The sequence below is a fragment of the Haliotis rufescens genome, unplaced genomic scaffold (assembly GCF_023055435.1).
Source record: "Haliotis rufescens isolate VD_foot unplaced genomic scaffold, xgHalRufe1.0.p SCAF_15, whole genome shotgun sequence".
NCBI classification, from domain to species: domain Eukaryota; kingdom Metazoa; phylum Mollusca; class Gastropoda; order Lepetellida; family Haliotidae; genus Haliotis; species Haliotis rufescens.
In genome coordinates this window covers 14,710,131-14,822,904 of record NW_025963835.1, presented here as the reverse complement: position 1 = coordinate 14,822,904, position 112,774 = coordinate 14,710,131, and the positions used below count along the sequence as shown (strand labels likewise).

Below are 112,774 nucleotides of genomic sequence, written 5' to 3'. Positions count from 1 at the left end.
GTGTAGCAACATACCCTGGCTGTCTTAGTGTAGCAACATATCCTGGCTGTCTTAGTGTAGCAACATACCCTGGCTGTCTTAGTGTAGCAACATACCCTGGCTGTCTTAGTGTAGCAACATACCCTGGCTGTCTTAGTGTAGCAACATACCCTGGTGTCTTAGTGTAGCAACATACCCTAGCTGTCTTAGTGTAGCAACATACCCTGGCTGTCTTAGTGTAGCAACATACCCTGGCTGTCTTAGTGTAACACCATGGCCTGGCTGTCTTAGTGTAGCAACATACCCTAGCTGTCTTAGTGTAACAACATACCCTGGCTGTCTTAGTGTAGCAACATACCCTAGCTGTCTTAGTGTAACAACATACCCTGGCTGTCTTAGTGTAACAACATACCCTGGCTGTCTTAGAGTAGCAACATGGCCTGGCTGTCTTAGTGTAGCAACATACCCTGGCTGTCTTAGTGTAACAACATGGCCTGGCTGTCTTAGTGTAGCAACATACCCTGGCTGTCTTAGTGTAGCAACATACCCTGGCTGTCTTAGTGTAACACCATGGCCTGGCTGTCTTAGTGTAGCAACATACCCTGGCTGTCTTAGTGTAGCAACATACCCTGGCTGTCTTAGTGTAGCAACATACCCTGGCTGTCTTAGTGTAGCAACATACCCTGGCTGTCTTAGTGTAACAACATGGCCTGGCTGTCTTAGTGTAGCAACATACCTGGCTGTCTTAGTGTAGCAACATACCCTGGCTGTCTTAGTGTAACACCATGGCCTGGCTGTCTTAGTGTAGCAACATACCCTGGCTGTCTTAGTGTAGCAACATACCCTGGCTGTCTTAGTGTAGCAACATACCCTGGCTGTCTTAGTGTAACAACATACCCTGGCTGTCTTAGTGTAATAACATACCCTGGCTGTCTTAGTGTAGCAACATACCCTGGCAGTCTTAGTGTAGCAACATACCCTGGCTGTCTTAGTGTAACAACATGGCCTGGCTGTCTTAGTGTAGCAACATACCCTGGCTGTCTTAGTGTAGCAACATACCCTGGTTGTCTTAGTGTAGCAACATACCCTGGCTGTCTTAGTGTAGTCACATACCCTGGCTGTCTTAGTGTAACAACATACCCTGGCTGTCTTAGTGTAGCAATATGGCCTGGCTGTCCTAGTGTAGCATCTTACTCAAAGAAGGTCAGGCTGTCTTGGTGTAGCATCTTACTCGAAGAAGGCATGGCTGTCTTGGTGTAGCATCTCACTCAAAGAAGACCTGGTTGTTTTAGTGTAGCAATATGGACTAGTTGTCTTGGTGTAGCATCTTACTCAAATAAGGCCTGGCTGTCTTGATGTAGCATCTTACTCAAATAAGGCCTGGCTGTCTTGATGTAGCATCTTACTCAAATAAGGCCTGGCTGTCTTGATGTAGCATCTTACTCAAATAAGGCCTGGCTGTCTTGATGTAGCATCTTACTCAAATAAGGCCTGGCTGTCTTGGTGTAGCATCTTACTCAAATAAGGCCTGGCTGTCTTGGTGTAGCATCTGACTCAAATAAGGCCTGACTGTCTCTGAGTACAATCATGGCCCGGCAATCTTAATGGAGCAGAAGTTATTCTGTTCAGTGGACCACCTCTGCCCCATGGATCCCATGACACTCAACACCAACAAGTCAGTAGTTTTGCTGGTTATGCCACCAGCAGCAAAGCTTTATTTTGTTGTATAGTAACATTACTGTATACAGGGATGTGCATAGTCGTTCTTGTCAAGCTTGTAGACATTGCAAGATGTGATAATGACAATAACCGCCTCTGATTAAACTGCTTCTCAAAATCTAAAATCACTTACCAATCAAAAGGCAATGTAAAAAAGATACCATAATCAAAAACTAAAACAAGAACAGTTCGGAAAAAAGTCTTTGCGAATAATAAATAGCATTCTTGTAACCTCCACTGTGTTTTAATGGCCCATTAAAGTCAAGGAACATGGGCGGATACAGAGGGGGGGAGCGGGGGTGCGCACCCCCCCTTTTTATTTCCAAAAAATCTTTATTTCTGTATAAATTACCACCAAAGACAATAAACAGATCTTAATTGTGCACACCCCCTTTTCAAAAAAGCTGTATCCGCCCATGGGGAATGTGACAGTATTTAACAATGGTCCCTTGTAAAACCTGACATAAGTAAAATAGAGCACACATAAAATGCCCAATCTTCTATAACCAACAAACTTTGATTATGGGTCCAGATGCACTTTCATAAAAGTCCCATAGCCCTAAAATGAGACAAACAGGATACACAGTGATTCTGTTTCACATAGCAACAACTAATTTGCTTTGTTTGTTGTTTAGCGCCACACTCACCAATATTCCATTTGATGGGGCATGTATACAAGTCAAGTGATTGATATTGTGAGCAGCGAAACCACACCATCGTGGTAACGAAACACAATCAACCAAGTCACCGGACCACCCAATCCATTAAGTCGCCTCTGAGACCTATTCTAACAACACAACATTCAACAACAACTGTTTAAAAATGATAGTCTGATGTAGAATTGATGTCTACATCCAGACCTCAACACCAAGAGAACTGACTTAACAAATACGTAAAAACACAGCTGGGATAGGCCACTCGAAGATGTTTTTATTTCTGTCTACAGACTGAAAAAGTTGGAAGAATGATGTTGGATGTTAAATAACATCTCACCTGAGTGTCTTTTGATATCAAATATATCAACACGAGTTGATAAAAGTGGAAAAACTCCTTGCCAAACCTCTGAGTTTTTCTACTTTTATCAACTTGTGTTGATATATTTGATATCAAAAGACCCTTGGGTGAGATTCTCTGTATATTTATATCCCACATCATCCTTTATTGTCTATCGTATCATGAGTCTGTGATGTAGCACATTGAACCCTTCAGCCCCACCTCATCTTCCCGAGGCAAGAGAGTTAACTGACTATAAAAGTCCAGTTGCCACCCTTGCCGAACTAGGCTGGTATTATGGAGTTACATTTTGGCTGGACTAACGAGTCTATGCATAGTCCAATCAAAATCGCGCACTGAAATCGAAATCTGGTTCATAAAGTGTCATGCAGATTTCTGTCGACTGCAGGATTTGCAAAGCATATACAACGCTAACTCATTGTCAACAGATATTTTCTAAATCTTTTCATGCTTTTAATCAAGGTGCTCACGTGATTTGATGTACTTCGCGATGTAAGACTCGTTTTATCACAATATAGATCTTGATTATCAATCAGATCGTCTTGATGGGCGCCACCGTTTTGTTTGAAGCAAATGCAAGTGATACGAGAGGTTGAATCTGATTGGTCAATAGGAGAGGCATAGAAAGGACATAACTCGTAATAGCCACTGGTGGCGCTACGATCGAGCCCAGTAATTCCAGCCTAGTTCGGCAAGGGTGGAAACTGGACTTTTAAAGTCAGTTAACTCTCTTGCCTCGGGAAGATGGCCCCACCTGGACAGAAGCAGAGATGCCAGCCCCTACATGAGTGAGTGAGTGAGTTGGGTTTCATGCCACTTTTAACAGTATTCCAGCTATATCATAGCGTGTCAGCTTAATGTGGGAGGAAAGCCCGAAGTGATGCAGGTCTCAGACGTTTACCACTTCGGTGAAACCCACGAGCACGGGTATGGTGCTGACAAACCTAGAAACATAATCGGGGCGAACCGGGATTCGAACCCACAATCATAGGTTTCTGGCGAGCCCAAGGGTAACAACTCTGCACAGCAAATCACGGCGCCTTAGACGACTGGGCCAGCCGTGCCACCCGTGCCCCCCGCCCCTACATGAGGCAGTGAGGACTCTAATAGGGAACTTAACTCACCAATTCTAAAAATCATAAGCAATCTTTATTATCATGTCTGGTATGGTTTATGATGAAAATAAATAATCTTATGTTTTACAACTCGAACACCTCAAAATTTGAAAACCATCCCATCACAAAATAACATTGTTAATTGTAAGTGCGATAATTACTGTATTGGGCCAATATCCAGTCTAAATTGCAGTTCATGTTTCTTGGACAAAACTAATAATATATACAACTCAAATGAAGTTAAGAACACTTTGTTTTATATGACTATCTGTCTTCTGTCAATGAAATAGGTTTAACATCACTGTGAACAGAATCCCAGTTATTTCACAGCATGTCAGTTGATGTGGGAGGACATGATGCAGGTCTTAGACGTTTAACACTTTTGTGAAACCCACAGGCACAGAAATTGTATTGACAAAACCTAGGAACATAATCGTGGCAAACCAGGATTAGAACCCACCATCATAGGTTTCTGGCGTGCCCAAGCCATAGCTATAACTATAGCCATGTGAAAAAAGTTCTTTTGAGAAGTATATTTCATTTAATCAAATTGGTGGAATTTGGTTTCAAATCCTAATGGTTTGCTCCAGGGTAGTACCAACATCTAGTTTTTAGTGAGTGCGTAAGTAAGGTCTTACGCCACTTTTAGCAATATTCCAGCAATATCAGGTGGGGGACACCAGAAATGGGCTTCACACAAAGTGAATATCTTGCAACAATGAACCACAATGCCCTCTCACTGGTGAACTGTTTTTGTACAGTGAGTATCAGTCATGGCTGGAACAAGGCCTCAGACTTTGTCAACTCTGCATACCAAATAATTGAATTGAAGTTTTGATTATGAACTTATCACTGGTAGGATGTAATTAGCACACTAAACAAATACAAAATTATTGTACACACATATCAAAACGTAAAAGAAAAGTCCCCCCAGGTTAAGAACACGAAAAATAAAACATTGATGAGACAGTTTGGCTGCTGCTGGGGATTCAAGCATGGACTGTTGCTCGTCTGTATGGGCAAACCCACTCCACAGTTCCCACACAGTTACACCTGACAAGTATTCCAGATGGGGCAGGTTTGGATGGACTTGGCTTTCACTTGTACTGGAGTACAAGACCAGGGGAGATAACTCTCATTTTCAAATATTCAAAGCATGCTGCAGGCGCTAAAAAAACAAGTTTTAAGATACAGGTACTTGAGTCCAGGACAGGTTTGAGACATTGGTACTCGAGTCCTGGACAGGTTTGAGACACTGGTACTCGATGCCAGGACAGGTTTGAGACACAGGTACTTGAGTCCTGGACAGGTTTGAGACACTGGTACTCGATGCCAGGACAGGTTTGAGACACGGGTACTCGTGTCCAGGACAGGTTTGAGACACGGGTACTCGTGTCCAAGACAGGTTTGAGACACAGGTACTCGTGTCCAAGACAGATTTGATACACAGGTATTCGAGTCCAGGACAGGTTTGAGACACGGGTACTTGTGTCCAAGACAGGTTTGAGACACAGGTACTCGTGTCCAAGACAGATTTGAGACACAGGTACTCGTGTCCAAGACAGGTTTGAGACACGGGTACTAGAGGCCAGGACAGGTTTGAGACACAGGTACTCGTGTCCAAGACAGATTTGATACACAGGTACTCGTGTCCAAGACAGGTTTCAGACACAGGTACTCGAGTCCAGGACAGGTTTTGAGACACAAGTACTTGAGTCCAAGACAGGTTTGAGACACAGGGACTCGAGTTCAGGACAGGTTTGATACACAGGTACTCGAGTCCAGGACAGGTTTGAGACACAGGTACTCGAGTCCAGGACAGGTTTTGAGACACAAGTACTTGAGTCCAAGACAGGTTTGAGACACAGGTACTCGAGTCCAGGACAGGTTTGAGACACAGGTACTCGTGTCCAGGACAGGTTTGAGACACAGGTAATCGTGTCCAGGACAGGTTTGAGACACAGGTACTGGAGTCCAGGACAGGTTTGAGACACAGGTACTCGAGTCCAGGACAGGTTTGAGACACAGTTACTCGTGTCCAGGACAGGTTTTGAGACACAGGTACTCAAGGCCAGGACAGATTTTAAGACACAGGTACTCGATGCCAGGACAGGTTTGATACACTGGTACTCGAGTCCAGGACAGGTTTGAGACACAGGTACTCGTGTCCAGGACAGGTTTGAGACACAGGTACTCGAGTCCAGGACAGGTTTGAGACACAGGTACTTGAGTCCAGGACAGGTTTGAGACACAGGTACTCGTGTCCAGGACAGGTTTTAAGACACGGGTACTCGTGTCCAGGACAGGTTTGATACACTGGTACTCGTGTCCAGGACAGGTTTTGAGACACAGGTACTCAAGGCCAGGACAGATTTTAAGACACGGGTACTCGTGTCCAGGACAGGTTTGATACACTGGTACTCGTGTCCAGGACAGGTTTGAGACACAGGTACTCAAGGCCAGGACAGATTTTAAGACACAGGTACTCGAGTCAAGGACAGGTTTGAGACACAGGTACTCGTGTCCAGGACAGGTTTTGAGACACAGGTACTCAAGGCCAGGACAGATTTTAAGACACAGGTACTCGATGCCAGGACAGGTTTTGAGACACAGGTACCTGAGGCCAGGACAGGTTTGATACACAGGTACTCGTGTCCAGGACAGATTTTAAGACACAGGTACTCGAGTCCAGAACAGGTTTGAGACACAGGTACTCGTGTCCAGGACAGGTTTTGAGACACAGGTACTCAAGGCCAGGACAGGTTTTGAGACACTGGTACTCGAGGCCAGGCCAGGTTTTGAGACACAGGTTCTCAAGGCCATGACAGGTTTTGAGACACTGGTACTCGAGGCCATGACAGGTTTTGAGACACAGGTACTCAAGGCCATGACAGGTTTTGAGAAACAGGTACTCAAGGCCATGACAGGTTTTGAGACACTGGTACTCGAGGCCATGACAGGTTTTGAAACACTGGTACTCGAGGCCATGACAGGTTTTGAGAAACAGGTACTCAAGGCCATGACAGGTTTTGAGAAACAGGTACTCAAGGCCATGACAGGTTTTGAGACACTGGTACTCAGGCCATGACAGGTTTTGAGAAACAGGTACTTAAGGCCAAGACAGGTTTTGAGACACTGGTACTCGTGGCCAGGGCAGGTTTTGAGACACAGGTACTCAAGGCCATGACAGGTTTTGAGACACAGGTACTTGAGGCCATGACAGGTTTTGAGACACTGGTACTCGATGCCAGGACAGGTTTTGAGACACTGGTACTTGAAGCCAGGACAGGTTTTGAGACACTGGTACTTGAAGCCAGGACAGGTTTTGAGATGCAGGTACCCAAGTCCATTATTGTCTCCCCCTCAGAGTCCTACACACAGTGATCACTCCCATGAACTCACGGATATGTGGAGATTGGGGGGAAGTTAAAATGCAAGCCAGTGAAGCCATCAAGTGATCTGATCGGCAGATCCAGAGGGGGGAACACGTTTCCCTTGCTGCAGACTCCCTACATGTCTATCATGTGAGTTCCCTTTGTGACATGGCAAGTCTCATACTGCCTCTGGATCTGATATTGTTAACAGGACTTCAACGTCCTGCCCAAACACATCTGAATCAATTGTGATACACAGTGAAGAAACAATGAACAACACTGGTTAAGTGGCAAGAACATTCACATACACAAACTGAAAGTAAAACTCCACTCACCCCTATCTACACTGATAACTTAAAAGAGTTATTGATGCAAAACAAAAATCTATGTAATTATATAAATCTATGTAATTATATAATTCTTCTATGTAATTATAAGAGTATAATTGTATGAGTAAAATGTGAAATGTCTACCTTTAAATGTTATCCCCCAAAACTGACATGTTACAATCTACTACCTTGATACATTATCTTGCTTCACAACTGGATCCACAACGCCACCACGAACATTTTAAAAGTATCTTATGTGTAGAAAAATAAAAAGGTCAACAACAAAAAAAGGTTTCATCAAATTCAGAACACAGGCATTCTTAAAGTATGGCACTATTTTTAACCAGAAAGTCACCTGAATGTCCACAATCCCAATACTCCCAGGTACCCATGTTATGGATGTCGGACATCCATGAAACAAGTGAGGGCTAGACGTGGTCCCTGTAGCACTGAGTGAGTGAGTGAGTGAGTATGGCTTTACGCCGCTTTTAGCAATATACCAGCAATATCACGGCGGGGGACACCAGAAATGGGCTTCACACATTGTACCCATGTTGGGAATCGAACCGGGTCTTCGGCGTGACGAGCGAACGGTTTAACCACTAGGCTACCCGACCGCCCCCTGTAGCACTGAACACTGATATAACACTTGCAGTGTGGCCATAATGGAACACCATTCAAAACACTCGTAAAATGATTAGGAAATTAATACCAAACAAATACACATAGCTAAGGCCACAACAAACCGATTATTTTTTATCTGAAAAATGATGTCTTTTCTAAATGACAACAAAATCATGTAATATAATATTTTTTTAAATATCTCCTGATATGCATTTCAGACCGATTGTCCATGACTGTTTAACACTGCAATGCCAGATAATACACATCACAGTTTGTCACAAGTGATTATTTCACAACTTCAGTAAGGAAGTAGAAGCAAGACTATACTTAAATATGGTCATACAGAAATATTCACACATACACAGGCATATCTTTCACAAGGAAAAAATAGTCTCTGGTTAGTGTATTCACAACTGTTAGCATCACCAATACTCCCGCAACTATCACAAATAAGCTAATCTCAACTTCTAAATGTATACAAACAACTGATAACAAAACATGGAATACCTCGGACATGATACAGTCTGCCCACTAAAAACAGAAACATGAAAGAAAAACAAGAAATGGTAAAGAAACTAAAACTGTGTAAATGAGCGGTAAAAATACTGACTGTGCTGAAACAGATAGGCCTACTGAAGCACCACTGGAGCAGGGTATACACAGTATGGTGTGCACAAGGTGTGGACAAGGTGCATAGCCAGCATTAACATCAACATCGGTGGAAAGTGGCAAGGTTCAGTGGTGTTCTCGAGGTCCAAAATGTCCGCCACCACAACTTGTAGCAAGTACCAGCCACTTAACCTTTTCTAGAGTCTACATAACTTCTTCTAGAGGCATTAGGAAGTTGGAGTACAAAGTAAGGATAAGATATATGGATGAACAACTTCTTTATTACAATGAGGAGCTAATGTTGCTGTGAAGGTTCTAACTCCGCTATCAAGCTGTAATAACACTGAAAAGTAGCTCCTAATCATAATAAAGAGGTTGTTCCTCCATACATCTTATTCTACAGAATCTACATACAGTATTCGACGTAATAAGCACCCCGCTCTAATAAGTGCCCATGGCGATATTTGCTACTATATTGGCTAGTGAAAAATCCCAATTAGCACCCTTCCGATTGACCAATGTACACAAGACATTTATTCGCATATAATACGCACTCATGTGTTATATGCACCCTTAATTATGGGCAATTAAATTCTGGAAAAAATATATCTGTCGTATATAAACATTTCAGGCTGTCAGCATAAACCAGGAAATGTATCTTTCAACCCGTTTGTTTTTTACCAAAATAAGAGCCCCCTATTTCTAATTTTGAGAATGCCCTGGGCGCTTATTACGTCGATTACGGTATCTAAATATATACTACTCAAAAGAAGTGGAAGAACACCCAATATTTCCAAATGACTATAATTCCTGTCCTAACATGACAAATTTACTATAGCCATATAAAATAAAATTGGGCGTTCCCTAACTTCTTCTGAGTAGTACACATTCAGTAAGACCCCTTACACAGCAATTGTGAATACTTCACGTTGTATACACAATGTCCCTTCATCACTGTGAAGACATTCAGCTATTATGCGGTGTAGTAGTGATGTGTGTCTATTTTGAATCCACCAATGACATGGAGCCATGTATATAACTCACAGAAATGTGATGTAAACTGAATGCTCATTGGTCGATCTCTATTGCTGGAACCAGACTGTTGTTTCATTGGTCACAAATAGCAAACTACACTGTAAAGTGTCCCAATGTATTCACAGGTGAGGAGTGTAGTGTATACACACCCATGAAGCATGGACAATGACTTCCAGCAAGTTGATTTGATAACAGACATGAGAACCTCCGCAACATCTGACAGTAGTCAGATGTTCGCAATTTGAATAATGAACCTTGCCACTTTCAATACACATTAAAAACCTTCATGTGCTCTTTGAGGGAGACATACAGCTGCAGCTGCATGGGACAGACAGATGCATCGGACATACAGATGCATCGGACATACAGATGCATCGGACGTACAGATGCATCAGACACACAGTTGCATTGGATGTACAGATGCATCGGACATACAGATGCTTCTGACTTACAGATGCATCAGACTTACAGATGCATCGGACATACAGATGCATCAGACTTACAGATGCATCGGACATACAGATGCATCGTACTTACAGATGCATCAGACATACAGATGCATCGTACTTACAGATGCATCAGACATACAGATGCATCGGACATACAGATGCATCGGACATACAGATGCATCAGACATACAGATGCATCGTACTTACAGATGCATCGGACATACAGATGCATCGGACATACAGATGCTTCGGACTTACAGATGCATCGGACATACATATGTGTTTGACACAAAGTCAACATCAAATCTCATTCACAGACGACAATGTAGGACAAAAATATAAAAGGGACAAAATTTGGTAATAAAAATTAAGAAAGAGTTATCAACATAAATTGTTAATGTCTTGCAAACTTGTTCTTAAATGCAAACGGTCAAGAACAGTCAAGGAACTAATTCCATGCCACCAAAAAGCATCAGTTAAAAAGTTACATAAAGGAATCGATTTTCGACACTTTGAAATAAGAACATGGCTGTCTTGCCACATGCGAAGTGAGAGAGTGTGTTTGGTTGAAAACCGCATTAAACAGTATTTCAGTTTTCACGGCATGTCCTCATGCTGTTGGAGGAAAGCCTGAAGTGCCGCAGGTCTCAGACATTTACTACTTTGGTGAAAACCACCAGCACCAATTGGAACTCACAAACCTTGAAACATAACCATGAAAACGGGGATTCAACCATCAGCATCAAGAGATCAGTCAACACTGCAGCAGCCTCTGCAGCATTACGTAGAGGGGAATATCCTCGTAACTCTCCAAATAATAAAAAATAATGGAGCAGAGGCCCATTATTTTTAAGGAATGGAGAGTAACGAGGATATTCCCCTACTTTAAAAAACTCATCCCTACTTTGACAAAATGTTCTGTAGTTGAAAATATTTGAAAAATTCAAATGCTGCTTCAAGATTATGTACAGTTGACAAGCAACTCTCCATTCCTGAAAAAAAATGGAGTGTTCAAACAATAGAATAACGTCACAGATGTGTTTTAATGATAGATAATTACTGCCCTGTTTAGCTGTGAAATATGTCTGCACAATGGCTGGATTTAATACTGGATTTTAAACTCCGTTTGATCATCACAAAACTAGGAGACGCTGGGTACTGTCAAGATGTGTATATACTAGCAGTTCTGTATGTCATACATCTCGATGAGTAGACATCTACATCCTCTGATAAACAGATGGATACTGACCGAATGGGAGTCAAGCGTTGTCAAACAGGTACGGTTCTCTGGCATGTCCTGTGACACGTGATTAGCAACAGTTAGAATTGCTGGAGATCTCACAGACCGGCATATGGACAATCATTAGCACCTCAGCATTCAGCATCCATATAGTTCACTCAAAGAGCTCCTTACATGAAAGAAAAATAGTGTAAGAAAATAAAAAAGATAAAATAAACTATAAAGCTAAGCCATTTATGAAACATCAACGCACCGATAGCCAGTGTGACAGTTGCCCTACCAGTCACTCGACTCATCTTGGCTATCAGTTACTGTAGCATGGCTGTAGCAGTTTGATAGGATTTGCAACAAAGCAGTTATCCCCCTTTCTTGATATGCACTCAAGCACTAAAACATCAAATGCAGTCAACATTAAATTTGTAAAAATCATAACAAAATTACAACATTAAAGCATTTCACCAATAATGGGATTTCACAACATTTGTTTTGAGCAATCAGTCACTTACAGTGTCACAAATCTGATAATCTACAATCTACAACTACCAATTTTCGTACATGATATCATTGTTAAAGGGCAAGTTCACACGGAAATTAACCTATTTTTCTTGTACTTTTTCCACATTAAAAGTGTTAACCTAGAAGTGTCATAGACAAAAATATAAAGATATCACAATTAATTAACATATTTTTCACATTAAAACGATTTATATTTTTCACATTTACCAAGTGTTCTATTTCCACAACAAAAACACCATTGCTTATGCCCCTTGCAATATGACGTCATTGGTGCCAATTGATAAACATTATGACGTCATCATGCTTTGTTAGAGCCGCTTCACGTGGTGTAGGTCTAGGTGTGTGATTCTAGCGTCTCAGATGCCAGCCAGCATAGTGTTATGCTGAGTCACCACTGCGCCGGAGTGTGTCGTAGGCCATGTTGTTTTACCGCAAACTGGTCCTTGATATCTTTTGCGTTGAGAATAGACAGGGACCCAGTTGAATTGGCACCAATGACGTCATAATCTAAGGGGGATAACTCAGGCCTATTTCGCTCGTAAAACGAAGGCCTCATAACGACATATCATTTTAACACTATTGTGAGCTTCCTACTTTCACTGTGAAAAAAAATGAGCGTATATTTTCAAACACAGATACTAACTAATTCTAAAATTGCGTTTTGTTTAGAAAAAGAAAGAAAGTGATTTTTGCGTGTACACTTCCCCTTTAAGCAATAAGCCAGTAAAATCTAACCACCCAATGACTACAATGTATGTGCAAAAGAAATCAACAGCCATGTATATTGCTAGAGACTGCATAATAATTGGTTTCAGAGTGAGGTGATGAGGAAAGGACATGAGAGAAATGTACAGGGTAATCACAGTCAGTAGGAAGCTGTACAACACAGGGGAGGCCCATGCTTGAAATCTACCAATTTCAGATCCTTTACCCCGATATTATTCCTCTCTGTGCGAAGATCTGACAACACCTCCGTCACACCTTGCGACAGGCTGACCCGAGCTGTTTTTGACCGCCAAATTTGTGGGAAGGATGAGTGGGTTCTTGAGCCATCAGATATTAGTTTCTTAAAATGGATTGGCTTCTTTTCTTTTCTACCTTGATTCAGAATTTTTAATCGTAGTCAAAGACAACCCATACAAATATACCCTTGACATACCATCCTTTTGGGTGTAGATGCAAATGGCACTCATAAATATCAGATTTCATAAAATAGCCACAATATATTATAGAGCAGCTTTATTTATTTATTATGCATTTGGAACTGCCCAATTGCATTGGTTTTAGAGAGGCAGAAATACAATATGAGTGTGTGAATGCTTCCCTCACTCATACAGAGAATCGAGAAGCCTCAATGCTGATGGGGATGATCATAAAGTTCCTATGGATCTGTCCTCAGATCTTTATGCAGAGAGGTATGGTATCGTAGGAAAAGATCTGATCGTAATAAATTGGAAATCTACAACACTATCTACAAGTGAGTATTTCGTTTGTCTTTGCTTTAACAGACTGAGTAGTTACCTTGGGTTATACACAAAACTGAAGGACCTGACCGTCCTCAATTATCCAGTGTTTATTATCTCCATTCCGTTACGATAAAATCCATGAACCCCTTTACCACCATTGCCGTCCAATCCAAGTACCGGTACTTGTAAGTGAGAGAAATGTGCAAAGCCAGAGATAAGAGAGACGAAGATGAGGATGTCACTTCCAAAGCAAAATGGTGGCAAAAAGGTTCCAGGGTATTTATCACATACAGAGACTTATCTAGATTCTAAACTTGGCAGGTAAATTGGGATTTTTTTAAAGTTCTCATTTTCCTAAATTATGAGGTATCTTAACAGTGCAATAATGTAAAACTAAGCATTAAAGGCTGTTCCTCTTCGTTGGTCTGGTTCCCAATGACAATTTACAATGACAAAGCACAAGTTACCTTCACAAAGCCATACATTAGTTATAACAACATTAACATCATTGGGAATGTCTTAATTCCAATTTTGGAATGTTTACTGACATTTCCTGCAAACTTATATCCCGAATATCAGCCTTTTAACAGGTCTTGGTAAATCCCTGTACTAGAATGGTTATATAGTACCCTGGATTAAAGAGGATGGGACCTGCCAGGCATCATGCCATTACATCAGTACACAATTAATTAAAAAAAGAAGATTGCATTGAAACTGTCTTGAACAACTTTTGCAACGATTCATTAACGAAAAAATACTATCAACAGCAGCGATTCTAAAACAACTCATAACTAATACTAAATTCATATAAATTGCCCCCTGATGTTCTTCTACAAAGGATATCACTATGAATCTACAAAGGATATCACAATGAATCCATAAAGGATATCAATATGAATCTACAAAGGATATCACTATAAATTTATAAAGTATATCAATATGAATCTACAAAGGATATCAATATGAATCTACAAAGAATATCCAGAAAATAATAATAAACTATAAACATAATATAAACAACGTCAAACAACTATATATGTCAGTGTAGGTAAGGCACACTAAGTATCAAGCTCGGGATATGTCACAACAACCAAAGTATGCTAATATTAATATTAACAGCAACTCAACACTTCACTCTAACCACATTATATATTACATGTTCATCACATGAACGATGCAAACCGTTTCTGGTAAACAGATTCAGTGGACACTGAATTAACACCAGAAATGACACAACCATTAATCCTTTCAGATTTGTCCTCTAATCGAGTTTTGTGTCACTGCAATTATCATGTGACCTTGACATACTAATTATTGCCAGGTTGGTTTGACCTGTGTCTACATGTGACCTGTCTCTAAACACAACATACAGGCCAAATACAACTCCAATTGAGCCTTTAAATGTGACTTTGACTTACTTTGGGTGGTTGAAATTCAACTGAATTTACAGCCGTGTCTTTTGAGGAATTTGACATAAAAATGTATAATTTGTTGAGTTATCATTGCCTGGAAATGTTCATATGACAGCAAGATTTAATACCAACTGATGGGACACCCCTGCACACACTCTAGTGGCTGATGACCAGGTGAGCTAATATGTACAGCATCAGGTGAGCTAATACAACAACATCAGCGCAAACACTGACATATCAATCCAAGACAAATCATACAATGAAGGATTAGACATCAGAAGAGAGTGCAAGTATATACATACATACATGTATGCTGTAATACAATTCACTGCATCCATAGTAACTGTCATAAGTTTGAGGCCAAATTTTCTCGTGACAATTTGACGATAACTTGAAGATGGAGCTGTATGCTGTGTTGACAGACAACCCACACGGACATTGCAAAACCTGGTCTTCATAATTGTTGAGTCTCCAATGTTGACATATGTCTAGAATTAACAATACGTAATATACAACAATTTGAGCACCATTAACACTTAAGATTGCTTAAGAGTAGTGAATAACAGTGGAATGATGAGAGATGACTACACGGGGGTGTGGTCCCTCCCTGGGCACACCCTGCCCTAGGGGTGTCCAGCTCACTGTACAAGCTTCACATCACGAGCTGCTGAGCAGGAAGGATGAAGGACTTTATATAGGATTTGTTGTTTTAAGATTCTCGTGTTCACTTCTGCCCAATAAGTCCGGACTCTGAAAATACAAACCAGGGACTCTCAAACTATATCAGTGATGATCAGGTCCACATGGAACTAGTCATGTAGTTCCCATCTTCCCGAGGCAAGGGAGGTAACGGACTGTAAAAGTCAAGTTTCCAGTCTAGTTCGGCAAGGGTGGAAACTGGACTTTTGTAGTCCGTTAATTCCCTTGCCGCGGGAAGACGGAGTAGCCTTAGTGATGTAGAGGTTTATATTTACATGAAATAGGAAATTCCCACTTCCCATTTGAGAATCTTTACAGACATTTAGGATGAATATCTGCCTCTGATCAGGTCTAGATAAATCCCTGCAAAGTTAATGTAACAAGCAACATCCTTGAATGTATTTGTTAAATACATGAGTTCTGCTTGATCACTAGAAGCAGAACACTATGATCTTTGTCTATGTGACGTCAGTTAATACATAGATGATTGCATGTGATGTATCTTTGCATATCTAACAACGTGTATATTTACCCTGAAGTATATCTTTCATAATGTTTGATCAGACTTCTGGCATGACCCTGTCTACAGACTCAAGTGGCTGATCGTATATGATGTTTGTGTCTCCTTGTATTCCTTGACAATATCTCTCCTCAATAAACTTCATAGACAACAAGTGGAAGTTGTACTCACTGACAAGCCTTGCTCTGCGTTGTTCTGCTTGCATGGCCCACTCCGGCTGCTTGCTGTCGGGGCTTGCCTTAGCATCTCCTGCACAACACAAGCAGATTCTTGTATAAGAATTCAGCTAGAACAGGCACAGTTGGTCGCTTAATACTGAAGGATCCGTTTCATTAGCACAAGTGTTTGCAAGTTTAATATCAAGTGATAGTTCCTGTTGGAGAAAAACAAGTCAATATCCATATCATAGAAAATGATGAAGTGGAATAGCAGAGTGCCTGACAGTGCTTCTTTGTGTCTGGTTGGGTGTCTGTGTGTCTGGCTGAATGTGTGTCTGACTGAATGTGTGTCTAACTGAGAGCCTGTGTGTCTGACTGAGGATTCTTGTGCCTGTCTGAACACATCTGTGTCTGAGTGTGTGCCTGAATGTCTTACTGAGGGCCTGTATGTCTAACTGAGAGCCTGTGTGTCTGACTGAATGTGTGTCTAACTGAGAGCCTGTGTGTCTGACTGAGGATCCTTGTGCCTGTCTGAACACATCTGTGTCTGAGTGTGTGCCTGAATATCTTACTGAGGGCCTGTATGTCTAACTGAGAGCCTGTGTGTCTGACTGAGGATCCTTGTGCCTGTCTGAACACATCTGTGTCTGAGTGTGTACGTGCGTGTCATACTGAGTGTCTGTGTGTCTGACTGGGGAGCCTTGTGCCTGTCTGAACACATCTGTGTCTGAGTGTGTACGTGCATGTCATACTGAGTGTCTGTGTGTCTGACTGGGGAGCATTGTGCCTGTCTGAACACATCTGTGTCTGAGTGTGTACGTGCATGTCATACTGAGTGTCTGTGTGTCTGACTGGGGAGCCTTGTGCCCGTCTGAACCCATCTGTGTCTGAGTGTGTGCCTGTATGTCTTACTGAGTGCCTGTGTGTCTGACTGAGGATCCTTGTGCCTGTCTGAACCCATCTGTGTCTGAGTGTGTGCCTGTATGTCATACTGAGTGTCTGTGTGTCTGACTTAGGAGCCTTGTGCCTGTCTGAACACATCTGTGTCTGAGTGTGTACGTGCATGTCATACTGAGTGCCCGTGTGTCTGACTGGGGAGCCTTGTGCCTGTCTGAACCCATCTGTGTCTGAGTGTGTATGTGCATGTCTTACTGTGTGTCTGTGTGTCTGACTGGGGAGCCTTGTGCCCGTCTGAACCCATCTGTGTCTGAGTGTGTGCCTGTATGTCTAACTGAGAGCCTGTGTGTCTGACTGAGGATCCTTGTGCCTGTCTGAACCCATCTGTGTCTGAGTGTGTGCCTGTATGTCTTACTGAGTGCCTGTGTGTCTGACTGAGGATCCTTGTGCCTGTCTGAACACATCTGTGTCTGAGTGTGTGCCTATATGTCTGAGGGCCTGTGTGTCTGACTGAGGAGCCTTGTGCCTGTCTGAACCCATCTGTGTCTGAGTGTGTGCCTGCATGTCTTACTGAGGGCCTGTATGTCATACTGAGGATCCTTGTACCTGTCTGAACCCATCTGTGTCTGAGTGTGTGCCTGTATGTCTAACTGAGAGCCTGTGTGTCTGACTGAGGATCCTTGTGCCTGTCTGAACCCATCTGTGTCTGAGTGTGTGCCTGCATGTCTTACCGAGTGTCTGTGTGTCTGACTGGGGAGCCTTGTGCCTGTCTCAACACATCTGTGTCTGAGTGTGTGCCTGCAATGTCTTACTGAGGGCCTGTGTGTCTGACTGAGAGCCTGTGTGTCTGACTGAGGATCCTTGTGCCTGTCTGAACACATCTGTGTCTGAGTGTGTGCCTGTATGTCTTACTGAGTGTCTGTGTGTCTGACTGAGGAGCCTTGTGTCTGCCTGAACACATCTTTGTCTGAGTGTGTACGTGCATGTCATACTGAGTGTCTGTGTGTCTGACTGGGGAGCCTTGTGCCTGTCTGAACACATCTGTGTCTAAGTGTGTGCCTGTATTGTCTAACTGAGTGTCTGTGTGTCTGACTGAGGAGCCTTGTGCCCGTCTGAACACATCTGTGGCTAAGTGTGTGCCTGTATGTCTTACTGAGTGCCCGTGTGTCTGACTGAGGATCCTTGTGCCTGTCCGAACCCATCTGTGTCTGAGTGTGTGCCTGCAATGTCTTACTGAGGGCCTGTGTGTCTGACTGAGTGCCTGTGTGTCTGACTGAGGATCCTTGTGCCTGTCTGAACACATCTGTGTCTGAGTGTGTGCCTGTATGTCTTACTGAGTGTCTGTGTGTCTGACTGAGGAGCCTTGTGTCTGTCTGAACACATCTGTGTCTAAGTGTGTGCCTGTATGTCTTACTGAGTGCCTGTGTGTCTGATTGAGGAGCCTCATGACTGTCTGAACACATCTGTGTCTGAGTGTGTGCCTGCAATGTCTTACTGAGGGCATGTGTGTCTGACTGAGGAGCCTTGTGTCTGTCTGAACACATCTGTGTCTGAGTGTGTACGTGCATGTCATACTGAGTGTCTGTGTGTCTGACTGGGGAGCCTTGTGCCTGTCTGAACACATCTGTGTCTGAGTGTGTGCCTGTATGTCTAACTGAGTGTCTGTGTGTCTGATTGAGGAGCCTTGTGCCTGTCTGAACACATCTGTGTCTAAGTGTGTGCCTGCATGTCATACTGAGTGCCTGTGTGTCTGACTGGGGAGCATTGTGCCTGTCTGAACACATCTGTGTCTGAGTTTGTACGTGCATGTCTTACTGAGTGTCTGTGTGTCTGACTGGGGAGTCTTGTGCCTGTCTGAACACATCTGTGTCTAAGTGTGTGCCTGCATGTCATACTGAGTGCCTGTGTGTCTGACTGGGGAGCCTTGTGCCTGTCTGAACACATCTGTGTCTAAGTGTGTGCCTGCATGTCATACTGAGTGTCTGTGTGTCTGACTGAGGATCCTTGTGCCTGTCTGAACCCATCTGTGTCTGAGTGTGTGCCTGTATGTCTAACTGAGTGTCTGTGTGTCTGATTGAGGAGCCTTGTGCCTGTCTGAACACATATGTGTCTAAGTGTGTGCCTGTATGTCTAACTGAGTGTCTGTGTGTCTGATTGAGGAGCCTTGTGCCTGTCTGAACACATCTGTGTCTAAGTGTGTGCCTGTATGTCTAACTGAGTGTCTGTGTGTCTGATTGAGGAGCCTTGTGCCTGTCTGAACACATCTGTGTCTAAGTGTGTGCCTGCATGTCATACTGAGTGCATGTATGTCTGACTGAGGAGCCTTGTGCCTGTCTAAACCCATCTGTGTCTGTGTGTGTGCCTGTATGTCTGAGGGCCTGTGTGTCTGACTGAGGAGCCTTGTGCCTGTCTGAACCCATCTGTGTCTGAGTGTGTGCCTGCATGTCATACTGAGTGCATGTATGTCTGACTGAGGAGCCTTGTGCCTGTCTAAACCCATGTGTCTGTGTGTGTGCCTGTATGTCTGAGGGCCTGTGTGTCTGACTGAGGAGCCTTGTGCCTGTCTGAACACATCTGTGTCTGAGTGTGTGCCTGCATGTCTTACTGAGTGTCTGATTGAGGAGCCTTGTACCCGTCTGAACACATCTGTGTCTAAGTGTATGCCTGTATGTCTTACTGAGAGCCCGTGTGTCTGACTGAGGAGCCTTGTGCCTGTCTGAACACATCTGTGTCTAAGTGTGTGCCTGCATGTCATACTGAGTGCCTATGAATGTGAGACAGAGTACTTTAATGTCCCACCTCCGGGTGACATCACTGGCCTCCTCTTCTTCTGTGACAGCTGGGCACGCCAGTTTGCTGCCACATCTGGTGAGTCAGACTTAGTAGGGGTGCCCTACAACAAACATCAACATGTTACATGTCAGCACATTCGCCTGGAAGAACGGTACTCAATTTCAATCACATTTCTTTATATATCCATTTCCACAAGGACGTGAGGTGAAATGGGGTTTCAAGATAATTAATGTAGTCTTTGAATGGCATTTAGAAGTGATACACATAAGGATTGAATATATGGATGTCAATTTTTTTATTATGAGAAACACATCATTTCGGAGTTTATGCTTACTCCTTCATCAGGTGAATGAATGCTATGAAGCAGTGAACATATACATGTACCTGTAATAACAGCAACAGTAATGAGGTAACCCCACTTAACAAGGGAAGCCAATAATTAATTGGCACTGATAGGTGATAGCAGGGCTCGAATTATCACTGATTGGCATTTGACATCCACAAATTCTCTTCCTTAATTGATATGGTGATGTGTGTGGCTGCTTGAACTAGTCTGGAGCTATGCCGGTTTTATACTGCTACCTCACTGAGACACCAGTCCTTGTTTTATCCCTTATTGCCAAGCACCAGGCAGGGTAACAACAAGTAGCATCTTTTGGTATAACGTGGCTGGGGATCCATATTATTTTATTTCAGCTGTAGCTGAAACAATATCTAGCCTCTATACAAAACCCCAGCCACACACCACCATGGGTTGATGCTGAGAGACTTACAGGGATTGGATCTTCTTTCTTCTTCTTCCGCCGCTCAGCCAGGTCCCGTTTCCATGACGGCAGGTCTTCAGTAGTGGTGTTGGTGTCCCGTACACCGAGGGGAGACTTGCTCACTGATGCATCACCGCGACCGTTCACACTACTCGGCTTGGCTGAGACATACATAGAGAGAAATCAGAATAACATACAAGCAATAAAAGATATCTTCATTCCCAACAGAATCAGCACATACAAATATTGAATTAAAATAGAACAAAATTGTTGGAATGCTTTACATAATTTTCAACTTGATAAACGCAGTGGTTTCATACATTTATGTATCAGAGCCGTGAAGATCCGGGGTAGAATAGGTCTTCAGCAACCCATGCTTGTCGTAAGAGGCGACAAACAGGATCGGGTGGTCAGGCTCGCTGACTTGGTTGATGCATGTCACCGATCCCAATTGCGTGGATCGATGCTTATGATATTAATCACTGCACTGTCTGGTCCCGACTCAAATATTTACAGACCGCCAAAATATAGCTGGAATAATGCTGAGTGCGGCGTTAAACAACAAACCAGACTCGATTATTTACAGACCTCCGTCATATAGCTGGAATATTGCTGAGTGCGGCGTTAAACCAAATCATACTGTGTCACCTATTGAGTAATGTTGGTGGCATGCACAAGTCGCAGCATCTAGACGTGTTCAAATATGATGCTGACAGTAACTTTGTGAAAATATTATAGGTCACTATGTAACATCTATGTCTTCTTGACCAGGATAAAGAGAGTGACTGGTTAAACACAACTTTGAATAGGATTCTAATGATACCAAAGAGTGTTAGATTAATGGGGTTGGAAAAATCGAAGTGATGCAGCTCTCAGACATGTATCACTTTGGTCAAACTCAAAAGCATGCATGGTGCTGACTACGCTAGAAACATATTTGGAGCGACCGGGACTAGAACCCACAATCATAGGTTGCTGGCATGTCCAAGGGAGGCAACTGCACAGCAAATTATAGTGCCTTAGATGACTGGGCCATCCGTGTCCCTGACAAGAATAAAGATTCTAAAGGAAAATAAAAGGAGTGGATTATAACTTAATCTTTCTATGCCACAGTTTGATACAGGTGCTAGTACCTCTATCTAGGAAGCCCTTGCTTTATATATGTCCAAAAAACTTGGCACACAACGAATAAAGAAGCCAAATCCTTGTGTCAAGATTGTTTTTAATGATACCACAGTTTCTAAACTTAAACTTAAAGATAAAGATAGTTCACCTTCTATCTTGGGTTTGGGCCGGTCCACCAGAGGTTTGAGGACTGCTTGTGGTCTGTCCTCCCTGGGGATGCGAGGAGTTGTAGTGCAGACACTAGTACTGGCCTTTGGACTGACCGCTATCTCAACCCTGGTCGTGCCTCCTTTAGCCTCGGATGTCTTCACAGGAGTGCGCTCGGTGAAGCCCCTGGTGTCAGTGCTGCTGGTGTCGCTGGTTGCCGGTGAAGTCTTCCGTAGCTTCATCCCGGTTAGCCAGGCAGGCTGGTCCTTCTTCTCCTCTTTCCCTTCCTCTTCCTTGTTCTTCCCCGGCGACACTCTCCTCAGGGAGTTCTTCCTCTCGGACAGCTCCCCGTGAATCACATTGTTCTCCACCGTGGGACTGGTGACCTTTGAGTCAGAGTTGATGCTGCTGCTTCTGGTTGACCGGAGGTTGACCTTCTCCAAGGTCACAGACGATGTCTTGTTGCTGCTACTCTCCTGAGGCACGGTAGGCTTTAGCACAGTAGAAAACACACTGCTCTTACCAGTCTCCTGAGACAGGGACAAGGAGCCTTTCTTAGTCTCCCCAGGCTGTGGCTCCTTCAACCGAGACCTCGGGGTCGTGGTCTTAAGATCGGAGGGTGGAGACAGTTTAGGTCTGGGGCTGAGTTGTGGTTTCCTTGATTTGATGACAGGTTTCTGTAGATCCTCCATGGAATTGAGCTCACAGACAGAGGGAGCACCATTTGTTTGATCAGGGGCAGCATCAGCTGTAGAGGAGGGCTGACCTCGCTTGTTCCCAATTCCTTTTAACAGCTACAGGAAAGACATGACAAATATATTACTCTCTGGTCTTAAAATGATTAATAATATTTTGATGTTCAAATGGGTGAGTGAGGAGGTTGTCAAACCACTTTTAGCAATATTCCAGCAATACCATGGTGGGGGACACAAGAAATGGGCTTCACATTGTACCTGGGTTCAAATGAACTTGCAGAGGCACCATGTGATAACTTTTAGAAGTGAAAATGCAACAATGCCATGAGTACAACCTGAGACAATTGCATGAACAACTTATTCAAAATGCACTCGAAGGGCCCTAACATCATGCAACAAGATATGTAGAATATTATCATTTGAGTGTTGACATCCTTTCATACCGACCAATGTAGCTGCCAAAATTACAAATAACATGTCACCAAATTGTGTTTACTTCAACCCCTCCATATCTGTCAAATTATCAACAGATGCAATCATAATAGCCTAGTATGGTCATAACAGCCTAGCCAATAAAAAACAGTCTATAGGTAATAGGGAACTGTACACAAACTCTCTTTGGTCAAAATTCAATTCCTTCATTATTCATAATGTCTTTTGTAACATACAACAGTATGATGGACAGAGGATGGATGTCTCCACGAATGTATGCTGAGAAACTACCTGAGACTGAGCCAACATATCAGGTCCTAGCACCAGCCTTCCTCCAATGGGGCCCTTCTTCCCGACTGCTTCCTCCTTCTCTGGGCCAGCACTGGAGGAGGCGACCTCCTCGGCCTTCTCCTTAGTCTCCTCTGCCTTCTCCTTCGTCCTTTCAACCTTCTCCACGGACTTCTCCTTCAACTTCTCCACAGGCTTCTCGGGGGGAAGCTGCACCTGCTTGGACTCAGCCTTGACCACAGAGGAACCTCCAGCTGCGACCTCGTTGTCAACCTTGTCAATCTTGGTTGATGGTTGACCTCTCTTGCTGCCAATACCCTTCAGCAGCTGCAGTACAAAACATCATGGAAAGAAATGTTACTGGAGTAAGTACATCATGCCATACGCCTCTTCAGCAATCTTGTAAGTCATCATGCCAAGAAAAGAAATGATCATGATCAATAGAGGTTATCACTTGAGTGTGTTTGGGAATAATAAATATCCTGTATTGGGAATAAACATTGTATTTAGCAAACCTTGGCGAGCTAAATACATAGTGCATATTCCTAATACAGGATATTTACCATCCCCAAACACACAAGAGTGATAACCTCTTTATCATATAATGTCATGCTTCAATTGTGCTCGAAAAATCTCTTCCCATCTTTCACAAACGTTTCCTAAACATTGCAAGTTTTCCTGGAATGAGTGCATTAATATATACTACATCAGAGGGTAAGTGACGTGTCTGTCGGACAGTGACAGTAGCCAATATAGTCTTAACTGAAACCTGTTTCTTATACAGTGGCTTAATCATATATATGCAAAACAACAATTGCCTACACAAATTGTTTCTCCTTGCCTTTCGCGGCAATCCTAAAGTCTGTCCACCAGAATAACTGCCCTTTATCAAAAGAGAAGCTACTCTAACTCTACCAGGCGTCATGGCCACAGTCAGACCTTGTTGACAGTTGGCCTGGCCTGTCATAACGTGATGAAGTAGTCAGATGAACACATACTGACACAATGAAACAAGTTAATAATTTTTTACATATTTCGGCCAAATCCAATTGTTTTAATTTATGGAAAAGGTTCCAAGCCACAGAGGTCTACAAGCACAGATATGGCAACTGATCCCGCTTGGCTAGCCCCCCTAGTGCCCTCGCAAAATTGTTTCGCAATGTATATCTCCAATGTTGTCAAAACTTGTAAATGCCTTAGCTGCGTCACAGTTAGTGATTTTCAGTATATTAGACTGTTCTTTTGATAATGATAGCAATTATCCCAGTAGTTTCTCCAGATTCCAGATGGTTAATTCTGACTCGATCACCAAATGACAAGGGCAATGCCATGTTTGTTTATAAACACAGAAAGTTGTCCCTACTTGACCTTTTATATTTGCATCTCTATCCGCATATGACCCAACTGATATCGTTTTTATCCGTTGGCTTTATCCTGCCAAGAAACCTACCCATTTTATGTTAAATATATATCACAGGGTTCGAAATTAACACACGTCTGCTTCCTGAGATAATAAAATTCAGGAAGGACTAGTTACAATTCTTTGTAGGCTACCAATTTTACCATTAGGTAGATGACAAGTCTAACTGATCATTTCTGTGGACAAGTGAAAGTGCATTTCTAACCCTCCATATACAGTTGCCATCTGAGTTCTGTTGGTAATAAAATCTTAGTTCTGTTAATAATAGACCCGTGAAGATCCGGGGTAGAATAGGTCTTCAGAAACCTATGCTTGCCGTAAAAGGCAACTATGCTTGTCATAAGAGGCAACTAACGGGATCGGGTAGTCAGACTTGCTGACTTGGTTTATGCATGTCATCGTATCCCAATTGTATGGATCAATGATCATGATGTCAATCACTTGATTGTTTGGTCCAGACTTGATTATTTACAGACCGCCGTCATATAGCTTGAATATTGCTGAGTAGGGCGTTAAACAACAAACCAACAAACAAATCTGTTGGTAATACTGCTGTTACCTGTGACTGTGCGAGGACATCAGGCCCAAGGAGCAGTCTCCCACCAGCTACAGGGCACTTCCGGCCAACTTCAGGCTTCTTGTCCTCGTCCTTCTCCTTGGCGACGACAGACTCAGGTTCTTCCTCTGGCTTAGCCTCATCTTCCACTTCATCCCTGTCTCCATCTACACCAATCATGACACATATATTTCAATTCTGACATATCTATAACGATCAATTCGGGGTCTCAGTTCACAGCTTCCCGATGCAAGAGTGGCCACTAGCCTATACCAAAGTGTGAAACTAGACCCAGTTTACATCTTCCCGATGCAAGAGTGGCCACTAGCCTATACCAAAGTGTGAAACTAGACCCAGTTTACATCTTCCCGATGCAAGAGTGGCCACTAGCCTATACCAAAGTGTGAAACTAGACCCAGTTTACATCTTCCCGATGCAAGAGTGGCCACTAGCCTCTACCAAAGTGTGAAACTAGACCCAGTTTACATCTTCCCGATGCAAGAGTGGCCACTAGCCTCTACCAAAGTGTGAAACTAGACCCAGTTTACATCTTCCCAATGCAAGAGTGGCCACTAGCCTCTACCAAAGTGTGAAACTAGACCCAGTTTACATCTTCCCAATGCAAGAGTGGCCACTAGCCTCTACCAAAGTGTGAAACTAGACCCAGTTTACATCTTCCCGATGCAAGAGTGGCCACTAGCCTCTACCAAAGTGTAAACTAGACCCGGTTCACAGCTTCCCAATGCAAGAGTGGCCACTAGCCTCTACCAAAGTGTGAAACTAGACCCAGTTTACATCTTCCCGATGCAAGAGTGGCCACTAGCCTCTACCAAAGTGTAAACTAGACCCGGTTCACAGCTTCCCAATGCAAGAGTGGCCACTAGCCTCTACCAAAGTGTGAAACTAGACCCAGTTTACATCTTCCCGATGCAAGAGTGGCCACTAGCCCATACCAAAGTGTGAGTGGGTGAGTATGGTTTTACGCTGCTTTTAGCAATATTCCAGCAATATCAAGGCGGGGGACACCAGAAATGTGCTTCACAGATTGTACCCATGTCGGTAGGAACCCGGGGCTTTTGTGCGACGAGCGAACGCTTTAACCACTAGGCTACCCGACCGCCCACCATGGTGAAACTAGACCTAGTTTACATCTTCCTGATGCAAGAGTTGCCACTAGCCTCTACCAAAGTGTAAAACTAGACCCAGTTTACATCTTCCCCATGCAAGAGTGGCCACTAGCCTCTACCAAAGTGTGAAACTAGACCCAGTTTACATCTTCCCCATGCAAGAGTGGCCACTAGCCTCTACCAAAGTGTGAAACTAGACCCAGTTTACAGCTTCCCAATGCAAGAGTTGCCACTAGCCTCTACCAAAGTGTGAAACTAGACCCAGTTTACATCTTCCCCATGCAAGAGTGGCCACTAGCCTCTACCAAAGTGTGAAACTAGACCCAGTTTACAGCTTCCCAATGCAAGAGTTGCCACTAGCCTCTACCAAAGTGTGAAACTAGACCCAGTTTACATCTTCCCCATGCAAGAGTGGCCACTAGCCCATACAAAAGTGTGAAACTAGACCCAGTTTACATCTTCCCCATGCAAGAGTGGCCACTAGCCTATACCAAAGTGTGAAACTAGACCCAGTTTACATCTTCCCCATGCAAGAGTGGCCACTAGCCTATACCAAAGTGTGAAACTAGACCCAGTTTACGTCTTCTAGATGCAAGAGTGGCCACTAGCCCATACCAAAGTGTGAAACTAGACCCAGTTTACATCTTCCCAATGCAAGAGTGGCCACTAGCCTATACCAAAGTGTGAAACTAGACCCAGTTAATATCTTCCCGATACAAGAGTGGCCACTAGCCCATACCAAAGTGTGAAACTAGACCCAGTTTACATCTTCCCGTTACAAGAGTGGCCACTAGCCTCTACCAAAGTGTGAAACTAGACCCAGTTTACATCTTCCCGATGCAAGAGTTGCCACTAGCCTCTACCAAAGTGTGAAACTAGACCCAGTTTACAGCTTCCCAATGCAAGAGTGGCCACTAGCCTCTACCAAAGTGTGAAACTAGACCCAGTTTACAGCTTCCCAATGCAAGAGTGGCCACTAGCCTCTACCAAAGTGTGAAACTAGACCCAGTTTACAGCTTCCCAATGCAAGAGTTGCCACTAGCCTCTACCAAAGTGTGAAACTAGACCCAGTTTACAGCTTCCCAATGCAAGAGTTGCCACTAGCCTCTACCAAAGTGTGAAACTAGACCCAGTTTACAGCTTCCCAATGCAAGAGTGGCCACTAGCCTCTACCAAAGTGTGAAACTAGACCCAGTTTACAGCTTCCCAATGCAAGAGTGGCCACTAGCCTCTACCAAAGTGTGAAACTAGACCCAGTTTACAGCTTCCCAATGCAAGAGTTGCCACTAGCCTCTACCAAAGTGTGAAACTAGACCCAGTTTACAGCTTCCCAATGCAAGAGTGGCCACTAGCCTCTACCAAAGTGTGAAACTAGACCCAGTTTACATCTTCCCGATGCAAGAGTGGCCACTAGCCTCTACCAAAGTGTGAAACTAGACCCAGTTTACATCTTCCCGATGCAAGAGTGGCCACTAGCCTCTACCAACGTGTGAAACTAGACCCCGTTTACAGCTTCCCAATGCAAGAGTTGCCACTAGCCTCTACCAAAGTGTGAAACTAGACCCAGTTTACATCTTCCCAATGGAAGAGTTGCCACTAGCCTATACCAAAGTGTGAAACTAGACCCGGTTTACATCTTCCCGATGCAAGAGTGGCCACTAACCTATACCAAAGTGTGAAACTAGACCCCGTTTACAGCTTCCCAATGCAAGAGTTGCCACTAGCCTCTACCAAAGTGTGAAACTAGACCCAGTTTACATCTTCCCAATGGAAGAGTTGCCACTAGCCTATACCAAAGTGTGAAACTAGACCCGGTTTACATCTTCCCGATGCAAGAGTGGCCACTAACCTATACCAAAGTGTGAAACTAGACCCAGTTTACATCTTCCCGATGCAAGAGTGGCCACTAACCTATACCAAAGTGTGAAACTAGACCCCGTTTACATCTTCCCAATGCAAGAGTGGCCACTAACCCATACCAAAGTGTGAAACTAGACCAATGCAGAGTTGCAAGAGTTGCCACTAGCCACTTGAGGGGCCGACAATAGGTGCGTCCTCTGACTGCTGGACTAAGGAAGTCCTCTGCAGACAACCTACCTGCACTTGAGGGGCCGACACTAGGTGCGTCCTCTGACTGCTGGACTAAGAACGTCCTCTGCAGACAACCGACCTGCACTGGAGGAAAAGGCACTGAGTACAGTATGTCCTCTGCAGACAACCTACCTGCACTTGAGGGGTCAACACTAGGTGCGTCCTCTGACTGCTGGACTAAGAACGTCCTCTGCAGACAACCGACCTGCACTGGAGGGGTCAACACTAGGTGCGTCCTCTGACTGCTGGACTAAGAACGTCCTCTGCAGACAACCGACCTGCACTGGAGGGAAAGGCACTGAGTACAGTATTTCCTCTGCAGACAACCTACCTGCACTTGAAGGGCTGACGCTGAGACCATCCTCCGGCTGCTGAAACACTCGTCTCATGCTGCTGCGAGTGGGCTTCTTCCTCCGTGCCAGTGAGCTCCGTTTCCGTAGTGATGATTTGCTTCTATTTATGTTTGGATCCAGCAATGATGTATCCTAGGTGATATGAGCATAATGATCAAAATCCAAGGTCTGTCGTCCATAACAAGAGATTCAGATGAATTCAGACAGAGATGATGAAATACATTTGTTTGAGAAAAGTAGCATAAGTGAAACTATTCCAGTCATCAAATCCATGGGGCATGTTAGAATTTTGTTTGTTCATATAGTAGTAAATATATACCATAAAATAGATTCCTAAAAGCCTTAAGAAGAGATAGGCACTTGGACCGCTTCATGGCATCAGAAAAGATGACTAATGTAAAATTAATACATACAAAAGACCCATTCTCATCTCTTAGATAAGCAAACGTCAGTAGTTCCTTAGAAAATTTGTCTCCATTGCAGACACTATGCACCAAGTAAACTAACATGGATCAAGGGCTGTAACTCTGTAAAAAGATAATTTACGGGTCCAAATTTCAAACTCCATCTTGATAAGTATCTCTTATATAAGCATGCAAACTTTCATTCACATAACTTCAGTATTTTGCAAAAAATTGTCTCCATTTCACACAGTACGCACTAAGTTGGAAGGCACAGAACAAGGGCCATAACTCTGTAAAACAATAATTGGCGACACAAACTTTCATTTGAGATCATGACCAGTGAAATAAGTCTGAAAAATGTTTTTTCTCTGACTAAAATTTGTCCCCTTTGAAAAGCAGATGGAAGGAAGGATGGACTGACGGACAGACGGTCTGACCACCCGATCCTTTTGGTCACCTCTTACAACCAGAATAAGTACCTGGGGACCTATCCTAACCCAGATCCTGGGCTGCATTGTTCTAGCTGTAATATATTAAGCAAGCCTGACAAGTTTAACAATGTAGATACCTCAATCACAGAGAAGTCCAACTCATGTGGTTCCGTGTCTCCAAAATCACTGCTGCTGTTTCGCTGAAACATAAGCACAGTTCTAAAGCTCTAAAGAGGTGAAATGAGGTTTAACGTCACATCCAAGATAAATGCACTTATATAGCGACGTGCATGTACGTGTGTGTGTGTGGCTGCTTGTACTAGGCCAGACTGATGCTGATTTATAGTGCTACATCACTGAGATACCATGCCGCAGTTTAGCATGAATACCCCACTCAGACACAGTATACTGACTCCGAGCCGACCAGTCCTTGTTTTAGCCCCTTAATGCCAAGCGCCAGACAGAGTAACAACAAGTACCATCTTTTAACGTCTTTTGGTATGACGCGGTCAGGGATCGAACCCTCTCTGGTTAGACACTTTATCCACCTGACCTCTTGATATTATGATCACCGTCGGGATACGAAGACACGCGACTAGAAGGTTAACAGTAACATTACTATCTGATCCTACCGGGTACCCATTCATTGCTGGGTGAAGAGGTAAATGTCAAACAAAGTCACTTGTCCAAGGAACCAGTTTAAAAGTTTGATGTTGGATAAAAAAACTAGACGTATCCCCAAGATGGATGTCAGATAAAAAAAAAATAGACACACCCTCTCCCCCCCCTCCACTCCAAAAAACCTTCATTATGAAAATGTTGAATTCCTGAGTTAAGTGGCCTTTTTTGTCACCTATTCTTGTGTTTTGCCCTGCTTTTTCAGAACGTTTATCAACTGAAGTTTATTTATTTGGTGTTGAAAATCATTTGATGGGTTTTACATATCAAATCTGCCATTCTATCTTAAACACTGCACTAGATGTATAGGACAAAGCATGTCTGTGGGTTTTTATATTTGAAACCGAGGGGCGTCAGCCCCAAGGTTTTATCCCAAGGATGAGGGTCTTAAATATCATAAAAACATGAGGGGATGTCTTTTATCTAACATATAAATAAAAAGAAACACTTAAAACAACATTTATCAACATTTTCATGTTTTAAACATACTTTCCGTGAACCTTGGGAAACAGGTGTAAAATATCTGTTGCTGGCGTACGGTATTTGAAAAAGACAATCTTAAAAGCATTGTGATTTATCAGCGCGGCTGTAGCCTAGTGGTACACTCACTGGGCTACAGATAAAAAGGTTATGTGTTCGATCCTCAGGAACATAAGAAAACATTTGTCATTTAATTTACATTTCTTTACATTGTGTTCAAATGCACAATACATTTCTAGCGAGAAATATTCATATGTCACAATCTAAATGGAAGTTGTATTAATCAAATCCTGGCGACATTACAACATCCCTGTTTATGAGATTTAACCCGACTGAAGAACAATAGTATGACATCAGTGGAGGTTTATAAGTCCTTACCACTATTGGATACCTCCCTCGTAAAAAGAGAAAACCTACCTTGTAAAAAGAGAAAACCTACCTCGTAAAAAGAGAAAACCTACCTCGTAAAAAATGAAAACCTACCTCGTAAAAAGACTGAATGTATCTTATGACAACTCCTAACCACATAACAACAGCATATGAATGAAAAAAGGATGTTCTAAGTTTAGTTACTGTATATAATATTGAGCACTTGTTGAGAAATCAAGTAGGTTGATTTTGTCAGGTCGAAAACTTGCAGGGCCATTAACTCCCCCACCTCAAAATTTAAGGAAATAAGTTTTTTTTATCCAGCATCAAACTTTTGAACTGCTCCCAAAAGAGACAGCACATGTGCTACATGTGTTGAGTGTGGGGCAGGACCGAGGCCCTAGAACTCTAGAAACTCTCAGGAGTCAAGCAGTCTAACATGACCGCACAGGTTCCTGGGGACCTGTTCTAATCCCAACCACTCACTTGACAAATCAGTAGCATGTTACTGTATAAATAGAAGAGCATGGAGTCATCCCACAGATGCTATCCTTACCATGTTGGCTTTCTGTCAGTTTAACCTTCTTGGTCAAGTGGAAAAGGCGTCTGTACGGGTCCAGGAAATATTACGGCTGCTACAGTCTATTGAATTTGTTCAATTATTATCGCAAGTCTTATTGTTTTATGCTGCAGCTGAGCATGTCACTTGTTGAAGGTGTTTCCTGAGAAATGGTCCGACAGAAGCATGACAGGCTTCTACATGTTAAATGCATGAACAGTTGCGGGGACATCAATGAATAGAAACTAGCTGCTACTGTGAAAGAATGTTAGAAATGTATTCTACTTCCTTTATTCTGTAAAGGGGGAAGTGGCAACTGAATCTGGTTGTTGAATTTAAACACAAGCAACACAAATAACTGATTTCATTGAAACATGGAGAGAAATGTTTCCTGAAATTGTTTTGTTTTTTGTTTGTTTGTTTGTTTGTTTGTTGTTTAATGGACCCATGAAGATTCTGGGGTAGAATAGGTCTTCAGCAACCCATGCTTGCCATAAAACAACAAACCAACCAACCAACCAATGTTGTTTAATGCCACACTCAGCAATATTCCAGCTATATGACGGCGGTCTGTAAATAATCGAGTCTGGAACAGATAATCCCGTGATTGATACGATGACATGTATCAACCAAGTCGGTGAGCCTGACCACCCGATCCCATTAGTCGCTTCTTACGACAAGCATAGTCGCCTCTCATGACAAGCATGGGTTGCTGAAGACCTGTTCTACCCCTGAGATTCTCAGGTCTCTGAAATGGTACACCTTCAGTGACCTACTGACATGCAGTAGCACACTGCAAGCCTGGCAACTGTAACTTCAACTCTAAAATATATTATGAAACCATAGATATTTAACAGCAAATATGAACACACAATTAACATGTGTAACATTTGACCACTTTCTAAATGGTGTCGTGTGTTCACAGCTTTCAGACATGGGAGCCGTGCCAATTTACACTTGTCAGGGGGGTACACAAAGTATGTGATCTAGACTACCAGTTGTCTGACTTTCATTTTTGTGGAAGCCTTGCTGGGTAAGATCGCTGACTTTGTGTGCTGGCGATTAGGTGCCTCACTCTGGCAGTGTGGGTTCGAATCCCAGGCGGGACTCAACCCAAAAAAGTATGAGAATCTGTACTTTACTCAGAAAGTATAACCTGTTACATTTAACAGCAAATACTTGTGAAATTTTGCATGTTCATGTTGATGTGCTTGAGAGCATGAGTTCTGTTGCCAAAGCATCACACGGAATGATTGGGAGCTGACAGCTATGGTACTGAGAGCTTCTTCTAACCTCACATTAAGCAATCATAAAATGTCTTTCATAGCTCCAGTGCCTATGCTAGAATTCAAGATGTACAGCCCAAAAAAGGCCACCAGGGTTTTCAAAAAATGTGGGGACATTTTTAAACCAATACAAAAGTCTGGATAAATGATCAATATTGTGAGCAACAATCCACCCAGTCAGGGTACAATGACATGCAATCACTTCTTATGACGATGACAAGCATCGGTTGCTGAAGCCCTATTCTAGCCCAGGTTGAAGTCATGTAGCTTACCTTAGCTTGCTCTGCCCCAGGTGAGATGAGAACATCAACCTTCCCATCCACAGTGTCAGGAGTGTTCTCGGTATCTGCTGCTGCTGCTGCTGTCTTGCTGCTGGCTGTATCCCTGGCGAAGAGGTCATCAAGGTCACTGCTAGTCCTGCTGCTCTTACCATTGGTGAACATGGCGTCATCTGTAGACAAAACCGCTGTAACCGATTCCATGGACTTTGTCGTCTGAGAAGAACTGCCAAACAGGTCATCTAAATTTGTTTTACAACTAGATGTTTTCACAGTGGATTCTTTGAAGATATCAAGTGTGTCGTCACTTTTGTTACTGGACATATCTATTCCAGAACTAGACTTCTTTTCACTCGAACTCCCAAAAATATCCTCAGGAGTTTTCTCAGATTTTTTCGAGTCACTTTTGAACAGTTCATCAAGGTCATCAGTATTCTTGCTGGAAAAAATAGCGTCTGATTTCCCACTTTCAGAATCACCAAATATATCCACAAGTTGAGCTCCATTGCTCTTACTTGACGTCTGGCTCGACTGCTTTGCACCACCACTTCCAAACAGATCAACCAAAGAAGAATCAGTACCAGAAACTGTGCTGGACTTGACACTTCCAAACAAGTCATCCATGGCACTACCCTGCTGTACAGATGTGCCACTAGGTTTGGAGTCCTCAAACAAATCTTCAAAGGTGGATCCATGACTGGATGAACTCTTCTTTGCCTTCTTATCAGCGGGTCCTCCCCCAAACAGGTCATCAAATGTACTCCCGTGAGCCTTGGTGCCACCCTTGCTGCTGGTGCTGGAGAAGAGGTCGCCAAGTTCGTCGGTGTTAGAGGACTTCATGCTGGAGCTACCACTATCAAATAAATCTGCGTCTGCCATGGACTTGAAGTCATCAGCATCCTTTGACAAAACCATCCAAGAGTCACCCTGTAAAATGGAAAACTGGGTGTTAATTGTAAGTGAGTGTATATGTAGCAGCCCGCAGTAATACAGTCATATCACAGCAGTCTCGGGGATGGGGGTCGGGTAGCCTAGTGGTTAAAGCGTTCACTCATCACGCCGAAGATCCGGGTTCGATTCCTGACATGGGTACAATCTGTGAAGCCCATTTCTGGTGTCCCCGCCGTGATTTTGCTGGAATATTGCTAAAAGCGGCATAAAAACCACACTCCCTCACTGCAGTCTGGAAATAATCCAGCAATATCACAGTGACTTGTAAATAACCCAGTCATATCACAGCGATCAGCAATAATCCAACGATTTCACAGGATTCACCAATGCTCCATTGACAATGATTTTAACATTATAGCACTGACAAGGAATACTGTACTTTCATCCTCAATTTCGAACACTGACAATAGAAAAATATCACACTGCCAACTGTAAAATACCGTACAACCAAGGCTCTTGATTCAGCGTGCAACTCTTGAGTTATAGTCAACAGTTGCTACACTTCACCATCAGGAAGTGCAACTGTGTGTCTGAATCAATGTCACATATGTATGAATATACCCACTACACTAGCCAGTAATACTTACACACACAGACAAGTGACCCTTGACTCGCACACTGCTGTGATGTCATTCCATTGTTCATCACCTGTTAGTACTACTATTGCCTGTTGTCACATTGTAGGTTATCAATCAAACTGATAACATTGTGTCCTATATTCACCGAACAGGTACACATTCAGTTCTGGCAAACAGGGATGTCCGATGAAAGAAAAACCCAATATTTCCTATGTGATAAATCCCTTGCCTGTACATAACCCTGCTCTTGCACTATGTAATATAGCATGTTATCAGACAGGCATGTAGACAGCGCTCTTAACCATGCAATGACATTAGATTCTAGATATTACCACCCTTTTGACTTCAGCCACTAGTCTCAAGCCCGAGTCTAGTGAAATTATGTTTGGTCTAGTAAGCATGGTAAGCTCAGCTAAAAGTGGTCCTCATAACTACACAAAATCTACTGAAATTATCTTCAGCATCTTGTTTGGGCCAGTAGACTCTAATTGTCTTGTGCACATACTGCATGAAACATATCTGCATATCTATGGATATATGCATCCAGATGGAGTGCAAGGTGCACATACCTTTTTTAAGAATACTTAACATTTATACAATTGCAGAGCTCCAGATAACTTTTCGAGCAATTGAGTTTTTACTCTAGGGTTTCTATTTTAATTGGGTTATTACATTTGTCATTGGGTAACCAATATTTTTTCACTCATCTATTTTATCAATCTATTGGGTTTTTCCCAAAAAGAGTGAACATTTTAAGATTTTTAAAAAATGAAATAATGTTTTAGATGTATATAACTGTTCTAAATATATAGGCTTGACTCGGTAAGTAAATTAGCTCATAATTGTATTTCGGAAATTAGCTTCTTTGAATGCATGCTGAAAAAGCTTCATTGGGTTTCGAATATTTTTATTTTTTTTGTGGGGTGGGGGGTATTTTACGCAAATACGCTGCTTATCTGAGGCTCTGAATTTAGTAATTTTCAGGGTGATCCAGTTCACTAAAAAGTAAAAGTAAATGTAAAACAACCCTATGACTAACTCGCTTGGCGAATATATTTTCAACAAAGCTACCGAACATATATTGCCAAATCACAAAGAGCACCTCTCCTTTGCTGTATCTGCACTTGCTTTGGTCCTGATGGTTAAAGGTTATTTCCGCATGCATCCACCAAGTATCTATCAGGTCATTCAGGAAGTATGAATCCAGTGCCGTAGGCAGCCGGGGGGCAGGGGGGGCAGTTGCCCCCCTGAATGTTTTATAGAAAACAGTTTTATTTGAATGATGAAAATACAAGTTTGGGACAAGTGATACTTGTACAAATATGTGCCCCCCCCCCCCAGTCAAAAAAAGTTAACTACAGCCTTGGATTCAGGTCATTCAGGAAGTATTAATCAGGTCATTCAAACCACACACTGTTTATCGTGATTTGTAACTAGAGGTGGGTTTATCCTGCAGATGACATCCCTTCAGAGGCAGAGGCAGGATTTTAAAAATAAGGGGTGCATGAATTGATTTGGCTGCACCCTGCCTCTGAATCCGTCAGTGCCCAACCTTGTCAACTTGTTCATGAGGTAAACCTCAGGTCATGGGGACTAGCCTTCCGTCCTCAGATAAGAAAGTCAGGGTTCGAGTCACATCATGGGCTGGAAGTTTTATGGGTGTTGCATTTAACTCAAAGGTTATAACATGGTTCAATCTTGAACCATTTTGCCCTAATGTTTGCTTGTTGTTTAACGACGCACTCAGCAATATTCCAGTTATTTGACGGCGGTCTGAAAATAATCGAGTCTGGACCAGACAATCCAGTGATTGACATCATGAGCATCGATCTACACAATAGGGATATGGTGACATGCATCAACAAACGGGCCTGACCACCCACCTCTAATGAAAAGCATAGTCACCTCTTATGACAAGTATGGGTTGCTGAAGACCTATTCTAACCTGGATCTTCACAGGTAACTTAATCTAATGACAGAAGCAATGGCTCAATTTACCACAACACACTGCAGCACTTCTACAAGATCTATAGGCCAACATTGGCTGGTGAAGCAGAGATAGAAACTAACATTAATGATCCACTAGTCCTTATAATGATAACATATAGCAAAACCCTTAAAAATGGCAAATTTCTACTAGTCCTCATGTTACCTTAACTATTGGGTGGTTTGGCAAGAGCTACAGGACAACATGGGCGTATACAGCTTTTTTGGAAAAGGGGGGTGCACAATTAAGATCTATTTATTGTCTTTGGTGGTAGTTTATACAGAAATAAAGATTTTTTTTGAAATAAAAAGGGGGGGTGCGCACCCCCGCACCCCCCCTCTGTATCCGCCCATGGACAAGTACCAATTTCTATCGCTGGGAAGGGTACCAGCTAGGATGCAAAGCTAAGCAACACTCACCTGAGGGGGCTGGGATGCAGGCAGAGGGGGTAACGACTCTACCCCCTTCTCGTCTTCCCCCATGTCTAGGAGGTCTTCGAAGGGGTCTCGCACGGGTGTAGACATGATGATAACTATATGCCTCTATTCTTGGAAGTCATGTGCATTCTGTATAACAAGCCAGTTGTTAGTAAATTAAAAATGGTCATATTTTCAGCATGTTTCTGAGGTTGGTAACCAGTCCACAAATAGGTGGTCGTTCAAGAAGCGTGAAGATATACAATAGATGCAAAGATGTGCAATTAGATAAAGTCTACTCATGGTAGATCTACAAGTAAACTTCTGCAGTAGATGTGGTGAAAATGAAGAACAAAGACAATTCACTCATATGTGAAGTCAGCACATTTCTTTGATAATGGTGACATCATGCATTAACCCTAGCTTATCGCTTTGATAGCTATGATTACCAAGATATGCCGGGCTTTGTTGAATTATTCCTTCGTTTAGCGATAATAAATAAATATTTAAACTTACAAACACTATCAATACATAATATTTTGATTTTGCACAGTGTATCAATATAAGGTCTAACACCCACAAATCAAGATAACAATTCTAGTATGTCCATCACAGATATGCTATAACTTGTATTACTTCATAACGTTTCACGTGCAAAGATGTGATGTCATTGTTATTACTTGTCAATCTCAGGTGATGGGAGGGGTTGGTTTGGCTCCGATCCAAGTCCATGCGAAACGTTATGTCCGTGACAAAATCGATTTAAGTCTCTAAACCATGGAATAGGAAATAGGGACGGAAACGAAAAAGACCTGAGGCTAAGATTGTGACATCTCAGCGTCGGAATTCGCTTATCCACGCCTCCTTTTGCGACACCATCCGTCAACAAGCTTTGAAACTCTCAGTCAAGCGATGTCACACTCACAAACGGTGACATCACAAGGCTTGGTCGACTGAAAATATAGTCCCGTCTGTTCCGCATATTTACAAGTCGAAACTGGTGTGATATCAGACCCTGCAATATATGTAGCTACTTGTTTTCACAAATTCCCCAAACTAAATTAGATTGGCTGAAGTTGATATGTTGTCATTTGTCAACGATCGCACTTGTCACTTACCTGCAAGCGCTATGCTACTTGTGTGACGACACGCTCTATATGTGGCGCGCTCAACGCGATTTTTCCCTGTCCCAACAATCTAACAACAAACAGTCTGTTGTAGGTGCCCCGATTGTTTTGTCCTATACCATGTAGATTATACAGATATCAACAAGGGAGTTCAATGGCATTATAATGATTTCAAACGACGAATACATGACTACTGGACAAGGCTAATGCACGTGCATCTAACGCAGCAGTTAGATGCAATAGCTGGCCTTTGGGTCTTTGTTGAGAGCTATATTGTTGTTAGACGATTTATGCTATCTGAACGTAAGGACGGGTTATCTGATCTCATCACAATAAAATTATTATTTAATGCCCTGACGTCACCTTGATGACGTCACTAGATCAGCACCGAGTCGTTCGACAGCATTTCTTTTGCCCTCGAGTTAAATTGTTTCACTTCATACACGTGGAAAGTGTTGCATACAGACATAAGACCCCATTCTGTGATAAATTAGAGGCAGGTTAATATACGAATAAGCTTATTAAACAAAGGGTGCATCTATGATTTCTCAAGCATAATAATTAAGAATACTATCAAGAATAGATTAATATATATCATGGGCGGATACCTTTTTTGAAAAGGGGGGGGGGGGGGGGGGGGGGGTGCACAATTAAGATCTATTTATTGTCTTTGGTGGTAATTTATACAGAAATAAAGATTTTTTTCGAAATAAAAGGAGGGGTGCGCACCCCCGCACCCCTCTGTATCCGCCCATGTATATAAATTGCTCCAATGCGAAGATTGAGCAGTGTACTAGCTTATATTAACATGTTATTTACGAGCAGAAATGTTGTTTCGTTTAATACTTTCGCGTCGAATTTAGTTCAGTAGAGTATCTAGAGGACAAAACCGAGAAACTGCCTTTATTCAAGTATTATTTAAGTAGCAAATACAAAGCTTTAAATGTCCAACACAGAGTTCAGTTCACCTATCATCATATAAATTAACATTGAAATAAATTACCTGTCGAAATACCTCCCGTTGACCAGGTCACTTGTTGTAAAGATTCTGTTGTTACACGAGAAGTGTTGTCACTCTCCGTGTATTGTCCGTTGAGTATTCCCGCACCGGGACGAGGCAAGCTGGTTTGCTTTGTTTAACATTGAGCCCCCCCACCCACCCCCATCCCACACCACCTCTACCCCCACCCCCTCCACTACCCACACACTTCCCCTTAATCCTGAATCCTTGGTCTAAGTTTTCTCTCCGAGTCCCATTGCTCACCCCTAACTCCCGAATACTACTTAACACACATCTTAAAACCATTAAGAAAAGGATTCGATTTGAAGTTAATTACTTAAACATATCGAATATATATAATAATAAAGGACATTTTGCGTACAACATTTTTTTAAAGATCGAATATGCGTACGGAATAAGATTTTATTTGCGTCCTGCGTGCTAAACTGTATCGTGTCCAGAATATCCTTTAAGTAGACAGCCCCAACCCCCCGAATCCCGCGTTGACCGAAAGGGGGTTGCACGCCTCAGTAATATATCTATATATGATATATACAGGATGAACTTGCGTTAAGAACACAATACTTTGCCTCATGCCTAATACCCAAAATGGCTGCTTCTATTTGTGAAAACATAACACTAGAATATGCATAGAAAAATAATGAACATTCAGAGTTTGTGTTTTTTTTACTGAAATATAACGTTCACCGGTTATCTGAATTAGCTATAAAATAACATATATAGTATAATTATGCTGTCCCGTATACATATTAATTTGAACTTGTGCGGTATTATATTACTTTGTTAGGTGTAATATTCTGCACACGATAATGTGGGAGAGCATATATCTGTGTTCATACTTTCAACATTTATTTAAAAAAGAAGAAGATTTCATTCATATCCATGGGTCACAATACATGCATGCATGCATAACACTTTCATGGAATGTCATAACTGATATATTGATGGGAAATCCTGACCCAGTGCTTTGATAACATGGACAGAAACTCACATAGTCCTATATTTACAGATGAGATTTGTTTGTTCGAAGACGTATATAGATACACTTGGCATTGCGCAAGGGCCTGATGGCTAAAGGTCGAGCACTCTCTACTCAAGGCAGAAGGTCGTTCACATGTGATGTCGAATTACTTGCGCGGCGCACATCGCCAAAGGCTATCGATGCGGGCTTCCCATCCTATCTATATACGTCTTTGGTTTGTTTAACGCCAAAGGGGGTCCAAAATACAAAGTCCTCTTTTGGATAATTTTACTGCCTTCAACATACTTCATTTGGTTTTCGAAAGGGGAGTCTGTTTAAAGCGTCAATAAACAACTGGATGCAAATTACACCCTCAATTAACAATAGTAACATAGTGATTGAAGTGGATATATTCTGTACATGTACAGTGCAAACTTTTGTTATTTATCGAGTAAAATGATGTCACATGACTTGGTAAAAGATGTCTAACGGTCGAAATGTGATTAACGAACGAAGGATATAACGAACTAAAATTAGTGGTCCCTTTGAGCAGTTTACTGCATATTGTGTTTTATGAAATTCTTAAAATGTTACTGCTTTGTGTTCGTGAATGCACGTTCCATGTAACTAAACAAAATCAGATACCCGTGCTGGGGGTTTCCCCAACGTTCAAGACCTGGGGTTTCCTCCCACATACAGCTGACACGCCGTGATGTAACGGGAATACTGTTCAGAGCGGCGTTAAGACTGACTGTACCGTAGTTTAAACGTTCATATACATGTATACGCTTCTGTTTAGGGGGACTTTAGGGTAACTCATACAGTGCCCGGCGTTCAATCGAAACCCGGCGTTCAATCGAAACCCGGCGTTTGTTGTTTTCAGATACCCTCTACCCCGGCGTTTAATACGATAGTTGATGTCTGCACTGTTATATTCATCATGCATGAGGTGTACACCGTGATGTAACGGGAATACTGTTCAGAGCGGCGTCAAGACTGACTGTACCGTAGTTTAAACGTTCTTATACATGTATATGCTTCTGTTTAGGGGGACTTTACCGGGCACTATATGTTGTACTCATACAGTCCCCGGCGTTCAATCGAAACCCGGCGTTTGTTGTTTTCAGATACCCTCTACCCCGGCGTTTAATACGATAGTTGATGTCTGCACTGTTATATTCATTATGCATGAGGTGTACATATATCCTGTGTTGGGGCCGTTTGGTGGTCACGTGATCAGTTCTCCACATAAAGTGGATAGCTGCACCCATCCATCTCTTGTAATGCTCTATGTTCATCTCCGTGACGTCACCTCATCGCCCTTCTGTCAAGGGTCACGTCGTTATACTTTTATAACATTAAGCATTTCAGTTTGAATATTGCCAAACAACTGGACACATGAATGTTTTCCCTTTGTCCTATAACGGTAAACCGCCTCCATTGCCTAGTGGTAGAGCGTCTGCCTGGAGAGCGTATTGTCGAGGGTTCGACCCCAACATCTAAACACATGAATGTTTTCCCTTTGTCCTATAACGGTAAACTGCCTCCATTGCCTAGTGGTAGAGCGTCTGCCTGGAGAGAGGATTGTCGAGGGTTCGATCCCCGGCCGCGTCAAATGTACCAAGAGACGTTTAAAATGGTACTTGTTACCCCGCCTGGCGCCCGACAATAAGGGGCTAAAACAAGGAGTGGTTGGATTGGAGTCAGTAAACTGTATCTGAGTGGGTTATCCATGTGAAACCTCAGCATGGGCCAGCACCATAAAACCTGACTAGTACAAGCAGCCACACACACCTGCATGATCCTTGTATAACAAGTCCGTGGTTAAACTCAGTGAACTGGCGCTATAAAATAAGCATTAGTCCGACTAGTACAAGTAGTCTCTCTCTCTCTCTTTCTCTCTCCCTCTCTCGCTCTCTCTCTCTCTCTCTCTCTCTCTCTCACACACACACAGTGAACTGGCGCTATAAAATAAGCATTAGTCCGACTAGTACAAGCAGTCTCTCTCTCTCTCTCTCTCTCTCTCTCTCTCTCTCACACACACACACACACACACCTCACCTCACCTCACCTCACCTCACCTCACCTAACCTATAAGGGTTACTGCATAAGAGAGGACTGTACTTAAAAAAATGATAAAATAATGCAGATCAAAACCAAACACTATGTACGTAGCTTATAGCTGTATGCAATCATGTTGAGAAAGTTCCCAAGATAATGGACATTAATGTATACCAGCGAACAGTGAAATAAGTAACTCACTCATAGTCATAGTCAGTCTCCCAGACCCTAGAGGACAAATAAAATAAGGAATCCAACTCAAGTCTAGAATGATTAAGCAAGTCTAGATTGCCTAAGTTCCAGCCTAAAATTAAGCAATGTTCTGGGTCCCATTTGGATTTTATTTCTTATTTGTAGATATATATGTTTAAATAAGATAACTTTATTTCCGGGATTATATGTTAGTATTACACACACACCATCGACCTTTGCTTGGGTGTGTTTCCAGTGATAGAAATTGACACTAGTCCTGTACGTAGTCCTTGCCAAACTGCCCAATATCATAAGGACTAGTAGAAATTTGCCCTTTTTAAGGGTTTTGCTGAATGTTATCATTATGAGGATTACAGGACGAAACTGTTAGTTTCAAGCGCTGGTTGAGCTCTCAAACCAGATAATTTCCGCTGCACACGCACACACATATATATATATATATATATATACTTTACATTCATATGATTCTGAAATGTTGGGGATTCAAAAGGGTCAGTACTACACAATTGAAAAGGTTCTAGTCGGTGAAAATGTCCTATACAGAACACACAGTGGGTGTTCAGACGTCTGTAGAAATTGATGTAGGGTGAATTGAGAAATCCCATATTGTTAACAACATAGGTCGTGGTTGACTGAACACCGCTTAGTCAAGAAAACATATGCATAAACACGAGTTCACACCGATTTCCTTCCTCGTTCAGCGTGAGCTACTCGCATGTTGTCAAACTGTTTTTACAAAGCTCGCCTAAGAACTACGGAAGCCTTTTAGGGCCATTTGTTTTTTCATTTTTCTTTAAATTTCAATATACAAAGTTAAAATTTCAAGATGTTATGTTGAAATTTCAAGATACATACTAAGTTGAAATTTCAAGAGAATGATCTTGAAATTTCAAGATAACAGGTTGAAATTTCAACTTTTGTATCTTGAAATTTCAACACAGCATCTTAAAATTTGAACTTAGTATCTTGAAATTTCAAACTCTAATCTTAAAAGTTGAACTTATTATCTTTGTATCTTGACATTTCCACATAACATCTTGAAATTTCAAGAAAAAAAGAAAGACACATATGGCCCTAAAAGGCTTCCGTAAAGAACGAACTCACTAACTAATTTCCTAAAATCATTATGACACACATGCTCGAGTAATAATCTCCATGTAATCTACTGTATACCTTAACATCTTGAGGAACATGGTAAACCCGCAAATCGCCCGACTGTGTTATATGAAGTACGTACACGGAAATCGCGAATTATTACTCTTTTGTGTTCCCGTTGGGACCCGGGTCAGATAAACAAGAATGTGTCCTAAGTACCCCACTGCTGGTCGTGAAAGGCGACCGAATTGGGCAGCCTGTTTGCCATGGGCTGCGATCCTGTGTGGGCAGAGGAAGGGGGTCTGGTGGTTGAGGTGGTTACTGCTTAGTCCAACACACCACTCCGACCCTAACTTTGCCTACACGGGCGGTAGAATGGGCCCGATTCTATCAATCGGCTGGTCATGTCATGCCCTGAGCATAAACTATTTCGCACAAACATTTGGTATTTAAAAATAAATCTATTCAAAATGTCTAATATATATGAATGAATCTATAAAACCTGCTTAGAGCCCTATGCCCAGAAGGCAGTGGGTCATGGGCCAATCTGGTGATGCTGACCTCCGAATTCTGTACGTCTCCAGTTGATTGTCATGGGCCTGACCTTTAGTTTCGTAGATAGTTATGGCTTGCTTTGCTGGAGTATACCACCCCATTATCCTCGGTCTTTGCAGCTTGGAGATCCGCTGCAGCATATGACTGTCCTTATAGACAATCCATGGTGGGTGGGGAAAAGGGGTGCTGAATCTCTTTCCTTTCGACATGGCTTCCCAACACCCTGGTTCAATATTGAGTCTGACAATTCACCTGACGAAAATACCACCAAGCGATCTGACTATTGGCCACGTTTTTGATTATCGAAGCTTGTGACAAAGAACCCATAAAACTGAATCCGTTCGAATCCTCTAAAAGTATCCCTGCTATCTGCGGAGAGGTTACAAATGTCACCAAGCCTCGATTCGGTTCTCTCCTTGTGGAATGTGCATGGAGACAACAATCCATCAATCTTCTGAAATTAAAAGAGTTTGTAAATATCAAGGTTTCTGTCTCTGAACACAGGGCACTGAACTAATGCAAGGGAATTGTCCGCGACAGGGCTCGCTGCCAGTCTGGCATGACCGAGGATGAAATCACCAAAGAACTTGCCCAACAATCTGTCACAGCTCTCAAACGATTTTCTGTAAAAAAGGATGGTATGGTTGTAGAGATCAACACCTATCTCTTCACTTTCGCCCGTTCTAAAATTCCAAAATCAATCAAAGCCGGCTACTGTAGCATTGGAGTGGAGGTGTACATCCCCAATCCACTCAGGTGCTATACATGCCAAGCGTTTGCACATGGATCCAAGTCCTGCCATGCCTCTACTGTTTGGTACCTCTGCGGTGACAAGCACGAGGCCATTGACTGCAGGAAGGATGTGAAGTGTGCAAACTGCGGTGGAAACCATATGGCCTTGTCTAATTTCTGCCCCGTGTGGAAACGCCAATCACCAAATGAAGGTCAAAGTTGAACACAATCTCTCCTACCATGAAGCAAAACAGAGGGTTGTTGGTGCTATTGCAACCACCTCTGTCATTTCTTATTCTGCTGCTGTCCTTCTGTCACCACTACCTCTATCGACTGCCAGACTGTTCTGACATGGGTCAAGTTTGTCCAGCCACTTCCTACAGCTTCGCTCGTTAGGCCAACTGTGACACCTTCGTCTGTGACTCCTCCCAAACGCCAAACTGTAAAAAATGTTGAGTCTCAGCCTCCTAAACTAACACCAAAACCAGAACCAATTAAACTTTCAAACAGGGAAAAGAAATTATTGAAAAAGAAGCAGCAGAAAGAACAGCTGCAAACACCAAAGGCCACCTCAAAGGCAACTTCAGTAACGGTACTAATACCTATCCGCATCCTGCCACTGGCACATACTCTGCCCTTGACCTTTCACTGACAGATTCAAATATTTTAATTGAATTCGAATGGTCGGTTCATGATGACCTTTGTGGAAGTGGCCATTTTCCAACACAACTTACAACTATTAACCCGTCTGACGAAGCACCTTCAACAAAGTGAAACTTTACAAAGGCCAACCGGTCATTATTCCAAGCACTCTGTACTGAAAAACTAAAACCTGAAGTCCTCTGCAAACCCTCATATGTGTAAACAAGCTAGAAAAAATAGGAAGAAAGCTGAGAAATATTACCGACGACATGCCACTGCCCACAACTTGAATAATGTTAAAATCACGGGCGCCAAAGCGAGACCATCTTCCCGAGGCAAGAGAGCTAACTGACTATAAAAGTCCAGTTTCAACCCTTGCCGAACTAGGCTGTAATTCCTGGGCTCGATCGTAGAGCCACCAGTGGTTGTTACGAGTCATGTCACTTCTGAGCCTCTACTATCACTTGCATTTGTATCAAACAAAATGGCGGCGTCCTGTCAAGACGATCTGATAGATAATTTATAGATTTATAGTGTGATAAAACGGGTCTTACATTGCGAACTGCATCACATCACGTGAGCACCTTGATAACAAACATTTAAAGATTAGGAAAATATCTGTTGACAAAGACTTGGCGGTGCACATGCTTTGCAAATCCTGCAATCAACCGAAATCTACACGACAGTTTACGAACCTGATTTCGATTTCGTTGCGCGATTTTGATTGGACTATGCATAAACTCGTTAGTCCAGCCAAAATGTAACTCCATTAAACCAGCCTAGTTCGGAAAGGGTAGAAACTGGACTATTAAAGTCAGTTAACTCCCTTGCTTTGGGAAGATGAAGCGAGTCGTACATTTCAGCAGAATAAACGTCAATCATCGAGGAACTATGTATCCCAAATCAATTCCCGCACACCCATGTCCAAGGTGTGGAACATGATTCAAAAGATTAAGGGAAAAGGATCCAAATATGGAATATACTTTTACTACTAAATCCGAAATTGCCAACGAACTTGGTGACACTTTGGCAAACCATTCCTCATCATCAAACTATAATCCTCAATTTCAGAGGTTTCAAAAACAGCAGGAAAAGAAAAAAAGTAAATTTTATCTCTGATAATGGTGCGGACAATAACGAAACATTTTCACTCCATAAATTATATACTGCTCTAGGGCAATCTCATGACACTGCAGTAGGGGCCGACAACACAGGGCTCCCCATAATTATTCTTAAACTATTGAATTTACGGAAAGACTTCCGCCCGTATATCCCCCTCCAAAGGTTATATATGCAGGCATTGCCGCTCAATCCTTTTTTTTATATCATATCTACTTTTAAGGGGGGATAGGGGTGTAAGTCTTACCGTCCAAACTCGAAAAAATGGACACCATCAAGCCCTAAGACTCTGTCTTGGAGCTTTTAGGACCTCTCCCGTGGACAGTTTGTATGTGGAGGCTTGTGAACCTTCACTCGAACAGCGCCGCATTAAACTTTCACTGCAATACATTACTAAATTGCATTAAAATAAATCAAATCCAGCATACAATTGCGTTTTCCACCCTCAGTTTGAAAACCTGTTTCAAAATTTGTCCACAAATTGAATTCAACCCCACATTGCTGCAGCTAAAAGGATCTAAATATTATATCACCTTACCGTCTTCTGTCTCCTCCTCCCCTGGCAGAAGGTGTAACCAGAGGTAGACCTCACTCTAACCAAACTAAACAAAATCCGAAATAAATCCTTTGATTTATCAACAAGCGTACAACCAATTGCGAACTCAATATGATTCTCAAAGGGGAATTTTAACAGACTGGTCCAAGGATGGTGGCACCATCATTGGATCCAGAACTGTCTCCTCAAGAATACCAGATTCTAGTTCAATTTTTACCGCTGAGGCCAAAGATATCTTAACAGCTTTGACCTATATCAAACATCAAAACCAATCTAAAAAAATCCTCGTATTCTCCGATTCATTGTCATGCCTTCAGGCACTTAAAAGTGTCTCCCCAAATCATCCTATAATCCTAGACAGTTTAGAACTTTTCAATGATCTTTCTACTGGCCAATGCGACATTGTCTTTTGCTGGTTACCAAGTCATGTAGGCAAAACAGGTAACTCAAAAGCCGATGCTGCAGCTAAAGCAGCTCTCGACAAACCGTTATCTCCGTTACTTATCCCGTACAGCGATTTCAAAACAACGATTAAAAGTTATACTCGGGATCTCATGCAAAAGAGATGGGACACCCAGGTAGGAAGCAATGAATTTCACGAATTAAAACAAACAATCGGTCAAACCTACTTGGGTTGTCAGTCAAGACATGACGAAGTCGTTTTACGACGATGTTGTATTGGCCACAGTCGGATTACACACGAATATCTGCTTAAGACAGATGAGGACGAACCTCCTAAGTGTATCCCTTGTGATGAAAGGTTCACCGTCAAGCATACACTGCTTGACTGTGTGGACTTTGCAATCGCAAGGGATTCACATTATCAAAGCCTAAATCTGTAAGATCTCTTTTCCCGTGTCAGCTGGCATCTTATTATCAGCTATTTGAAAGAAATTGGTCTTTATAATAATTTAAAATATGTATGTGAATAAATAATTGCTTGTTTTTAAAATTTGGTGTGATGCTATTATCAACTGACATTACTGGAGGCTCTGTCCAGGGGGTTAAAGTATCGTAAATTTATTGTCACCCTGTGTGACACGTAATCCTATCACAATCGATGTAATTATCATCAACCAGTGTTAAGCTGACTCATTGCTGAGTATTTTTTAATATTGGTTAGTACAACCACCAGTAGCTAAAGTGATGCCGTAAATCCTGCTGGTGTATCATGCAGGAAGCAGAGGTACTGTCAGTACCCAGCGAGGTGGCCTAGCTTTGGTTACTGGTTGCCTGTAGCCCGTGTTTGAAAACTGTATACATCATATTGTAATGCTCAAATATGTTTCATAAATTGTTTCTAAATATAGAATGCTCAAATATGTTTCACAACTTGTTTTTAAATAAAACTAAAATTTAAAAATAAATAACTAAATTGTAAATATATTAACTTGGCCTAATTAATAATGCCGATGCGACGTTAAATTTTAACTCACTCACACTACTCTGTTGTGCCCCCGCTGGGTCTCGCGCTATCAATCACAGGTTTGTCCGGTCCAGACTTGATCGCGGCCAATCTGACGGTGACACTGATGAATGCGGCGTAACACAACACCCACCCATTCTTTTACTCTGGGGGCACGGTTGGCCCAGTCGTCTAAGGCGCCGCGATTCGCTGTGCAGAGTTTCGTCCCTTGGGCACGCCAGAAACCTATGATTTTGGGTTCGAATCCAGGTTCGCCCCAATTATGTTTCTAGGTTTGTCAGCACCATACCCGTGCTCGTGGGTTTCACCAAAGTGGTAAACGTCTGAGACCTGCATCACTTCGGGCTTTCCTCCCACATTAAGCTGACATGCCGCGATATAACTGGAATACTGTTAAAAGCGGCGTTAAACCCAACTCACTCACTCATTCTTTTTACTCTGACGCTGTGTATGTGCGACTGTGCGTACATAAATTTATGCTCCATTTTTTTCAAATAATTAACTTATTTATTCATCTTGATTGTTTTCGTTTGGTACACTTTGTTAGTGTTTCATATTGCTAGTGTTTCATATTGTTAGTGTTTCATATTGCTAAAAACACTGTGTAAGATTACACTGCAATAAAATTATAAAATTGAAAGAAGGCCCTCGCTGCTGTAAGATTGGTGAATGGTAATGCAATTCAGTGTACAAAAACAATCTGATGGCTTGGGAGATCTTTTAGTTGTTGGTATAAATTGAGTTAAGAACAAGTAACAGCATACATTTATGGTTTTTAATTGAAACTCTTATCTTTGTAAACTCCGTATATCGTGTTACAGCAACATCGCTGTGCGGAGCAACTACTCGCAGCGCCATCTGTTTCCTGCGGATAAACGTGCTTTGGTCATCAAAAACAGGACAAAAGTAGATTCTGACAATTTTATATTTTGGGCATTTAAAAAGAAGTTGCACAGAAGATTAAACATGTGAATATATACGTATTACAGGTAATAAACTCTTGTTAACTGTGATACAACTATGTGTACCTGACATGTATTGCGACACACTTTCTTCACTTGAGATTATTTCCCGCCATATTCTCGTATGAATAATGCTGGTTCACCAGGAATACCATTGCCGACATTATATTTTCACGACCACCCCCTTATAATATGTGCCGTGGTGTAAATGAAGTGAATACAGTCTAAATCAGGGTTCGACCAAAGTATTGTTCAGGTAACCAACAGAATATGTCTCACAATTTGTTCAACTGCAAAATTGTGTTCACTTGTTTTCACATTTCATGTCAGCCCTATAGGCCTAGATCTCTCTATATATTATGTCGTTATATTCTGTTGCACTTTTCACCCTTATAATAAACATTTATTGATATGTACATATTTTGTGTGCCGTTAGTCTAAAGTATTGAAAAGTTAATATTATCATGTAGGTGTTTTGTATTTAAGAATTTAACGTCAGTTTGGATGGGTTCATTAAAATGTGAACGATTTAAAAGCGCTGGTTAAACTGTGTGAACCTTCGAGCTTGCGAGTCAGCATGAGAGAAACAGTGTAAACTTCAAAGTATGAAATTATTTGTTCATGAAGAGCTGTTTTGTGAATGTTGTTCAAATGAACGTGATAAGATCATAAGATGTCAACAATCACCAACAAAACTAAAGCATTGCAGCTTCAATCAAAAGTGTTTTCTCCCAATATTTCAACCAGACAAGTATCTGTATTTGGAAGTTTTATAGTTATTGCTGTTTCGTTTTTTCTTTGTAGGGAGTTGGGGCTGGAGCTGATACTGTTCATCCAGAAAAGCAATTTGTTTCAGCCGAGGGAACAGAGTGTCTAATATTTCTGCCATCAACATGAGTGACATTCAAGAATACCCAGATGTTGTCCAGGAATTCAGGGGACATCTTGTAAGTCAACAGGGCTCCACATGATTTTTTTAAACCATTGAATTTACAGAAAGACTTCCACCCGTATATCCCCTCCAAAAGTTATATATGCATGCATTGCTGCTCAATCCTTTTAACATTTTTAATCATATGTACTTTAAGAGGGGTTACGCAAAAAGTTAACTTTTTTTGACAGGGGGACAAATATTTGTACAGGTATCACTTGTCCCAACTTGATTTAAATAAAACTGTTTCTATGAGAAATCTAGGTGGGCAACTGCCCCCCCACCCCCTGCCTCCCCGGCTGGCTACGGCACTAATACGCCTGTAAGTCTTACCGAATTTACTCACACGTTATCACTCTTTTGACATCTTTTGGTATTCAGAACATGTTTACCCCATCGAAACCAGCCTATTTGGTATATTTTACCAGTGGGTAGACATATTTTTAAATAATCTTGCTTAAAATATTGTTTACGCTATCTTCAAAGTTTCTCCTGTTCATGTGCTGCCTCAGTGTCTCATAAGCTCACAACAGTGAGACATGCACATCTCAGTTGCATTGAGCGAGAACCGCTTATGTAATTGTTCACTTCAGTAGATTGTATGGAATGTTGATGTCTTCATTTGATCGTAATTATATATACAATCAAGTCCCGTTAATCCGACATCGATGGTTGAATATGATTGTGTCGGATTAACGAGTATGTCTGATAAACGAAATTTAGTAGTATCAACGTTCGTGATCGAAAATCGGATAACTACACAATAGATAAGGATTCAAACACGTTATAAAAAATATAAAATATATATTCATATTGTTATGTTACATTGTTGGCGGAATATGTTTTCTAATCATGCAACCTCTAAAGTTTAACACAAAACAACTGTTACGGACTGTATGACAAATTCAAAATACTTTAAAAAGCATAGTCTGGAATGGAAGTCGCAACTTTGAAACTGGTACCCAAAGCTTAAGAAAGCTGCTTTCTAAGTGGCTAACGTCGTCTTCCTGTTGGTCATTTCATTGGTCGGTCATAGTTCGCGAAAGGTTGTTCTGACGTGACTTGTAATGGGATGGCCTCGTCGATAGCGAGAACTTGTATCTGATTTTAATAAGATTGAGGTAATCTAAGCATGTGAATTATCCTGTTTTCTCTATTTAAAGTTTTAATTGTTTATTGTTAAGCAAGTTTATCTCTGCAGCTTTGTAATATGCAGCTACCAGCCGACTCGCCTCGCATCAAAACACTGGCTGTGTACTCGTGGGCAGATGGCCACTGAGTACGCTGATCACTGTGTCGGATTAACGAGACTGATTAATGAGTGATTTTCGGTAATTCGTTGCAAGTTAGGTGTGTCGGAGTCGGAGTACAAGACTGTCGGATTAACGGGTCTAAATAGCACTGATTTAATTGGTTCCCATCATTAGTGTTGGATAAAGCCGATTGTCGGATTAACGAGTGTCGGATTAACGAGACTTGACTGTATGTAAGATGTTTTGGTAAGAAAGGTGAAAAGGCAGGGGTGTTAAGCACAGTGTTGTTATGCTGTTGGGTTTTAATTTTTTTTATACATACAGTAAACTACGGTTATAACAAACTAAAGGACGACCGCAACTTTTATTTTATTGCTATATGTACATAGTTATTTAAGCATTTCGATTGTCAGACATTGGATCAAGTCACATAACCACATGTTACTCGATAAATAACAAATGTTCATTGTATATATATACTGTATGTACAATGTTAATCATCTCATAAGCAAAATAAAATACATAACCATGATAACATAAGTAATTACATGTTATAAATATATTATTGATACACTTTTATTGACATACAGATACAAGAGTCACTTGCTGTCATCTGATATCTGTGATTTTGCATTGAACATTGGTTGAAAAATGGTTCTGGTAGAGTGTTGTCACATTGTTATCAATGTTTTCAAACAGTTTCGATGATACTATAGCCCAATCACTGTCTTACTATTGTTCATTGAAGGTGTAAATTGAGGACAAGGTGGCAGTACCTAATCCGGTAAATTGCCTTCAATTTTTGAACAGCCGGGTGAGCCACGAGCATTTCAATAGACTGATTGGTGACACAAGCAGCTCCGAGATTAAGAGTTTGTTATGGACATAGACATTGTCGCTGACAGAGTACAGAGGCGACCACAATATACATCGCTAGAAATTGGCACTAGTTCTATAGTCCTTACCAAACTGCTCAATAGTTAAGGTATCCTAAGGACTAGTAGAAGTTTGCCCTTTTTAAGGGTTTTGCTACATGTTATCATTACAAGGACAAGTGGACTAAAACTGTTAGTTTCTACTGCTGGTTTCTATTTTAATTGGGTTATTACATTTTTCATTGAGTAACCATTATTTTTTCACTCATCTATTCATCACTCTATTGGATTTTTCCCCCGAATTAGAAAACATTTTAAGATTTAAAAAAGCGAAATAATGTTTTGGATGTATATAACTGTTTTAAATATATAGACTGCCTCAGTGGTCTAGTGGTAGAGCGTCCGCCCGGAGAGAGGAAGGTCCGGGGTTCGATCCCCGGCCGCGTCATACCAAAAGTCGTTAAAAGATGGTACTTGTTGTTACCCTGTCTGGCGCTCGGCATTATGGGGCTAAAACAAGGACTGGTTGGCTCGGAGTCAGTATACTGTGTCTGAGTGGGGTATTCATGTTAAACTGCGGCATGGTATCTCAGTGAGCTAGCACTATAAATCGGCATCAGTTCAGACTAGTACAAGCAGCCACACAAACACACACATGTACATGCACATCGCTATATAAGTGCAATAATCTTGGACGCGATGTTAAACCCCATTTCACCTCACCTGTAAAAATATAAGCTTGACTTTGAAAGTAAATAAGTCCATAATTGTGTTTCAGAAATTAGCTCCATTGCATGCATGCTGAAAAAGCTTAATTGGGTATTTACGTGAGCCGTATTTATACATTTGAGTTTTTCATTTAAAGCATGCATTTCTGTACGCAAGTTTATTGAAAATAATTGGGTTTTGAATATTTTGGTGGGTATTTTACGTAAATATGCTGCTTATCTGTAACTCTGATGGGATGTCCTATGTCTTTGTTTACTGGTAGCGAGAACTAAGATTCTATTTTGATGAGATTGACTTTGAGTATGAGTGTTTCAGAACCCTGGGCGTCTGAAGCTGCAGAGCAACAGCGTGATCTTCAAGAACACCAAGACTGGCAAGGTGGACCAGTACCAGAGCAATGACATCACAAAGGCGCAGTGGCTGAAGAGGGCACGTGGCTATTGCCTCAAGTTCAAGCTTAACAACGATACAATCCACAGATACGATGGCTTCAAAGAAACGGTAAGTTTTGGAGGATGTGGATACTGTTGTATAATTGAGCATGGCTAGTCTTTTGCATCATGTAAGTCATCTTCCCGAGGCAAGAGAGTTAACTGACTTTAAAAGTCCAGTTTCCACCCTTGCCGAATGAGGCTGGAATTCCTTGGCTCGATTGTAGCGCCACAGGTGGCTATAATGAGTTATGTCCCTTCTTCTGACCAATCAGATTCCACCTCACGTATCACTTGCATTTGCTTCAAACAAAATGGCGGCGCCCAATCAAGACGGTCTGACCGATAATAAATATCTGTATTGTGATCAAACAGATCTTGCATCGCGAAGTGCATCAAATCACGTGAGCACCTTTATTAAAAACATGTAAAGATTAGGAAAATATCTGTTGACAACGTGTTGGCAGTGTGCATGCTTGCAAATCCTGCAATTGACCGAAATCTGCATGACAGTTTATGAACCGGATTTCGATTTCGTTGCAAGATTTTGATTGGACTATGCATAGACTCGTTAGTCCAGCCAAAATGTAACTCCATAATACCAACCTAGTTCAGCAAGGACTTTTATAGTCAGTCAATTCCCTTGCCTCGGGAAGATGCATGTATGTATATAAATTGCAGTTAAGATTTAATAGATTTTGATCTATGTGGTGATTCGGTCAAGACGATTTTTTGATAATAAAGATTTATTGTAATAATGTGGGTTTTCCCTCGCTAAGTACATCAAATCGCTTGAGTACCTTTATGAAAAGATTTGGAAAATATGTCCACGCCCAGTTGACGGTACACATGCTGCTTTGGCAAGGTGGTTGCCTTGTTTTTTATGAACCGGATGTCGATTTTGTCTCGGAATTTTGATTGGACTATGCATAGACTCATTAGTCCAGCCAAAATGTAACTCCACATTCCAGCCCAGTTCGACAATGGTGGTTGGTGGACTTTTTAAGTCAGTTATCTCCCTTGCCTCAGGAAGATGTCAAAGCTGAAGTTAAAACTGTCACATGCAGATACCAACCATTACGATCTGGGCATACAGTAATAGTTTTTGCATAATTATGCTATTACGCTTGTCCTCCCCTAAATTGCGATATTTGTCATTTTTTTCACAATTTATTTTCATGTGTAATATATCATGAAGAGCAAATTGTTAATGCACTGATGACATGGAACATTCTACCATTGTCTACAGCAAGACTATGCTGATAATGAGCCATGCTTTCAATTCACAGTGTTACAATATCCATTAGTTAGTGATGCAAGGTCTCTGATTGGTAATGATAAAACACCCTCTTCATTATTTCGTACAGACTTGACGAAAATGTTGAAGAGAAAACCCGCCCTGTGGTATTGTAACTCTTTTTATCCCATTGATAACTCGAAAGATCCAATTAGGGTTAGCATCAGATGATCTCTGCATACTCAATTCATTTCACCACTATCAGCTGTTAGAGATGTTTGTTTACCAGCACAAATGTGACGAACTTTTTGTAGGGATTAAGAGGGTGTGAGTACTTTGGTCATAATACATTGACGCGTGAATGTACTGAAAAGAGTCCAGGGGTGTATTGTGGGGGGAATCTTAATTGTCAGTGAAACGGGTCAATTTAACTTCTGGCCCATTGGACCATGGCCAGTGAAATTTACGTAAGGCTTGCTGAAACATAAAGTAGATAGCCTGTCTGGCTAGTCAAAATTTCACCCCTTCTCTGCGTATGTTTGTCTTTTTTAATTGGACACTGCTTATGAACCATGTTATTTCGATTAGTAAATATTTCAGTGGATGAGGGCACGTGAATGGTTGGCTCAAAGGTCGTCTCGGTAGACTGACACAACTGGGGCCATTTTTTAATGTTCTGTACAACAACAACAACATCTTTATTTGCTCATAAACTCGCCACAAAATGAGGCAAATGGAAGCCAAGATATTAACTCTGAGTGCAGCAAAGGAAGTTTTAGGGGTGAGGAGTTCTAAAATTTTTGGGGACTCGGTAACTCTGTCGTGGCCTCCAATAATTTGTTTTGGGCCAGTTAGTTTGGAAGAGGGCCATTAACTTTTGGAAGGAACAGGACCAGCTGGCTTCATATGAAATTGTTAAATCTTCCCCTGTGGAATACATGTGTCACTGTAACTGAAAATAAACATCATCTTCCTCTTTGTAGGATTTCGAGAAGCTGTCAGGATTTGTGTCCAACTTCTATGAGACTTCATTGGAGAAAGTGGATGTCTCGTTGAAAGGCTGGAACTACGGTATCGCCCATTTTCAAGGTAGGACATTAATAGGGGTGTGTTACCAGAATACCACGATTTGAAATATTAATGAGTGCGTTTGGCAAATTTTGGTATATTGTGCTTTTGTTGAATTGAAAATATGATAGTCGGAACTTAGAAAAAATAGGAACTTTAGATTCCTGTGAATGAAAATGGGAAAGTATTCGCAACCTGTTTCCATGTATAAAATGTGTATGACGCATGTGTTGTGACCATAGCAACATCCAACGTAATGGCAGAAAAACACAAAGTTGTTAATAATGTGTGTGTATAGAGTCCTATCTTGGGCCCATTTCAGATTTAAAATAACTTTAAGTCATTTGTGTTATTTTTATTCAGGTGCATAGCATATTACAGATGAAAGAACACATGCCATATGTTGTACGCATCTCAATTTATGAGTCATTTTTGCAATAAATATTGCAATACAAATGTCAGGCCAATACCTGTTACAACATATTCAAAAAGTTGACATGTTGACAAACAATCAAAACCAGTTCATTTACTTAAAATATAAAGAACCAGTTAATTTCCCCGTCGTGATATTGCTGGAGTATTGCTAAAAGTGACGTAAAATCATACTCATTCACCATGTGTCTTATTAATCATTGATTGAATCTGTCATAAACATGATTGTTTATCCTAGAAATTGCAGATTGTGCATATAAGTGTAACATAATATATGTTATTTCAGGTAACGCACTGACTTTTGAAGTGGACAAGTCCATGTCTTTTGAGGTCCCCCTGACAAATGTATCTCACTCAACAACAGCAAAGAATGAGGTGACCTTGGAATTTCACTTGAATGATGACGCTGCCGTCTCGCTTACGGAGATGCGTTTCCACATACCTGCTGACAACAGGGACGCCGAGAATGATCCTGTACAGGTATTCTGCTTTGTTCTCATTCACTATCCAGCACTTCAGACCAAAGCCAGACTGTTTTGCAACAGCAGTAGAAGAAACGGGTTGATCCATCAAGACTTATGAATATAGTCTTTGGGTTAGAGTAGTTCTTAGCAACCCATTCTTGTTGTAACAGGCAACTAACGGGATCAGGTGATCAGGCTCTCTGACTTGGTTGATGCATGTCATCATATTACAGTCATGTTAATTGATGCTCATGATGTCAATCACTGGTTTGTCTGGTCCAGACTTGATTATTTACAGACCGCCGGCATATAGCTTGAATATTGCGGAGTGCTGCGTTAAACAACAAACAAACAAACAAACATACATGCCCTGACAGCAAGGTATGTCACTCGTGCGTATCTACTACCACTGGACTACATTGCCTAGACTTGATTATGTATATTGTGTTGTATTTTATCAATTGTTGGGTACTAAATGACATTTAAAAATGTCACATGTTAAGTGATGAAACTTTGATCGTTAGACTTTTATTCATCGTTTGTTCATCATTTGTTCATCCAACATTGGGGGCACAGGTGACCCATCTGTGTAAGGTGTGGCAATTCACTCTTCAGAGTTATGTCCCTTAGGCAGTCCAGAAAATTATGACCGTGGGTTTGAATCCCACTTTTGCCCAGTTTATGATCTAGGTTTGTCAACACGATGTGACTGCATCAAAGTGGTAAATGCCTGAGGCCTGCATCACTTCTGGCTCTCCTCCCACATCAAGCATTCACACTGTGATATAACTGAAATACAGTTTGAGTTTCCTTCAAGCCAAGGGGGCACAGGTGGCCCAGTCGTCTAAGGCACCGCGATTCGCTGTGCAGAGTTGCGTCCCTTGGGCACGCCAGAAACCTATGATTGTGGGTTCGAATCCCGGTTCGCCCCGATTATGTTTCTAGGTTTGTCAGCACCATACCCGTGCTCGTGGGTTTCACCGAAGTGGTTAAAGTCTGAGACCTGCATCACTTCGGGCTTTCCTCCCATATTAAGCTGACACGCCGCAATATAACTGGAATACTGTTAAAAGCGGCGTTAAACCCAACTCACTCACTCACTCCTTCAAGCCAAACCTGCTCAGTCATCCAACATGTTCCTGCAGTAAATTCTCGTTGTATCTTTGTGTCCAGGAATTCTACAAGAATGTTTTGGAGAGTGCGGACATCATCCAGGCAACTGGCGAATCCATCGTCACGCTACAGGAGATCCAGTGTCTCACACCAAGGTAAGAGCAGTGTCAAGCCCGGATGTAACTAGATTACAACAGTGACATTACCAACTTGTTCTTTTGAAACCTCCATCGTGGCCTTGGAAATAGCATGTGCGCCTGGAGAGCAGAAGGTCGGTGGTTTGATCCTCGTCAGTGTCATACCAAAAGATGTTAAGAGATGGTACTTGTTGTTACCCTGCCTGGTGCCTGGCATTAAGGGGCTAAAACAAGTACTGGAATTCTCGGAGTCAATAGACTGTGTCCGAGTGGGGTATTCATGTTAAACTGAGGCATGGTATCTCAGTGGTCTAGCACCATAAGACCAGACTAGTACAAGCCGCCACTCACACGTGCTTGTTGGTTGCTATATAATAATAATAATCTTGAACGGTAAACCCCATTTCCCGTGACTTGTTATTTTGAGGTAATAATTCAGAGATAATAACACATCTTCGATTTTTCCATTTTTAAGTATTTATTTTGGTTTTCAGAGGTCGTTATGACCTGAAGATGTACCCTACATTTCTGCAGTTGCATGGTAAAACATTTGACTACAAGATCCCCTATACCACAGTGCTGCGTCTCTTCCTGCTGCCCCACAAGGACGGCAGACAGATGTTCTTTGTGGTAAGTAGAGCAGGCTGGCTTCAGCCAGACTTGTCCAGCTTGGAGAGGACAAAACAGCTGATGCAGCACAAAACAATATTCACACACACTCAAATGCATCCCTTCTTACACTTTTCAAATGTTATTATTTACCGTAGTTACCGGCACTATGTACCATTGTTGTTTATGCCTGAGATGTGTACCATATGTTACCATAGTCTGGTCGTATTTAAAATGGAACTTGCCTTAAAAGGCGACTATGTTTGTTGTAAGAGGCGACTAACGGGATCGGGTGGTCAGGCTCGCTGACTTGATTAGTGCATGTCATCGTATATCCCAATTGCGTGGATCGATGCTCATGATGTCAATCACTGGATTGTCTGGTCCAGACTCGATGATTTACAGACCACCATTATATAGCTGGAATATTGCTGAGTGTGGCATTAAACAACAAACATACAAACAGTACCTTTACATTAATTTTTTGTCATGTTTGTCCGATTTTCCGAATGGCATATTAATATACTACTCAAGAGAAGTTATGTCCTGGCATAACTGATGATTACAGTAATATGTTAGAATCAGTTGGTCCTTCTACTTTTGAGCAGTATATTTACTATAAGTCATGACAGTGACAGGGTTTTCATACATGGATTCTGACATCTTGGTTGCCATAAGTATGGTTGGGTGTCTTTAGTCTGTCGCACTGATGATGGAAACTCGTACTTTGTGTATGGTACAGTTTTAACTTTCCATGTTCAGGATTCAGGTATACCAGTATGGAAGAATAATATATGAAGGAATAGTCCTATATGACTGTATGAAGGGACTTATCGATGCCTGCTCAAAGGCCGATATTCAGTCTACAGAAAATGTCAGTAATTGTTCCCAAATTGGAAATACAAATTTCCCAATTCATGTTACATAATATAAACTAATGTTATTGCTTTGTAATGACTTTTAATTTAATTGAATGAATTGAGAAAATACATTGTTTTGCTAAACTGCCTGTCGAGTACTGAAGGGTATTGGCCTGACTTTTGTATTGAGATTTATTGCAATAATGTTTCATATAGTATGACATCAATCTCATTAAAATCAGATGTGATTTCTCGCTGCCGCTAAACAAAGATCTGAAGACATCCCATTACGGGTCACGTCAGAACGACCTTTCGCGTAAATGGCCTGCTGTAAATTTACGTGTCTATTTCTTTGTCATAATAAGCTGCAGTTTTTTTTAAAGGAGGGCCTGAAGAGTTTAGTTAGGGCTGCATCTTCTAAAGTCTTGTTCCTGACGGCATCCTGGTATCAATTGCGTCTATAGCGTGTTGTGAATGCGTCTGTAGTGTGTTGTAAATGCGTCTGTAGTGTGTTGTGATTGCGTCTATAGCGTGTTGTAAATGCGTCTGTAGTGTGTTGTGATTGCGTTTGTAGCGTGTTGTGATTGTGTTTGTAGCGTGTTGTGATTGCGTCTGTAGCGTGTTGTGAATGCGTCTGTAGCGTGTTGTGATTGCGTCTGTAGCGTGTTGTGATTGCGTTTGTAGCGTGTTGTGATTGTGTTTGTAGCGTGTTGTGAATGCGTCTGTAGTGTGTTGTGCTTGCGTCTGTAGCTTGTTCTGAATGCGTCTGTAGCGTGTTGTGATTGCGTCTGTAGCGTGTTGTGATTGCGTCTGTAGCGTGTTGTGAATGCGTCTGTAGCGTGTTGTGATTGCATCTGTAGCGTGTTGTGATTGCGTCTGTAGCTTGGTGTGATTGCGTCTGTAGCTTGGTGTGATTGCGTCTGTAGCGTGTTGTGATTGCGTCTGTAACGTGTTGTGATTGCGTCTGTAGCGTGTTGTGATTGCGTCTGTAGCGTGTTGTGAATGCGTCTGTAGCGTGTTGTGAATGCGTCTGTAGCGTGTTGTGATTGCGTCTGTAGCGTGTTGTGATTGTGTTTGTAGCGTGTTGTGAATGCGTCTAGCGTGTTGTGATTGCGTCTGTAGCGTGTTGTGATTGCGTCTGTAGCGTGTTGTGAATGCGTCTGTAGCATGGTGTGATTGCGTCTGTAGCGTGTTGTTATTGCGTCTGTAGCGTGTTGTGATTGCGTCTGTAGCGTGTTGTGAATGCGTCTTTAGCGTGTTGTGAATGCGTCTTTAGCGTGTTGTGATTGCGTCTGTAGCGTGTTGTGATTGCGTCTGTAGCGTGTTGTGATTGTGTCTTTACAGTAAGATGTCTATTACAGGTGAGCCTCGACCCACCCATCAAGCAGGGGCAGACACGGTACCACTTCCTCATTCTCCTCTTCAACAAGGATGACGAGATGTCGGCCGAACTGAACCTGACTGAGTAGGTGTTACTTGTCCACAGTTGACAGCTCTCCCTGATCTTTTTGATTTTCTTAAAAACTTAATTAAAATTAAAAATACCAAAATATGATTTGTTTATTTCATACCTTTAAATCGCCAAATCTACAAAAGAAAATTTTGAGGATGAAATTTTCATTGACACCAGTAAAGAGAGGTTAATATTTAGTCTTATGTTCCCTTCAACAAGCCTAGAAACCTATGATTGTTGGTTCGAACCCCGGTTCGCCCTGGTTATATTTCTAGGTTTGTCAGCACCATACCCGTGCTTGTGGGTTTCACCAAAGTTGTAAACGTCCAAGACCTGCATCACTTCGGGCTTTCCTCCCACATTAAGCTGACATGCAATGATATAACAGGAATACTGTTAAAAGCGGCGTTAAACCCAACTCACTCACTGTTCAACAAGCGTGCCTTGTTTATCGACTGGTATGCAGCTAATTTAGGATATTGCATTGATCCAGTCAAGAGACTCTACTCACATTATGGGAAGTTGCTGTAGTCAAAATAGAAACTAAACTAATCTGGAATTCAGCAACCCATGCTTGCCGTAAAAGGCGACAATGCTTGTCGTAAGAGGCGACTAATGGGATCGGGTGGTCAGGCTCACTGACTTGGTTGGTGCATGTCATCCTATATCCCAATTGCGTGGATCGATGCTCATTATGTCAATCACTAGATTGTCTAGTCCAGACTTGATTATTTACAGGCTGCCATCATATAGCTGGAATATTGCTGAGTGTTGCTTACAACAACTGACTAACTCTCTCACTTTGTTCGGTTAGGGTGTCATGCTAATGATGTTATGCTTCCAGTGAGGACATTGAGAAGAAGTATGATGGCAAGTTGACCAGGGAGATGTCTGGACCGGATTACGAAGTGGTCAGCAGAATATTCAAGGCCATCACAACGAGCAAAATCACTGTGCCAGGAGGATTTGTCGGGTACGAGAGTAGGGCACATCAAAATAACCATGTAGCAGCTAGTGCATGCCAGTCTCACTATATGGCGTGTCTTAATCAGTGCATGACAAGTCTCACTATATGGTGTGTCTTAATCAGTGGATGACAGGTCTCACTATATGGTGTGTCTTAATCAGTGCATGCCAGTCTCACTATATGGCGTCTTAATCAGTGCATGCCAGTCTCACTATATGGCGTGTCTTAATCAGTGCATGCCAGTCTCACTATATGGCGTGTCTTAATCACTACAAGCCAATCTCACTATATGGTGTGTCTTAATCAGTGCATGCCAATCTCACTATATGGCGTGTCTTAATGAGTGCATGCCAATCTCACTATATGGCGTGTCTTAATCAGTGCATGCCATTCTCACTATATGGCGTGTCTTAATCAGTGCATGCCAGTCTCACTATATGGCGTGTCTTATCAGTGCATGGCAAGTCTCACTATATGGTGTGTCTTAATGAGTGCATGGCAAGTCTCACTATATGGTGTGTCTTAATGAGTGCATGACAAGTCTCACTATATGGCGTGTCTTAATGAGTGCATGACAAGTCTCACTATATGGTGTGTCTTAATCAGTGCATGACAGGTCTCCATGTATGGCGTGTCTTAATATGATAGTATTGCTAAATGAGCACATTTATTTTCCTTTCTTTTGGAACCAACAGCTTAAATGATTTTGCCATGCCAACTTATCTGCAGAGGATAAATAACATTGAAGCCTGTTTCTGTTTGCAGCCACTCCGGAACTCAGGCAATCAGTTGTTCCTACAAGGCAGCCACGGGGCTGTTGTACCCACTAGAGAGAGGCTTCATCTTTGTCCACAAACCTCCCATTCACATCAGGTTTGATGAGATTGCAGCTGTCAATTTTGCTCGAAGTTCCGGCAATACCAGGTCATTTGACTTTGATGTGGAATCCAAGTCAGGAACCGTTTACAACTTTGTCGGTCTTGAAAAGTGAGTAGTTTTATTTCATCAATAATTAACTTGTATGCAGCGTTAGAAAATGGCACTAGTCCTATAGTCTTTGCCAAACTGCCCAATGGTAAAGGTATCATAAGGACTAGTAGAAATTTGCCCTTTTTAAGGACAAGTGGCCGAAAACTGTTAGTTTCTAACCCTGGTATATCAGACAAATGTCCCCTTGCTTTTTATTGCAGAATTTATTCTTGTCTGTTGGTAGTGGGAGAGGCATGATATCTCAGTGGTCTAGAACTGTTAAACCAGCATAAGTCCAGACTAGTACAAGCAGGCACATACTTGTGCATGCATGCCGCTATATAAGTGAAATAATCTTCAACGTGGCGTTTAACCTCTATGTCACCTCGCCTGTCTGTAGTGTTATGGTCTGTTTTTCATGGTGCTATGTTGCTTTGTACAGAGACGAGTATGGGAAACTCTACGACTTTGTCGCTCAGAAGAAACTGCGAGTGAAGAACATTGGTGGAAAAGGGAAAAAACGAGTAAGTCCAGGAAATAAGCAATTTCTTACGAGGGGTGAAACAATACTGCAAGGTCACAATACATTACATATCACAATCCATAGGTCACGATACAATATGTATCGCGGTACACATATTTATGTCAAATTGCATGGAAACGTCTTGACTATAAATATTTTAGAGCAGGTTCAAAAGGAAAAGGTAGCTGTAGACACATGTTTGTAGTGGCAAGTGCAAATTACAGCACATTTTGAGATATTTTAGTGACAAAAACGCTGGAGGGGAGTGGGGGGGAGTCTTTAAACGACAAGTAATTCTTTGTTTTGGCAAGTGTATCATCTCTTAGTGATACAGAAAAAATCATATCATGTTTCACATCTTGGCATGAAAACTCATGATGCACCGCTGCACTGATTGTTTCAGCCTAACAGCATTAAACTAAGTTCATTTTCAGTGATCCATTCATATATTTTTCACTCTAATCTTGCCATTTACGCTCAATGGAATCTGTTTTGACAGACAAGTGTTGAGTTTTTTGTTTACTTGAATCTAACTGATGAATGTATTTCAAAGAATGTAAATATCAATAGAATATATTGCCATAGCTCCAGATAACTTTGAGCAATTGAGTTTTTACTCTAGGGTTTCTATTTGAAAAGTAATTGGGTTTTTTTTTGTGTGTATTTTATGCAAATACGCTTTTTATCAGTAGCTCTGTATTGCCATTTTCATGATAAAAGAAGTGGAAAATCTTTTCATCTATCTCATCACAAGGCCTGCAAAGGTCAGTTTGGTGTTATAAGGAAGATGACACGTGAGCTCCAGATAAGCTGCGTATCTGCGTGAAATACGCATCAGAAATGAAGAAATACGCAGTAAAATATAATCCAAGCGTATCAAATACGCAACGAACATTACAGATAGGCTACAAAAATAAAACTTGTGCGTATCATCAAAATATTGTGAAGTAACCCTGCGTATTCGATTAGCAAATGAGCAACTTATTTTGAAATTATAAGTTGGCATTCCGTCAACCTTGCCAAACTCCACGATGACAGTCAGATCATGATCATTTGCCATCACACTTTCTTGTGGAAGTATCGTATTTTCGAGTCTTATAAAGCTCTCCAACCCACACGACACCAGTTTGCAGGGACTAGATGAATAGTGTTTATAAATATTTAACTTAAATACCCACATGTGTAAAAACTAGTGGGTAACAGAAATTTGAATACGCAGATAGAATTACTGATACCCGATGATTTTAAAATGCATGGGTAAAATACCCACAACACCAAAAGTTTATCTGGAGCTCTGGATAATGCAAACGTGCAGTATGATAGAATTCAAGGCTTTTAGAGGGGAACTGGGAACAATATTATTTTCATTTTTCTTAAATAATAATGTATACAACTCAAAAGAAGTTTAAAGGTTCTTTCATATTACTATAGTTAATCTATCGTGGCATGACAGCAATATGGAAGAATCAGGTGTTCTTTAACTTCTTTTGAGTAGTATAATTTTTCATATGATGTAGGTATTTTCTTGAAGCATTCTAAAGAAGAGTGGGGCAAACAACTTCATGTGTACAACTCTTCGTTTGCTAGGACCAAAATAGTTCTCTTTCGTAAAAGTTACGCTCTTTTGCAGTGTTGAGTAGTATATAGACTTCCAACACAATCTGTGTGTGTGAGTGTGCGTGAGACTGACTGTTTGTGTTTCCAGACCCAGGATGATGATGATGACGTTTGGGGCAGTGGTGATGAGGGTGGTGAACACGATGCCTACCTGGAGCGTATGAAGGAGGAGGGCAAGAATCGCCAGGTGGATGACGAGGATGACGACAGTGACAGCTCAGGTGAGACAGTCAGTCTGGGACCAACCCTTAAACAGATGGATAAACATTACGGCTGTAACGTTTTTGTTTGTTGAGGCCACACTCAACAATATTCCTGCTATATTATACCCCGGATCTTCACGGGTATGGGCTGTAACGATTCACCGATACCTACGATGTGATCAACTCGAAAGGGTGCACGGGAATCACGCACGCACGAATACGATGTTAGCGTTAGGCGTCTCAACATGCATGATTCCCGTGGACCCTTTCGAGTTGAGTTGATTGGTTCAACTGTGTCATATGGCCCTGTGACGCAGGGGTAGTATTATGCAGATAGCTGTTTCAATGAATGCTCGTTCCACCCGTGCCAAACAGGTCTGGTTGTTGATGAAATATAGTGATAGCTAAATAGACAGATTTTTTATTCATGCACCGATTATCTTTAAATGTAATATCCAGTTATGTATGACTGTTTAATAATCTCATACCAACTTTGACTGGAGTAGGTCCGATAGTTTTTCAGATATTGTAGTAAATGTCGGTACCTTAAATTACCTTCCAGACTATAAATGCAACCCTTGGGCTCACCAGAAACCTATGATCCTAGGTTCAAATCCCGGTTCACCCAGATTATGTTTCTCGGTTTGTCATGTGCTTATGGTAAATGTGTGAGACCTGCATCACTGCAGGCTTTCCTCCCACATCAAGCTGATACACCATAACTGGATTACTGTACAAAGTGTCGTTAAACCCATCTCACTTACACACTCTTGTATATATTTGACTGTGTCATTGTTTTTCTCCAGACGAGTCCTACAACCCAGGTGGAAGTGGCAGCGAGGTAGCTGAAGAGTGAGTACACGCCAACTAACCAGGGCCGCACTTCACGAACAGATCTTAAGGCCAGACACTGCACCTTACAATTGACAAAATGCTTCACAAGTATTTGTTAGTTTTAATTGGTTACAACTTTGAGGTATACATATTAACAATTGAAATGGAGTCTTTTCCAGGTGATGTTGCCACCGGTTGCCATGGAAACATCCAAGATGGCCGCCGCAAGCCTGAAAAAGATTGAAATTAGTTTCAGTTTTTCTCTAAGACCAACAAAGATATTTATATAATTTCAATTGTATAACAAAGCTTGTATGGTGTTGGGTACAATGACAGAGAGAAAAATTGAAAAAAGACTGGTATATATTTTTAAAATAATTTTTCAAAATTTCACATTTTTTAGGTTGATTTTTACCCATAATTTATTTTTTAAAATCAAAATGGCAAACAAATTTTAAAAAGTCTCTCTGTTATTGTGTAGAGTAATCCTCTGCCTATATGTACACCAAATTTCATTCAAATCGGGCCAATAATGGTTGAGATCTATGTTCACTAAGATCCAAAATGACGTTAATGGAGAAAATGAGGAAATAAGTTTGTATATGGTTTTCTTCCTTCAGCACCTATTAAACACTTACAAAATCTTAGTTTACTGATGGGATGTATTCAAGATACATAAAACAATGCATGTACAAAGAAATAACAGGACTTAAAACTCCCCAGCACCATACAAGAAGCCTTCAGCTGCCTCAACATGAACTCGGTCCCTTTTTTTAGCCTCCCACTTTGCACTACGTTCTATCTTAGATGTCTCCTGGCTTTGCTTCCTTGCTTTGAGGGTTCTCACATTATCAAGTCTTTCAATAGAAGCTGCTGTTATTTCATTAGCTTCTATTGCAAGCTTGTTAATTACCTGAGTAATGTGACATGTACCCTCATTGAACGAAGCTATTGCAGACGCCACTGCCCGATGCAACCGCCTTGCACCCACAAAAATGGTCTTCGGACAACGGGACTAGATCACGGAATGCAAGCATTCATTAGCATTCTGTGTCTTGCCTTTCACCATCCTCTTAAGGAGGTTTTCATCAGACATTCTTTGATACACAGATACCATCTTTTCTGCAATTTCTGCATCGAGACAATGTCTGATGTTGACAAAACTTCCTTAGTATTTTCAACAACAACCTGTGAAAGAATGTTTTGTTTTTGTTGAAATGTCTTAGGATGGAGACCTTCCATTCCAAAACCCAGACAAAACATTTTCATTGCAGCATGACCAAGTCCTACCTCTGACAGAGCATAAAAATGTCATTGACCTGAAAGGGATTGGTACCAGATTGATTACCTTACCTTTGTGAAGTGTAATTTTTGGCAACACACATCTGACAGTTTTGACATGTCAACATAACGTTTACAGCAAATCCAAATCTATCAAAATTGTCACTCTTTTCAAACAACAAAGACCCCTGTTCGTGACATGATAGGCATTCAATCTCTTGAAAAAATAAATTCATTTGTCTCATGTCAATTAACATCCATTGAGGTTTTGGTTCATCATTGTCAAGCACGGGAGATTTGATATTTTCAGCAGCTTTAAATTTTGATAGTTTTATGTCGCTGCGTGAAGTTGCATTCAATAAAAAAGAATTCTCACCTTCATTGTCTCCAACGGGGATGTTTTCCCCAACGGCGTGGTCCCCGGATGATTCCGATGCATCTAAAACGTCCAAGCTGTCAGAATCTGACACAGGGATGATCGCGCTGTCAACACGGGTCGTAACTCTAACACCGCATTTCGAACGTGCCTGCTTCAACTGACTTGCCCTTCGCCTCCTATTCTAACCATAGGCGTGTTGTGACCCGTGTTTTGACCTCATTTAAAAAAAATACAACAATTTTCAGTTAAGAAAATATCAAAAACGATGTTTGCCTGTCAATCTTTTCGCAAAGCAGCCGCCATTTTGTATACCTACCGGAAAAGACCGGTGTTTTGTTGCTAAGCCGAATGGTGCATTGTGGGATACGTTTTACTTTATTTGGATCGAACGAATATTCCCGAATGTTGCATTACGGGATATTTCTCCTTAAATGGTAATTTACGTACGAATGTCTCGCGGGAAAAACCGACGATAGCCTCACGTGGAATATCTATTTTTAGAATGTTTTTGCACAGAAAGATGGCGGAAACGATCAGCTTTCTATCGATGTATAACATGAAGGGGTTCGTTACAGCTGCGGGGGCGTTGTCATGGGTGAAAGTTCAGGTTTTTCCACATTGATTACGATCATATTTAAAAACAATACCACACATTATGATTTTAATAACGTTTTTTATTCAGTAAATGTACACAATATCGTAAAAAACATGTTGCATCACAAAGTACATGTATTATATATGCGAAAAAAATCAAAATCTCGATTTTGACATATTGAAGCAATTATGTTAATTTAAGGTGCCGTGTCTGGCCTTAACACTGTGACTGTCTGAGCCTATGATAAAGTGTGTGTGACTGGCTGCTGTCATTGTGCTACAATCGCTTTGTGAATCAAGAGTCCATGTATTTACCAACATGTACTTAGTTGATATCTCCATGGTCTAGTGCAGAGTTGCGTCCCTTGGGCACGCCAGAAACCTATGATTGTGGGTTCGAATCCCGGTTTACCCCGATTATGTTTCTAGGTTTGTCAGTACCATACCTGTGCTTGTGGGTTTCACCGAAGTGGTAAATGTCTGAGACCTGCATCACTTCGGGCTTTCCTCCCACATTAAGCTGACATGCCGCGATATAACTGGAATACTGTTAAAAGTGGCGTTAAACCCAACTCACTCACTCACTCACTCCATGGTCTAGTGGTAGAGCGTAGAGTGGAGAGCAGAACCCGGCTGCGTCATACCAAAAGATGTTTAAGGATGGTACTTGTTGTTACCCTGCCTAGCTCTCAGCATTAAGAGGCTAAAACAAGGACTGGTCGGCTCGGAGTATGCTGTGTCTGAGTTGGGTATTCATGTTAAACTGCGGCATGGTATCTCAGTGGCCTAGCACTATAAAAGCGGGTTAAGTCCAGACAAGTACAAGCAACCACATAAATACTCATGTACATGCACGTTACTATATAAGGGCAATAATCTTGGACGCTATGTTAAACTCCATTACACCTGACCTTGGTTGATATTATCTACTCGGTCGGATTGTGGCTGGGATATTGCTGAGTGCTGGTAAAACAGCTAACAAAACAAACATACACAGATTTTGTTAATACAAACTACTCAAGAAGTGAAACTTTTTTGAAGTTCTAGACTGCATATCACACGAAATGTGGCACATGCCGTTGTTGTTGGAAGTAGTCGAGTGCAAGCAGTCTGATCGAAAGCTTTTTCTCTCCTGAAGAAACCCAGTCACCCCATGGCCAAATCTGTTATTTTTAAATGAGCCGATGATTCTGTTTATGTAGTTCTAATGTTACAATTAATTTATCAGCTTGATTGACGCTATGGAATTACAACATGCACATTTTGAAATTCAGAAAAGAAGTTTAAATTTGCAGAGTTGCCCCCCTTTAAGGATCCAGGCAAAGAGAAAGTAACTCTCTCTAGGTCATTGACACATTATTAAGTGAGGAATGCACAATTCTGTAAGGAAAATCATCTGCCAGTCAACAAGGCCATATTTGAATAAACATGATTGTGGAGGGGTGTGGATTTTTTAGATGGTGATGGTCACAACATATGACTGGCTATTGGTTCACATGGGCTGAGTACGACTAAATAGCCACCCACTGTGTGTGTGTAGAATGTTTCAAGATGTGCAGCTGGAGTTCTGTGATGTTTGAGAAGACTTGTGAATTTGACTCATTTGTGTATGCAGGTACGACAGTAACCCTCCCACGTCGTCGACGTCCGACTCCGACTATTCAGCGGGGTCGGCCGGCAGTGGAGGAGACTCAGCTGCTGAAGCAAGGAGGGAGAAGAAGAAGGAGAAAAAGGAGAAGAAGGAGAAGAAGAAGTCCAAGTCTGCTAAGACAGTTGTAAGTTGACGCCTTTGTCAGGATCAATGAAGTTGATTACTTGCAAGTTGTGGTTCAAGTCCAGGTTAGCTTTGTTTGTGTGATCGTGAGTTTAAACAAATGGCTCAACGTCTAAGACCTGCATCTTTTTGTGCTTTCTTCCCGCATCACACTGTGATATAACTGTTCAATGACGTTTCTCTCAGATCTGGGTCAGCCTGTATATTGTGTTGAAGCATGGTGGGACGTTTCCCTCGTATCTGGGTCAGACTGTATGTTATGTTGAAGCATGGTGGTACGTTTCCCTCGTATCTGGGTCAGACTGTATGTTATGTTGAAGCATGGTGGAACGTTTCCCCTAGATCTGGGTCAGACTGAATGTTATGTTGAAGCATGGTATGACGTTTCCCTCAGATCTGGGTCAGACTGTATGTTATGTTGAAGCATGGTGGTACGTTTCCCTCGTATCTGGGTCAGACTGTATGTTATGTTGAAGCATGGTGTGACGTTTCCCTCAGATCTGGGTCTTCCTGTATGTTGTGTTGAAGCATGGTGGGACGTTTCCCTCTGATCTGGGTCAGCCTGTATGTTGTGTTTGAAGCATGGTGGGACGTTTCCCTCAGATCTGGGTCAGCCTGTATGTTGTGTTTGAAGCATGGTGGGAAGTTACCCTCAGATCTGGGTCAGCCTGTATGTTATGTTGAAGCATGGTGGAACGTTTCCCTCAGATCTGGGTCAGCCTGTATGTTGTGTTGAAGCATGGTTGGAAGTTACCCTTAGATCTGGGTCAGCCTGTATGTTATGTTCAAGCATGAAGGGATGTTTCAGATCTGGGTCAGCCTGTATGTTGTGTTTGAAGTATGGTGGGACGTTTCCCTCAGATCTGGGTCAGATCGTATGCTATGTTGAAGCATGGTGGGATGTTTCCCTCAGATCTGGATCTTCCTGTATGTTGTGTTTGAAGCATGGTGGGACATTTCCTTCATCTGGGTCAGCCTGTATTTTATCTTGAAGCATGGTGGGATGTTTCCCTCATCTGGGTCAGTCTGTATGTTGTGTTGAAGCATGGTTGGACGTTTCCCTCTGATCTGGGTCTTCCTGTATGTTGTGTTTGAAGCATGGTGGAACGTTTCCCCTAGATCTGGGTCAGCCTGTATGTTATGTTGAAGCATGGTTGGATGTTACCCTCAGATCTGGGTCAGCCTGTATATTGTGTTCAAGCATGGTGGGAAGTTACCCTCAGATCTGGGTCAGCCTGTATGTTGTGTTGAAGCATGGTGGGAAGTTACCCTCAGATCTGGGTCAGCCTGTATGTTATGTTGAAGCATGAAGGGATGTCTCAGATCTGGGTCAGCCTGTATGTTGTGTTTGAAGCATGGTGGGACGTTTCCCTCAGATCTGGGTCTTCCAGTATGTTGTGTTGAAGCATGGTGGAACGTTTCCCCTAGATCTGGGTCAGCCTGTATGTTGTGTTGAAGCATGGTAGGATGTTTCTCTCAGATCTGGGTCAGCCTGTATGTTGTGTTGAAGCATGGTAGGATGTTTCTCTCAGATCTGGGTCCGCCTGTATGTTGTGTTGAAGCATGGTAGGATGTTTCTCTCAGATCTGGGTCAGCCATGAATGTTGTGTTGAAGCATGGTGGGATGTTTCCCTCATCTGGGTCAGTCTGTATGTTGTGTTGAAGCATGGTTGGACGTTTCCCTCAGATCTGGGTCAGCCTGTATGTTGTGTTGAAGCATAGTAGGATGTTTCTCTCAGATCTGGGTCAGCCTGTATGTTTCATTGAAGCATGGTGGGATGTTTCCCTCATCTGGGTCAGTCTGTATGTTGTGTTGAAGCATGGTAGGATGTTTCTCTCAGATCTGGGTCAGCCTGTATGTTATGTTGAAGCATGAAGGGATGTCTCAGATCTGGGTCAGCCTGTATGTTATGTTGAAGCATGGTGGGACGTTTCCCTCAGATCTGGGTCCGCCTGTATGTTGTGTTGAAGCATGGAGGGATGTCTCAGATCTGGGTCAGCCTGTATGTTGTGTTGAAGCATGGTTGGACGTTTCCCTCAGATCTGGGTCTTCCAGTATGTTGTGTTGAAGCATAGTAGGATGTTTCTCTCAGATCTGGGTCAGTCTGTATGTTGTGTTGAAGCATGGTAGGATGTTTCTCTCAGATCTGGGTCAGCCTGTATGTTATGTTGAAGCATGAAGGGATGTCTCAGATCTGGGTCAGCCTGTATGTTATGTTGAAGCATGGTGGGACGTTTCCCTCAGATCTGGGTCAGCCTGTATGTTGTGTTGAAGCATGGTTGGACGTTTCCCTCAGATCTGGGTCTTCCAGTATGTTGTGTTGAAGCATGGTAGGATGTTTCTCTCAGATCTGGGTCAGCCTGTATGTTATGTTGAAGCATGGTGGGACGTTTCCCTCAGATCTGGGTCAGCCTGTATGTTGTGTTGAAGCATGGTAGGATGTTTCCTTCAGATCTGGGTCCGCCTGTATGTTGTGTTGAAGCATGGAGGGATGTCTCAGATCTGGGTCAGCCTGTATGTTGTGTTGAAGCATGGTAGGATGTTTCTCTCAGATCTGGGTCAGCCTGTATGTTGTGTTGAAGCATGGTAGGATGTTTCTCTCAGATCTGGGTCAGTCTGTATGTTGTGTTGAAGCATGGTAGGATGTTTCTCTCAGATCTGGGTCAGCCTGTATGTTATGTTGAAGCATGAAGGGATGTCTCAGATCTGGGTCAGCCTGTATGTTATGTTGAAGCATGGTGGGACGTTTCCCTCAGATCTGGGTCCGCCTGTATGTTGTGTTGAAGCATGGAGGGATGTCTCAGATCTGGGTCAGCCTGTATGTTGTGTTGAAGCATGGTGGGACGTTTCCCTCAGATCTGGGTCTTCCAGTATGTTGTGTTGAAGCATGGTAGGATGTTTCTCTCAGATCTGGGTCAGCCTGTATGTTGTGTTGAAGCATGGTAGGATGTTTCTCTCAGATCTGGGTCAGCCTGTATGTTGTGTTGAAGCATGGTAGGATGTTTCTCTCAGATCTGGGTCAGCCTGTATGTTGTGTTGAAGCATGGTAGGATGTTTCCCTCATCTGGGTCAGCCTGTATGTTGTGTTGAAGCATGGTAGGATGTTTCTCTCAGATCTGGGTCAGCCTGTATGTTGTGTTGAAGCATGGTAGGATGTTTCTCTCAGATCTGGGTCAGCCTGTATGTTGTGTTGAAGCATAGTAGGATGTTTCTCTCAGATCTGGGTCAGCCTGTATGTTGTGTTGAAGCATGGTGGGACGTTTCCCTCAGATCTGGGTCCGCCTGTATGTTGTGTTGCGTGTTGGGACATTACTATGAGATGTGGATGTTGAGTAGTCGTACACGATCGTCTATCTTTCTCTCTACAGAAGGAAGGAAGAAGGAAGAGGAAGAGCAAGAAAGACAGGGACCCCAACCGACCTAAACGGGCTCAGTCGGCATACTTCCTGTGGCTCAACGAAAGCAGAGAGAGCATCAAGACAGAATTCCCAGGGCTGTCGATCACTGAATTGTCAAAGAAGGCTGGTGAGATGTGGAGGGACATGACAGACAAATCTGTAAGTTAACCTGCCGGTATAGTGAATCCTCCTTGTCCCCAACACAAGTCTGTTAGAATATCTGACCCGTGAAAAGGCGACTAACGGGATCAGGTGGTTAGGCTCGCTGACTTGGTTGATGCTCATGATGTCAATCACTGGATTGTCTGGTCTAGACTTGATTATTTAAGACCGCCGTCATATAGCTGGAATATTGCCGAGTGCGGCGTTAAACAACAAACCAACCAACTGTTAGAATATCTCCATACAGAACCCCCAAAGTCCCTGACACACGTCTGTGCCCTTAAAACAGGTCTACAATGTGTTTTACTTTGAGATTAGACTAAAGGATGAGCTCTTTAGATTGAGGATTAGCTACGTGAAGGGTGAGTGAGTGAGTGTGTTTGTTGCTGCAGAAGTACGAGGCGCTGGCGGAGGAGGCGAAGAAAGAGTACCAGGCTGCCATGGAGGAGTACAAGAAACAGAAGGAGGAAGAACCCAGCGCAGACGAGGACGACGACGAGGATGGAGGTGGGGGAGGAAGTCCAAAGAAGTAAGAAATTAGTCAAATATTCAAGTTCATCAAATTTGATAAGATTGTGACTTACTGACCTCCCAATGGGGATTCTGGATAATGAACTTCAATTCATACACTGATGTTTCAAATTGCTTCTGAATTCAAAATTTGGAATAATACAACATATCATGATACATATGATGATACATATCACAATACAGCCTTGTGTATCATAAGTTATTGTGATACACTATAAACCTCCAATACCCCTCCCTAGCAGTGTTTGAAATAAAAATAATCGCCAGGCTGCCATCAGGACCAACAAACTTCAGGCCCTGACTAAGCTCTTCAGGCTCTCATTAAAAACTGCAGCTTAATGTGACAAAGGAATCGACGTGCAAATTTACTGCAGGCAATAAGGACCCATACAACTTTGAGGCCCGTGAAGATTCCGGGGTAGAAGAGGTCTTCAGCAACCCATGCTTGCCGTAAAAGGCGACTATGCTTGTCGTAAAAGGCGACTAACGGGATCGGGTGGTCAGGCTCGCTGACTTGGTTGATACATGTCATCGATCCCAATTGCGTGGATCAATGCTCATGATATTTATCACTGGATTGTCTGGCTCAGACTCGATTATTTACAGACTACCGCCATATAGCTGGAATATTGCTGAGTGCGGTGTTAAACAACAAACAAACAAACCATACAACTTTGAAACTACGGGCCCGACACGAGACCTCCCTTCCACGGTCCTACAGGCAGGTGCTATTTTCAACACTGATCCTAGTAAGCACATCTCTTTAGTATGGATTGTTACATATATCAGTCACTGGATTGTCTCGTCCAGATTTGACTATTTACAGGCCGATGTCTAATAACTTGAATATTACTGAGGACAACATTAAACAACAAACAAACAAACTTATTACCCATAACATTTCTTTTTAGAAATAGCACATAAACCATCCCCTGTAAACTTCATCTTGGAATGGGGGGCACGGGTGGCCCAGTCGTCTTAAGGCGCCGTGATTCGCTGTGCAGAGTTGCGTCCCTTGGGCACGCCAGAAACCTATGATTGTGGGTTTGAATCCCGGTTTGTCAGCACCATACCCGTGCTCGTGGGTTTCACCGAAGTGGTAAACGTCTGAGACCTGCATCACTTCGGGCTTTCCTCCCACATTAAGCTGACATGCCGTGATATAACTGGAATAATGTTAAAAGCGGCGTTAAACCCAACTCACTCACTCATCTTGGAATGCTTGCTTCTAGAGATTGGTATGTCGGTATTCATCTTGGAATGCTTCTAGCGATTTGTATGTTGGTATTCATCTTGGAATGCTTGCTTCTAGAGATTGGTATGTCTGTATTCATCTTGGAATGCTTGATTCTATAGATTGGTATGTCGGTATTCATCTTTGAATGCTTGCTTCTAGAGATTGGTATGTCGGTATTCATCTTGGAATGCTTCTAGAGATTGGTATTTCGGTATTCATCTTGGAATGCTTCTAGAGATTGGTATGTCAGTATTCATCTTGGAATTCTTCTAGAGATTGGTATGTCGGTATTCATCTTGGAATGCTTGCTTCTAGAGATTGGTATGTCTGTATTCATCTTGAAATGCTTGATTCTATAGATTGGTATGTCATTATTCATCTTGGAATGCTTGCTTCTAGAGATTGGTATGTCGGTATTCAACTTGGAATGCTTGCTTCTAGAGATTGGTATGTCTATTCATCTTGGAATGCTTGCTTCTAGAAATTGGTGTGTCGGTATTCATCTTGGAATGCTTCTAGAGATTGATATGTCGGTATTCATCTTGGAATGCTGCTTGAGATTGGTATGTCGGTATTCATCTTGGAATGCTTGCTTCTAGAGATTGGTATGTCGGTATTCATCTTGGAATGCTTCTAGAGATTGGTATGTCGGTATTCATCTTGGAATGCTGCTTGAGATTGGTATGTCGGTATTCATCTTGGAATGCTTCTAGAGATTGGTATGTCGGTATTCATCTTGGAATGCTTCTAGAGATTGGTATGTCGGTATTCATATTTGGAATGCTTGCTTCTAGAGATTGGTATATCAGTATTCATCTTGGAATGCTTGCTTCTAGAGATTGGTATGTCGGTATTCATATTTGGAATGCTTGCTTCTAGAGATTGGTATATCGGTATTCATCTTGGAATGCCTGCTTCTAGAGATTGGTATGTCGGTATTCATCTTGGAATGCCTGCTTCTAGAGATTGGTATGTCTGTAATCATCTTGGAATGCTTCTAGAGATTGGTATGTCGGTATTCATCTTGGAATGCTTGCTTCTAGAGATTGGTATGTCGGTATTCATCTTGGAATGCCTGCTTCTAGAGATTCGTATGTCTGTATTCATCTTGGAATGCTTGCTTCTAGACATTGGTATGTCGGTATTCATCTTGGAATGCTTCTATAGATTGGTATCTTGGTATTCATCTTTCAGAGAGAGAAAGAAGAAGGTGAGCCCGAGCCCGAAGAAGTTGACGGAGAGTCGTGCCGGTGCGGGCAGCGACTACAAGAGCAAGGAGTTCATCTCCAGTTCCTCCAGCTCGGATGAGAACAAGCCACTCAAGAAGAAGGCCAAGAAGGAGGGCCGCAAGGAGAAGCGAGCGGAGAGCTCCCCCAAGGGGAGGAAGAGCAAGCGAGGGGCCAAAAGGAACTCCGGGAGCGAGAGTGAGGAAGCAGAGGTAAGAGAGGCGGATCAGGTGGTAGCCAAGTAGTTTAAGTGCTTCCTCGTCAGGTTAAAGGTTTGATTGATCCCTTACATGGGTACAATGTGTGAAGCCAAGTTTTGGTGTCGCCCAATGAGATATGCTGGCGTATTAAGTCTTTGAAAGGCATTAGAAGTGATACACATACAGAACTTCATTATGAGGAAAAAAGCGTTTCGGAGTATATACTTACTCCTTCATCAAGTGAGTAAGAAAATACTCTGAAACGTTGTGTTCCTCATATTAAAGAATTTGACATCCATAAATTTTAAAGTTGACATCCATAAATTTTAAAGTTGACATCCGTAAATTCTCTTTCTGCTGGAAACCCATCTCACTCATTCACTCACTACACTACACCACACACACACCCACACACACCACACCACACCACACCACACCACACAATCTATCGAAGATTTCTTTTTAAAAACTTTGGACATATATAGAAGTAAAGAGGTTGACTACGAGGTTGATTTTTTAAGCATCTGAGGGTACCTCCCTCTGTGTGATTACTAGGTAGCAAACTGAATGGTGTACAAAACAGTTTCTTGGGCGACTAGATGTTGATTTTGGATCTGCTGCTGAAAAGTAGCAAAAGTAAAATATTTTTGGATACTGGTGACTCTAATGGGATAAAAAATAAACAAATAAAATGACATGAAATATCAAAATAATTTGTGTTGAAAAGAGGCTTTATTGCGAAATATCCAATTCATGGTGAAGTGTTTGCTGTAAACATGGTAAAGTTTGATCGCTGTAGACCCAATAAGAGTTATGGACCTTCCTTATTTCATATCTGGTGGCACAGACATTCCGGTTGGAAAATGGCGACATTCATGTGCCTCATGACAATTATATATATATTTTACCTCTGACATTGTTAGAACAAAATTAAATTCTATCTTCAAGCAACTAAGCAAAAGGTATTGCCTTATGAAACCATTGTACATGTACTTACATCAAACTGCAGTTTTACTGTCCACAAGTTAAGCAAATGTTACATTATGCATTATTTGCTGTTCAGTTGCTTTTATTGATGGGGACACGGGTGGCGGCAATTAGCTGTGCAGACTTCGTCTCCTGTGCACGCCAAAAACCTGTGATTGTGTGTTCAAATCCCGGTTCGCCCTGATTGTTTCAAGGTTTGTGAGCACCATACCCATATCTCGTTGGTTTCACCCAAGTGGTAAACGGCAGAGACGTGCATCAATTGGGTTTTTCTCCAAAATTAATCTGACTTAATGTGATATAACTAGAATAGGGTTTTTCTCCAAAATTAATCTGACTCGATGTGATATAACTAGAATACTGTTCAAAGCAGTGTTAAACCCTACTCACTCACCCGTATGGACTTGGAGTAAGTTGCCTTTTTTAAGGGTTTTGCTATATGTTATCATTATGAGGACTCGTGTCTATCGCTGTGGTGGGTGTATATTTGTTTTGTACACCATTCAGTATTGCTGTGATGGGTATATATTTGTTTCTATCGCTGTGATGCGTGTATATTTGTTTCTATCGCTGTGGGGGCGGTCGGGTAGCCTACTGGTTAAAGCGTTCACTCGTCACGCCGAAGACCCGGGTTCGATTCCCGTCATGGGTACATTGTGTGAAGCCCATTTCTGGTGTCCCCTGCTGTGATATTACTGGAATATTGCTAAAAGCAGCGTAAAACCATACTCACTCACTCACTCACTCACTCTAGTGCTGTGGTGGGTGTATATTTGTTTCTATCGGTGTGGTGGGTGTATATTTGTTTCTATCGGTGTGGTGGGTGTATATTTGTTTCTATCGGTGTGGTGGGTGTATATTTGTTTCTATCACTGTGATGGGTTTATATTTGTTTCTATCACTGTGATGGGTTTATATTTGTTTCAGCTGCCTGAAGATGAGGAGATCCTCAGTTCACCCACAGCATCTGAAGCATCGGCTTCTGAGTCCGACTCAGACTAAAAAACGCTTGCCCGACACTTCATCAGTTGGACCTGTCCGTCTGAGCAATGCTTCGTGGGAGACGTATCAGCCACGCAGCCATCTGTATATAACTACTCATCGTCATTGCATCACCAGATATTGTGACAGCCAGAATCTACTTCATGCTATTAAATGTTGTTTTCAGTGCTGCATGTGTCCATAATGAATAATGTTGACTAATGTGCCAGTTTTCTTGTAAATGGTAAATGAAGAAGGCCATTTCTTATCTAAGAACTCAATATTCATTGTAATTCACATAAAGAGCATTTGTCTGCTATGTTCCTGTATACTGAAGTTTGTAAATATGTGTGGTAAATATGCTGTCTAGTGATGTAAATAAATGTATGCCTTCTTACCTGTGTCCTGTGTCCCTGTATTGACAACACACAAGCAAGCCCCGGAACGAGATGTAGTAGTAAGTAAGGATAAGATATATGGATGAACAACTTCTTTATTACAATTAGGAGGGACGTTTCGGTGTAGGTTCAACACCACTATCAAGCAAGTGATGTACTGAGAATGGTTGACAAGCGTATATACAGGAATGAGGCAGGTATAAGGCACGGCTTCATACCTGTATATATGCTTGTCAACCATTCTCTGTTCATCACTTGCTTGACAGGGTTAGAAACTAACGGTTTTCATCCACTAGTCCTTATAATGATAACATATAGCAAAACCCCTAAAAAGGGCAAATTTCTACTAGTCCTTTGATACCTTTACCATTGGGCAGTTTGGCAAGGACTATAGGACTAGTGCCAATTTCTAACACTGCTTGATAATGGTGTTGAACCTACACTGAAACGTCCTTCCTAATTGTAATGATCATAGCTTGATAAGGAAGAATAAAAATGAATAATTACATTGTCAAGCATGATGATGGAAGATATAAACACTGAAAGGGTTTCTAGTCGATTGTGCTGCATGTTGGCTCAGCTGAGCTGGGTTTGGATTCTGACATGTGGTCTGACAGTGTTGTGTGGAGATGCTGAGATGGGTGGAGATGATATGTGGTTTGAATACTGTGTACAGGTGCTGAGACGTTTGGAGCATGGCTCACTGCAGCATTGACAATTCTACCGGAACAGGGTGCCTATAGCTGTTATCCCACATCTCGATTCACCACAGGATCAGGGTGACTATAGCTGTTATCCCACGTCTCAGTTCACTCCTGGAACAGGGTGCCTACAGCTGTTATCCCACGTCTCAGTTCACCACAGGAACAGGGTGCCTATAGCTGTTATCCCACGTCTCAGTTCACTACTGGAACAGGGTGATTATAGCTGTTATCCCACGTCTCAGTTCACTACTGGAACAGGGTGCCTATAGCTGTTATCCCACGTCTCAGTTCACTACTGGAACAGGGTGCCTATAGCTGTTATCCCACATCTCAGTTCACTACTGGAACAGGGTGACTATAGCTGTTATCCCACGTCTCAGTTCACCACAGGAACAGGGTGACTATAGCGGTTATGCCACGTCTCAGTTCACCACAGGAACAAGGTGCCTATAGCTGTTATGCCACATCTCGATTCACCACAGGATCAGGGTGACTATAGCTGTTATCCCACGTCTCAGTTCACCACAGGAACAGGGTGACTATAGCGGTTATCCCACGTCTCAGTTCACCACAGGAACAGGCAGCCTATAGCTGTTATCCCACATCTCGATTCACCACAGGATCAGGGTGACTATAGCTGTTATCCCACGTTTCAGTTCACTACTGGAACAGGGTGCCTACAGCTGTTATCCCACGTCTCAGTTCACCACAGGAACAGGCAGCCTACAGCTGTTATCCCACGTCTCAGTTCACCACAGGATCAGGCGTGCCTATAGCTGTTATCCCACGTCTCAGTTCAGTACTGGAACAGGGTGCCTACAGCTGTTATCCCACGTCTCAGTTCACCACAGGAACAGGGTGCCTATAGCTGTTATCCCATATCTCAATTCACCACAGGAACAGGGTGCCTATAGCTGTTATCCCATATCTCAATTCACCACGGGATCAGGGTGACTGTTGCTTTTATCCCAGGTTGCCGGGGGACTTTTATCAGAAAATAATATATCGTCCGCTGAAAATTCTTGAAATAAATAATTATGCTTTATATTGCTGAAACATTTGTCTGACACATACACTCACATTGTTGTAAAGTATATATATTTTTTTAAATTGGCTCCTAGTTTTAATTAATAACATATCTGGTTTTGCAACTGGTGCTGAAAAAATATCTGGTCTCAAGACAAATCCCCCCAACCCCCCGAATGTAATATGGTCGGTCCCTTAAATGAGAAATTAGTTTGTTGTTTAATGCCGCACTGTGTAAGTTAGCTTTTTGACTACGTCCTTGTTAGTTCAGAAATTCCAGTGATTGATATTATGAGCAACGACCAAAGCCGTCGAAGTACGATGTCACGCTAGCAACCAAGTCACCAAGCCGGACCACCCGATCCATTCAGTTGCCTCTTAAGAATGATGGAAAGTATCGGGTGAAGTTGGCTGTACTGTACACAGTCTGACGCCAATGTCCAGCCTAATCCTAGACCTTGTAGTTAGTGTCTTTTGTGAAAAATATACTGACGATAGTCATCAATCATAAGGCCACATCTTTTTTTTAAACTTGCTTTAAGGATCTGCCGTAAATTTTGTGTAAAATGGAAAAAAAATAATCTGAATATGCCCTTTTAAATCCCGCCGTTAAACTGGCCGCAAAAAGATATTTTCTAAGCACGGACCCACTATTATACTGTTTTATAAACAAACAAAATTTGTGTGTAGAAATGTAAGGAAGCTCATTTTAATACCAGCCTATTTGAAGCGGATGAAAAAATTAACCTTATTTCCTCTATATATAATATGAATAATCAACTAGGAGGCCACACCTATTTTAATTTGCTTTGCGGATCCACGATAAATTTTGTTTAAACGGGAAAGAAATCCTAATAATTTTGCATTAAAGTTTCCTCAACAAAATAAATTTTCATGTAGAAACATAAAGAAGCTCATTTTATACAAGCCTGCTTGAAGTGGATGACAAAACTAAAAACCTAAAACTGAGAGTGAGAGTGAAACCTTTAAAGTCAATATTTCAGTCATACTGTGACGAGCAACAGACAGATGAGTCGGAACTAAGGAGACACTAATGAAGCTTTGTCCTTGCAAATTTGAGACCGCCTCCGTGGTCTAATGGTAGAGCGTCCGCCCGGAGAGCGGAAGGTCCGGGGTTCGATCCCCAGCCGCGTCATACCAAAAGATGTTAAAAGATGGTACTTGTTGTTACCCTGTCTGGCGCTCGGCAGACTGCGGCATTGTGTCTCAGTGTGCTAGCACTATAAATCGGCATTAGTCCGGACTAGTACAAGCAGCCACACACACACATAAACGTGCATGCACGTCGCTATATAAGTGCAATAATCTTGGACGCGACGTTAAACCCCTTTTCACCTCACCTTACCTTGCAAATTTGAAGATACAGCATTGGTTCATTCCGTGAAGTTTGTGTGAATATTTCCTTAGTCAGCTATAAGCTCCTCAAAACGATTTCGCAAACACTTGCTTCACTTCCGGTACGGGCAGTCGTTTATTTTATTACAGGGGTTAGTTTAAGCGAAGTTATCTCGTTTGAGGGAGCGAGTTCAAATTTCACGTCGCATCGGCATTATTTCAGCCATATAGCGACGATATCTCGTTTGAATAGAGCGTGCTTGTTTGTTACGTCTATCACAGGCAGGATGATTATAAAAGCGGTTATCAACTTTTTTATCCCACTAGAATCCATGTGTCGTTATCAACACTCGTTTGATAATACAAGTTGTCCGTCGTTCTCGAGGGGAACATCATTAACTAACAGGGTATATGATCAACTCACGATCATTGCTTTCTGGAACTCCCAAGGGACACAACTCTGCGGAGCGAAAAGCGACAACTGGATCACCCCTTGCACCTGCTGTTATCAGCAGGACGCACAAATGTTGCATTCCTACACAGGTCGCGGTTCACATATGAACAATACTACTCAACTCAACTCAAAGTTATCAACTTGGTGTACACTGACTATGCCCCACTTCCAGTTTCTTTCCGATGCTAAATTTTGTGTTTAACCGGATATGTGCTGATGGACCGACCCACACTGTATTTTCTTTTTCTCTGCCATGTTAGTTTCTTGTTCAATGTGCTCTAATAATTCAAGACGTGAATTAAACGTCAAGAGAATCCCTTCTGATTGTCAAGCCATTGACATTTCTGCTAGCTAAGAGAAAGAAATGAATTGTGAAGTTTTCTGCGGTGGTGGGAATGTTTGTGTGAATATTATATGTCCGTTTCAGTTACTTTTTTTCAGATACCTCAAAAGACACGTTGAAAACTTGTCCAATGTTGAACAAATAAAACTCCCGACCTGAGAGAGTATATGCATACTTATTAGCATGTCTCAAGGCTCAGTAACGTGGACATGTGTACTTCCGGCATGAGTGGTCAGTGCAGTGTAACTTCAATCCAGTGAGGATCTTGTCTGTGTAACTTACCTAATAAGGAAGTGATATGAACGCCAGTTTGGTGACGTCATTTCCTGTTTTGGACGACATCAATAATTTGTGCATGTCTGACTCATAAACTGACCCAGTATTTGTATGACCAGTTGTTATCAAAAAGTTAATCAACTTCACACGGACATTACATGAAACTTGTCACTAGAAAAGTTTAATACAAAAAACTCAACTTTTTTTGTGATTTGGAACGTGCCCTTGATCAAAATCACTACAACTTCTTAATATGCAACAGCTATAAACTCAAGATCTCTCAGTGAATTAACTACTTTAACAAATAACCGGTGACTTTTTGACAAGAACAGCAAAACAAATGAAGCTGTACGATTTCTTAGAATACATGCATGCATCCATTTCATTGGTGGACTTAATTATTGCACTTTATCACATCTAGCACACCACTCAATTTGACCTGCTGCCCAATTTTAAGAATACTTTAGTCATATCAGTGTACACAGCCGGAACAAGTAAACTGGACTAGGATTTCCATATAGAAAACATGAATATAGATATATGCTCACAAGCTTCGAGTAATTACAAATTTTACTTGTCACTCTTAGGAAGAAAAAAGGACATACCAAAGATAGCCATTTCATGGCATCCAGCGTACGACACTGCAGCATCCGATGTACCAAACAGGTTGGCACCTTCATGTATTGTGAATAGTTACCCCCCTTAAACAAAGTTGCTGTGGAGAGTTACATCCATTAGAACTGTATGGTCCTTTGAGGGTTCCAATCCCAATCTCTACGATAAATGACTAGGGTTTGTCAGCACCAATATCTGCACTACTTTTTTCTTTCAACACACATTATCTTGTTGTTTAACCTTGCTGTCTGCAATATTCAAGCTATATGACTGTGGCCAGTAAATGATATATTGTGGACCAGACAAACCAGTTAGAGTAAGAGGTGTTATACGACAAATGATCAAAGACCTGTGAAGACCCGGGTTAGGTCTTCAGCAACTCATGCTTGACATAAGAGGTGGCTAACATGATCGATGCTGGATTGTCTGGACCAGACTCAATTACAGACATCCGTTATACAGCTGGATATTACCGAGTGCAGCGTTCAACAACAAACAAACGATCCATGCCCTCAGAGTATGGTGAAATGAACTCAACAAAGTCAAAACATATGTCAGATCTAAAATTTTAAGTTAAAGAGTGTAAATCCAAATACACCAATCCTTGCACTCAAATCACTAAAACCATTACACAAACCTTTAAATTATGAGAAATCCCTTCGAGGTCATGAAGTACCACGGTTGCTGAAGGATCCGGGTTAGGATTGGTCTTCAAGGTGAACCACCGTATCGGGTGGTCAGACTTGGTTGATTCACATCAACATATCAGACTTGAGTATAATTTCATGGTTAATTTTTAATGTCAACTAATCATTCACGAATATACCTTAAAGCAAGGTGTGGTGGAGTAGCAAACTGGAAATCTCATAATCAGTCCATAGTTTCTGGATCATACTAAGAACAAATCATTGTGAACTACTCAAGACAAGTTAAAGAACATCCACAATCATCTTCCTGAGGCAAAGGAGTTAACTGATCATAAAAAGTCTAGTGGAAACTTGACTTTTATAGTCAGTTAACTCCCTTGACTCCGGAAAATGACCCACAATTAGGCTTGTGTTGCAATACCCACCATCATCACCAGATGAACCATAGTCCTATGAAAAATGCAGCTGTTCTTTCAGAAGGGTGTATAGTTGTGATTACCTGACAAGACCTTTTCTCCACTTAATTTTGGTAAACATCGATGATTCTTGTGCTGAACAGGTCCGCAATAGCTGATGCTATTTGCAAGTGTAGGCTGTCCTACCTTATTTCATGTGGTGGTGGGTGAGGTGATTGCACTTATATAGTAAAGTTCATGCATGTGTGTGCGGACAAATGTGCTGTTGCACTGACATACCATGCCTCAGTTTAACATAAATACCCAACTCCGACACAGTATACTGACTTTGAGCCCACCAGTCCTTGTTTTAGCCCCTTAATGCCAAGCACCATGCAGGGTAACAACAACTGCTATATCTTAGCGTCTATTGGTATGACACGGCCAGGGATCGAACCCTGGACCTTCCACTCTCTGGCTGGACGCTCTAACACTAGATCACAGATGTAGTCTTATCTGATGTGGTCAACAAATGACTTTCCCAAGGCAGCCTCAATTATTTACAAGCTGCAGTGATGTAGCTGAAGTTTGCCGACTTATGTAAAAACTTTCTCATTAGGTCAATCAAATTAAACCCATTACGAAGAAATATTCTGTAAGACCTATGACATCAAATGGGACTAGGGCATTATCATAATAGAAAAAACTAGCACTAGTATCCTAACTTTGACTCAGAAAATACACTTATCGAAAAACTTTGTACTGCACCTCTTCTATTAGTGTAGAAAGTGTTCCTTAAATTTGAAAAGAATCCATGAAGTAGTTCACATATTATAGGTCGCACAAAAGGAATTCCTTGGTACAACTATATACCCCAGCCCTCTTAGGTCGGGGGTTTAATAAAATATAATACAATGGATTATCAATAATGCCTGGTTACTAGAATTTAAGTTTATATTCAGTGATTTTTCAAAGTTCTTGCAATGTCATGCTATACCTGGCAACAGACTAAACCCTAAAGGTAGAGGAGAAATGACTTGATATCGAGAGCTCTATTACAAAATATGCCAACAAAACCAAGGGCCTAGCAATGTACAACTAGTCACTGTCAAGTTACTCACTGGCAAAGTTTTTCCCCCCTCCGCAAAATTTGGAATATATTATTACTTACTTCACATTGACAGAATTTGGTACAAAATATCATTATGATACAGCGAAATTCATAATGGTTGGCAACTCCATAGCAAACAATTCTAAAATAAACATTTATAAAACTCCTTAATATCAAATGGCACCAGTTCTGTATTTGCTTTATATAAAGACATGCAATGTTTGGCAAGGAAATATTTAACAGTTTATTTGTTATAAGTATTTAACGGTTTTGAGTTACGCTCCGGAAACGAACCCAACCCTTGTAGAACCTAAGTCCAACTTGTTGCCATGGAAACGTAAAAAATCATCTTTTTCTTAAAGTGCTAAATATCAAAAGGCACCAGTTCAGTATGTGCCTGGCAGACATGCAAAGTTTTGTAAGAAAGTATTTAACGGTTTTTGAGTTACGCTCCGGAAATGAACACCACCCTTATAGAACCCAAGTCCAACTTGTTGCCATGGAAACATAAAAAAATAATGTCTAAAATTCCTTAACAGCAAAAGGCACCAGTTCAGTATGAGTCTGATAGACATGCAAAGTTTCACAGAGAAATATTTAACAGTTTTTGAGTTACGCTCCTGAAACGATTTTGGAACACGCACACACACACACAAGTTATCAATAATTTACCATAGCATACTGAATATTCACTGTTGGCTCTCAACAATTTATTATAGATCCGCAACCAGGGGACTAGCCTTTACCTGTATTTTTCCCAGATAGTTTTATTTCAAGAAATTTTCTACAAAACGGTCACGTGAATAACAAACCATTTCTCAGAAATTGAATTCTGAAAGTACCTATCTAAGGCACCTTTCTCCTCTTCTTGAGGTCCAAATCGACCTTTGCTACCACCACACAAAGATCTGAGGACATCTCATTACAGGTCATTCAACCGACAAATCAGAACGTAGCTTAAGACAACGAGAAAGAGAAAGTCCAAATGTGTTTTCTAATCATGCATCCTCGAAAAGGTTAACATAGGCCTTTCCCAATGACAGTTGTGTGCTGTATGACCAATTCCAAACGCAAGACATGATCTCTCGCTTCAAAGGGATAAACATTTGAAAGACAAAAGATTTTCCATAGCTCATGGGAAGCACTGCCATACAATCTCAGTCATCTGTCAGACATTCCAGAATTTTCTTATGCTTAATTTTCAAATTTTGAATGGAAGACTGTCAAAATATTTTTCACAGGAAGTCACAATTTTGAAAGTCATGTAGTATTGGTCGAGAAGGCTACTTTCTGATTGGCAAAAGTTGACTTCATGTAATAGGTCGATCTAAGTTTGTGAACGGTTGTTCTGACATTACCTGTAATGGGATGTCCTCAGATCTTTGTGTTGCCATAGTAAGGTCAGATTTTCTCGAGATTGACAAGCATGCAGATTCTAAACTCAATAAACAACAACAAGAATATTCTACACTTGAATATACTTTAATTAATGATAAAAGCATGACATCAGTTTATAAAGTTGTTACATTTTTCCTAGAATATTTCTTGCCCACTAGACATGGATATCATTGTGACAGCAAGAACTAACTGTGATCACAACACAAGACGGGCTGGCTGCGGCAGCAACAAGGCGGCGGCTACCTAAGTCATATATAAAGTTGAACTGTGGTTGTGTTCAGTAACATACAGAAAGGGACAAAGATACAGACACATCGGCCGTGGTGGCCAGAAGGCAAAAGCTAAGTCGAGAAAAAGGAAGAATCATTTTAGTTCTAAGAAAAAAATACCTGACACAGTTTGATGCTCACACTGCTAGTTACATTAATGAGTGCAAAATAACTGCTTCAATCATAACTTAACATTTTTTAAAAAAAGAAGGAAAAACAAACATTTACTACACGAGTTGATGACTACAAAACAATCTTGACAGATTGGATCCAACCTGTACCATACTTACATCATATTGTTGGACATTACAGACAAAACATGATTACACAATTATGTCTGAAAATCCTCACATTGTACAACAGCATTAAAACTTGTTATATCACTGAAAAGTGGTGCTCCATCAGAAAGATGACAATAGTTCTGCAGCTCTACCGTTTATGTTTTTTTTGTTTTGGCTAAAATCACATTCGATTGGAAATCTTCCATCAGATCCAAGAACACTGGAATTGTAAGGTCAGGTTGATCGCAGTATTCCACACTTGAGTAAGTTGACTCTATCGACTCCCAATGAAAGACTCATACCTTGGTCCACAGAGAAAGTCCAGGATGTCACACTGGCAAAGAGTCAGTCCACACTCAGTCGAATAAATCCATGATACTTAACACAGATTTAGGCAGACATGTTTATTGGGTAGAATGTTCCACCCCCCTTGTCACTTTCAGTGGCCATGACACCTATTAAGCAGTAGAGAAATGGCAAGGGTTCAACTTTAAAGCTTCAGGTAGCATCCATCACCCCATAATATACCTTAACAAAAGATACTGAACAAGTCTTTGGTGACATGTAATGTGGGCACACTGTCAATTAGAAATTTGGTTATTGTTCTTTTCATAATAAATAAGTTTCTCGAAAAAGGCAACAGGATCATTGACATATCACAGGAACCTGTCAATTACTGATGTTTGGTATATGGTCCAGTACTGATAAATAAAGGTTACTATTACATGGTGGTAACAGATTAGCATAAGCTATGTCATATCACATAAGAGTTTCTATCTACATTTCTGAGTTAGCTGAAATGCTGAGTACCTTACTGATGATGGAATATACAACTTATCAAAGTTGATGTTACATGCAACTAGACAAATAAATTATGTGCAACTGTGCACACAATGACTAAGGCTGTCAACTGGGTGAAGTAGTTTGTCTTGAATGTAGATGAAGTCTCAAGAACAGCTTGCCATGGCCAATGGCTGTGACAAGAGGATGCTGCAGACTGTATTTCAAGGGCCAGGTCATAACATTTAGCATTTCGATAGGAAAATTACAAATAATGTCAATTTCAGAGTGCTAAGTACAACCAGCCTTTACGATCCATCCTCTCCCTCCACGTCCTGGAGCTGATCTTTCTGCGAATCTTCACCTGAAGGACAAAGACAACCTCCTAATTAACAACACAAAAAATGCAATTAAGGTTTAATCATGTGAATTCAGGAAAGTATGTTATACTAGAGGCAGGGATTATGATTTGCAGGGACAATTCTGGATAAGACAGTCCCCATACCAGCATACTGTATGATGTACCATACAAATAAGGTATATTGGTCTGGAGAATTTCCCATTTCACTATCAAGCCTGCATCTTGATTCACCTATCGTAGGTCATGAGCAATAAGTTAAAAATGATCTTAATAAATAATATGCAGGACACGTTCGGGCTAGATGACTCAAGGTTTAAAGTACAGATATACTGGACATCAAATTTTACAAGGATTCATGCAAAATTAGCCAAATAAAAGGCCAAAAATATAGCGAAAGGGACCTGCTGCTCATGTGACTCGTCTCGAAAATGGGTTAGGTCAAGGATCAAATTATTTGGAATAATAACCATAAAGGGAATACAAGCGTCCTAAATCAAAACAAATTTTCTAAACAATAAAAATGATGATTTTTTAAATATCAATTCTAAGTGGTGCCATGATTCGATGTATCAACACATTTACCTACCTACTCATTTTCAGGAATGAAAAAGGGAGTTCATTTGGTAATGAAAAGTAATGGGCATGTCCAAAGATTCCTGAGGACTAAATAGGAGATGTTCTGAAGGGACACACCAAAACCCAGAAAGCAATAACAGGTTATCCTAGCAAAATCTGAAAGCCTCCACGCTGCTGTAGGAAAATTGTTATTAACTATTTTGTACAATAACTTGCCCCATTGTAGAACACATCAACAGTGGATTTACCTTCAGTCTGCATATCCGATGTCCAGAGTGTAAGGTTGTCCCTTAGTAACTGCATTATCAATGTTGAATCTTTATAGCTCTCTTCTGACAATGTATCCAGCTCTGCAATGGCATCGTCAAAAGCAGCCTTTGCAAGTCTACATGCTCGATCAGGTGAGTTGAGGATCTCATAGTAAAATACTGAGAAGTTAAGGGCCAGACCAAGTCGGATGGGATGTGTTGGTGCCAGCTCCGTCATGGCAATATCACTTGCAGCTTTGTATGCCACCAAACTGTTCTCAGCAGCTTCTTTCCTGTCATTTCCTGTGGCAAATTCTGCTAAGTACCTATAATAGTCACCCTTCCTGCAAATGCAAAAATGTTTTGTGAACATGGTGAATCATAGCTCAGCCCTGTGTAATTGAAATATCAATCAATGTATTGAGAGTGAAAGAGAGAATGTTTTTAAACCGCTTTTAGCAATATTCCAGCAATTCCGACAGGAGACACCAGAAATGGGCTTTATACATTGTACCCATGTGGGGAATCGAAACCCAGGTCTTCGGCATGATGAGCGAACACTGACCACTAGGATGGGAAAAGAGCTTCGTTCAAAATATTGATACAATGTGTCTACATCCATTTAATAAATGGTACAAAGTATTTTTTTGACATATAAGGCTATGAAATTGGATTGGTTGGTTGGTTGGTTGGTTGGATTGTTGTTTTAAGCCGCACTCAGCAACATTCCAGCTATATGATGGCGGTGTGTAGTGAATGAGTTGGGTTTAATGCTGTTTTTAACAGTATTCCAGCTATATCACGGCGTGTCAGCTTCATGTGGGAGGAAAGCACAAAGTGATGCAGGTCTCAGAAGTTTACCACTTGAGCCCTCAAGCACGGGTATGGTGCTGACAAACCTAGAAACATAATCGGGGCGAACCGGGATTCGAACCCACAATTATAGGTCCAAGGGACACAACTCTGCACAGTGAATCACAGCACCTTAGATGACTGGGCCATCCATGCCACCGACTGTGGTCTGTAAATAATCAAGTCTGGACCAGACAGTCCAGTGATTGATATCATGTGCATCGATCCACGCAATTAGGATCGACGACGTGCTTCAACCAAGTCAGCGAGCCAAACCACCCGATCCTGTTAGTCGCCTCTTACGACAAGCATAGTCGTCTTTTTCGGCAAGAATGTTACGAAATTGGATAAACCTAAAAAAATGGATAAACATGGATGATAGCATACTGAAATGATTATTTGTTTTAACAAATTGATGCCAATATTCATTAAAATATTGTTTCTATCTAAGCTTTCGAAAAAAATAAATATATACCATAATACATTTCACATATATTACCCATAAAGAGCGCAAAGTGACTGCTTAATTGTGTGAAAGTTTCATGTCAGTTTCATGTGGGAGGAAAGCCCGAAGTGAAGCAGGTATTAGACATTTATCATTTTGGTAAAACCCCCAAGTATGGGTATGGTGCAACAAGCTATCAGGGTAAAATCAGGATTCAAAACCCATGTTCATAGGTTTCAGGCACACCTGAGGGATGCAACTCTGGACAGTGAATTGCAGCTCTTTAGGCGTCTGGGACACCTGTGCCCCCAGGATGATAAACAGTTTACTGGATGATCAAAGTCGGCTCTGGAAAACACTTACATTTTATAGTAGAAAACTCTGGATTCTCCTGTACTTGCTGATGGTATCAGGAAACCATCCAATACATCCAGTACTTCATTACAAATCTCTTTCAACTCTTTCTCAATCTGAAAAATAAGGGGGTAACAAAATCATTAAAACAATGAAATCTCAACACATGGTTCATCTACCAGTTTGGCATTTATGAATATGCCACTGAAGTAATGTTGGAAATTGAAAGAAAAGTGATTTTCTTTTACAATCCAAGTTGGTCGAAACATCTCACAGGAAATATTTACTTGTAATCAGATGGGAGTGTTTCGAAAATTTGATACCACCACTTTGTGTGAAGAATTCCATGAAATTGCTCGCTATATTTTCTGTTAGGTCTGATCAGAAATATATGGAAAAGATAGCTATGCATAAATTACATAGAAAAAGAAAAAGGAAAAACGAAGCATGGTTTATTTCATGATAAACCATGTGCTTGTATCTTGATGACAAAAATTCGACCAGGTAATTTTGTAGAGGAAAGTGTCCGTTGAGTTCAATCATTCTTTTTAAGTAGAAAGGCCTTTGGCCCACACACATAAAATGCCAATTTTGACAGTACAAAAAACAAGAGTTGCAGCAAAATAATGTTACTATAGAAAAAAACTCTGCAAAATTAAAGAATTCCTAATATAATCTGACTAAGACAAAAAACAAGACAGATTACTGCATTGTAAGAAATGATTTACGAAGTTATTTTGTGAATGTCGATTTTTTTAAAATGTTTTTGACGAACATCATGATATAATAGGGAAATTGAAATGCATCTTCGACCGTATGTGAATTACTTGCCAAAGGTATTAATCTCCCTATCTCTAGATGAGTGTGGTGTATCGAACATGTCTGCTATATCTCCAGCATCACTTAGTTTCGGGCTAGTATTCATGATACCCAGAAATGGCATAGTCCATGAGATGACCAGTTCAAGCATCAGAGTCCCCACTTATAAGGATATCTGCATCTCCATGTTGTGATTTAAGTTCGGTTTCACTTTAATATCACGGGTGTCACTTGCAACTGACAGGTGTTCCGGGTTAATGTACACAAATCCAAGAATGATAGCCCTGCCCAAACCCATGAATTGTGAGTTACATACAACAAATGTAGTCACTCTATGTCAAATATACTTGTGTGATACAATCGGTCTGTACCCTGGGTATCAACACTGCCTCTGTCATCATATGTCTTGTGATTCAGGTAACAAGTGTGATTGGGAAAGGAATTTTCAATTGAATCCTTATTACTGTTCCTCCATACTTCTGAAGAAAATCATAGTATCATAGAGCAGGCAAAATTTAATATATTCGTTGCTAGCGAATTTGTTGTATAGTCCATGGATGTTCCAGTTCAAGAGGGAGATAACTCTTCCTGAGTGAGAATCAGCGAGAAAATGAGGCTGAGTCAAGTTTCAGGGTCCCATGACACAATTTCTCCAAGTTCAAACACAAACTTGTCAAACTTGAGATGACTACTTCTCAGCATCCATTGTAGACTTCTTTCTTTTAGATCTGACTGCCATGGAGTAATCTCCTGATAATGCTACATGCGAATCCTTCAGAGATCTTGCATTGCTCAGAACTGTTTCTCAGTCGCAGTGCCTAAGGAAATAAGCAATGATAGACCCCCCACCCCGTTATGTATACAGCCATTCAACGTGGCATACTCCCATGCTTGTTCATGCAGTTACATTCTTCAGATATGTTCTTCAGATATGTCCAATTTATTTGTTTAACTGAATTTCTTTTCACTGATCAGTGAGAAGAGTCTTTATTTTCAAGGGACAACTCTTCCTCCAAGTGAGTCGTTCACCATAGATGTAGCTGGGCAATGCAGGAAAACACAATGGCCAAACAATCTCATCCAAAAGTGGGAGATATGACAATTGGCATTGGGAAATTCAGGGTTAGAAACTAACAGTTTTTGCCCACTAGTCCTTATAATGATAACATATAGCAAAACCCTTAAAATGGGCCATTTTCTACTAGTCCTTAGGATACCTTTACTATTGGTCAGATTGGAAAGGACTACAGGACTAGTGCCAATTTCTAACGCTGCAGATAATCAACATGAAAATTGTGATAATATTTGGAAAATACCAAAGCTACACCCCTGTCCATAAAATGAACTTGTCTGACATTGCTGGGGTTGGTTTGTATTCAGGGAATCATCATTATTTAAGATGTTTAAATTCGGGTAAATATTTTCAAAGCATTATTTTCTACATTTTATTTATATCCTTGAAGAGGCTGTACATATTGTTGACATCTCATATAAGAAATAAATGACTTGTGTGTTTACACTTGCCCTGAATGGTTTATTCTTCTGCAGTGTTTTATAATACAATAAACAACAACCACGAGTCGCTTATTTCTGAAACTATGATGCATGCATACAACCCATAACTATCCAAACTGTAATCACAAAAGATTTGCTGCTTAAAAGTCACGAAGCAAAAGGCTGTTCCAACATGTGCAAAGATGAAGAGCTAAAAGTTTTATCTAAAATGGCAAATCAATTGATATGATTTGTTCTAAATGTATTTACTCACAAGAAGTGAACAGGGAAAAGGGTACAAGTTTCTTATAACAGGCTGCCCTCTCCCTAAATTAGAGGTATGATTGAGTTCATATTTATACTTTTTGCATTGCTAATGCTCACATAGATTAAATACCAGCCCCCAAACCATTTTCATTCAATTTCTGACAATAGACTGATCCAAAGTTTTCTATCACAGTCTATGATCAAGGCACTCAGTCACGTCCAATAAACTTTTGGTCGTAGTCGCCTCTTACAAGATTTGGATGCTGAAGACCATTGTAAACCGGATCTTCACTGGGTTCATACTACAGTGCATGAACATTGTTTGCATTGCCATAATATGAAGTTCGGTGAAAATGACGTCAAGAACACTTCAAAAAGGTGTAACAGACACAATACAAAACAATTAACGTAAATAAACTAATGATATCGTCTCTTCACTTCCCACTTACCCCAGTCCTATATTCAGTAATTAATTCTTTCTTGTCTTCAGACTTTTGTCCATCAGGGTTCTCCTTCTGCTCCATGCTGCTGATTATCCTCCATGAAGCCCGCCGAGCTCCAATGACATTTTTGTAGGCAACTGACAGAAGGTTCCGCTCTTCAACTGTCAGCTCACAATTCATCTTGGCCACTTTCTTCATGGAATACACCATCTCTGTCAAAAAAATGTTTTATCAGATGAGATGTGAGTAGACAGGGCATTTCAATTATTGTGACGATACTACCATTGATCAAATGAATTTGTAAAAATATGAAAAGAGTATTAGCAAGTTCCTCTCAAAGTCTTGACAAATGTACAATTTCCTTGATACTAAATGCCCTTTCAAGGGCAGTTTATTTTGGACAATTGATGTTAGTGGAATACAGGAGTTTCCAACCAAATCAATTGGGTAAAACAAACAAACAACAATTTCATGTGAAAAAGAGTCATGTAAAGCGTACCATGCCAAGATGCAGTTTTTCGCTTCAACATTTTTGTTAGGTCTATATGTACGTGTAGCATGGGTACACATACACCGACACTAGTAATGCAGCAGCTCATGCAAGTCGCATTTTTTGAGAAAAAACAACAACAACAGGACTATAAAGCTCAAAACAAGCTGAAAATGACTTCTTGCATTTGTATGGTTAAATCAAGCCTTGAAAATGAATATAAATCCATAAACATAGAAAAAGATTGGACATGAACATTGAAATAGTACTCAAAAATAAAAGTTCCATAATGACATGCAACAGCCTCATTGGTGATATACATCGGGGGCCACATTTCAAACAAACATGTTGTATTTTGTGTAACTTTGGTAATGATAAATCATACATTGCTTATGAAACCATTTAATTCCAAGCCGTTGTGTGGGGACAAGACCCCCCAACCATGTTACTTTAGCGAGGTAACAACAAATGGTATCGGAAACACTGCATTCATGCCAAAACACATGGTCAAAGCTCCACACATTCGTAAAATTTATCATTTGACAATATTACTGTATTGCAGAAAGACAATGTTGTGTTTCGAGTTCCTAAGAAATATCGGTTTAGATCCCTCTAGAATGTTTCACATGATCGGTACATTAACAATTTGCTCTTCGTGATATTTTATACATAATAGCTTAAGTTTAAGCTTAAAAGGTTAATTATCATGCCAAAAGCATAATGGTTGGCATCTCTAATCTATTAATACAGTTTTTTTGGTTTCAGAAGACTGTTAAATCACGCTAGTAGGGATCATCATTATTTTATTGAAATTTACATTTCACCTCAATGCCTTTTCACCAACCCCAAGACAAGATTAAGTGGTGTTTACTAGGACTGCAACAAATAAGCTAGGAGGCAAATATATGGTAACGAATATGAATATTTATTCACAAATACAGTAACAGATCATCAGTTGATGTATTATTTATTATATTCAGTGAAACAATAACAAAATAACTTATTTGACATGGTTTGACCATGTTGACAGTGTTAGCTAAAACGGATAGAATTATCATTAAACCACCCGCATGTTATCAGAAATAAGCGGGCCACTGTAACTTGATAATGCCCTCATATTGTTAGGTGACGTCAGGTTCAATAGTGATGTCATCTGGTTTGTTCTATGACGTTTGTAAAAGTGGGTCAGTGACATTTGTGTTGATTGCACTAAATGTTTCAAAACCGAGGTTTACAGTATTTTCTTGAGTATAGTGCGCACCTTTTTTTCCAAAAAACACAGCTGTGAAGAAGGGGGTGCGCATTATACATGAATTAATGAGTTTTGATGTTTTTCCCCTCCATGGAAAGACATTACCGTGAGCACGTAACACCGGAAATACCATGTCAACAAATCCATACTGAAGTTTGCAAATTTATGAATAAAAAATTCAATTCATAAAGGGATACGGTTCAATTCACTGAATACACGAGTGAATCCTAACAGCCCTAATGTTTACCTGGGAGATTTTTACTGAATACCCCAAAGAGTTTGGTCATTGCTAATGCAATCAACTACAATATCAGTTCAACAAACAGATCTAATTAGTTACACACATACTTATTTACATTGGTCAGTCAAGTTCGCGGAAGGTCATTCTGTCATGACCTGTAATGGGATGTCCTCAGATCTTTGGTGTTGTGGATTGACATATCATGAAGATATCTGAAGATTTGTAGCCTTTTAGTTTAACATCTTCAAATAAAACCCTTTTAAAATAGTACCACACTATGAATAAAAATAAGAAGTGGGCAGGAATTACATGTTCAACATGGTCACAGCAACCCAGTGATTTTGCTACAGACAAATGGCAAAAGGACATTTTTGATGACAGTCAATGTCACAGAAATGAATATCTAAAACCCTGCAAACATGCTTCAGATCATTTTTGACGCCTCAATTAATTTCTAACCTGGTTGCAATAGTCATTTACTACTGTAACCACAGGTATGATGCTGTTTATGATTAAGAGGGGAAATCTACCATTTTAAGTGAACCAAGTCAGCAGATCCTGGCAGCAACCCCTTAGATTGATGTTTCAGCGAAAAAGTGAGTGAGTGAGTATAGTTTTATGCCGATTTGAGCAATATTCGAGCAATATCACGGCAGGGGACACCAGAAATTGGCTTCACACATTGTAGCCATGTTGGGAATTGAACCCGGGTCTTCCGCCTGACGAGCAAACGCTTTAACCACAAGGCTACCTGACCGCCTGCTTGATGTTTCAAAATACATGCAGGATTAGAACTGAACTCAAAAGCTTTTCTAGCCAGGGGTAAAGTAAAATGCCCTTGGAATGTTAAAACAATGGGGAACGTTGTACTGCTACTAGCCCCGGTTTAACCCCGCTTTTAACAGTCTTCCAGCTTAATGTGGGAGGAAAGCCCGAAGTGATGCAGGTCTCCTACGTTTTTCACTTTGGCGAAACCCACTAGCACGGGTATGGTGCTGACAAACCTAGAAACATCATAGGGGCAAACCAGGATTCAAACCCACAATTGTACGACTGGGCCACCCGTGCCCTCGTTTTAGGAACAGACTAACATCACAACATCAAGATTTCAGTATTTAAAAGCTACTCATAGTATCAATGGTTGACTGTAGGATAGATACACTAACAGGTAAATTGTTTTATATTTTGACAACCCAAATGACAAAGAAATTTGCAAAGGAGTAGCAGTTTCAACAAAACAGTTGAAACCTCAGTGAAATTATTGGGCCAGGAGACTGTTCATCATCATTCAAGTCTGGTTGGCTGGAGACCATGTCACTCAGAATGCCAGTCAGTTGTTGTCTGTTCTGATGAGTCACACTTCTGTTTGGACTTTCACGACGGTCAGCATGATTGGAGTGTCATAAATAATATGCAATCTTTGGCTTGGCCGAACATGACGTCCTGTAAATAATCAAGACTGGACCAGACAACCAAGTGATCTCTTCTATGAGCAACAATCCACATAGGCAATCCTATTATGTTGTCTCTTGCAACCAGCATAGGCAGCTAGGGACCAATTCTAACCTGGAATCCCCATGGTTCAGCAGTGTATGGGTTAGTAAACCAATCCTACTTGAACTCAAATACTATCAAAAGTAAAATATTGCTTCAACTACAGGCAATAGGATTCCAATTTGACTGCCCTTTGCAGACAAATTGGGAGAAAAGAAGAAGCTAAAACATAATTATTTTGTCCAAAATTAGGATTTCCTGAAAGTCATTTTTTTTAAATTAAGGGGTATTGTAGTATTTCATAAAATGCTAAAATGCAAAACTAAACTGAAGACTCCTCATTTATTGGTCCTGTTGTCAAATGAAATGCAAGTCACCTCTACGAAGCAATAAAATTAGCATTAAAATCAATAATATGAATTGGCAAGTTATTAATGCCAATTTGGGAATTTATGGACATCTGCTTTAATCAAGGGTTGAATAGTGGCCTCTTGCATAGGTCTAGGTAAATCCCTGAGCTATAATGAAGGATCTGGCAGATCCCTCGAGGACAGATGGAATCTGATTCCTTTAGCAATGTTGGTGCCAAGTTTGAAGCTTCCACAAGTCTTAGACTTGTGAAAGTTATACAATATCGAGTCATGAATAGTGTTTGAAGGGAACATTGTGAACATTTCCAAGAATATCAAATCATTTTTCAGTTTTAAGATAAAGATGTTTGAAACCCAAGACCCAAACCCTCATAAATAACATCCAAAATCAAACAGATTCTGGATAGAATAACAAATTGTCTGCAGAAGGACCATGAGAAGTTGGTTCTTTCAGAGCGAAGCAAATACATAGGTAAGCATTACGAATTTGAGCATAAACTGACAGGTTATCTATTTGGTGGTATCAATTAGCCAGAGGATAAAATCTAAATGTTAGAATGATAAATACCCTGGATTCACTGAAGAATTTGCATTTGTGATAATAAAATGAAGACAAACACCTACTCTGGTCTTGGATAGTCAAGTAGGAAAACCTATCTCTTGTTACAACTGCCTCAAAATTTCTAAAAATCATAACCTCTGGCTAGAGGTATGAAAACTATTATGTGCATGGTGAGTTACATGTAGGATTACTCTTAACTTATAATTTGAAGCTGGGGTTACAGACAGGAATATTTCCGTCAAACATCACCCAAATTCTCAGGCAGAATCAACAAGAAAAAACCCCACAAATACGGGGGAAGCAATACAATCAACATTTAACTTGGAAAACTAAACAGGAAATTGCTAAATTATGAGAGGAACCTTCAGCTCAGATTCTAATTTATGAACTGTCAAGTCTAAACTGGTACGTACAATTCAGGACATATTGGATAAAGAGCGCTTAAATATTAGCAATACATTCGCAAAAGCTTCAGTTTTGAATGCAAGAAGTCATTTCGAGTGGTGAAAGAATGCATTTAACAGATATCTTGAACGTATTCCCAACATATATTCCCTATCGTGGCTCAATGTTTTAGGAGTGTCCCCAACCGGAACTGCTGAGAAGGGACACTTATAACTGCAAGTAAGGACACATGTCACATCACCGACAAAGATAATTCAATCTCTCAAGACTAACGCTACAGTAGCAAACACTTTATTTGAGATCTGATACACTAAAGGAGGAGTACACGACATGCAATACCATCCTTGTATATCTGAGTCATAACAAAATGGCGTCTCTCAAGCCTCATAACCATGGTCACTGCACCAAACATGCATGTGTCGATTCAGTGATATTTACACTGGTTATTGATACAGGAATGCATGGCAAAATTAGAAAGATAAAATACATTGAACATTTCGCTTGTCAATCGACAGTACATGACCTCATATCAAACCATGCATAGGCAGTGAGAGACTTGGCCTTGAATGTATGTAGCATATATGCATCAACCATTACACAGGTCTACACATTATTCGTGAAATATATTTCACTCAGTAATACCAACCATCGTATCTTTCGGCTTGTTCGGCTAGCTTAGCCTCATAAACAGAATCTTCCCTTTCGGTAGACGATTCTGTGGCATTGGATGACATTTTAAAAGCGTTGATTACACAGGATTGACAGCAATAATATCCCTGTAGAACAAACAAAATGGCTGCGCCCGCCTATGCTGAAAATAGTTCTCGAGACCGGAGGTGAATGTATTACTACGCGTTAGCGATGAAACTCATTCAAGCTATGTGATTAACTTGTGTATCCACCTGTCAAATAAGCAAAACAGAGCTCAGATTTGCGAATGAACCGATCCGGGTCGCTTAAGCGCTCAGTATGCACAGAACTAGGTTTATGACGTACTATTACAGACTTATTTTGGTAGAGGATATATTTTGGAAGCACGCTTGGACATGATTCTCACAGGTGCGTGGTAGCAGCCCAGTCTGAGATTATTAGTTGCCGGTTTACCTCGCATTCCATGACAACGACCGGGAACAACGCGGGGCCCTACATTATACTTAATGCGTTATTGTATACCATAACAGCACCATAACACACCGTGTCTTGTTTCTCATGTATTCATACAGCTGTAGGATATTTAAGCATATATTAAGTTTGTAAGAGTGGTGACTTTCAGGGTGCCAATAATTACAACTCGACTTCTGTAAGAGATGACTCAAATGTTATTTATCTGAGAGGATGTACTCAGCAAAAAGATACCATTAATGCCTAAAAAGAATTATGGGGAATATAAACGCCTACATCTGCAAGTAAACAGTTCTCTGTGAATAATGCCCCTTGGTCAATAAAAATTTGTGTGAGTATTATATAACAGATTTGGCATTTTTGTCCGAAGGGCAAAACTTTCGATTTCATGCCAGATCAACATGGTGAAGCTATATAGAGAATTCCTGTATGAGGAGGGTGGGGTGGGGTGGGGTGGTGTGTGTGTCCGGTGTGTGGGGGGGGGGGGGGGGGGGGGTTACAGGGTATTCGGGATTCAACAGTGTGGTATGATAGGTGGGACGCAAATGGATCGTATTTGGTACGGTGTACTATAGGTATTCTACTTAGACTAACATCTAGTCTCTGAAATGAACATGTCGTACAGAAAAAAACAGTTGTTAAATTTTCTGTATAAATATTAATAAAAAGGAGCCTAGAGACTCTCTTCATTTTCAGATACTGCAGAAATGTAGACTTGCCAAACATTATAGACTTGCATAGGCAGTATTTGATATATTTGTATCAGGGTCTGTAAGACAGTCTAGGTTTCGTCTGTAACCGACATTCTACCTTCGTAAAGTGAGATTTGTGTTAATTAGTATGCGGTATTCAGGAGTGAGCAGATGGTGTGAGGTGAGGTGAAATGGGGTTTAACGTCGCGTCCGAGATTATTGCACTTATATAGCGACGTGCATGTACGTGTGTGTTTGTGTGGCTGCTTGTACTAGTCCAGACTGATGCCGATTTATAGTGCTAGCTCACTGAGATACCATGCCGCAGTTTAACATGAATACCCCATGCACTCAGACACAGTATACTGACTCCGAGCCGACCAGTCCTTGTTTTAGCCCGTTAATGCCGAGCGCCAGACAGGGTAACAACAAGTACCATCTTTTAACGTCTTTTGGAATGACGCGGTCGGGGATCGAACCCCGGACCTTCCGCTCTCTTCCGTGAGCAGATGAGACAAGGAGTGAAAAATTCGATGTTATTCCGGATTCAGCCGGGTGGGGCACCCTCATGACATATCTGCTGTTTGCTGACTGACCAACCAGCGATATATACACACCCATATTTATATGTATCATATTTTTACACATTTTCACAACTGCGAAAAATAGGTGATACTTGTCTAGCAATTATTTGGGTCGGGTACGGTACATTTACACAACGTGGGGCATATCCATTCATTCAGTGTTTTGAACATATGTGATTTATAGAGTGAGCGAGTAGGCTACACAGCTGTTTTAGTATTAGCCCTAACATATCGCGGCGGGTTACACACTAAAAGGCTTCACACATTGTACCCGTTTTGGGAATCGAACCCGGGCCTGAGGCGTGACGGGTGAAGCGCCTATACCGCGGTGTGCGGACGGTCGATGGTTCGAATCCAAGCTGTATCATATCAACTGGGCCAAGCCGTCAGGATGTAGCTGCGATCTGAAGATGTCGCATTGGACACAGCCGTTTCTTTTTCAATAAAGGGAGAGGATCCTCCTCAGTGTATTCTTTGTCATAGTATTTGAAGCACATTTTTGGAATGTGTGGATTTTGCACTAATTCGTCAACGTTTTCATACTGTTGAAACTATTTCTGAACGTTTCAAAACCGTTTCTAACCACCTAATTTTAGCATATTTGAACGAAAGTAAATTTTATGAACAGATTTAGATTTTAAATTTTGAATGTTACATATTACTGTTGACTGTGATAATGGACTGAAGATCTACTCCATCATTTTTATACTTTGTTCTTTTATGAACCGATTTTGTTTTTCGAGCCTCGAATAGCTAGAGTATTGCTGGAGCGGCTTAAAGAAACATTTCACACCCTTCATGCACTCCAATCCTTTGTTAACTCTACCCGCCATGCACTCCTTTCCTTTGTAAACTCTACCCGTCATGCACTCACATCCTTTGTATACTCTACCCGTCATGCACTGACATCCTTTGTATACTCTACCCGTCATGCACTCCTTTCCTTTGTTATACTCCATCCGCCATGCACTCCTTTCCTTTGTTATACTCCACCCGTCATGCACTGACATCCTTTGTAAACTCTACCCGTCATCCACTGACATCCTTTGTATACTCTACCCGTCATGCACTCTCATCCTTTGTATACACTACCCGTCATGCACTCACATCCTTTGTTATACTTCACCCGTCATGCACTGACATCCTTTGTATACTCTACCCGTCATGCACTGACATCCTTTAATTGTATACTCTACCCGTCATGCACTCACATCCTTTGTTATACTCTACCCGTCATGCACTCACATCCTTTGGTATACTCCACCCGTCGTGCACTGCCTACCTTTGAGAACTCTACCCGTCATGCACTCATTTCCTTTGTATACTCTACCCGTCATGCACTAACTTCCTGTGTATACACTACCTGTCATGCACTCGCTTCCTTTGTATACTCCACACGTCATGCACTGCCTACCTTTGAGAACTCTACCCGTCATGCACTCACTTCCTTTGTATACTCTACCCGTCATGCACTCACTTCCTTTGTATACTCTACCCGTCATGCACTCCTTTCCTTTGTTATACTTTACCCGCCATGCACTGCCTACCTTTGAGAACTCTACCCGTCATGCACTCACTTCCTTTGTATACTCTACCCGTCATGCACTCACTTCCTTTGTATACTCTACCCGTCATGCACTCACTTCCTTTGTATACACTACCTGTCATGCACTCACTTCCTTTTTATACTCTACCCGTCATGTACTCCCATCCTTTGTAAACTCTACCCGTCATGCACTCACTTCCTTTGTATACACTACCTGTCATGCACTCACTTCCTTTGTTATACTCTACCCGTCATGCACTCTCATCCTTTGTAAACTCTACCCGTCATGCACTCTCTTCCATTGTTATACTCTACCCGTCATGCACTCCCTTCCTTTGTTATACTCTACCCGTCATGCACTCCCATCCTTTGTATACACTACCCGTCATACACTCCCATCCTTTGTAAACACTACCTGTCATACACTCTCATCCTTTGTATACTCTACCCGTCATGCACTCCCTTCCTTTGTATACTCTACCCGTCATACACTCCCTTCCTTTGTATACACTACCTGTCATGCACTCACTTCCTTTGTATACTCCACACGTCATGCACTGCCTACCTTTGAGAACTCTACCTGTCATGCACTCACTTCCTTTGTATACTCTACCCGTCATGCACTCACTTCCTTTGTATACTCTACCCGTCATGCACTCACTTCCTTTATATACTCTACCCGTCATGCACTCACTTCCTTTGTATACACTACCTGTCATGCACTCACTTCCTTTTTATACTCTACCCGTCATGTACTCCCATCCTTTGTAAACTCTACCCGTCATGCACTCACTTCCTTTGTATACACTACCTGTCATGCACTCATTTCCTTTTTATACTCTACCCGTCATGTACTCCCATCCTTTGTAAACTCTACCCGTCATGCACTCCCATCCTTTGTATACACTACCTGTCATGCACTCACTTCCTTTGTTATACTCTACCCGTCATGCACTCTCTTCCTTTGTTATACTCTACCCGTCATGCACTCCCATCCTTTGTATACACTACCCGTCATACACTCTCATCCTTTGTAAACTCTACCCGTCATGCACTCTCATCCTTTGTATACACTACCTGTCATGCACTCACATCCTTTGTTATACTCTACCCGTCATGCACTCCCATTCTTTGTATACACTACCCGTCATGCACTCTCTTCCATTGTTATACTCTACCCGTCATGCACTCCCTTCCTTTGTTATACTCTACCCGTCATGCACTCCCATCCTTTGTATACACTACCCGTCATACACTCTCATCCTTTGTTAACTCTACCCGTCATGCACTCTCATCCTTTGTATATACTACCCGTCATGCACTCACATCCTTTGTTATACTCTACCCGTCATGCACTCTCATCCTTTGTAAACTCTACCCGTCATACACTCACTTCCTTTGTGTACACTACCTGTCATGCACTCTCATCCTTTGTATACTCTACCCGTCATGCACTCTCATCCTTTGTATACTCTACCCGTCATACACTGACTTCCTTTGTATACACTACCCGTCATGCACTCCCATCCTTTGTATACTCTACCCGTCATGCACTCTCATCCTTTGTAAACTCTACCCGTCATGCACTCCCTTCCATTGTTATACTCTACCCGTCATGCACTCTCATCCTTTGTAAACTCTACCCGTCATACACTCACTTCCTTTGTATACACTACCTGTCATGCACTCTCATCCTTTGTATACTCTACCCGTCATGCACTCTCATCCTTTGTAAACTCTACCCGTCATGCACTCCCTTCCATTGTTATACTCTACCCGTCATGCACTCTCATCCTTTGTAAACTCTACCCGTCATACACTCACTTCCTTTGTATACACTCCCTGTCAAGGACTCTCATCCTTTGTATACTCTACCCGTCATGCACTCCCATCCTTTGTAAACTCTACCCGTCATACACTCACTTCCTTTGTATACACTACCCGTCATGCACTCCCATCCTTTGTATACTCTACCCGTCATGCACTCCCTCCCTTTGTAAACTCTACCAACCATGCATGCCCATCCTTTGTTAAACTATACGCACATGATGCGCAATTCCTCAGTGTATGCATGTTACGTTAGAAGACGTCCGGTTGGGCGTAAGTGCACGGAGTTCTCCGTTACCTATACATCCGTATACTCCCGTCACATTGCAGGTCGATATCACCCCACACACTGTCATAAATATTTTAGATATTCCATAGCCACATGCAATGTCTATACTTGATGTGGCGGCAGTTATGGACCGTTAGACTCAAGCAAGGCCGATGAGCTGGCTGTAATATCTCCCCCCTTGAAGATCGTCACAAAATATACACATCTTAAACAAACAATTTCGAAACTTTACAATATGATTTCATATTTCATCAAATAACCACAATTTATCTTATCTTTTGCTTTGATCCCGGATAATAAGCTCCATATTGTCTCTTTATACCCCGCTTATAGCCTGGGGTTGTGGAATAGCCTCGTGGTTAAAGGCCCAAATACGATTCCCCCACATGGATGCAAATTGTGAATATGTATACAGTAAACTACGTTTATAACGAACACGCTTATAACGAACTGGTGGATATAACGAACTGTTTTTTGGTCCAGGCTATTTGCCGTATATATGCTGTATATATGCTATATATATGCTTATAACGAACTACGGTTATAACGAACTAAAATGTGTGGTCCCTTGGAGTTCATTATAATCGTAGTTGACTGTATGTATAATTATGTATCTGGATGTACAAGTTTACATCGTCACCAAACAACGTGTTCATGCACGTATTCGGTAACTTAATTCCCGCCTCGTTAACGACGGACATTGAACCAATGATAAGCCTATTTTAAGGGTTTAACCAGAGCGTCGTTGAAGCATATGGACTCCATGACGAAGACTTCCTGATTAAACGGCTGACAAATGGGTTCTCTGAGTGCATGTTTATATGGAGCCGATTTTTGAAACAATCGTTGGTATATTATTTGGGATAACAACTTCTCTATTATACATACCTAACGCTACATACACGCGCGCGCACACACGCACACTGGCGAGCACTCGCACGCGCACACACTGGTGAGCGCTCGCACGCACGCACATGAACAACCACATATAGACATACATACACCCAAACACACACTCAGATACACAAATACACACACACACACACACACACACACACACACACACACACACACAAACACACACACACACACACACACAAATAGTGTATGAGGTCAACGTTAATTAGAAACCTATAATTGAAGTCAGTTGTGACAGGATTACAATTATCCAATTAACAGGGACTAGATAGACATGGCAGTAGTTACAAGAGAATGGGTACAAGGTAATGTGTTTATACAGTAGTTGAAGTAAGTTGATAAGTAGATTTATATTACAATGTCCCTTGCACTGGAAAACGCCCCGATGACTAGGCTCGTCCTGTCGATAGTGTGTTGGCATGCACCTTGCGTTTCCCTGGTATTGTGAATGTCTGTGCATACTTAACGCCGGTACGCTGGTATACATACACGTTTGAACTATTCAAAAATGTTAAACTCCAAACTCGATTTAAAAAGATATAAGAAGAAATACTAATAATCTAATAACAGGAGACTCGCAAGCGTAATATATGTTGTTACAAACTCCATTGATGTTTTGAGAAGTCGCCCAAAAAGGTGCGAAGATTCGCTGTGTATTTACAAGCCTCATATGCAACGATATACACAATCAATCAGATAACACGCAACGCCCTCTTGCATATATCAAGTCCTGGTGAAATTACTGTACACATAAATCAACAACCCCATAACAGATGCCCAAGCTCATAAACATTGTATGTGTCGTAAAACTCGTCACACCAAACTGCCTGCCGTACTTCGCTGACCCGGTTTCTCGAACTGGAAAAACGGGTGGCTGATTGTTCATCCCCGGTTATCTCCCTTAGGCAGCTACTGTTTGTGGACCACACATTCTGTGTAATCGATTTTTGCTACTGACAGACGGGATCACGTACTTTCTACAACAGTAACAGACGTATCGTCTCTACCTGCTCCAGGTAGACCGCGAGTCGACTCTAATAAGCTAAAATTGAAGGTATGATGTCACTATCAGCCCCGTGTACCAAGCCGAACCATGAATGAGAATTACGATATGAATGCGTAGTGTTCACGGATTGTTTATAAACTCCCGTGTTCACTCTAGAGTGCCGCCATATTAACTGCAGATGTTTACTAACATTCGTTTCGATCATCTGCAGAAATAAGTGCAATTCCGATATATACTACTAAAAAGAAGTTAAGGACCACCCTAGTCTTTCATATTACTTAATCTGTCATGTCTTAAACTTCTTTTGAGTAACATATATAAACAAACCTTAAGATGTGGTGCGATAGACATAAAATACATAATTCATTTGAGTTCTAAAATGTTTATTTCTTCCTGGGAAACATAAAATATATAATAAACAAGGGCGATAGTTTTTTGGACTTCTTTATTACAATGGCATTTCCATAGAACTATATCTCTTGTTCATCATGGCAACTTTTAAATGTCACTGAGGAAAGAAAGATATAAGACAGATTTTTTATCCCGAGGGAATTTTCCTTGCAACATAGGAATCTCAGCAGCGAAACAAATACATTATTAATACAATACATAATAGATATATGTCACATAGTATTTAATAACATTGTGTACAATAGTTGAGAGACAGGTAATCAATTCTTTAAGCTGTATATATGTAATGCTGATTGATTAGATAAACAGTGATATGCACACCCGTGAAGAAGGGTTAGATTCAGCAACCCATGCTTGCCGTGAGAGGCGACAAACGGGATCGGGTTGGGCAGGCTCGCTGCCTTGGTTGATGCTTGTCATCGTATCCCAATTGCATGCGTGGATCACTGATCATAATTTCACTTAATTGTCTGTTCAAGACTCGATTATTTACTGACCGCCATCATATAGCTGGAATATTGCTGAGTGCGGCGTCAAACACCCCACCCCCACCCCCCAAACAAACAACCAAGCAAAAAACCAACAACAAACAAACACCAAACCAAACAAATAGAAATCTGTATGGATGACTGGAACATTTTTTTCTTCGCTTTCGGCAGACGAACCCGACGCCATGAAGTGAGTATAGTTTTACGCCGCTTTTAGCAATATTCCAGAAACATCACAACGGGGGACTTCAGAAATTGCTTCACACATTGCACGCAGGTGAATCAAACCCGGGTCTTCGGCGAGACGAGCGAACACTTTGACCACTAGGCCACCCCACGCGCCGAAGGTAAGAATTAATATTCAGAGAATAATACATGTCCATGATGACTGTTGTCATTTAGTATTTTTTCATGATATATTTTTCTCTGTGAAAGCCGATACAAAACCGAAAGCCGGTTATTGCATATGCAATATTTACAATTTTCAGTATTCTAGTTTTGAACGGTCAGATTCAGATACCAGCAGTGGAAATTGGAAGTTATAATGCTTTGTAGTACTATTCCGAACTAATGCCGCTTTTATAGTGCTCGTCCTTTGAGATACCATGCCGTAGTTTAACATGGATACCCTACTCAGACACAGTCGGTGCTCGATTAAAATCGATTTAAGGAACTTGATTTAAATGTACCAGGTGCATATTGGCATGAACACCTAGTTGCGCCAAACAAAACAATAAATTTAAGTTGAAACATACCCTGGTCTGCTTCCTATTCCTCCCCGGATCTTCAAGGGTTAATTATTTATGTATTTCGTATGTAGACATATCATTATACATATGAAAGAAAGAGATAAGATTCCTTTAAAAAGTTTGTTAACATCCAACTATTACTGATCCCCATGTAACTTTCTCAAACCAAGGGGCGGTGGGATAGCCTAGTGGTTAAAGCGCTCGCTCGTCACGCCGAAGACACAAATTCGATACTCCACATGGATATAATGTGTGAAGCCCATTTCTGGCGTCCCCCGCTTATATATTGGTGGAAATATTGCTTAAAGCGGCGTACTCACTCACTCACTCAACCCAAAACAAATACAGTAAAGTACGTTTATAACGAGCACGCTTATAACGAACTGATTTTTTTGTCCCGACTATTTGCTTTAGTTATGCTGTATATATGCTTATAACGAACTACGGTTATAACAAACTAAAGTTAGTGGTCCCTTCGAGTTCGTTATAACCGTAGTTTACTGTATATCACCTGCACTAATCTCGAAGTACCCCCAGTTTGATTGAATAGAGCCCAAGAAAGTATGACAAATTACACACAACACAAGGATTGGTGATGTAGTGTGGCAGTGAGTGTGTTCAAAGATCGATTGTGTGTGGACAAGTAAGGCTTAGTTAGACACAAATCTAATATGTTTAAATGCATTTGGTGCATATAGCCAAAACGAGTAGGTTGCAATTTTCAATAATAGGTTGCATGGATGCATGTTTTATATAACTAAATCAAGTCCAGACACTAATCTGACCCCGAGCCGGCATTGTGTAATATTACATACACAAAGAAACCTGATAATATGAGAGTTGAGAGTCCTCGGGGCTTAAACGTTGGATATAATTATAACCCAATGAAGGAGAAAGACGTAGCATTAACACATTGTGTAGGTATAATAGAGTCGTTGTTATCAGCACTACTAATTGTCATAAATGAGAGTTCGCTTCTTATGCAAGCGTACATTGTGACCATCGTTGATTCTTTCTGTTACGTTGATGCACGTACAGTGTGAGTATAGTAGATACTATCTGTTACGTTGATGCACGTACTGTGTGAGTATAGTAGATACTATCTGTTACGTTGATGCACGTACAGTGTGAGTATAGTAGATTGTGTTACGTTGATGCACGTACAATCTAAACATCGTACATACTATCTGTTACATTGATGCACGTACAGTGTGAGTATAGTAGATTGTGTTACGTTGATGCACGTACAGTGTTAGTATTGTAGATACTATCTGTTACATTGATGCACGTACAGTGTGAGTATAGTCGATTGTGTTACGTTGATGCACGTACAATCTAAACATCGTACATACTATATCTGTTACGTTGATGCACGTACAGTGTGAGTATAGTAGATTGTGTTACGTTGATGCACGTACAGTGTGAGTATTGTAGATACTATCTGTTACATTGATGCACGTACAGTGTGAGTATAGTAGATACTATCTGTTACGTTGATGCACGTACTGTGTGAGTATAGTAGATACTATCTGTTACGTTGATGCACGTACAGTGTGAGTATTGTAGATACTATCTGTTACATTGATGCACGTACAGTGTGAGTATAGTAGATACTATCTGTTACATTGATGCACGCACAGTGTGAGTATAGTAGATACTATCTGTTACGTTGATGCACGTACTGTGTGAGTATCGCAGATACTATCTGTTACGTTGATGCACGTACAGTGTGAGTATAGTAGATTGTGTTGCGTTGATGCAGGTACAGTGTGAGTATCGCAGATACTATCTGTTACGTTGATGCACGTACAGTGTGAGTGTAGTAGATTATGTTACGTTGATGCACGTACAGTGTGCGTATCGCAGATACTATCTGTTACGTTGATGCACATACAGTGTGAGTATAGTAGATTGTGTTACGGTGATGCACGTACAATGTTAGCATCGTACATACTATCTGTTACGTTGATGCACGTACAGTGTGAGTATAATAGATTGTGTTAAGCTGATGCACGTACAGTGTGAGTATCGCAGATACTATCTGTTACATTGATGCACGTACAGTGTGAGTATAGTAGATACTATCTGTTACGTTGATGCACGTACTGTGTGAGTATAGTAGATACTATCTGTTACGTTGATGCACGTACAGTGTGAGTATTGTAGATACTATCTGTTACATTGATGCACGCACAGTATGAGTATAGTAGATACTATCTGTTACGTTGATGCACGTACTGTGTGAGTATCGCAGATACTATCTGTTACGTTGATGCACGTACAGTGTGAGTATAGTAGATTGTGTTGCGTTGATGCACGTACAGTGTGAATATCGCAGATACTATCTGTTACGTTGATGCACGTACAGTGTGAGTGTAGTAGATTATGTTACGTTGATGCACGTACAGTGTGCGTATCGCAGATACTATCTGTTACGTTGATGCACATACAGTGTGAGTATAGTAGATTGTGTTACGGTGATGCACGTACAATGTTAGCATCGTACATACTATCTGTTACGTTGATGCACGTACAGTGTGAGTATAATAGATTGTGTTAAGCTGATGCACGTACAGTGTGAGTATCGCAGATACTATCTGTTACGGTGATGCACGTACAGTGTGAGTATCGTAGATTCTGTTACGTTGATGCACGTACAGTGTGAGCATCGTAGATTATGTTAAGTGGATGCACATAAGTGTGAGTGTCGTAGATTCTGTCTGTTAAATTGATGCACGTACACTGTGAGTATCGTAGAGTCGTATTGTAGACAGATGTTGTTACAGAATATAGAGGACACAGGTGTTGTTACATGACATAGAAGACACAGGTGTTACAGGACATAGAGAACACACGTGTTGCTACGGGACATAGAGGACACAGGTGTTACAGGACATAGAGAACACACGTGTTGCTACGGGACATAGAGGACACAGGTGTTACAGGACATATAGAACACAGGTGTTGTTACAGGACATAGAGGACACAGGTGTTACATGACATAGAGAACACACGTGTTGCTACGGGACATAGAGGACACAGGTGTTACAGGACATAGAGAACACACGTGTTGCTACAGGACATAGAGGGCACAGGTGTTACAGGACATAGAGAACACACGTGTTG

General features: G+C 41.3%; 3 protein-coding genes and 1 long non-coding RNA gene across 7 annotated transcripts; 1 reads left to right on the top strand and 3 right to left on the bottom strand.

The window, feature by feature from the left end:
• Positions 1–14,992: 14,992 nt before the first annotated feature.
• Positions 14,993–38,722, bottom strand: LOC124124257 (WASH complex subunit 2-like). Of its 3 annotated transcripts, none has more exons than XM_046487391.2 (12): positions 38,482–38,722; positions 37,367–37,513; positions 33,426–34,358; positions 29,919–29,981; positions 28,925–29,078; positions 25,379–25,542; positions 23,403–23,726; positions 21,986–22,778; positions 20,722–20,873; positions 19,955–20,048; positions 16,272–16,349; positions 14,993–15,631 (listed from the first exon to the last, which is right to left on the bottom strand). In XM_046487391.2, the coding sequence occupies exons 2-12, from the start codon at positions 37,469–37,471 to the stop codon at positions 15,606–15,608; spliced, it is 2,886 nt and encodes a 961-aa protein (XP_046343347.2). In that variant the 5' UTR covers positions 37,472–37,513; positions 38,482–38,722; the 3' UTR covers positions 14,993–15,605. The 3 variants fall into 3 exon arrangements, with proteins under 3 accessions (XP_046343347.2, XP_046343346.2, XP_046343348.2); XM_046487390.2 differs by lacking the exon at positions 38,482–38,722 and adding an exon at positions 38,044–38,471; XM_046487392.2 differs by lacking the exons at positions 37,367–37,513; positions 38,482–38,722 and adding an exon at positions 34,828–35,017.
• Positions 38,723–49,709: 10,987 nt separating this feature from the next.
• On the top strand, positions 49,710–79,686 carry LOC124124250 (FACT complex subunit SSRP1-like). 2 transcript variants are annotated; one of them, XM_046487382.2, is made up of 18 exons: positions 49,710–49,860; positions 50,638–50,780; positions 53,937–54,122; positions 56,273–56,378; positions 57,076–57,269; positions 58,427–58,521; positions 58,998–59,133; positions 61,334–61,437; positions 62,270–62,398; positions 63,158–63,379; positions 63,804–63,885; positions 65,590–65,722; positions 66,511–66,556; positions 70,408–70,567; positions 73,936–74,124; positions 74,520–74,656; positions 77,090–77,333; positions 79,236–79,686. In XM_046487382.2, exons 2-18 carry the CDS (start codon positions 50,727–50,729, stop codon positions 79,308–79,310), a joined length of 2,292 nt encoding a protein of 763 aa, XP_046343338.2. In that variant the 5' UTR covers positions 49,710–49,860; positions 50,638–50,726; the 3' UTR covers positions 79,311–79,686. The 2 variants fall into 2 exon arrangements, with proteins under 2 accessions (XP_046343338.2, XP_046343339.2); XM_046487383.2 differs by lacking the exon at positions 49,710–49,860 and adding an exon at positions 49,963–50,089.
• Positions 66,645–69,015, bottom strand: LOC124125722. Its single transcript, XR_006859682.2, has 2 exons — positions 68,196–69,015; positions 66,645–66,768 (listed from the first exon to the last, which is right to left on the bottom strand). It is a non-coding gene; the product is annotated as an uncharacterized LOC124125722 (long non-coding RNA).
• Positions 79,687–88,080: 8,394 nt separating the features above from the next.
• Positions 88,081–100,846, bottom strand: LOC124124256 (14-3-3 protein epsilon-like). The gene is made up of 5 exons (XM_046487389.1): positions 100,663–100,846; positions 95,208–95,413; positions 92,188–92,294; positions 90,528–90,871; positions 88,081–89,706 (listed from the first exon to the last, which is right to left on the bottom strand). Exons 1-5 carry the CDS (start codon positions 100,748–100,750, stop codon positions 89,651–89,653), a joined length of 801 nt encoding a protein of 266 aa, XP_046343345.1. The 5' UTR covers positions 100,751–100,846; the 3' UTR covers positions 88,081–89,650.
• Between the last annotated feature and the right edge of the window lie 11,928 nt (positions 100,847–112,774).

Bases quoted from the DNA above. Each gene is read 5' to 3' on its own strand.
- LOC124124250 (XM_046487382.2), top strand. From the start codon at position 50,727: ATGAGTGACATTCAAGAATACCCAGATGTTGTCCAGGAATTCAGGGGA. The intron at 58,522-58,997 runs GTAAGAGCAGTG...TTTGGTTTTCAG, and splicing joins ATCCAGTGTCTCACACCAAG to AGGTCGTTATGACCTGAAGA. The intron at 70,568-73,935 runs GTAAGTTGACGC...TTCTCTCTACAG, and splicing joins CCAAGTCTGCTAAGACAGTT to AAGGAAGGAAGAAGGAAGAG.
- LOC124124256 (XM_046487389.1), bottom strand. From the start codon at position 100,750: ATGTCATCCAATGCCACAGAATCGTCTACCGAAAGGGAAGATTCTGTT. The intron at 95,414-100,662 runs GTTGGTATTACT...TTTTTTTGACAG, and splicing joins ACAAGCCGAAAGATACGATG to AGATGGTGTATTCCATGAAG. The intron at 92,295-95,207 runs GTAAGTGGGAAG...CTTATTTTTCAG, and splicing joins TTACTGAATATAGGACTGGG to ATTGAGAAAGAGTTGAAAGA.
- LOC124124257 (XM_046487391.2), bottom strand. From the start codon at position 37,471: ATGTCTACACCCGTGCGAGACCCCTTCGAAGACCTCCTAGACATGGGG. The intron at 20,874-21,985 runs GTGAACTATCTT...TGTATGTCTCAG, and splicing joins GCCCAAACCCAAGATAGAAG to CCAAGCCGAGTAGTGTGAAC. The intron at 20,049-20,721 runs GTAAGTCTCTCA...TGTTTGTTGTAG, and splicing joins AGAAAGAAGATCCAATCCCT to GGCACCCCTACTAAGTCTGA.